Raw genomic sequence first — 144,179 nt, 5'->3', positions numbered from 1 at the left:
GTCCCCACCCATAAGATTGACGTATCCCACTGGTGAGCCTGCTAATCAGTGAAGGCCAGATCCCCTGGAGCTCTTCCCAGGAAATGCTGGGAAGAGCTCCAGAGGATCCAACAAATAATTTGCTCGCTCTTGCTGAAAGCAAGGCTGAATGCTAGATGCTCATTTGGGGTATATTCATGTTTTCCTGTTGGGAATCAGTGTGACCAGAAGAACAGGCCAGGTGTGAACATCCACAGTCCTTGGCACTTTCTATTCTGGGCATGTTTTTTAATTGCAGCTCCACACCTCAGAGAAAAACCTTTACCTGGAAGGTCTTCTGGCCACCAGACTCCCTTCTTCCCATGAGTGAGGCATGTTGGAAGTGTCAGGAAATCAGCATCTCCCTGGAGCATCCCTCAGCCCATGGCTGACAGTGTTGGTGTATAAATACTCAGCTCCCTCGCACCTCAGGTGAGCAAGCTCTGAAATGTGCATGCTTTGCACAGCCCTTCAGGGGTCCCCAAGAAGATTAGGCACAGTTGCCTCTCATTGAAACCTGCTTGGTAATAGCCCTCTACTCTTGACCTTTACTATCCTGTCTCACTTGACCTTCCTGATACCCATGCTTCTCAGGAGCACCTCCCAAATTATCAACTTATACTGGGGTCCTTTTCTGAGGAAATCCTGATGAAGCAGTGTATTTAGGACAGGGCTTCTCCACCTTAGCTGCTGTGATGGCTGGAAGCATCCTTCATAGGATGGGGTTGTTCTGTGCATGGAAGGATGCCTGAGCAGTGTACCAGGGCTCCACCCCTTGCAGCCAAGTAGCAAAGCTTTCATGTTCCTCCAAGTTGTGACAACAAGAAATGTCTCCAAATATTGCCATGAGTCCTCTTGGTGGACAGAGGGTTTGCAAAATTCCACCTGCTTGAGAGCCAGTGATTTAAAAATAAATCTATTACTTTATTCTGTTCTGCCACTGCAGGACACCCCATGACCCTTCCTGTTCAAGTCTCCTTTTCTAGTCTGGAGAACAGGGTAACAACACTCCCTACCCATGTTGAATTCTTAGGGGCCAGAGCAATGATTTGTGAAATACCTTTCACCAGGTGTAGGCCCTATCTTTGGCAGATGCTCAGGTCACAGTCACAGATTTCCTGTACCAAGCACCACCCCAGGCCCACCTCTGCACTCTCTGTCTTAATTCATTTAATCCCCACCACAGCCCTCCCAGGCAGGATGTCATCACCATCCCCTGTTGTGCAGAGGAGAAAACTGAGGCATGGAAATGTAAAGCAATTTATCCAAGATCACACAGTTGGTTTTTGTCATGGCTGGACTTTGAACACAGGTGGTCGGGCTCCCAAGCCTGTGCCTCTAACCACCAGTCCAATGCACAATGGTCTGATGGTGAGGGAGACGGCAAAGTGGTTTCACCCACTTCATCCACAAGTCAGAGGCAGCCTCCCAAAGTGGTGACCCCATCCCCATTCTTGTTTGAAATTTTCAGGGGCCTGAGCCACACAGGGTTTACAATAATAATAATAATAATTTAAAAATTATTAGATTATTATTATTAAAGATGTACCTTTGAAGTATTTTATTTTGGAAGAGAATTGAGTCAGGTCTGCCTGGAAAGAAAATGAAAAAAAAAAAAAAAAAAACCAGAAGTCAACAAACACATTCCCTTGGGCCACATTTTGCAAATAAAGATTTATTGGATCCCAGGCACATCTGTTCATTTACTTATTGACTGTGGCTACTTCCATGCCTTAATAGCAGAGTTCAATAATTGTGACAGAGATCATATGGCCCACAAAGCCAACAATATTTATTTTCTGGCCCTTTGTCAAGAAAGCATGCAGATGCTTGCCTTAAATGAGAAGACAATTATTTCACTGTGAACCATGGCCCTGTAAAGTTACTCTTCAAGGAAAAAAAGCCCCTTATTATTCTACCCATAATATCACTTTAAATATTATTGCAACCATTTTTTAAGTCAACAAACTCATGGATGGATTCCAGGTCTCCTACCTGTCCATAACATAATGTCTTATCTATACCCAATGATGAATTAATATTACTTAGTCACATTTTCTTGCTACTCTCATAGCCACTATTATTGCTATCACTATTGCAGTAGCAACTGTTTCTATAGCTGCTAGTGTGTTAGCCACTTCCTTGCAAACAGCTCATAAATTGAATACTTATATGAAACACACTACATCAATCACAATTATGAGAACAGATGAATATTGATCAAAAAATATTAAAAAGATTATTAGCCAGGGAAGTTAAAATAAAGAAAATAAGGAAGGAAGGTAGGAAGGAAGAAAGAAATAGTTTTGTTTTGGAAAATATGACAACAATATGAGGGAATAAAATCTTTAATATTTGTGGCAAATACTTGGTATCATTAATGTATAAAGAGTTCTTAAAGACCTTTAAAAAAGAAGACAAATACCACAATAAAAACACGGGCAAAGAAAATGAACAGGCAATTCAAAAGGGGGGAAAATTCAAGTGATTGATTATCAGCCTTTAAAGGTTCAAACTCACCAATGAAATAGAAACATGTGCTGGGCATGAGGGTGTACATCTGTAGACACAGTGACCATGGAGGTCAAGGCAGGAGGATAGCAAGTTCAAGCCCAGCCTGGGCAATTTAGCAAGACCTTGACTCTCGAGTGCTTTTATGTAATTCTGAAGTCAAGGCAACCCCGTGTGAGAGAACTGGTAAAAAAAAAAAAAACTGACTTTATCATTGTTTACACCTAGAGCACGGGCTCTGTTAACTTCGGGGATCTCTGAACTTTCAGGCAATTTAAACATGTGTTTGAGTTTATGGGTTTCCTTTTATTTTATTTTTGTTTTTTGGGAGATCAACTGTAGGTTTCCAAAGGGGTCTAAGATTCATGATTATAAGATTATTTAAGGGGTATGGAAAAGTTGAATACACCCATGTCAGTTAAAGCTTGAGGATCATGAAATTAAAGATGTACCTTTGAAGTATTTTACTTTGGAAGAGAATTGAGTCAGGTCTGCCTGGAAATTTATAGCAAAACTAAACAGGAAAATGGGAGAATAGCTGAGAATTGGATTTAGACAGGCCCACAATGTAAAATAGGGTAACATTCAGTTATATAGAATATTAAAAATATTAAAAGTGACTTAGCAAAATAAAAGTTATTTCTCATTCACATAAAGATCAGTGTGGAAATTCCTAGTCAGTAGGCAGTCTTGTCTGCCATCATTCAGAGAACCAGGCTCTTTGCATCTTGCCTCTGTCTTCTTGTATGGCCTTGGAGCCAGCCCTCTATTAGAACCCTGTATCTAGACAATCTGCAGGGAAAGAGAGAGAAGGTGTGGGGTCAAACGAAGGCAGGACATCATTTCTGCCCACATTCCTTCAGTTGGATTTCAGTGACATGACCAAATCTAACTGTAAGGGAAGTTAGAACATGTAGTCTAACTCTATACTCACAAGGCAGAAGAAATGAGTTTTGGTTAACACATAGCATCTCTACCACTTAAACGAAACAACAGTATCAGAAAGCAGCTGGAGGTGAAGATGACACACTGCTTTAAACACCAAGATAAAGTCCAATGTCATAGGCAGACAAGATAGTCCACAGATGAGGCAGAGTAGGCAGGCTTACAGGAATAGGAAAGTGTACAAAGGACAGGATGGTCACAGTGACATTACAACCTATGAGCAAAGTGCTCAGAGTTTCAGGAATGGAGGAAGGAGGAATTTGGGGAATCAGTCATGACTAGTGGAGACCTAGTGACCCAACAGGTATTTAGGAAGACTAGGGGTAGGAGTGGGGAATAGGAATAGGGTAAAGCAGGAGCTGGGATGGAATAACCAAGCTCTGGGAAGATCACAGACATGGGGAACAGAGCACAAGTGTGGCTAGTCAGGACAGGTTATCTGTGAGATGGCTTATTCATGAATAGCATGTCAGACAAGAGCTGGTCAAGTTCCTTTTGCCCAGGATCAGCATCAGTCCCTGAGTAATCAGAGCCTCTTGAGAGGAGTCAGCTGTAAGGAGAGGCATAAGGGAACAGGTAAGACCTGATATAATCCCTCAAGGGTTACAGTAAGTTTTCTCAGCTTCTTGGTCACCAACAACAGCCCTAACTAACCCTAACTTCCTCACAAATGTCCTGGGATGAAATAGCATTATCGAGTCAGTTCAAACCCTCTAGAGCACAAAGCAAATGCCCATTAAGAGGATGGAGGACCTGGGGTGGTTTATTTACTTAGAAGAAACAATAATAAAAATAATGTTCAATATGTGCAAGGCACAATTCTTGGGCTTTTGACATGTTTAAGCATTTAATTAAATGTTTAAGCATTTAATCTTGATTAAAAACCTACGATTAAAAACCTACAATTTACCCCAGTATTACAGATTAAACACTGAGCAATGGAGGTTTACTAAGTGATTTATAAAAGCAAGCATTAGAGCTGGGAAGAGAACTGACTCCAGAGTGGATGATCTCAGAAAGGCCACGTTTGACCAAAGTTTCATGGGAACCTTTACTCACTCAGTGGATGAAGATGCACCCTGAAACTCTTCCCCAAATATCTGATCTAACATTTTGTTGTCAGAAACCTACCCTATCCTTGTGCAATGAAGACTGAGTCTCCCACCTCCAAGAAGACATTAACAGTTCCCTGATGAGGCCATACTCTCAAATAATGTAAGCTATCTCCACTAAAAAGCTTTGAAGTAAAATATGTCAGGAATGATTGCAGAAAGTCAGGGTTAGAATAAATTTCAGACTGATCTACCTGCACTAGGAAACCACATTACTCAGCATAACTGAGTCAAGAGGGTTATGACTCAAAAACTTCTGACAGTGATACAACTGCTCTAGTTCTTAAATGGCTAAGGGACAATGATAAAAGGGCTCAATTTCATAGGATTTATTTTTTATGAATTGAGGAATCTAGTATCTTGTCTAGCTAATCAAGAATTATATAGTAATTCATCCATCCATCTATCCATTTATCTGTCCATGTATTTATTTATTTGCTAAAATATTCACTCATTCAAAAATATCTACTGAACCAAAACTTGTACTAAATCCTATGTGTTTCTAATTTTTTCAAACGGGATTCTTCCTTATGCCTTGTTTTTGAGATTTTGTTAAGCTCAGAGCATGGGATTCCATCATGTTAATAAAGTTTATATTAAATATGTTTCAGGAATCATATCAGGTCATTAATTATGGCACAGTTTGAAGGTTCCTGCCACTAATCCAAAGTGAAGAATTCACTTTTAACTTTGGAATTCTAAGAGGATATCTTAGAACCCAATTATGCTCCAAGATGTCTTTTCCATGCCACATGCTTAGTCTCAAGCCAAACATGAACAAGGTTCAGTCAACAGTATATTGTTTTCAAAACAAAACAATTACTCAGTTTTCTTTCTTTTTTTTTAAGTTTTCTTTTTTTTTTTGTCTTTATTATTTTGTTTCCTTATTTTTATGTGGTGCTGAGGATCAAACCCAGTACCTCATATGTGTGAGGCAAGTGTTCTGCCACTGAGCTACAACCCCAGCCCCAGTACTCAGTCTACAAATAAGGTCTACAAGAATGGTAAGGTTCTTGCTGTCCTCAGTGAAAAGTGCATCCCCCATGACAAAGACATGTATTCTGAGTTACCACCCTAGGCTTGCAGGAGAGCAGGAAAAAGGCCTAGAGAATGACTCATGGTCTGGAATACTGACTGGCTTGAAAGGCTTTTTTACTATCTGGTCATCAAAGTTATATGCAATAGCCATGAATAACTCACTTGGCTAGCAGCATGTCAATCATTCAAAGACTGGACAAACAGAATTCCAGGATGCTATTTCCATTTTGGTTTTCCAAGTCATATGGTTCTAACTGATGATCTTCTAATGTTACATGATTTACTTGTTTTTCCACTGGAGACCATGCACACCACGGTGTTGACACAGCCAATTTTTACTTGTGGTATAATTGATGGAAAAATAAAAGTTTCCTAGCAGAGTAGAAAAGAGTCAACTCATTGCTCTTGACTAGATTATTTAAACAATCAAAGCAAGGTGACGAATCTTCTTAGGTAATTGAGCCGCTGTCGGTTGAAATGTGTTTGTTTTTATTATATTATATACTTAATTAGAATCCTGAAATTGAACTCAGACTTTCTCCTCATGTGAAAGAACACTGTAAGACAAAACTGGCTGGAAAAAAAAACAAGAGAATGTCTCTAGGCCTTTTTCCTGCTCTCCTGCTAGCCTAGGGCGGTAAAGAGGCAAAGGAAACCAGTTAATTCTGCAGAGGGGTGCTGGGTCAGTGTTTTTGATGGGGACAACACTCACCTCTAGGGAGAGGTTGGAAACTTGCAGGAGCAGTTTATGGTTATCATAATATCTGAGGTTGCCAAAGGAACGTACTGCTGAATTGTTTTCTTTTTCTATTTCTTTTGGTACCAGAGGTTGAACCCAGGGTCCTTTAACTACTGAGCCACATTCCCAGTCCTTTTTATTTTTTATTTTGAGACACAGTCTTGCTAAGTTGCTATGGCCTCGTTAAGTTGCTAAGGCTGGTATGAACTTGCGATTCTCCTACCTTAACCTCCTGCACCACCATATCTGGTTGGTATTTACCTAGGTGAAAACATCACCTTTTTATCATTTTCTGAGTCTAGATAACAACTCTGACTTACACATTAAGAATCATTGTGTGGTGTAGATATACACAGAGTATACTAGCTTCAGTTCTATCATCCACTGGCACCCTTCCTTATTTTTTGTCTTTTGCACATGGAATAGCTTCTAACATTCTTACTTGTCTCACATCCAATATTTTTATTATCTGTATAAGCATCTGACAATTTTTATATCTTTTCTCATGAAGATGTGCATAATTGTTATATTGAAAGTCATATTATTAAAAATTACTTTCTTCTTATTTCTCCAGCCTCAAACTAGTTCCTGAAGCAAGATTTATCTGTCCTACAATAATCTTTCTGCTCAGTCCTCCTGCCCACACTTGTTGTCTTTTTTTAAAAAATATTGTTAAATTCTGAGAAATGTTCGCATTATTATTGTGAAACAGGTAGCTTACAAACATCTACCTGGGCTTAAAGAAATAAAACAATTCAGTAATATTACTGAGGTAAAATTAAATTTGAAACCATAATATATAAAAACTGTATAGTCATTTTAATATAAAGGATCCTAGGATAACTTCTTCCAGAAGGGCCTTAAATTTATATTTCCTCAGTTTGGAAATCATTGTTATTCTGATGTCACTCTGAACTTTAATCTATATGATATACCATATTTATTTTAATTAATGTGCATATTATTTGTCTACAAGTTTTGCTTAATTTCTGATTAAATTTAATTTAATGGGCATAGTCCCTAATAGAACTACATTTTTTAACAGCTTATGAAAGCAGTGTGATGAAAAAAAATCTAAAATATCTAAAATGAGCCATAGAATGATACAATCAAGCCTTGAAAGCATCTTAATATTGATTTCATTTATGCAGATAATTTGCACAATAAACATTTTTTGGCCTTAGTCTTGTCCTTTTGCCTAGTCATGTAATTCAAGTAGAAAAAAATTATTTTTATCTAAGATGTAGAAAACTTGCACATATTTCTGGAATATGAATTGGTGAGAAATTTTTGGCTATGATTTGAAAGACATTTACTAGCTACATATGCCCTTCCTTCTATTCAGCAAGTCTATTCATCTAGAGTCGCTGTCACACAGTAGCTTGAAAATACATGTTCAAGTCTTTTCATTGTAACTTTGTTTATAACAAAAGAAAATTGTTAAAAAAATGAACCTAGCCTCAATTATATATAATTAAGACATGCATGTTCTTTATTCCAATCTTAACTTTTTACCCTACTCAAGTAATTGTCCTCAAGGCCTTCTCTCCATGCAGTGCCTCAGAGGGAATGTGAGCCAGGTCAGCAAAGCCACACACACCAACAGTTTGACCCAGGGCTCAGGTGTCTGAATCTTCTAATCTTCAGAAAGTGGGCTTTTAGAAATCTTCCCTCCCACCTTATCTTAATGGGAAAGATTTTCTTGAGATCATTCCTGCTTTAAATCTCATCTGAAACTTTTTTCATGCCATGTATTCACAGAGAGTAGAGAATACACCAGGCCTTGATTCTTACCTGTATGTATTAATTCTATTTCAGAAACATCCAGTCTTAGTATTAGCTCACATAGAGAAAATACTGGTGTGCTGACCTAGTTTTAATTATACCAGGTGTTGAACAGGGGCTCTGAAATTCCATGCCAGCTTTGAGTCCTGGGAAAGCACAGTGGCCACCCATGGCAGCTTCCTTGAGTGGTGGTATCACACTTGTACAGCTTGGTCCTGTATTCCAGCAAGCTCAGATTCAGGGTTTGGTAAGTAGAAGAAAATGCAAGGCATGGTGGGAATATGGCCATCCTTTATTCAGAGGCAGCCATAGCTGCCGCAGTCCGGCTGCAGCAAAATAACCGGGGGGTGACGAACAACTTGTGTACGTTGATACAGCAGGAGTAGGAGCCTTTTATTGCAGGACAGGAGCAGTATTTATACATTCCACACAGCTTATCTAATTAACATAAACTAGATACAGCAGTCAACCAATCAGGAATCTCCACACTTAATGGCTCGCTTTTGTTACTTCTCAAACCACTCCCTCTGGCATTTTGCCAGGCACCATCCAGACTTGTTTACGAACTCTAACATTCCCCTGGCAAAATGCCAGGTGTTATTTTGACTTGTTTACAGACTCTAACAATAGCAATTAGCCAGCACCCCCCTTCAGCTTCAGCCCCCAGCCAGTTCCATTTTAGTCCCTCCTCACACCCATTTCCATAGACCCTTTTTATATGCAGTCCAAACAAAGAAGGCACACTGCCAACAGGTTACATGGGGGGGGGGGCGGGGGAATGCTCACAAGTTCATGTTTATGACCTTGAGTCTATATGCTGAATCACAGTGTTCCTGACTTTAACTAACCATAACAGCCAATTTCTAACTCTGGCTATATAACATAGCCCACCAGAATTCTCAGTGAGGAGCCTAACTATAGTCATTTCTGGCCTGCCCTCAAAGTCTACCCCTTTAGGATTCCTCATTGTATTATCTACACATTTGAAGTCTTCTGCAATGATTCCTTTGTAAGGAGAGCAGAGCTCTGTATTCATAACAACATAAGCTGCAACAATATACAACCAAAAGACAAGCCCCATCCCTTATGATTACTAAAAGTCATTGCCAGTTTCATCCCATACTGAGGTGGCAATTAAAGTCTTTCCAGCCACGTTCAATTGTTCAGGGACAGACTCGATTCACCTGGGTTGTCCAGCAAAACTTGCAAGCATTTCAGTGCATACCCAGAAAGAATCTCTGGTATAGGTGTGTGTCCAATTCACAGTGGTGTTGGTGAGGACACACCTACAGATGAAACAACAAAGCAATTACAAGCATTAGCACAGGTAAATCACATCCATCTGGGAAAATCCATGCTAGCTTTGAGTCCTGGGAAAGCACAGTGGCTGCCTGTGGTGGCTTCCCTGATAATGATATCACACTTGTACAGCTTGATCCTGTACCCCAGGAAGCTCAGTGTGCACCAGCACCAGGGAACTCATAATTGGTCAAAGGGAAATAACAAATGTGCACTTTAAAATCTGTGTCCCATCTGTGGTACCTGGGCCAACTCATTCAGGGGGAGGGGCTTCATTAGTTATCCATGGCATTACTGTGGGGCTAACAGTGCTACCCAGTGAAGGTGGGAGAACTTTTCTGTCCAGAGTCATGTCCAATCCACAGTCTGCCCCTCTAGTCATTCCAGTGGGAACAGGCAAAAAAAAAAAATTCTCGTTTCCCAAGCCCAGTCTTAAGTTCAGCATCCTTTGTTGTCACCTGGATGCATATTGGTGCTGCTGTGTGACAGCAAAGCTTCCACAGTAGCTGTTCCTCCTCACTGGGGACCCTCATTTAGAGCTTTCACAGCTAACCATAGGCACTGTGACCACCCACTTTGTGGAAGGTGTGTTGGCTGCAGACCTAAGTCCTTGCTTTAGCAGCCCATTGTATCTCTCTATCATGCCTGCAGCCTGTGGGTGACATGGAACATACAGCTCCCATTGAATCTGAGTTGCCCATCGCTATACATCCCGACCTATAAAATGTGTACCTTGGTCACTTTCTATTGTGATGTGCTGGTTATATGAGGCTGTCAACACAGGGTGCAAATCATAGTGCACTGACTTGCTTGACCAGTGGGTCAGGCTAACAACAAGCCTGTGGTCATATCCACTGCTGTCAAGGCAAACAATACAGGGTGATTGTCAACCTACCATTGTGTCAAAGTGATGTGTCTCCACATTACCTGGCAATCTAGGACTCCATGGCATGGTAGGTTTGTACACCCCTGAGCCCAAACCACACATGCCTGGCAAGCCTCTACCAGGGCATCCCATATTAAAGGCAGACCCCACTGTTTGACTACACTCCACATCATCTTCATACCTGCATATTGAAGGTGGCCGTGCAACTAAGCCACTAAGTTGGTGGGAGGCAACCACTCTAACCACTGCACCCTCGCCAAAACATCTGCTTCATCATTCCCTGGGCTAGTCGGGGGAGGGGGGGCATGGCCCATACATGCCTTATAGTCACCTGTTCTTGGTGGCTTAGCTCCCAAGGCTCTTGACACAGAACTTGTCCCCAATACACAGCACAACTGTCAGTACACATCACTATGGGGAATGCTTCATTTGCTATCACCATTTAGCTCAGCTCACTGGCTTCCTCGTCTTTACCTATATCAAACCAGACAGTGCCTGTTTCTGACTTCAGAGCCACAGCCATCCACACGGGCAGTTGTTCATGACTGGAATCATTAGTGTAACCAATACTGAAGAGTATGGGTGCCTTACTTCTGAGGTATGGGCTTGTTTCTGGTTCACCTACATAGGTAATAGGCCCTAGCACCTCTCTCTTTTTTGGTTCATGCCAGCTTCTAATACACTTGGGCTCTCTTGGCACCTGCTGGCTCCTGGCACATTTGGGCTCTCTGGTGCCTGCCAGCTTCTAGTATACAGGGCTCTCCTGGCTCCTGATGGCCTCCAGCACATCTAAGTCAGAAGTTTGTACAGGATCCATAACATGTAGCACATGGGGTGTCTTGCCCTTCTCAGCCAGCAGCACCTTTAAATCTCACAGGCATAACAACAAATTGGCCAGGGGCTCTCTTGGCCTCTGTCCAAATTATTTTCCCAAGTCCACCAACTCCAACTCTACTGGCAGAACCGGGTGAACTTGGTTACTGGGCCAGCCCTGCTGGCAGCTGCCCATTGGAGCCATCAGCCGCACTGTTTGATTTTCTCCATGACCATGGCTGGGCTTGCAGGCGTTAACCTTCCTCCTCCTACTGGGACTCCATCAGTGTGATGGGGGAGGCTGAGGGGTATTTTCAAGGTAGGCAGATCCTCTTCTGGCAGCCATACTCTGGCTCTCAAGGCCTCTTCCTTATCTTGTATCTCCTTCTTCTTGGCAGTCTCTGGTAAAGCTGCATCAGTTTTTGCTCTCAGAGCTGTAAGACACGTTTACCCCATGGCCCCAGCAGCTGTGCACACAGCTCCTCAGGCTGTTTCTCTGTCTCACTGGCACCACCACTGCCATCTTTGTTCTTGGCCATGGGCTGGCACCTGGGCTACACTGCTCAGTTCACAGTCTGCTCCAGCGGGTCCACATTCACTGCAGGGCAATCAGAAGTCTTCTCTATGCCCACAAGGGACCCATTCACCATATCCCAACTCTACACAGGAATTTGTACTAATAGGACCTTGGCAACTGAGTGCTACAAGTTGCTCATTGGCCACAGGTCCCTCCTGTCCACTAGGGTTAAAGAATCTCTCACCTGTGGAACATCCTGCCAACTATGTCAAGTGTCATGCGGGGGCTCAGACCCAGGAAGCAGATTCAGCAGGTAGAAGAAGATGTAAGACATGGTGGGAATATTGGTCATCCTTTATTCAGAGGCAGCCATAGCCATTAGCCAGCTCAGCTTCAGCCCCTAGCCAGTTCCATTTTAGCCCCTCCTCACAACCATTTCCATAGGCCCTTTTTATATGCACTTCAAACAAAGTAGTCACACTGCTGACAGGTTACATAGGGAGATGGGGATATATGCTCACAAGTTCATGTTTATGACCTTGAGTCTATACCCTAAATCCATTTCCTGGGTCAGAGTCCCTGCACAACAGCAGGACACAACTAACAACATGATTGTCTGCTTTGCAGCTTCATTACCTAGCTGGTGAAGTGTCTGTGGTGACAGGACAGGAAAAAGGTGTGGTCCCAACTGACTGAGATTAGACACTGGTGTTTTAATTTCTATTTTACTTTTGTCTTTTTAAAGTTAATCAGACATTCCTGTACCTAAAGTACAGGTATGGGAGTGACTTCATAGAAATATTTTAGGTAATCCCCTGCACACACACAAACATGCATACTTGACTAGTTTGGTAATAAGGATCAGTAATTTCCACCCATCCTCACTGACCTGAGCACAATAAAGACATGAAAAATCCTCACTTGTCCCTGACAAAGAAGATCTGGTTCTGTTTGGCAACTGTGCACTAAATCATTTCTTTACCATTGACCATTTTTGGATTTCATAATTTAACTCTGGGTCCTAATGTTATGAGCCAGGCTATCTAGGCAATGACCAAACAGACTCCATCTTGCCCTGAGACTCCATATCATGTAAGAAATGCTTCTCCCATGGAAAGCCCCACCTCTGTACCCATCAACAGTTGCTGAGCATAGCATGTTTGGCAACACAAAATGGCAATTTTTATACAATGTAAAAGTGTTCTCTCTTTGGTTCCCATTTTTTTCTTGAACAAGACCAGAGATTGATTGTGTAGATGTTAGTAACCATTCTTTAAATTGTACTCACCTAGGGATGTTTTGGCCCACTCCCTTTTCTGCTTATGATTTTAGATCTCATGACATTTGTTTATGGTTTTGGATCATAGTAACAGCCACTTTTGCTTTAATAGGGTTTGGGACTATAAAAACTGTACTAAAACCCTGGGAGGGGGTCAAAGGGTGTAGACTTGCAGCCTACCCTTTGGCTCACCAGTTGGTGGATCCGGAATGCTGGCTGGTGAATAAAGTTTCCATCTCCTGCTTTAAGATTGACTCAGTGATTTATTGCAATCTCTCCTTAATACTAATGACTTTTGAGAGGCTGTTTAGCTGCTAGAAGTTAAAAATATTCAACAGTTCAGTAATGTTCTGGGAAGATTACCACTTTGCACTTTGGTTTTAATTTTTTTGTTTGTTTTGTTTTTACTATGAGTAATACGCTTATATGTGGAAACCTAGTTTTTTATTATTATCAATTATTAATTGATTAATTGATCATACAAGCCATTGGGAAAACAAAGAACAGAGATTCATTTTAGCCCCCAAAAGAAAAAAGAAAGAAGGAACTGTGTGTGTGTGGCGGGGATACACATGAAGAGGTGTAGCTTAGTGTCAGAGTGCTTGCCTATCATACAAGAGGCTCTGTGTTCAATCCCAGCAGCAAGAGGGAAAACAGTGAGTGGGGGTGTGCTGGATGTGCTCAGTACACCCGTGTTCTCAAGCATGTTCTCAGCATGTTCTCAAGACCGTAAGTGTTCAGTATACGCTGCTGAATTGAATTGAAAAATCATTAAGTGCCAGAGAAAAGCAATTATTTATAGATAGACTGCTTGAGTGGTATTGGACTCACAGAGCTTGTAAGCTCAAAAAATAGTTGTGAGAAGCTGGATACACTGGTCCACCTACTTGTAGTCCCAGCTACTTGGGAAGTTGAGGCTGGAGAATCACTTGAGTTTAGGAGTTGGAGGCCAGCCTGAGCAACACACTTTCAAGGAGATACTTTTAAAAAACATTCATGTAAAACATTGGAAATGTGTGATTTTGCCTTGGTCCCCCTTCCTCTCAGCTGGGTGACCATGGGAGCTTATGTGATCAGCATGGATACAGCCACTCTGCACTTGACTCTTTCCTTCAGAGCACATGCTTAACTTCATAATCCTTAGCCCGCCTACCCCGGATTATTTCAACCAGTTGGTGAAAGTATCATGTATGATGAGCCCTTAAATCCCCTGGGTAAGAATCAGAGAGCTGGGGCACAGGAGGATTGCATCTTTAACCTGGTTCTATTGATATCTTTCTTCTTTATTGCTAAAATGTAGATAAAATTTTCAAGAAATCCTTTAAAGGAAAAATAAAGCAACATTATCTGTTGAACAAATATGAAGGAAACACCATGTACCAGACATGGTGCTAGGTTCGTTTCACTAAAATGGTGAGTTGAAAATAGGTTCAGTCTCCCATCATTTACAGTCTAGTGGAGGAGACATCTAGATCAACTGTCAAATGAGATTATCAGCATTAGAATCCCATCATTCATTGAATGCACATTATTCCACAGGAGTACTGTCTAAAAATGCAATGGAAAAAAGCATTTCACAAAATACAGCACAACTTCATGTTCAAAACACTAGAAAGCCTGGGGATAGTAGGAACAACACATCTCAACATTGTAAAAGCTATATATGCTAAACTGAGGACCAGCATCATTCTAAATGGATAAAAATTTAAAGTATTCCAACCACTATGGAAAGCAGTATGGAGATTCCTTACAAGACAAGGATGTTCTCTTTCACCACTTCTATTCAACATCATCTTTGAAACTCTAGCCACAGTAATTAAAAAAAGAAAGAAATTAAAGAGATACAAATAGGAAAAGAAGAACTCAAACTATCATTATTTGCTGATGACATGATTCTGAATCTAGAAGATCCAAAAAATTCCAAAAGACAACTTCTAGAACTAATAAATGAATTCATCCAAGTAGCAGGATATAAAATCAACGCCCATAAATCAAATGCATTTTTATACATCAGCAATGAGTTCACCGAAGGAGAAATTAGGAAAACTACTCCATTCACAATAGCCTCAAAAATAAAATAAAATAAAATACCTGGGAATCAATCTAACAAAAGATGTGAAAGACTTCTACAATGAAAACTACAAAACACTAAAGAAAGAAATTGAAGAAAATCTCAGAAGATGGAAAGATCTCCCATGTTCCTGCATAGGCAGAATTAATATTGTCAAAATGGCCATACCAGCAAAAAGAGTTATACAGACTTAATGCAATTCCTATTACAATCCCAATGACATTCTTCATATAAATAGAAAATAAATAAATAAAATTTATTTGGAAAAATAAGAGAAATAAAAATAAGAAGATGCAGAATAGATAAAGCAATCCTTAGCAAGAAAAGTGAAGCAGGACACATCAAAATACCAGACCTTAAACTATACTAGAAATTAAAATGGCATGATATTAGCACCAAAATAAACTTATAGATCAATGGTACAGAATACAGGACACAGAGACAAACCCCCATAAATACAGTTATCTCATACTAGACAAGAACTCAAAAAACTTAACACCAAAAAAACCAGATAACCCAATCAATAAATGGGCTAAGGAACTGAACAGACACTTCACAGAAGAAATGTAATTGATCATCAAATATATAAAAAAATGTTCAACATCTCTAGCAATTAGAGAAATGCAAATCAAAACTACTCTAAGATTTTATCTCATTCCTGTCAGAATGGCAATTATCAATAATAAAGTCATTAATAAATGTTGGTGAGGATGTGGGGGGGAAAGATACACTCATACATTGCTGGTAGGATGGCAAATTGGTGCAACCACTATGGAAAGCAGTGTGGAGACTCCTTAGAAAATTGGGAAGAAACCACCATTTGACCCAGCTATCCCACTCCTTGGTTTATACCCAAAGGACTTAAAACATACTATAGTGACACAGCTACATCAATGTTTATAGCAGCTCAATTCACAATAGCTAGACTATGGAACCAACATAGGTATCCCTCGATAGGGGAATGAATAAAGAAAATGTGGTATATATACTCAATGGAATATTACTCAGCTTTAAAGAAGAGTGAAATTATGGCATTTGACAGTAAATGGTTAGAGTTGGAGAATATTATGCTAAATAAAATAAGCCAATCCCACAAAACCAAAGGCTGATTTTTTTTCTCTAATATGTGGATGCTGATTCACAATAAGGTGAAGGGAACTAGGAAAGAATAGCATTACCTTAGATTAGGTAGAGGGAAATGATGGGAGGGAAGGAGAGGGAATGTGGAGATAGGAAAGATGATAGAATGAAACGGACATTATTACTGTATGTTTATATTTACGTGACCAATATGATTCTGCAACATACACACTCAGAAAAATGAGAAATTATATCCCATCTATGTATGATATATCAAAGTGCATAAATTCATTCTACTGTCATGTAAAACTAATTAAAGCAAATTTTAAAAATTTAAAAATGCAATGGGAGTTATATTTAAAGGGCAAGAGTGCTGATATTAATTAGAGAAAATAGAGTAAGGGAATTATAGCAATGGATTCTTTGATTTTACTAAGTGTTAAGTGTTTTTAAAAAGCCATAGTTCGAATTCTATTTTAGATAATTAATACAGGCAACTGTGATGGAATGCTGTCTCATTAGGGAAATAATCTTGCAGCACCTTTCCCACCACTATCCCATGTTCAGACAGTTATGTTCACAGTAGATTGTGTGGAATCATAAGAATGTTTATGCCAGTTTCATAGAACAATGATGTAACAATATATTAATGTAATATTTTATATTTAATTTTTATTAAATTTAGGTTTTAAAACTTAAACCATTAAAATACCATAATAATATTATACATTAAAATATAAATTTTATATTAATTATTACATATAAGTATACAACAATATTAATATGAGAAAATATAATATTTATAATTTAATAATATCAAAAGGTATAACATAAAATGCTATAAAATAATTTTATATTATATTATTATAAATATGATAAGAAGAATAATTAATACAGAATGATTTTCCCCTATCTCGGAAGGGTCTGATAGTCAATTTCTCCCTATTCTTAAAGACAGGAAAAGGAATGGGTTCTTAATTTAATGTACTTCAGTCTATTATGAAGGAACACAGACTAGGTTTGGGAAAGAGAAAGAAGAATTTTAGGGAAGTCTATGAAATTTTTTTTAAAAAAAGCAAGGATGTTCCTAAGACCAATAGGATATAAGAGGATGAAGGAAAGAGAAAGTGGAATTTGAGGGTGGGCTGGGGGCCTGGAAAAGTTTCTTAAGACTTTAGAGCTCCGTGGTGTGTGCCTGTAGTTTCAGCTACTCCAGAGACTAAGACAAAAGGATCACAAATTTAAGATCAGCCTGGGCAAATTAGCAAGATCCTATCTCAGAAATTAAATAATAATAATAATAATAATAAAAGGGTTGGGTATATATCTCTGGGTGGAATGTCCATGGGTTCAACTACCAGTACCACCAAGAAGATAAAGAAGGAGAGGATTAAGGAGAAGGAAAGGAGTAGTTGGAAGCTATGGTTCAAACCTGTAATTAATCCCAGTGACTCTGGAGGCTGAGTGCCGCAGTCTGGCTGGGCACAAATGCCGCAGTCTGGCTGGGCACACAATCACGAGCCACCACACAGCTTGTAGATTCAAACAGCAACTCTTTATTCCCGAACTCACACCAGCCGTCTACAATCATGTTCTGGGGAAATCCACGTTCTCTGCCCAAATCCACCTCCACTGGGCTTCTATCTCCAAAATATACTGTCTGAATCCCGTGAGAACTCCAGGGGAACTCAGGCAGCAGGATACGCCCTATTCCCAGCAGGAATAATCTTAAACCTTAAACCTGGAACCTAAACCGGGAACGCCCTAATCCGCCTTGGTCCTTGAGCAAGGTCACCTACATTCAATGTCACTGCAACATGGGGTACGCTGGCAAGGAAATTGTCATACCTACTTGGCTAATGGCTCCCAGCAGCTGAGGAAGGAGGATGGCAGGTTGGAGGGCAAGCTCAGCAATTTAGTGAGTGAAGGGAAAGTGAGGAACGAGAGATGAGTAAGCCAGAAATGAAACATGGAGACCAGGCAGAGATACACACTACAGTTTATTTGTCAGAGCTAAAAAATAAAGGCCATCTCTCTATAAGAGAGAGGCAAAACAGGCTTGGGTTCTGGGACTTTTGTAGGGCAGACTCAGGAATCAGAACTGAGTGGGTCCTAATGTGGGCAGTTAAGGATTGGGTTGGTATGAGGGAGTGGTGAGCCTTTCTGAGAAGTGCCCTTGGGCAGGAAAGAAACTTTTTCCTTAAAATGAAGGCTGTCACTTAAGATGGTCATCCGGATGCTAAGCAAGGACCTTATAGTAAGACCCTAAGCAACTTATTAAAACCCTGTCTCAAAATAAAAAATAAAAAGGACTGGCGATGTAGCTAAGTGGTAAAACATTCCTGGCTTCAATACCCAGCACACCCAATAAAAAGAGAGTGGGAAGAACATCGCCCAGGATGATCTGGGTAGATGGATGTCACCAGTGGCACTATTAATAATTCCTCGGGGGTGGATTGTCTTTAAATGCAAGCGTATATTCAATCACACCAAACATCAAATATAAACAATGCAAAAATGTTGAGTGTGCTGGAGCACCCCAACTAGCATTCAATGTACACTAATTAAACACTATAAGCTAGTGACACAATCCTAAGGGCAACCATGAGCCTCCAAAATACCTCCACTGCCGGATGACTACTCTTAGCCAAAGAGCAAAGTTGTCCCTGTCTGGTGGTTCTCTCCAGCCAACAAATGGATGTCAGGAAATGGTGGAGTTGATCTGGGGATGAACAGCAAGGCGGCCTGTCTCTCTGATATCCTCAGAATAGCCTTGTTGATGTAGCAGGACAAGTGATTTAAATATAGTTCCAAGTTGGTGGTGTATGTTGGTGATTGGTTTCACCCAGTGAAAGTCAATGTCCACTGGTTATGTCCAGTGAGATAATGTGTATTTGCAACAAGACATGTTTTTTGTGCATGTCCATGGAGCTGTGCTCCCTATCAATTGTAACCGGTCATTGTTAGGTGTGCCTATTGCTAGTGCTCCTTACAGCTCCTTATCAATTGCAACCAGACATGACAGAGCATGCCTATGGCTGCTGTTCCTTATGGTCAGCAACTTAATGAGTCCCAAGCATGTTCCAACAAGTCCATGGCTGATGCTCCTTACAATGGAGAAAGCACCTTTATGAGGATTATTGGTCTTGCACCCAGGAACTTCTTGGGAACTGAGCCACCACTTGCAGTTGTCTTGCTTTCATTCAAGAAAAAGTCTCCAATACCTGTACTAGGGGACAGTTATAACTGCCTTCCCTTGGGGTCCATGAGGATGTCATGCCTCTATCATTTACCCCTACTAGGGATAGGAGGACTTGCAGTCAACACCATCTCCTACCTGTTGTGATGGGCAAATGTGCAACTTATGCAGTCGAGAGGGAGAAATAAAGAATGTCCACATGCTTCTGTACAATGCTTTATTTACTCAAATCACTCAATATAATTTCACTCTATAGGTTCTTTTTAAAATTTTATTTATTTTATTCATTTTAGTTGTTGATGGACCTTTAGTTTTTACTTATATCTGGTGCTGAGAATTGAACCCAGTGCCTCAAACATTCAAGGCAAGCGCTCTACCACTGAACCACAAACCCACCCCCATCACTCTATAGGTTCTTAATCAAGAAAATGACAATCCTAATGCCAGGCACTGCAATAGACATAATCAATCCACAGCAAACAATTCTAGATTAATTCTAAACACTGAAAACACTCTTAATCATGAGAGGCTCATGACAGACATTCCCTCTACATGCTAAGCTCAAGTGTCAGATCTAAAGTCCCAAACCTTAGGCTCTAAGTTCACCAGATGCACACACACTCAGGCTGCGGTGAACAGGTCAGGGACTGATGTAGGCTTCTCCTGGGGTGGTGCTGATGGCAAGTTGAGGAGAGGGTCATGGGGAGAAGTTGCATTTCTCACCCGGGTCAAATTGTGACTATAGAGTTTGAGAGTGGTGAGGAAGATGTAGAGGATCAGGCAAACAATAATAAGAGTTGGGATGTCAGTCCAGGTCCTCAGCAGGCTCTCTGGCATGAGAGAATTAGTGTCGGCTGGCGAATGTCTGTTCATTTGATCCATCATTCATACTAAATTTGGGGGCTTCTGGGGGCTGGGGTTGTGGCTCAGCAGTAGAGCACTTGCCTAGCATGTGCAAGGTGCGGGTTTGATCTTCAGCACCACATAAAAATAAATAAATTTGGGGGCTTCTGACCACCCTTTCAATCCCTGTCAGCTACTACCAGATTTCTCAGTGATGTCATTTGCCCTGAGGTTAAATCATCTGATGGTTAAAGTATCAGGTGGTCCCCACCTGGATATTCTTGCCTTTCCCCCTTATGGGACAAGGGTAACATGACACAGACCTCACTCTGAGTTTGTCAGGTTGGGGAGAAGTTGCCTCTAATTCCAGGAGCTAGGGAGGATCACCAGTTCAAAGCCAGCCTCAGCAATGGTGAGTTGCTAAGCAACTCAGTGAGACCCTGTCTACAAATAAAATACAAAATAAGGCTGGGGATGTAGCTCAGTGGTTGAATGCCCCTGAATTCAATCCCTGATACCAAAAATAAATAAATAAACAAACAAATAAATAAATAAATATAAAAATAAATGCTGGGGAGTGGCTAGGGATATGGGTTAGTGGTTAAGCACCCTTGGGTTCAATTCTTGGTACCTCTGGCCTTGCTGTACCTCAGAAGTATTCAATCTGAGGTCAAATAAATAAAATATTTAGTCACCAAAGTAACAGATTAAATAATTCAAGTAATCTCCTTATTAGCAGAGACAGAATATTTGTGAGCCTATGAATATTCATTATCATTGCTTTGTTTAATAAATAGTTACTTTGTGCATTCTCTGTGCTAGACACTATTCTAATTCACCAAGAATTTGCATGGTAGACATTATTTTAAAACAGTGCAGATATTAATTCATTTGATCCTCATAACTGGCCTGCGGGATGATGACGATCATCATCACCTCTCATAGATAAGGAAATTAAAGTCCAGAGGTTAAGTAACTTCCTTGAGACAACACAGTCAATAAGAGTAAGAGCCAGGAATGAAAATTCAATCAATCCACTTCCACCAACTGTTCTTTCCCCACACCCTGCCTGGCACTGGGGATTGAATGCAGGAACACTGTACCCTTGAGCTACACCCCAAGGCTCTTTAAATTTTGAAACAGAGGTTCTCTAAATTGCCCAGTCTGGTCTCAAGCTCAGCCTCCATAGTAGTTGGGACCATAGGAAAGCCCCAACCTCTATGCCTGGCCACAGAGCATGCTCTCAACTAAATCAGGCTTCATCATCATCCTTGCCATCATCGTCGTCATCACCACCATCGTCTTGAACCATAAACTGAGGGTGACGCACAAGGCATTAATGTGTACATATTAATTGATTATTAAAGTTTTGTTTACACAATAAATATTTTCATAAAATGTGTACATCACTCAGGTAACCTAAATCATATTTTAAGTAAAAATTTTGACTTGCAAATGAAAAAGTACATATGGAATCATTCAAAAAGGTTAAAAAAATGTTAGGTCAAAAACTACAAGAAGGGATGGTGTTGTAGCTCAATGGTAGAGTGCTAGCCTAGCATGTGTGAGGAACTGTGTTCAATCCTCAGGACCAAATAAATAAATGAATAAATGAAATAAAGTTATTGTGTCCATCTACAACTCAAAACCATTTTTTAAAAACTGTAAGAAAACTTAGGGCTCATTCCTTATCTTTTCTCGTTTATTTGTTTTGTTTGTACTGAGGACTTAACCCAAGGGTCTTTACCACTGAACTACATCCCATGCCTTTTTGATTTTTTATTCTGAGACAGCAATATTAAGTTGCTTAAGTCTTTGCTAACTTGCTGAGGCTGGTCTTGATCCTGTAATCCTCCTGTTTCAGCTTCCCAAGTCACTGGGATTACAGGCATGTGCCACTGGGCCCACCTACTTTCTCTTCTTATAAATTTGCTACAAAATTGTTTCATTAATAATTCCTACTCATGCCATGCCCAGTGGCACATGCTTGGAATCCCAGTGGCACATGCCTGTATTCCCAGTGACTCGGGAATCTGAGAGGAGGATCACAAGTTTGAGACCACCTTGAGCAATTAGCCAGGACCTGACCAACTTATCAAGACACTGTTGCAAAATTTAAAAATAAAAAAAGCATTGGGCACTAACAAAAGAGATGAAAGATCTTTACAATGAAAATTATAGAACCCTAAAGAGAGAAATAGAAGAAGACCTTAGAAGATGGAAAGATCTACCTTGCTCATGGATAGGCAGAATTAATATTATTAAAATGACCATACTACCAAAATCACTATACAGGTTCAATGCAATTTTGATCAAAATCCCAATGGCATTCCTCATAGAAATAGAAAAAGCAATTGTGAAATTCATCTGGAAAATAAGAGACCCAGAATAGCTAAAGCAATTCTAAGCAGGAAGAGTAAAATAGGTGGCATCACTATAGCAGACCTTAAACTATACTACAGAGCAATAGTAAAAAAAACAGCATGGTACTGGCACCAAAACAAGCTAGTAGACCAATGGTACAGAATAGAGGACGCAGAGACTAACCCAAAAAATTACAACTACCTTATATTAGACAAAGGTGCCAAAAGCATGCACTGGAGAAAGGATAGCATCTTCAACAAATGTTGCTGGGAAACTGGAAATCCATATGCAACAAAATGAAATTAAATCCCTATCATTCACCATGCACAAAACTCAACTCAAAGTGGATCAAGGATCTAGGGATTAAACCAGAGACTCTGTGTCTAACAGAAGAAAAAGTAGGCCCTAATCTCCATCTCGTGGGGCTAGGCCCCAACTTCCTTAATAAAACACCTATAGCACAAGAATTAAACTAAGAATCAACAAATGGGATGGATTCAAACTAAAAAGTTTTTTTTTCTCAGCAAAAGATATAATATGTGAGGTGAATAGGGAGCCTACATCCTGGGAACAAATTTTTTACTCCTCACACATCAGATAGAGCTCTAATATCTAGGGTATATAAAGAGCTCAACAGGATAAGCACCCAAAAACAAATAATCCAAATATATGAAAAAATGCTCATCATCTTTAGCAATCAGAGAAATGCAAATTAAAACTACTCTAAGATGCCATCTCACTCCAGTAAGAGTGGCAGCATTATGAAGACAAACAACAACAAGTGCTGGCGAGGATGCGGAGAAAAAGGTACACTCATACACTGCTGGTGGGACTGCAAATTGCTGCAGCCAATTTGGAAAGCAGTGTGGAGATTCCTTGGAAAACTGGGAAAGGAACCAACATTTGACCCAGCTATTCCTCTTCTCGGACTATACCAAAAGGACCTAAAAACAGCATACTACAGGGACACAGCCATATCAATGTTTATAGCAGCACAATTCACAATAGCTAGACTCTGGAGCCAACCTAGATGTCCTTCAGTGGATGAGTGGATAAAAAAATGTGGCATTTATACACAATGGAATATTACTCAGCTATAAAAAAGAATAAGATCATGGCATTTGCAGGGAAATGGATGGCATTAGAGCAGATTATGCTAAGTGAAGTTAGCCAATCCCAAAAAAACAAATGCCGGAATGGCTAAGATGGTGGCGAAGGGAGTGCATCAGCCCTGTGTACCGCGTCACTGTGTGGGAGAATGACGAGTTAGAACGGATAAAAGCTATCTTGTTAGGAATTTCCAGCAAAATTGGGGTGCTCCAAAACCTAGAGGAAGGATTTCCATTGCACGAGGATCAGCTACGGGGGCTCAAACGCGAGAGATTTGTCCGCACAGAGGGTCACGCTGCTTATTCAGCAAATCGCCCCGCGGCTAGAGTCTGCGGCGCGCGCTGGGAAACGACGAGATAGCAACGCAAAGATACAGCTCTGCGGGCTTCTGCCAGCTGTGCAATCACCGTGCTCAGGGATGAATTATGGGTTTGAGACGGGGGAAGGAAGTGGTCCAATTCGGTTCTCCACACCGGTCAGACCACAGAGGAAGCCAGTGGCCACCATCTTGGAGAGCTGACGTCACCATCCCTGTTTTCGACTGATCGCAGCTCATTCAGCCATAGAACAGGTAATTTCAGGCTGCCATTTGCCTGCGTCTCGCAGACAAATTACTCAGGCTCAGTACTAAAGAACCTGCGGAAACTACTTCTTGGAGCCTGCTCCTATCAGAACATACACCGAGCCCGGAGCAGCCGAATTCTGGCTCCTGGAACTGCTCTGGCCCAGGGCTAAAGAACCCGCAGAAACTGCTTCTCGGTCCGGGTCCTACTGAATACTGTGGAGGTAAATACCAACCGAGCCTTCATAGGCAGTGGCAACAGGATTGAGACGGGGCTTGTGAGGGCCGGTCAGGACTCACCCGTTGCTTTGGTCACCCAGCAAATGGAATGAAATGCTGCCATTCACATGGGATATCAACATGGCAGAGATCTGATGTCATCAGAAACCGGCGTAGGAGAGAACTTCATCGATACCAGCGGCGACAGAAACAGTTGGTCTCCTGGTAAAGAAAGTGAGTCACAAACACCAGAGTCTTTCTCACTTTGTCATCAAGCCAGAGGGGCAGAGCAGAGCCACTGCCCATGCCTGGAACAGGCCCAGCAGCCCACCGGCGCGGTAGTCACGTCACCCCAATTGGAGTAGGGGCAGAGCAGAGCCGCCACCTGCGCCCGCAAGGTAGGCAGACCTGCGACCGACCTGCAGTACAGGCCCAGTGGTCCGCGGGCGTGGTAGGAGCGGCAGAGCAGAGCTGCTGCCCGTGCCTGCAAGGTAGGCAGACCTGCGACCGACCGGCGGATCAGGCCCAGCAGCCTGCCGGCGTGGTACACACGTCACCCCAATTGGAGTAGGGGCAGAGCAGAACCGCCGCCCGCGCCCGGAACAGGCCCCGCGACCTGCCGGCGTGGTAGTCACGACACCCCAGTTGGAGTAGGGGCAGAGCAGAGCCGCCACCCATGCCCACAAGGTAGGCAGACCTGCGACCGACCAGCGGAACAGGCCCAGCGGCCCGCCGGCGTGGTAGTCACGTCACCCCAATTGGAGGAGGGGCAGAGCAGAGCCTTCGCCTGCACCCGGAACAGGCCCAGAGGCCCACCGGCGTGGTAGTCATGTTAACCCAATTGGAGTAGGGGCAGAGCAGAGCCTTCGCCTGCGCCCGGAACAGGCCCAGCGACCCGCCGGCATGGTAGTCACGTCACCTCAATTGGAGTAAGGGCAGAGCAGAGCCGCCGCCCACACCTGCAAAGTAGGCAGACCTGCGACCAACCGGCAGAACAGGCCCAGTGGCCCGTCAGCGTGGTAGACAGATCACCCCAATTGGAGGAGGAGCAAAGCCGCCGCCCGCCCCTGCAAGGGAGACTTTTCAACTATACAAGAGCAATATAAATATATAGGGGGAAAATTTCAAAAACACAACAGTTTCACCAAGCAGAAAGAAACGCGAGCAGTATGAAAAGACAGGGAAAGAAAGGACCACAAGCAATGCAGGTCAATGCAACTTTAGAAGAGGTAATAGCTGCAGCAGATGGAATGTCAGATAAAGAATTCAGGATATACATGCTTCAGATGATCTGGAGTCTCAAGGAAGGCATTAGACAGCAAACTCAGACAATGAAAGATCACTTCGACAATGAATTACATAAACAAATCCAGGAAGCAAAAGATCAACTATACAGGGAGATAGAGGTTATAAAAAACAAACAAACAGAAATCCTAGAGATGCAGGAAGCAATAAACCAACTTAAAAACTCAATTGAGAATACTACCAGCAGAGTAGAACACTTAGAACATCAGACAATGAAGACAAAGTATTTCAACTTGAAAAGAACATAGACAGCTCAGTGAGACTGTTAAGAAACCATGAGCAGAACATCCAAGAAATATGGGATAACATAAAGAGACCAAACTTAAGAGTCATCGGGATACAGGAAGGTATAGAGGTCCAAACCAAAGGAATGAGCAATCTATTCAATGAAATAATACGAGAAAACTTCCCAGACTTGAAGAATGAGACAGAATCCCAAATCCTAGAAGCCTACAGGACGCCAAATGTGCAAAATCATAAGAGATCCACACCTAGACACATTATAAAGAAGATGCCTAACATACAGAATAAGGAGAGAATTTTAAAAGCTACAAGAGAAAGGAAGCAGATTACATTTAGGGGTAAACCAATCAGGATAACAGCTGATCTTTCAACACAGACTCTGAAAGCTAGAAGATCCTGGAATAACATATTTCAAATGCTGAAAGAAAATGGGTTCCAACCAAGAATTGTGTATCCAGCGAAATTAAGCTTCAGGATGGAAGATGAAATTAAAACCTTCTACGATAAACAAAAGTTTAAAGAATTCACAGCTAGAAAACCATCTCTTCAAAACATCCTCGGCAAAACATTACAGGAAGAGGAAATGGAAAATAACAATGAAAACCAACAGAGGGAGGTAGGACATTAAAGGGGGGAAAATAATCAAAGAGGAAAACAAACCATGTTTAGTAACATAAATAAACAAATATGGCTGGAAGAACAACCCATATCTCAATAATAACCCTAAATGTTAATGGCTTAAACTCACCAATTAAGAGACACAGGCTAGTAGAATGTATCACAAAACAAGACCCAACAATATGCTGCCTACAGGAGACGCATTTAATAGAAAAGACATACATAGACTGAAGGTGCAAGGTTGGGAAAAATCATATCACTCATATGGGCTTCGGAAACAAGCAGGAGTGTCCATACTCATATCAAATAAAATAGATTTCAAGCCAAAGTTAATCAAAAGGGATAAAGAGGGACACTACATACTGCTCAAGGGAACCATACACCAACAAGACATAACAATCATAAATATATATGCCCCAAACAATGGTGCAGCTATGTTCATCAAACAAACTCTTCTCAAGTTCAAGAGTCTAATAGACCACCATACAATAATCATGGGAGACTTCAACACACCTCTCTCGCCACTGGACAGATCTTCCAAACAAAAGTTGAATAAGGAAACTATAGAACTCAATAACACAATTAATAACCTAGACTTAATTGACATATATAGAATATACTACCCAACATCAAGCAGTTACACTTTTTTCTCAGCAGCACATGGATCCTTCTCAAAAATAGATCATATATTATGTCACAGGGCAACTCTTAGACAATATAAAGGAGTAGAGATAATACCATGCATCTTATCTGATCATAATGGAATGAAACTGAAAATCAACGATAAAAGAAGGAAGGAAAAATCATGCATCACTTGGAGAATGAACAATAGGTTACTGAATGATTAATGGGTTATAGAAGACATCAAGGAGGAAATTAAAAAATTCTTAGATATAAATGAAAACACAGACACAACATATCAGAATCTATGGGACACATTGAAAGCAGTTCTAAGAGGAAAATTCATTGCTTGGAGTTCATTCCTTAAAAAAAGAAAAAACCAACAAATAAATGATCTCATACTTCATCTCAAAATCCTAGAAAAAGAAGAGCAAAACAACAGCAAAAGAAGTAGAAGGCAAGAAATAGTTAAAATCAGAGCTGAAATTAATGAAATCAAAACAAAAGAAACAATTGAAAAAATTGACAAAACTAAAAGTTGGTTCTTTAAAAAATAAATAAAATTGACAGACCCTTAGTCATGCTAATGAAGAGAAGAAGAGAGAGAACTCAAATAACTATCATACACAATGAAAAAGGCAATATCACAACAGACACTTCAGAAATACAGAAGATAATCAGAAATTATTTTGAATCCTTATACTCCAATAAATTAGAAGATAGTGAAGGCATCGATAAATTTCTTAAGTCATATGATCTGCCCAGATTGTGTCAGGAGGATATAGACAACCTAAACAGACCAATATCAATTGAGGAAATTGAAGAAACCATCAAAAGACTACCAACTAAGAAAAGCCCAGGACCGGATGGGTATACAGCAGAGTTTTACAAAACCTTTAAAGAGGAACTAATACCAATACTTTTCAAGCTATTTCAGAAAATAGAAAAAGAGGGAGAACTTCCAAATTCATTCTATGAGGCCAACATCACCCTGATTCCTAAATCAGACAAAGACACTTCAAAGAAAGAAAACTACAGACCAATATCTCTAATGAACCTAGATGCAAAAATCCTCAATAAAATTCTGACAAATCGGATACAAAAACATATCAAAAAAATTGTGCACCATGATCAAGTAGGATTCATCCCTGGGATGCAAGGCTGGTTCAATATACGGAAATCAATAAATGTTATTCACCACATCAATAGACTTAAAAATAAGAACCATATGATCATCTCGATAGATGTGGAAAAAGCATTCGACAAAGTACAGCATCCCTTTATGTTCAAAACTCTAGAAAAACTAGGGATAACAGGAACATACCTCAACATTGTAAAAGCAATCTATGCTAAGCCTCAGGCTAGCATCATTCTGAATGGAGAAAAATTGAAGGCATTCTCTCTAAAATCTGGAACAAGACAGGGATGCCCTCTCTCACCACTTCTGTTCAACATAGTTCTCAAAACACTGGCCACAGCAATTAGACAGACGAAAGAAATTAAAGGCATAAAAATAGGAAAAGAAGAACTTAAATTGTCACTATTTGCAGGTGACATGATTCTATACCTAGCAGACCCAAAAGGGTCTACAAAGAAACTATTAGAGCTAATAAATGAATTCAGCAAAGGGGCAGGATATAAAATCAACACGCATAAATCAAAGGCATTCCTGTATATCAGCGACAAATCCTCTGAAATGGAAATGAGAACAACCACTCCATTCACAATATCTTCAAAAAAAAATAAAATACTTGGGAATCAACCTAACAAAAGAGGTGAAAGACTTATACAATGAAAACTACAGAACCCTAAAGAGAGAAATAGAAGAAGATCTTAGAAGATGGAAAAATATACCCTGTTCATGGATAGGCGGAACTAACATCATCAAAATGGCAATATTACCAAAAGTTCTCTATAGGTTTAATGCAATGCCAATCAAAATCCCAATGGCATTTCTTGTAGAAATAGAGAAAGCAATCATGAAATTCATATGGAAAAATAAAAGACCCAGAATAGCAAAAACAATGCTAAGCAGGAAGTGCGAATCAGGCGGTATAGCAATACCAGACTTCAAACTATACTACAGAGCAATAGTAACAAAAACAGCATGGTACTGGTACCAAAACAGGCGGGTGGACCAATGGTACAGAATAGAGGACACAGAAACCAATCCACAAAACTACAACTATCTTATATTTGATAAAGGGGCTAAAAGCATGCAATGGAGGAAGGATAGCATCTTCAACAAATGGTGCTGGGAAAACTGGAAATCCATATGCAACAAAATGAAACTGAATCCCTTTCTCTCGCCATTCATAAAATTTAACTCAAAATGGATCAAGGAGCTTGATATCAAATCAGAGACATTGCGTCTGATAGAAGAAAAAGTTGGCTACGATCTACATACTGTGGGGTCAGGCTCCAAATTCCTCAATAGGACACCCATAGCACAAGAGTTAATAACTAGAATCAACAAATGGGACTTACTCAAACTAAAAAGTTTTTTCTCAGCAAAAGAAACAATAAGACAGGTAAATAGGGAGCCTACACCCTGGGAACAAATCTTTACTCCTCACACTTCATATAGAGCCCTAATATCCAGAGTATACAAAGAACTCAAAAAATTAGACAATAAGATAACAAATAACCCAATCAACAAATGGGCCAAGGACCTGAACAGACACTTCTCAGAGGGGGACATACAATCAATCAACAAGTACATGAAAAAATGCTCACCATCTCTAGCACTCAGAGAAATGCAAATCAAAACCACCCTAAGATACCATCTTGGGGTTGGGGATGTGGCTCAAGCGGTAGCGCGCTCGCCTGGCATGCGTGCGGCCCGGGTTCAATCCTCAGCACCACATACAAAGATGTTATGTCCACCGAAAACTAAACATTAAAAATTCTCTGTCTTTAAAAAAAAAAAAAAAAAAAGATACCATCTCACTCCAGTAAGATTGGCAGCCATTATGAAGTCAAACAACAAGTGCTGGTGAGGATGTGGGGAAAAGGGTACACTTGTACATTGCTGGTGGGACTGCAAATTGGTGCAGCCAATTTGGAAAGCAGTATGGAGATTTCTTGGAAAGCTGGGAATGGAACCACCATTTGACCCAGCTATTCCCCTTCTTGGTCTATTCCCTAAAGACTTAAAAAAGAGCATGCTACAGGGACACTGCTACACTGATGTTCATAGCAGCACAATTCACAATAGCAAGATTGTGGAACCAACCTAGATGCCCTTCAATAGACGAATGGGTAAAAAAAATGTGGCATTTATACACAATGGAGTATTACTCTGCATTAAAAATGACAAAATCATAGAATTTGCAGGGAAATGGATGGCATTAGAGCAGATTATGCTAAGTGAAGCTAGCCAATCCCTAAAAAACAAATGCCAAATGTCTTCTTTGATATAAGGAGAGTAACTAAGAACAGAGTAGGGACGAAGAGCATGAGAAGAAGATTAACATTAAACAGGGATGAGAGATGAGAGGGAAAGGGAGAGAGAAGGGAAATTGCATGGAAATGGAAGGAGACCCTCAGCGTAATACAAAATTACATACAAGATGAAGTGAGGGGAAAGGGAAAAATAATACAAGGGGGAGAAATGAATGACAGTAGAGGGGGTAGAGAGAGAAGAGGGGAGGAGAGGGGAGGGGAGATAGTAGAAGATAGGAAAGGCAGCAGAATACAACAGACACTAGTATGGCAGTATGTAAATCAATGGATGTGTAACTAATGTGATTCTGCAATCTGTATACGGGGTAAAAATGGGAGTTCATAACCCACTTGAATCAAAGTGTGAAATATGATATATCAAGAACTATGTAATGTTTTGAATGACCAACAATAAAAATTAAAAAAAAAGAAAAAGAAAAAAAACAAAAACAAATGCCAAATGTCTTCTCTGATATAAGGGGGGTGACTCAAAATAGGGTTGGGAGGGAGAGCAAGCGAGGAAGATTACCTCTAGATAGGGAATAGGAGTTGGAGGTAAAGGGAGGGAGAAGGGGAATAGCATGGATGATGAAAGGAGACCTCATCGTTATACAAAATACATGTATAAAGATGTAAATTTGGTGTCAACATACCTTATATACAATCAGAGATATGATAAATTATGGTATAAAGGTGTATTAAGAATTGTAATGCAAAAATAAATAAAAAATAAAATTTTAAAAAATCACACACATAAAAAGGGTTGGGCAGGTTGAGGCTACAGCTCGGCAGTAGAGGGCTTGCCTCATAGATGCAAGGCACTGGGTTCAATCCTCAGCACCACATAAAAATAATTAAAGATATTGTGTCCATCTACAACTAAAAAATAAAAATTAAAAAAGGCAGTAGGGAGGCTGGGGATGTGGCTCCACGGATAAGTGCCCCTGAATTTAATCCCCAGTATGAAAAAAAAAAAAAAGAATTTCTACTTGCTCTCAAGTTAATAGAATGACCAAATACAAATATAAGCCATTCTAAAAATACAAATATAAGCCATTCTAAAAATAACAAAAAACTGTAGAAATATAAGCTACATTATCTGCCATTTATACCCCAACAGAAACAGAGCAGACTTTTTTTGTATCCATTATAAATGGACACATAGATGCATATACCTCCTTGGAAAAAAATCTTAAAGCCTGGGGCTGGGGTTGTGGCTCAGTGGTAGAGTGCTTGCCTCACATGTGTGTGGCACTGGGTTCAATTCTCAACACACATATAAATAAATGAATAAAATAAAGGTCCATCAACACTAAAAAATATTTTTAAAAATATTTTTAAAAAACCCTTAAAGCCTAAATAATAACATTCAGTTCGTGTTGATTGCCACTAGGGAAATGTGATTACCACTCTGACAGGGACTTAAATTTTCTTGAATCTCTCTCTCTTTTTTAAAAACTGAGATCAAATAATGATATAAAGAAATAGCACCAGACATAATTTGACCAGAGGGGCAATAAAGAATTCAATTTCTGGGGCGGGGCTTGTGGCTCAGTGGTAGGGTGCTCCCTAGTGTGTGTGAGGTGTTGGGTTCGATCCTAAGCACCACATGCAAATAAACAAATAAAATAAAGGTATTGTGTCCATCTATGATTAAAATTGAAAAAAAAAAAAGGGGAGGGGTGGCTGGGGATGTGGCTCAAGTGGTAGCACGCTCACCTGGCATGTGTGCGGCCCGGGTTTGATCCTCAGCACCACATACAAAACAAAGATGTTGTGGGGCTGGGGATGTGGCTCAAGCGGTAGCGTGCTCACCTGGCATGTGTGCGGCCCGGTTCTATCCTCAGCACCACATACAAAGATGTTGTGTCAGCCGAGAACTAAAAAATAAATAAATAAATATTAAAATTCTCTCTCTCTCTCTCTCTCTCTCTCTCTCAAAAGATGTTGTGTCCACCAAAAACTAAAAAATAAATATTAAAAAAATTCTCTCTCTCTCTCTCTCTCTCAAAAAATAAAATAAAATAAAATAAAATTTCTGTAAATTGTAGTGGTACCCACCTGTAATTCCAAAATAAAAAGAACTGGAATGTAGCTCAGTGGTAGAGTGCTTGGCTAGCAAGTGGGAGGCACTGATTTTGATCCCCAGAACAAAATAAATAAATAAATAATAGTTACAACTTCAAAAGTTCTAGGCACAAATTTAGTAACTTATTTACATCATTGCATATCTAACGAACCAAAATATTGTCCAGAGCTTCTTTTTTTTTTTTCCAAGCCAAACTGTATCCAGCTTTATTAAAGGTACTTTTCATAAACAATCATGGTATTTCAGGCAGGACATGGGCAGTCAATCGTTAACAGTATACAACAACTTTCAAACTCCCTTCTTGAATGGACTACCAAAATCAGAAAGCCACTATAAAACCCAATGAAGTCTTCATTTGATGCTCTGAATAGGGAAAGTTTAGAGTGAGGGTTGACATTTCACATTTAGCATGTTGTTTAACAACTTTTCACAAGCTGACCCTGACTTTCAGGAAATGAAAGGAAAATGGCAAAAATTTTTAATCTGAAGATCCACAATCTAGAAAAGGAACTGCTGCTCTTCTGAGGGACATTATTCTCAATGATGTCACTGGAAAGTCCAGATTCCCCACCCCCACTGGTAAAACCTGTTAGGGTCTGTAAACAAGTCAAGATGGCGCCTGGCATTTTGCCAGAGGGAGTGGTTTATGAAGTAACGCCAGCAAGCCATTAAGTGTGGAGATTCCTTATTGGTTGACTGCTGTATCTAGTTTATGTTAATTAGATAAGCTGTGTGGAATGTATATATACCCCTCCTGTCCTACAATAAATGGCTCCCACTCCTGTTGTATCAATGTACACAAGTTGTTCGTCACCCCCCAGTTATTTTGCTGCAGCCGGACTGTGGCAAAAACCAATCGTTGGGAATCAGGTCCCAATAGGTCTGAGTTTAGGGGAATTAAGTCTATGCCAATGGCAGAGAGGGACAGCAGGACATACAGATGAGTTTGAGTTTTTCCATACCACAGGGCATTTGTGCCAAGGTGGCTATGTGTGCCAACATCAGGGAATCCCTTCCTCTTGGGAACAAAGAGGAAGTTTCTCAAAACTAGAAGGGAAAGGTGTCTTCCCCCACAGCAATCCAGCTTTGGAGACATTCTACTAGTGACATATGCTCCTTACCCCCAAAACAACAATGAAGTGTTCTGTGTGCTAACAACATAGTCTAAAAGAAAAGTAAAACAAAATTCTGCATTTTTATAAAACTTGATAAAAAATAGTATTTCAAACTGTACAGTCACCATAAGTACACAGTTATCAAAAATGCACACACTTCACTTGGCATCTCCAGCACCTCAGCTGTCTGTGCCTGGTCTGTTTTGGCATCTCCATTTTCTGCAGGGTTATTCCCATCCTTGCCAGCGTCAGCTTTTCCCTTTTTCCCTTTGGGTACCTTCTCTCCCTTCTTTGCAGGGGCCTTTTTAGGCTTGGGCTCTGGCTTTGGAGGAGCAGGTTTGGCAGACAACCTTGCTGATCTTCTCTGTGGTTCCTCTTTCACTTTGGCTTTATCTCCTTTAGCATCCCCTTCAGCCTTTCTCTTGGGCATGGTGGCGACCATGACGGGAGGCAGGCGCTGGACTCAGGGATGCAGCGCGCTCGGCTTTGGTCGGTCTGGGGGTCGTTCTCGCTTCTTCTTCTTCACACTGCTCCTGTCCAGAGCTTCTTATGGTTCACATTTTGTACCTGATACTTTTTTCCCCTAATTTTTATTTTTAGATGGACAAAATATCTTTATTTTATTTATCTACTTTTATGTCGTGCTGAGGATTGAACCCAATGCCTCACATGTGCTAGGCAAGCACTCTACCACTGAGCTACAACACTAGTCCTGTACCTGATACTCTTCAAGTGATAATGGAATTAGAGGCCAGTGCTCAGCTGTGATGAGCAGCTTCCCATCCTGACTCCTAACTAGAGCTCCTGCCCTGGAGGAGCCCAGGCTGTGATAAGAGGTGGTTGGGATATAGTGTGACACAACTATGTGGCCAGGGTATTGTGTCCAACCCCCGCTCAAGGCTGTTCGTCTAAAGAGTATGACCCATGTTAAGACATTATGGAAGGATATTAATATGAAATTAATTAATAATCCACATTTAATTTTATTGTATAAATGGAATGATTACTAGGATATTGTTGTTATTTTAAACACTTTGGTGTTTTTCCATATCACAACTTTATTACATTTAAGGACGTAATTTCTTCTCTCTCTCTCTCTCTCTCTCTCTCTCTCTCTTTTGTCTAAGAAATGAAAAAAATACTGGGAGAAAGTGGTATCCTTTGATTTGGTCCTGTACCCCCTCCCACCTCAGGTTATCAAGTAATAAGATCCTGATAAGTGTCTCTTAGTTCTTGGAGATGCATGTCAGAGTTGCCTAGAATAGACAGGGCTTTTATTTTTTTTTTTAATAAAAATTTATCTGACTCTAGTTAACAGAGTAAGGAAGACTTTATTGGGGACTATTGTGATAGGTCAAAGTGTTAAGACTTTGGCAGTATGGAAGATTTTTTGTTTGTTTGTTTTTGTTTTTGACATTGAGCACAAGTATAGTTAAGGAACAGGCTGGTGGTAATGGTGGATGGAAAATTACTACAACACATCAAGGGTAGGGAAGATTCTTACTAGAATTACTAAGCAGGATTCTTGCTAAAGTTAGGTTAGGGTGATGAGACATCAAGGGCAGGGAGAGTGAAGAATTTGATTAAATACTGACAGTGATAAAAAGCCAGGGTAGGGAGATTCTGCCTAAACTGTTGTAGGGACAAACGAGGCAAAGCACCGAAGATAGTAGGAAACAGTTTTATTTGGCTCAAGCTAGGTTCAGAGGGTACAGCTTTTGCTGTAATCAATGAATCCTCTGAACCTTGAGTTCAGGGAGTTTCAGAATTTTATACCCAGCATGTAAGGGGAGGGCCTCAGAAGTTCACAGTCTGCAGAAGTTCACATAAACCCGCAGCTTTTTCTTTCACTGTTCTGGGCAAGTTAACCCTTCAAGGACAGCACCTGGGAAGGGGAGAGCTGCTTCTCCCCTCTCTTTTCTCCCCCTGCCAGCTGTTGCCATGGAGCCCATTTGTAACTTATCTTAAAAATGTAGAAATCTCTGTGAAGCCCAGATCAAGGTCAGAGGCCTTGTTTGCACATTTCTCAAAGTACTATACTGGATGTTTGTGAAAAACTAATAAGGAGGTGTCCAGCACCTGGAGTGCTGGTATCTTCTCGGCCAGTGGCCAAGTAAAGTAGGATGATATGAATATAAGAAGTTTATCACATTGAACTCTTTTTTTTTTTGAGAGAGAGAGAGAGAGAGAGAGAGAGAGAGAGAGAGAATTTTTTAATATTTATTTTTTTTAGTTTTCGGCGGACACAACATCTTTGTATGTGGTGCTGAGGATCGAACCCGGGCCGCACCCATGCCTTGTGAGCGCACTACTGCTTGAGCCACATCCCCAGCCCTACGTTGAACTCTTTTGCAGAGACTCTTTTGCTGACAGTCCTAAAATCAGTCATGGTGAAGAGGGCTTTTCTATGGAGAAAGGGGTGCCACTTCAAAACTAGGCTATGGAAAGTGAGGCTTAGTTGAGAAAAGTGCTCAAAGGGACATGGTTAAAGTTGACCAGAATGAGGATCTGTTCAATTCAAATGTATAGACAGCATTGAAACAGGTCCCCTTTGAAATTAAGAGCAAGTCCTGACCAAGCTCCTGCCAAGGAAGTGAAATTCACATTCTCTGGCTACATAGCAAAGCTACATCTGTACATATATATCTCCTGTCTTTTATTTCTATAAATTGTAACCAGTTTCTTTAGGGCCTGGAGAGAAATAATCTAGCTGCTTCTTCCCAGTTTGGTCAACAGGCATAGAATTTGTATTTCCTTGCTTCCATATTTCTTATGCATTGGGGCAGCTGAGTCTTGCCTGCAGGGTTGCTGGCCAGGTGGATTATCTGGCTGACTGTCAGTATCAGCATCAACACCTAAAATTAAAGCAGAATCTGGCTGGGCCCTGTTGTCTATAATCCTAGTTACTCTAGAGGCTGAGACAGTGGGATCAGGAACTTCAAGGCCATCCTGGGCAACTTGGCAAGACCCTGGCTTGATATAGGAAAAGATGGGCTGGGTAGGTATAGATCAGTGATAGAACATTTGCCTAGCATGCACAAGGCCCGGTGGAATCCCCAGTACCTCCCCCCCCCCACCGACACACACACATACTGAAACAACAAATCTAAAAAACAGAATCTGGCTCACTTAGGGCATCAGTTTGAATTGAATTCTTGCCTGTCTTGGAGAATGGAAGGCAATAATCAAAATTTGTAAGTGCAACATGAACTCCCTTTCCCAAAAGTTTTTAGCTGGTGTGTCACCAGCCACCCCCATGTTTGAGTAGAACTCAGGGCATCACCCATGCTAGGCAAGCACTCTACCACTGAGTTACACCCCCAGCCCTAGTTTTCACCAGCACCAAAGGTCCACTGAACTGTCCTTGAGTCCCGGGGTCTCAGAAGCTCCTCTACATTGTTGAACTCCTTGTGAGTCTCCCGTTTGTTCTGAATCATCAAGAAGCTCCAGGCCCCATGTCCACAATCTGCAACACCTATTTACCCCCCTGACCTAGGATTACTCACATGTATATTACTCTCCTAAACTTCTCAACTTCTTATTTAATGGGCTTGACATTTCCCCTGAGTACACGGATTTCTGAAGACATAGTAGCAGTTCTGAAAGGGTGAATAAACAAGAAACTAATCAGAAATCTAACTAAGGAAACCCTGGAAAGGAAGTTTCCAGAGCTATTTCTACCTCTACCCTGCTGACTTTGGCATCTCTGGCTGTGCTGTCCCCCATCCCCTCCAAAAAAAATGCCTTTATATTCTCCAAAGAAGTAGCCTAAGAGATGAGATGGCTCTGGATTACTAAGAATCTTTTCTCCCTGGTTTTGTGATACCATGAATGTACCCTTTTCCTCTTCCCCAACACACATGCAGCTTGAGTAGAGGGCAGGGATTATCACGCTTAAGCAATCTCTGCAGTTTTGCACTTCCAAAGAGCCTTGAGTTCCTGGTTTGTAGACATGGGTTAGCAGAGCTCTTCCAGACCTCCTGGAGGGTACCTTAATGTAAGGATTTCTTCAGGCAGTTTTACCTTTAACAGATGGAAAAGTGACTTCCTTTGGAGTTGTAATAACCAACTCATTTGAGGGAGTGGTGGAAAGGGATAAGTAACGGTTAGTGTGGAGATGATTATTTTGACGTGAAGGCAAATACCAGTCTGCCTTCATTCATCTGCAGTGTTTAGCATTATTGTAATTCCAGCCACTCCAGAGGCTGAGGCAGGAGGATTGCAAGTTCAAGGATGGAAACTATCCTTATGCCTCCGAGTCTGAGCTATCTGTCTTATTAGAAAACTTATGGGTGTTCTGGCTGTTCAGGAAACATCCCTTCTCCCCCTAGATTGTGACCTGTGCTTCAACTCCTGTATGACTGGGTGGCATCTTTGGAAATTTACGTTATTTGCATAGTATACTATACTTAGCATTTCCCTTAGGTCCTGGATATTTTGCTCAATTTAGATGCAGCCTGCTCTTTCTTGCAAAAGGGTCTTGCAAAGTTGCTTAGGGCCTCACTATGTTGCTGAGGCTAGTTTTGAATTTGCACTCCTCTAGCCTCAGCCTCCCTAGCCATTGGATTACACGCATGTGCCATTGCACCTGGCTCTTTCCCTGCTACTGTATGTAACAGTTTGTCTTAAGGTTTTTCATGTCAGTAAATGGAAACATAAATAACTTAAAAAAACATTTGTGGAACATTTTCTTTCTTTCTTTTCTTTTCTTTCTTTTTTTTTTTTTTTAGTTTTGATGGACATAGTACCTTTATTTTATTTATTCATTTCTATGTGGTGCTGAGAATGGAACCCAGTGCTCCATACATGCGACACGAACGCTCCTCCACTGAGCCACAATTCCAGCCCTGGAACATTTTTGATATTCCCAAAAGTTGAGACATTGTGCTTTTGCCACTTTTCCCCTCTTCAATAGTTATTCATGCATGGCCAGCAAAACCATTGCATTAAATGTTCTATTATGTATCTCTCAAAGCTAAATCTTCTTAAATATTCAAGACTATCAACAGTAATCATTATTATTGTCACACTGGTGGTGTTTGGATTTCCTTAGTTGTCTCAAAACATGAAAAGTTTGTTTGCCTCATGGTCTAAATAACTTCCCAAAGGCTGAGTGATATTTTGTTTGGATGCACTCTAATTTACTCCACCGTATGGAGGGAGTGGTAGTGCCAGAAGTGTACCATTAGTGTGCTGAAACTTATCTCTTAGGGGGAGGACCCTTCGACCTTGAGGGTGGAGTCCACACCCCAGGATATGGATGTGGCTATGTAAAGGAGGTCCAAAGTGATTCTCCCTTTTGTGAGGAGCCTGCAGGAAGGTGTCTTAAGCAATTTGGAAGCAGTCTTCAATCTCCAACTTTTACACCTGCAAAACGGTAAGAAATAAACGGTTGTTTGTAAGAAAGAGATGCAATGAGGTTCTGTTTTAGAAGCCTGAATAAGCCAATGCACAGATATTGCCTCATACTAGTCTGCTCTTGTTTGTTTAAACTATTTTTGCTAATGGGGATTGAGCCTAGGACAACTTTATCGCTGAGCTACATCTCCAGCACATTTTTTAAAAAATAGTTTTTAATTGCCAATGAACCTTATTTTATTTGTTTATATATGGTGCTGAGAATTGAACTCCTTGTCTCACACATGGTAGGCAAGCGCTCTACCACTGAGCCACAACCCCAGCCCCGCTTTTTACTTTTAAAGACAATGTCTCCCTCAGTTGCTGAAGCTGGCCTCCTTCCTCAGTTTGCAGAGTTGTTGGGATTAAAGGAGTGTACCTCTGTAACCGGATGGACATTCATTCAGTTGTGTGTGCGTGCATGCGGGTGTGTGTGTGTTTGATACTGTGGATTCAACCAAGAGGAGTTTCACCATTAACCCACATTCATGTGGTTTTTTTGTTTGTTTGTTTGGTTGTTGTTGTTGTTTTTTTACTAAGGATTGAATCCAGGGTGCTTAAGCACTGAGCCACATCCCCAGCCCTTTTAAAATATTTTATTTAGAGATAGGGTCTCACTGAGTTGCTTACTTAGTGACTTGCTAAGTTGTTGAGGTTGGCTTTGAACTCACAATCCTCCTGCCTCCCCTCCAGAGCCTCTGGGATTACAGGTGTGCACCACCTTGCCTGGTTCAGCCATGACAATTTTTATTGCTTATTTTGGCAAAAGGTCTGAATTCCCAGGCTGCTCTCTAACTTTCATTCCTCCTGCCTTTGTGCCTTAGTTCCCTCTCAGTGACTGAGAGGGGATTACAGATGGTCACCTCTGGGCCTTGCTCTCATGTTTTCTAATGAATACTTTTCCTTTTAAAGTATTTATGATAATCAGTGGTAATCTTATGTATAGTAAGTTGTATTGGTGATTGGTGCTGGTAGTAATGTTTCCAGAGGAGTGTCACTATTGTACATATATCTTTTGTTTGTTTGTTTGGGGACCTATCCTTTTGTTTGTGAACTGCCTTATTTTTTTTTTCTTATTATTATTTTTTTTCTGGAACTAGGAATTGGACCCAGGGGTGATCTACGACTGGGCTTTATCCCTGGCCCTTTTTATTTTTTATTTAGAAGCAGGCTAGCCTGCAATTTTTCATCCTACTGCCTCACCTCCGAAGTAGAGCTATTTCATATTTGTTGTTATTGTTTGTTTTCTTTTTCTGGAAGAGGGTCTTCTTATGTTTGTCCAGGCCTGCCTTAAAGTTTGGGGCTCAAGTTGTCCTCCTGTCTCAGCTTTCTGAGCAGCTGGGATTACAGGCTTGTACCGTCTGGGTCCAGGATTAGGTGATTGTCTTTTGTTTTCCTTTTGATTTTCATCCAAATAGAGATTTGACTCCAGCTGGGTGAAGTTTTTCATCATGTTTTGCAGTTTTATAACTGTAGAGTTTGCTTCAGAGTTTATTCCTAGATGTTATATATTTTTAACCATTGCTTATTTCTGCGCTGAGGGTCTAGGGTGAATGTTGAGTATGTGTGGAGGCCCTGGGTTTAATGTATAGCGTTTACGTGGCATGGTGGTCCGAGTCCCTAATAAGTTTTTCCCCATTATGTTCTAACTGGTTATTATTGTTTATAAAGATATTTGTTTTCTAGTATTCTTATAACTTAAAGAATGTCTTTTAATATTTTTTGACATTATAGATGAACACAATACCTTTATTTTGTTTGTGTATTGTTTTATTTGGTGCTGAGGATTGGACCCAGTGCCTCAAGCATGCTAGGCAAGCTACCACAGAGCTACAGCCCCAGCCCACTTAAACTATTTAATGAATGACATAATCTATGTACTCTGTTTTTGGCAGGACTGGGGATTGAATTTAGAGCTGCACTCATGGACCAACATCCTCTTTTTCTTTCTTTTTTTTTTTCCTGTTGGGAATTTAGGGGTTGAACCCATTTATTCTCTGTCACTGATCTATATTCAAATCCTTTTTGCTTTCTGTTTTAAGACAGTGTCTCCCTCAGTTGCTGAGACAGGCTTCAAACTTTGGTTCCTCCTTCCTCAGTTTGCAGAATTGCTAGAAAGGTGTGTACCTCATTAACAAGTTGGACATTCATTCTTGTGTGGTGTGTGTGTGTGTGTGTGTGTGTGTGTGTGTGTGTGTTTGATACTGGGGTTTGAATCCACTGAGCTACAGCCTTTGAGTTTTTTGTTTTGTTTTGTACAGGGGATTGAACCCTGGGGTGCTTAAGCACTGAACCACATCGCCAGCCCTTTTTAAGTATTTTTTTACAGACAGGGTCTCAGTGATTTGCTTACTGACTCATTAAATTGGTGAAACTGGCTTTGAACTGTCAATCCTCCTGCCTCAGCTTCTGGAGTCACTGAGACTATAGGTTTCCACTATCTCACTTGACTTGGCCATGGCAGATTTTATTGCTTATTTTGGCACAAGGCCTAAATTGCCCAGGCTGTTCACTAATTTTGTTTCTTCCTTCCTTATTCCCTCAGTGACTGAGAGGGAATTACATATGGTTACCACTTTCATGTTTTTTAATATTTTTTTTATTTGTCAATGGACCTTTATTTTATTTATTTATTTATATGTGGTGCTGAGAATCGAACCCAGTGCCCCTATCTGCCAGGCAAGCTCACTACCACTGAGCCACAACCTCAGCCTTCTCATGTTTTTTAATTAATACTTTTCAAGTGTTTATGATAATCAGTGGTAATCTTATGTATAATAAGATGTATTGGTGATATTTGCTGGTAGTAATGTTTTCACAGGAGTGTCACTATTGTGTCTATATCTTTGTTTGTTTGTTTTTGGTACTGGGGATTGAACCCAGAGGCAATTAACCACTGTATCACATCCTCAGCCAGTTTTTTATATTTTATTTAGAGATAGGGCCTTGGTGAGTTGCTTAGGGCCTTGCTAAGTTGCTGAGGCTGGGTTTGAACTTGCATTCCTCCTGCCTCAGCGTTCCATATTGCTGGGATTACAAGGCACTGCAGGCTTTCTATTTTTTTTAAATGATTTTATAGAACTGTTTTAAGGGTTAGTAAGCAATTGGAGCTTTTATTTAAGCAAGGTATTAAAGCATTCGATAGAGACAGAGGGAGTAGGATTATAAAGAATGTGGAAATTTCATCATTAGCCCATGAGTATGTAAATTTTTCCTGTGAGATGAGTGCCTTCACAACACTCAGTTGTTTGGGTTTTCATAAAAGGCAGTGTGTATTCTTGATGTCTTAAACCCAAAAAGAGACTTCTAAAGTGCATATATAAGCCTTGTTCTGAGATGTAGACAGGTTCTAGTTGAACCATTATGATCTGAAATTGTCCGTCTTTAATTTACTAGGTGTAGATAGTAGAGATCTCCATACCTTAATTTGCTGAACTGGGGTTATATGGGTGCCCTACCAAGGAACTATAGCCCCAGTTATTTTAAACTTAATTTTGAGACAGGATATCACTAAGTTTCCTATCTGGCCTCAAACTTGTGATCCTCCTGCCTCGGACTCCCAAGTCACTGGGATTCCATGCATATACCTCCATACCTGGCTTCCAACTTATTGTTTTATGTATACCATTCATTTAAAATTTGGTAGTTTTGCTGGGTGTAGTGGTGCATGCCAATAATCTCAGAAGCTCAGGAGGCTGAAGCAGGAAGATCACGACTTCAAAACCAGCCTCCGCAACTTAGTGAGGTCCTAAACAACTCGAAACCCCATCTCAAAATAAAACACAAAGTAGGGCTGGGAATGTGGGTCAGTAATTGAGTTACTCTGGGTTTAATTCCTGGTACCTAAATAAATAAGTAAATAAAAATTTCTAGTTTGTTATGATATAAAATAGTTTCCAAATTTCAAAATGAAAATAATAATAATAATAATTTATTCACTTACCTTTATATACTTACTGGTCAAAAAAAAAACCAATTATGCCATCATCCTAAGGTACTGAGTAGTGCATATATCATGATTTATAGTAAGAACAGGTTTATGCTACTCAACTAATTTGAACGAAGTGTTTGTGATAATGGCACAGAATTCGTATACTTTGTATCACTTTGCCACTTTCAGAAATTCTTCCCGGCTCATCAAAGGTGAAAATACAGTGGAATATTGAGAATGAAGAAGAATGCTATGCAATTTCCTTTCTCTATACTTTCATTAAAATTAAAGTTAAAATTTGAACTTTGTTTAACCATTCACCTCTCTGCATTGTGAAATCCTGCTGACTGCCATTTGTTGTGTATGACAGAAATGAGGAGATGATTTAATGAATCAGAGTTTATTGAAATACAATGAGAATTGTTGTGTAGGTTTACAATGCTCAGAAGGGAGAGAATAATGTAAAAAAAAAAACCTCATAGAATACACCATGTAGATGAAGTACTTTAACTACATAGTAGGGTTTCCAAAATTCTTAAAGTCCACTTGTTCAATTAATATGGAAACAGACCCTGTGAAAAGTCAAGTCTCATTGAAGCTGAGGTTTTCCTGTACACTAGCAGTACTTGGAGAAGCCAGCTTGACCATCTCGGTGGACAGTCACGATAACAGATAAGGTCTCTTATTGCTAGTTGGTAGCAGGTGGTATTGGTGGGTGATTAATTTGCAGCTGATGAGGCTTTGCCTTGTCACTTCTTGGCTCTAGAGAAGTGTCATGGGCTTTCACATGACAGTGTGGCTCTACCTTAACCTAAACTCTCAAGGTGTCTGTAAAACTCTTGAGTTAGGATCTTTTCTGAAGTTCAGTAGTTTAGATCAGTAGCTGACACGTGGGAAGTCTGATGGGACATATGAGGTCTGGCAACACATCATGCTGTAGCAAGGAGGAAACACACTTCAAAAACATCAAACTTTGGAAGTATTTAGAATCATTTCATAGTTACATAACACACAGTCCAACACCAAAACCAAGCCACCCTCTGCTCTGGTTCCAGGCTCAACCCATGGACAGGTGGACACATGGTATCATTATTCCAAGCCTTTGTACATTCTGGAGTCTGAAAAGGCTATCCCGGAACTATAAGGAAAAAGTGGGTAGAGAGAATGAGTTCCTAGATGAAGAACCCGACTGGTCTGGTGGCCCATGCCTGTAATTCTAGTGACTTGGAAGGCTTAAGCAGCAGGGTCACAAGTTGGAAGCAAGCCTCAGCAACTTACAAACGCTGTTTCAAAATAAAAATGGCTACAGGTGTTACTCCATGATAGAGTGACCCTGGGTTCTATCCCCAGCACTGCCTTCACCACCTCCCTCCACCTCCAAAAAGCCTGTTTGCTCTTGCAAACAGGTCTGTGGGGTTCAGAAATAGACAAAGCATTCACACCGGGTTCCCTTTGATCACAGCCACTCTTTTTTTTTTTACATTTATTTTTTAGTTGTAGTTGTCAATACGTTTATTTTATTTATTTATTTTTATGTGGTGCTGAGGATCAAACCCAGGGCCTTGCACGTGCTAGGCAAGTGCTCTACCACTGAGCCACAACCCCAGCAACCCCCACTCCACTCTTTACAAGGTTGGCCTCCTTCTCCACACCTCTTCAAAAATCTTTTCCAAGGACTTTATCTTACCCCCAAAGTTTGTAATACTGATTAAAATTACATTCATTGTGACATCTTGTTTTCAAAATTAATGGTTTTTTGACCCAAGCAGGGCATGTGTTCACTCCAGTCACCACATGTGCCCCTTATTGAAGTTTGACTCTTCGTATTTTTTATGTTGCTTGTTCCTGAGGACTTGAACTTTTTATGTATGTTGTGAAAGGGACTTTTTTTTTTGGTGGTGGTGGGGATTGAACCCAGTGTGGTGTGTATGCATGGCAAGCACTCTATCAACTGAGCTATATCCCCAGCCCTGAAAGGGACTTTTATACGAGGTTATTGCTGATTCAGTGATTTTTCTAATGATTTTCATGAGAATGAGGAATGAGGAATTTTCTCTCTCTCTCTCTTTCTTTCTTTTCTACTTTGTGTAATTGGTTCAGGTATCATCAGGTAGTAGAAACGTTTTTCAGCACTCCTGTCTGGTTCCTGAGTGCTTTTGATCTTTAGCTGATCTTTAGCTGATCTAACCATGAGGCTGGTTATAGAATTCAGTTGTACATGTGTTAAAGTCTTATTCAGGTCAAGTGGGTGTTGACCTTATAAAATATGTTCCTGAGGCTGTGAGGTTAGATTCAGGTTCCTAATGTTTACATTTGTGGTCTTGTCTCTAGCTGGAAATGTGGCCTCTTTTATTTATTTATTTATTTTAGGTACTGAAGATTTGAATCCAGTGATGCTTAACTGCTGACTCACCTACCCAACACTTTTTAATATTTTACATAGAGATGGGGGTCTCATTAAATTGTATAGGACCTCTATAAGTTGCTGAGGCTGGCATTGAACTCATAATCCTCCTGCCTTAGCTTCCTGAGCTGCTGGAATTTCAGATAGGAGCCACCATTCTCAGCCTGAGGCATTATTTTCAGGTTTTTTCGTCACTATTAGACGTTTTAAAACCTCTGCCATTGTTGTTGTTGCTGTTTGAGAGATCCACACAACCCAACCATGGCATTTTTCTCTGTACTTGAACTTTATTTCATTTAGTCAATGACTACCTGTGAGTCAAATTTGGCCTACCACATGTTTTTCTAAGTAAGGTTTTATTGGAACAGTCATGATTGCTTTCTTGGCACAGGAGCACAGTTAAGTAATGGTGCAGACTGGATGACCCACAAGGCAGAATTATTTACTGGTTGGCCCTCCAAGGATGCATTTTCTAGTCTGTGTATCCCTATATTCTTCACCTCCCCTGGACAAGGCTTGTGGCCTGTGTTAGTCATGTTTTTGTCACTAAGAACAAAATACATGACAAGAACAACTTAAAGGACTAAAATTTTATTTGGGCTCGTAGTTTTAGAGGTTTAGTCCATGGTGGACATACTCCATTGCTCAGGGCCCAAAATGAGGCAGAATGTCGTGGTGGAAGGTCATGATGGAGGAGTGCTGCCCCATTGTTGTTGGCCAGGAGACAGAAAGGGGAAGGGGAAGAGGCCACAGGGAATATGGGCCCATTCAGGAAAGGTACCCAGTGACCCACTTCCCCACCTGCTTATGATTCCTACCCACTTATTCTATTCAAAATAAGGTGAACTGATTTAGGTCACAGCTCTAAGTCTAATCACTTTACCTTTGAATAGTTCTGCATTAACAGTTTTTCAGGACACTTCATGTCCAAATCATAACATGATCCTTTTCAATCTAGACTGCAGGGCCCTTGCTTCAGTAGTTTCCTTACCAGGCAAAATGCTGCCCTTAAAAGGGTATACTCTCTAGTGGGGGAGAGATTGGCAATAGGAAATAAATTAGTAGATGGTGCAGTAAGTTGCAAAGTGATTGAGCAAAGGGTTGAGAGGAAGCAGTGGGATAGCACAGTGGACACTGAGGTTCTTCCCAGGCCTGGCATCCATGAGCTCTTCCATTTGTCCTTCAGCTTTGACCCTTCAAGTGAAACTGGACTTTTCACACCTCCCTCCTTCACCTCCCCAGCTGCAGCCAGTGCCCTTCTTGGTCTCTACAAACTGTGAGTATTCAGGGGAAGAACCTACTGGACAAAGTCCTAGGGTGAGTGCAGCTGAAAATGCACACAGGGGTGTGTGGTTGGGGGTGGGGAGCTTCTGGAAGAGGGAATTGGAAGGGAAGTGTTGTTAGGTGGCCTGGCCCATGCAGATGCAACAAGGTGGACCCTCTTTCTGTGTCAGACCCCTTGGTGGGTCTCTTGGTAGTCTGTCTTGCTTTGGAGTTTGTATTTGACCTGTGGGCATTGACCACATGATATTGACATGGGAGTTATAAGAATTTTGGTCACTTGTGTGTTTTATAAAATGATAGAAATAATGGACCCACGTTAGGACTGTAATGGAAATTCAGTAGAAGTTATTTGTAAAGTCTGGCACATGGTTAAGTACCAGCAGCATTGGCCAAATGAAGTAAAATAGTTGTATTCCATATAGTTATCAGTGCTCAGGAACTTTGTTTTTATGCTTAACTGTTAGTAATAGTTGAGTTTTATCTTCTATAAGATGGAAAGGAATGATCAACTTTAATTTCCATTTACTATTCACTCAAATGGTTAAATATAGGTTTTTTAAAGAAAAATGAATATAAGATGTACTTAAGGAATACATTTGTTATTGGTTTATGTTAATGTTTTTAGCCATGTTTCCTTACTGGGAGGCACATTTATATTTTCAGTATAAAGATTTTATAGAAAAATAAGCCAAGTGCCTTTATCTTAAAATTAATTATAATTTCAGTTATGTATTTAAAAAATTAAAATACTTTTGTATTGGTACTTTTCGTCAAGTTCCTTTAGATTAAAGCCTCCAAGATATTAATTGTGAGGAACAGAGACTTAGGCAAGTGGTATATTTCTGGTGGTGTAACTAATAATTTTATTAAGTCAATATTTGTGGTTATATGATTGAGGTTTTATATATTTGCTAAATATTTTTTAAGAATAAGTTTAGGGCTAGGGTTGTGGCTCAGCAGCAGAGCGCTTGCCTATTATATGTGAGGCACTGGGTTCGATTCTCAGTACCACATATCAATAAATAAAATAAAGGTTCATTAACAACTAAAAAATAAAAATAAATAACAAAAGAATAATCTCACATGAAAAAAATATAAAGATGCTATGTTAGCTTTTCATGGCTGTGATCAAAATAACTGAACAAGAGCAATTTGGAGAAAGAAGAGTTTATTTTGGCTCATGGTTTCAGAGGACTCAGTCCATGGTCAGTTATCACCATTGATCTGGGACCCAAATGAGGCAGAATATCATGGCAGAAGGGTATGGCCAGGAAAGCTGCTCAGCTCTTGGCAGCAGGGAAGCAAGGTAGAGGAGGAAGGGGCCAAAGAAAAATACAGTCCTCAAGGAGGAACCCATAATGACCTACTTCCTCCATTCATGACCCATATGCCTATACTCTTCACCACCTCCCTGTGGTCCATTCAAATTATTAAGCCATCTATTAGATTGACCCACTGGTAAAGTCAGAACCTTCATGAACATTCACCTCTGAACATGGTGGCATTGCCTTAATCATGGGCTTTCCAGATTAAAAAAAAAAGTAACAGATTATATTATTGGTTCTAATTAGGATAATTTAGTGGTTATAACTGAGTTTCATGATGTAATTTGTTTCATGACTTTGTATTATCCAAATGCGTAGAGTATCAGAAGACTCATAAAGGGCAGGACATGAGGGAGGTTATTAGGGGCAAGGTTATAGCAGGGGCATTGATCCTATGAAGTTACCAGAATTGACATGTTCACTGTAGAGCAGTACATATCTGAGATGAGAAACAGCAAGTTCACTTGAATTTGTTCTGGTTTGGTAGCCCCATGTTTTTGGTGGAATTAGCAGACTAAGGCTCTAGGTCTTGTTTCGTTCTTGCCATTCTGGTGATTAAAACCATTTTTTTTTAATTGCTTTTTCCTGAGGACTTGAACTTTTTTTGTATGTTGTGAAAGGGACTTTTTGCAAGCTAGGCAAGCAATCACATGAACAAACTGAGGTTTGAGAAGAAAGGAAGGGCCAGGTTGACCCATTCCTAACCAGTAAGCTCTCTGGGCACCTGATGTGTGAGAATCATGTGACTGAAATGAAGAGGAAGAAGCCCTTTCCATAATGAGGAGCTATACTGGTGGCCAACCCAGGATGTTCCTGCTTCAGATGGTAAGTCTCCTTCCCTCATATAGTGGTGGGGTGGGGTGGGGGTAGGGGGTTGACTAGGACTTTGGGTTTCCTGGGATTGGATTGTCATGGGACTGCTGGGTTCCTGTCACACCTGGGGCTGAACAATGGGTCACAGTGGCAGAGCTGGAAACATCACAGGCAATCTAGCCCTTTAGCTCTACCATGCAAGTGTGAGAAATAGGGTTATGAGGAAAGGCGACAGGTGCACAGTAGGTATGAGTGCAGGAAATAAGATCCAGCTGGACAGCGCAAGTATGGGCATTGAAAATGGAGATGTGGTTGGGCAGTGCAAGAGTTGTGGCCTTTTTTGGAGGAAGCTGCAAATACTCCCTAAGGCTCCCTATGCCCCAGCCTCTCTTCCTTTTGTGTTACTGGCTCCTTACACCTAGATTTCTTGCTTTGGACCCTTGCTACATTTCTTTGCCGCACTCCCTGCACCAATCCTGTGCCCTTATCCCATTCCCATGTTTACTTCCTGGTCTTAACAACTTGACCTCACAAAATTACCATGCCATTGTGTACAACTTTCATGGCCATGGATTTGCATCCTTGCTCTCGGTGAAAAGACCCTTTCCTTAGGCCCATTGCCCCAATACTTGCATGGGCCACTTATTCTATATACTTGTCCAAGGTACAGACAGTCCTGACCCTTGTAAGGGACTCTTATCTCTGTTGCCCAGTCAAGTGAATGTTACTGACAAAACAAGACACAGTGTACCCCTTGCCTGGTTGCCACGTACTCTGTTGACACTTAGCCCTGATTCCCATCCACTGAGACCTTAGAGTGGGTGATGTTTTCATAGACCTCCTCCTACAGGATTCCTTCCTTTACCTCCCCCTGTTCTTTGCATTGGACCTCTACCCCTCCACCATGTCCTTCTGTATATGTCCTCTGTACAGATCACCTTGTGCTTGGTCCCTGGAACTGATTCCTCCTTTGAGGACATTGCTACAATCTACCCAACACATCTGGAGGCGAGCCCTTGCGTGGGCCTTCGGGTGTAATGCTCTAGAATCACCTTGGTCATCTCATCTGTTGGCCTGTCTAGCCCCTTGCTTAGATTCCTGTTTTGATCCTTAGCTGCCTGTCCATTTGCATGGAACTAATACATGCTACGTTGCTGGGCTCCTTATTTGGGTCCATTCTCTGAACCCTTGCAATACCATTCCTGTTCTGACATTGTGCCCTTCCAATGCCCTTCTCCCTACCCTAAAGCATGTAGGCCCATTTACATGATCCATATTTAAGAATAGCTCCTTCGCACTGGAAGAAGGAGAGATGGAGTCGAAAGTGCCATGTCTATTCCAGGGGCTTGTCCCAGGACATTAGCCCTGCCACTAGATGGGCCCTTGGACTTTCAAAAATTAGCCCTGTTCCCCTTGAGCAGGTCATTCTCTGGGTGTCCTTGATTGAAGCCCTGGTCACACATCTCAAACCACAACTCCCATTACCTGGGGGCTTCTTGCTTTGGCAGCCTCCTGTAGTCCCCTGTTTCCTTATCCTCCATCTGCCCTGGCCCTCTCCTATCTGTTTCCTCTTAACAAGGCCCTTGGACTTGCTCCCCAAGCCTGGCCTCCAGCATGGACCTGGGCTTTAGCTTACCTCCCCCTACACCATCCCCTCCCCTCCCTTCCCTCCCTAGCCCTCTCCTTTCCCTTGAGCCCTGGCCCTGGCCCCCACACATGGCTCTCCATTGCAAGGCTCAGCTTCTTGCTTGAGCCTTGGTCGCCCTTCTGGAGGACCTTGTCCCTGTCCCATGATCTCAGGCCCCTTGCTTAAGCCCCCTCCTGTGTTTCCCCTCTGTTCCACTTGTGCTATGTATCCTTGCGCTGCCCGCACCCTCCCCTCCCCTGCTTGCCCCTAGTCTGGGCTCCTTGATTGGGTCCTGCTTCTCCCCACACCCCCGTTCGGGACCCTGTGTATCACCACACAGTGCCCTCCTTTGGCCTTTGTTTGTTCCAGGTCTCTTAGTGAGGATCTACTGCCCTGGTGCAGTGGAGTGGATGTGGCTGGCCTGTGAGCCCTGCAGGCTCCCTATGGGAAACACAGACCTTGCTCCTTGACTGGGCCCTCATTGGCTGCCTGAACACTGACATCAGGCAGTGGACGTGGGCCTTGCGCCTATTTCCCCTATGCGATGCCCTCCCTACCCGTCCCCCAAGCTCTGATCTTGCATGCTTCCCCCTATCCCAACCCAGCCTTCCCTAAGCCCGACCCTTCCCACTCCAGACCCCTAAAACCCTGACCCCGTTCCTCAGGTCGCGTGGCACGGAGTGGCATCCTGTCTGAGCTGGGGCCAACTTGCTTGGGACACCTACCACACTCCATTTGGTGCACACTGCACTGCCCGTCCGCTGTCTCCTTCTCCTAAGGCAGCCCCTTCCTCCCTGCCTGCTTTCCCCTTACGCGGTCTCCCTGCTCCTTGGGTCCCTCTAACTCCTAGGTCCGCTCAGTCCCTAGCCTGGGCTCCTTGCTTGGGTCCTGGCTCTCACCCTCTCCACACCCACCGTGACCCTGCGTTGAGCCCTCCATCCCCTCCTCCTGACCTCATCCCTTGCCAGGCCCCCGGCCCAGGATTCTCATCTGGGCCAGAGTGCCTATGGGAAACGTAGCCCTGCCCCTTGCCTGGGCCCTGTGGCCTCCCTCATCCCGGGCCTTGCTCCCCAACTCTGACACCCTGCACTGGAACTGGGCCTAGATAAGCCTTCCTCCCCCTGATCCAATCACTCCCCTTTCTCCCCTCCTTCCCCTTCCCAGCCCTATTTTCATGCACCTTGGCACAGGCCTCAGCACTTGGCCTCCGTTCCTGGGCCTGGCTCCTTGCTTGAGCCCCTGGCTGCCCTTCTCAAGGACCCTGTCCCTGTCCCTTGATTTCAGGCCCCTTTTCCCGCCCCCCTGGTGTGCCTCCCTTCTGTTCACCTTGTGCTGTGGTATCCTGGTACTGCCCGGATCCTCCCCTCCCCTTGTCTCTCCCTAGCCTGGCCTCCTTGAATGTGTTTGGGTTTCCCACCAACCTCCCCACCAGCATTCCTGGACACAAGGTATACCCTCACAGTGCCCTTCTTTGGCCCTCATTTGGTCCAAGTCCTTCTCTGAGGATCTACTCCCCTGGGGCAGAGGAGTGGAGTTGGCTGGCTTCTGCACCCTGAATGCTCCCTATGGGAAACAGCCCTGCCCCTCACCAGGGTCCCCTTCACCACCAGAACCCTGACTCCTGGTAGTGGACGTGGGCCTTTCGCCTAACTTGCCCTGCGAGATTCCCTCCCTTCCCTCTTGCCTTGCATGCTACCCCTAACCCAACCCAGCCCTCTCTAACCCTTACCCTTTGTGCTCTAGTCCCTGGGCCTGTCTGCCTGCCTCAGCCCCTGACCGCGATCCTCAAGTCGGGTTTGACCTGGGGGCCCCTTGCTTGGGCACCCTAGCACGCTCCCCTTGGTGCCTGTTTAGCCGCACACTGTCTCCTGATCCTTGTTCTGTCCCTTCCTCCCCTTCCCTTTGCACTTTCCCCTAGCATGCGCGGGCCTCCTGCTCCTTGGGTCCCTCGTCCTCAGTTGGTGGGTCGGTTTCTTGCCTGGGTCTGGGCTCTCACCTTCTCCGCATCATGACCCTATGTCCTGCCTTCCCATAGCCCTCCCTCCTTGCCAGGCCACCTTTATCTGGCCCTCCATTCTCATCTGGGCCAGAACTCTATGTGGGGAACAGAGCCCTGCCCCTGGATTGGTTTCCTTGCTCTCCCTGGGCCCTTGGTCTAGCTCCCGGAACCCAGACACCTGGCAGTGGCCCTCAGCCTGCCTCCCCCTGCCTTCCCTGCTCAGCCTTGTCCACTGTTCTAATCCCCTTGTCTTGGCCCTGGCCCTTGGCTCTGCATTCCCTAGCCTGGCTCCTCGCTTGAGCCTCTGGTGGCCCTTCTTGCTCCATTTCTGGGCTTTGTCTGAGGGCCCCTTGCTGGGGATGCTTCCCTGCTCACCTTGGCTTCCCTGTACCCAGTACCCTAGTGTCACCCGCCTTCCCAGCTCCGCCTTTCCCTGCTCTGGGCATGGGCCCTCCTCTAGGTCCCTAACCTGAGCTCCTTGCTGGGGTCCTGGCCCCCACCACCCATACCCATCCTCAGGCCCTTCAGGCTGTGCCCTCTTCCAGCCCTCCTGTCATTCCTGTCCCTGCCAGGCCCCTTTTCCTGATCCCTTTCCCAGGATACTTAACCGGGCCAGGGGACTGGACCTGGCCTCTTGGCCCTGCGGGCTCCCTTTGGGAAAACGTTGCCCTGCCCCTTGCCTGGGTCCTTTGGCCTCCCTCAGCCCTGGCCCTGTTCTGGATCCCTGACACCTGACAGTGGACCTGGCCCTTGAACCTTCCTCCCCCTGTGCCATCCACTCCCCTTTCCCCCCTCCCTTCCCTCCCCAGCTCTGTCTTTTTAAATGCACCCTGGCTCTGATTCTTGCACTTGGCTCTCCATTCCTGGGGCTTGGCTCCTTGCTTGAGTCCTGGGCCGCCCTCTTGAGGACCCTGTCCATGTCCCTTGATTTTAGGTCCCTTTTTCCAGCCCCTGCCTGTGCCTCCCCTGTTCCCCTTGTGCTGTGGTATCCTGGCACTACCTGGACCCTTGCCACCCCCTGCTTCTCCCTAGCCTGGGCTCCTCGAATGGGTCCTCCTCTCCACCGACCCCCCCCATCTTTGGACGCAAGGTATCCCCACACAGTACACTCCTTTGGTCCCATTCCCTCTCTGAGGATCTACTCAACTGGGGCAGAAGAGTGGAACTGGCTGGCCTCTGTGCCCTGAAGGCTCCCTATGGGAAACAGAGCCCTGCCCCTCGCCTGGGCCCCCTTGGCTGCCTAAACCCTGACACCTGGCAGTGGACATAATCCCTGCGCTAACCTTGGCCTGTGTGATCCGGTCCCTTCCCTCCCTTGCCCTTTTCGCCTTGCATCCTGCCCCTACCCCCAGCCCTTCCTAACCCTGACCCTTTGTGCTCCAGTCTGAGGTCCTCACTGCTTGCCTGAAACCCTGACAGAGTTCCTCCTGTCTCCTGGAGTCGCTTCATGTGGGGTATGACCTGGGGGCTTTGTGTCGGGTATGACCTGGAGCCCCTTGCTTGGGCCCCCTAGCGGACTCCCCTCGGTGCCCCTTGCGCTGACTGCTGTCTCCTTGTCCTTGCGGGGCCCCTTCCTCCCCTTCCCCTGGCGCTTTCCCCTGTGCTCCTCAAGTCAAAGCAGAGGAGCCAGCCAACCCTGGACTGAATCCTATGAAACTATGAGCCAAAATAAATTTTCTTCCTCCTAGTAGATTTTCTCAGGTATTTTGTCACAGCAACAAAAAGCAGACACAGTAGTTATATTTTTAAATTTCATGAGGAATCTTGATACTGTTTTCTATAATGGTTGGATTAATTTACATTTCGAATGAGTGCCAAGGTGGAAAATATGATTTTGAGATTCTTAATTATTCAATCAAAATGTTGTGGTGCTGAAGAGAGAAGTAGGAAAATCCTAACAGTAAAAATCTTCAGATTATTTTCAATGTTTTTCCCATTGCAGGAGAAAGCTTATAAACTATTTACCATGACACCTTCAAATAACATTGTTAATTATAACACTGTGTATTAAACAGTGTTGTGTTACATAGATCTCCTGCAGTTGGCCAAAATGTAAGGAAGCTTGAATTTTTTTCAAAAGAGATTCTTGAGAAAATTTAGGACTAGTTCAAGATCAAGAGTTTTCTCTGTAGAGAACGATTCCATGGCAGATGGCTCCTTAACAAAGGGAAGAAAAGAAAAACTACAACATCATATGAAAATGGACTCCTGTTAAACAAAAATAGAGAAAGGAATTTCAATTTATTTCAAAGACTGTGATAACCTAATATCTTTCCACAACAGGTTAAACCAACACAGACCAAAGTTCAGCATAAATATAAACCTTGGGGTAAAAAACATAGAAACAGACAAAACACCAGTGGTTCTCTGTTTAAATTACATAGCTTCCTTACCCTAGCTTTTGCTAAAGTAGATATAACACTACTACAATGGCTACAATTATAAACTATGATTATATATAATAATGTTATGCCCAAATCTAAACATACGTCCTACAGAAACTCTGCCTTCCTGCTAGGTGCGGTGTTGTATGCCTTTAATCCCAGTAACTCCAGAGGTTGAGGCAGGAGGATCACAAGTTCAAAGCCAGACTCAACTAAAGTGAGGCACTAAGCAACTTAGTGAGACCCTGTCTCTAAATAAAATACAAAATAGGACTGGGGATGTGGCTCAGTTGTTGAGTGCCCCTGAGTTCAATCAACAATACCAAAAATAAACAAACAAATAAATAAATAAATAAAAAGAAATATATAAAAAAAAAAAGAAAAAGAAACTCTGCCTTCCTAATCCTGTTAATCCTAATTCCGTTAAGTTAAATATTATATATTACATGCTTTCAGAAGGCCTGCTTACTTAAAATGCATTCTTTATAACAAAAGTATTATACTTTAGAATTTAATTTGATAGTTATATTAAATATAATGTAAATATTCTTAAATTAGGTATCAAAAGATTGAGTTGATATTTCAAGTAGTTTGAGGGGAGGAGTTATCTGCTGAACAGTGTTTTCTGCTGGGTTTTGATGTTAACTCTTACAATTTCAGGTCAAGAAAGACTTTTAGTTTGCATGTATTTATGCGTATCTGCTGCATGTATTTTAAGAGTATCCAAGGAACACCAGTAGAAGGGGATTTTACTACACAAAACACTGCCCAGAAATATGAAAGCGGGGGTAATGTCCAAGAAGAAGAAACAAAAACTTTTAGAAACAGAACCTAAAATGTCCCTTTCATATCCACTGGGTAATGTTTTAAAATGCTTCTTAAGTTAAAAATATATCTAGAGATAGACTGTGTTGTTATTTTAATATGTCAATGCATTAAATATATTTTTGATATCCCAAGCCTCTGAAATAGAATTGTTCTCCTATCAAATCCTACAAAACACACACATACACACACACACACACACACCCCAAAGTTTTCTTGTCCTGTTATTAATTCTTTGTTGTGAAAAAACAAATAATATCTAACACCTTATGAGCATGTCTTATTTACCAGATACTACTCAAAGTGGCTGACTTAAGCAAAAGCAATGGATATTGGCTATCTTTCCTAATTTTGCAAGTTAGCTTAATCTAATATTATCAAGTGATTTGATTTATATTGTCTTCATCCTTCAAGTTGGTGATTATGAACAAACATATGGGCATTTGCCAGTAATTTTGTAAGTTGATATGTTAACCCAAAAAAGATTTTGTACAAAATGCATTGAATATGCTACTATAATGTAAGGTCTTCCCCTAGAATATATATTCCTTGAGGGCAGGGATCTTGCTTCTCTTGACCTCTACCATATTCTCTGTTCCTAGAAAGGTGCTAGCACAAAGTAGGTACTCAGGAAGATCTGCTGAATGAAATGAATAAATAAATGTATCACAAAGTGCAAATTCCTGAAAGTTATGAGGGTTATGAAGTCCCTTGTTCCTTTTGCTGTCACTGCATATTCTGTGCCAAGAAAATTAGATGTACATTACTAGAAGAGAAGATGATTAATCTACTACTACTCTTTAAATGCTACAAGGTTTATTCATACTTGGACTTCAAAGCATAATCCTTTGGTTTCATTATTGTTGAGGCTTATCCTTGATTTGCTATATAGTATCAGTAGCAATTCAATTCTCTAAATTTCCATCTACTAGTAAAGCTACTATTCTGGAAGGATAAAAAAGTATTTTTTATAATAATAATAAAAAACTTGCTGAACAATAGGGACATCTGCTGGTTAAAAGAACAGGCTATATTCTTAAAATATTTCATCTAGATTTGTCTAAGATTTGAGCAGTAAGATTTCGAGTAATGCAAACATGCCAGACATGATGGTGCACACTCAGGAAGCTAAAGCAGGAGGATAACAAGTTTAAGGCCAGCCTCAGCAACTAAGTGAGGCCCTGTCTCAAACTAAAAAGGGTTGAGAATGTGGCTCAGTGGTGAAGTGCCTTTGGGTTCAATCCCCAGCAACAGCAACAACGACGACAAAAAAAAAAAAGAGTAACAGCACACATGTGACACTGTTAAAATAAACTTCTTCCACTTGAATAATAATACAAGCTAATATTTATTTATTTAGGAATTGACCATGTAGTGATATTCTCTGAAAAAAGACTAGTCATTCTCCTGTAGACAGTAGCTCTTGCAAAAGAATATAAATGACTATCCTCTGGATCATCTGATTTAAGACAATTCTTTGATATCAACAAACATTTAAATATCTACTAAGTTAAGGTATACTGTGTTATATGTTGGAAAACTACAACTATGACATGGCAGAGGTGGCAGATGGTTCATCTTTGGTCTGTCTGGGCATGTGCTGAGCCCTAGTCTTAGAGCAGTAGGAACACTATTCAGCCTTTAACAAGAAGGAAATTCCACAATATGTGACAATATGGATGAACCTTGAGGACATGGAATAAAATGAAATGTCAGCTACAGAAAGATACCACATGATTCTACTTAAATGAGGTATTAAAAATAGTCAAATTCATAGAATTAAAAAAGAATGGTGGTCACTATGGGTTGAGAGGAAGAGGAAATGAAGATCTACTTATCAACAGGCATAACATTTCAAACAAGATGAATAAACTCTAGAGATCTACTGTACAACATTGTACCTGTGGACAACACTAGTGTACTGTACTCTTAAGAATTTAGAAAAAGTGTTGATCTTATGTTCAATGTCCCTATCATAATAAAATAAACATTAAAAAATTCAGTTAATATCTACAAGGGACTACCACTTGCCAGTGCTGTGTTGTCATCATTTTATAAATACTATATGGGCCAGTTGCTTTCTACAAATATACTCTTTATCAGACTACTAGACAAATCCCTTCCCGCATCTCACACTCTACTATGGTGATTTTTTTTCTCATCTTTCTAGTCTGTTTAAACAAGCCTTGTTCTGAATTGTCTATGTAAAGTTTACTTTCAGAGCACCCAAACTTTTATATACTTGGATGAGAGTATCTGAAATCTTAGATCTCCATTCCCTAACAGAAAAGAGGAATCTGTTTTTGCTAAGGGCTCATTAATAGGTCTCAGTAAAGATCTACTGTTAAAAAGTGAAGATGGCAACCAGGCTCACAAATTAAAAGGGCAGTGAAAATGAGACTCAAGCACAAAATGAAGTGTGGGGGAAAAAAGTTATGAAACGAAGTGTCATAAGGTCTGGAGGAAAGCCCACAGAAGAATCCGAGACAGGACTCTACCTACAAGATCGTGGTGTATGGAACTAACTAGGACAGTTTGTTCATTCTTCTGTTAGCATACAAATCCCCATCAACTCTCTAGAAGTTCTTGAGGACCTTCTGATCCTCAAGAGAATTGCTCAGTGATTGTATTTTGCTTTTACTTTGAAAATATATATATTTTTCTGAACCACACCATCCAGCACATGACATAATCATGAAACAGCAGAACATGCTTCTCAGTATTTGAAAACACTTTCATAAAAGAAAAAAAGATTCATCAATATTTAATCACTGATTGGCTTCATGAAAGTATTATAAAAATTCTGGAGTCTAATAGAGGTTATCACATCTGACAAATGCAGCAAATACCACTACTGTGCTGTAAATACTTTTAAAATACAATAGCTTCTGTTTGCAATAGAAATATTCCTCATGGCTTTTCCACAAAACATTTCTAATTAGGTTAATCCTAGGATAATATTTAAAATCTCATGTATTCTCTAGGTACACATTGATTAAACAAATGAGGTAGATATAACTGCAGAAAGATGTTCTAGGATTCAAATTTGTATTACAGAATAGTCCATACATTGATTATTCAAGTTAAAAGTATAGAGGTGTTATTAGGATAATAGATAGATTAGGATAATAGATTTTGAAATTATCGACATTATGTTATATATATATATATTTGGTTTTCATCTATGGTTCCTAGCTCATGTTTCCCTCCCCAAGGCATACCATAGAAGCTAGTATTCCTCTTTCCTAAGGTGGGTCATAGAAACTTAACTCTAATTCTTCCTGTCTTGGAACTGGCCATAAAGAAATTCTCTGACCTATCTTATCTAATAGTAGATAGTAAGACCCCTATTTTAGAGGGAATCCTGCCCCTACCTGGGAGGAAGGAATGCTGCACAAAGGTCAAGAAGAACCTAAACAGCAAAGCCTTGTTGGGTTTCCCCACTCTATTAATATTAGATCACATCTCCTTTGTCCTATCACATTTCAAAATGGTTGTCCACGCTTAAATCACAACTACGCAATGATGTCTCTGCAATGAAAACCCAGGACAGAGTTCAGAGAGTCCCTGGATAGCCAAACACATGCAAGTTTCTGAACAGCAGCACATCTGGAGAGTTCATGGAAGCTCCACAGCCCCTTCCTCCATAACTCCATGCATTTCTTTAGCTGTGTCCTTTGTAATATCCCTCATAATAAATCAATAAACATAAGTAAATATTTCCCTGAGTTTTTTTGTGCTATACAACCAAATTAATTGAACCCAAGAAGGTTGTAGGAATCCTGATTTGTTGCCAACTGGTCAGAAGCAGAAGTAAATGAAACTGGGGCTTGCAACTGGCATCTCAAGTGTGGGAGGGGTAATCATTTAACCAGTGGGATCTGAAGCTACCTCTAGGTAGACAGTGAAAGAATTGAACAGGAAGACACCCATTGATATCTGCTACACAACTGATCTCCACACCTCTTATTTTTCCCATACAATTTTGCATTAAGCAAATATTAAAATATACCTGTCTTTTACCTTTTCCCATCAGACCTTGCGAAAAGGTAATTTAGAAAGAAACTCAACCAGAAAGAGAGAATTTAATTATAAGAACACATAAGACCTTTTAAGGGCATTTTAACAGCAGGATATAGGCTTGCCTAAGCTTTTGCAGAATGAGTAGCCAGACTATAATTTAGATTTCACAACTTTATGCCTCAGTGAAAAGAATCCTATATAGCTGTTTCAAGAAAACATTGCTAATTAGGAATCACCTTCTCATAAATGTGTCAACCATTCTGCATAATCATTATTTCATAAAAACTGGTGTTTGGGTAGTTGAACTGTTTTTCTGGCTTAGGAATTTTGGTCTCATTTTTTTATGTTTACTATGTCAGGCTTTGAAGGTAGATCTTAAGTAACATACTCACTGTTAAGCAATGGAGACAAATTCACACTCAGATCTAACTCCATTACCTATACTACAATTCTATCCTGCCTCACAGTTTTACTTAAACATTACTATGTACTCATTAAAAAAGTGAAATGATGTGTCACAGCTCCAACAGGATGCAGAAGGTACCAGAAATTGGGTACTAGTTGCCAACACAATAAAATGCTGCTTCTGACATTTATTTTTTTAAGATTGGTTAAACATGTCCATCCTTCAGTTGACTAAACAATCTGGAGGCTGGTTGTAATCTTGAGAAGACTCTTGCCAAAGCATATTTTGTGAGCTAAAGCAGGGTAGTTCAGAGAATAGACTATGGCGCTGAGATGAGACAATTCTTTATCGCTTGCTGTGTGCCTTTGGACACATGCCCTCACTTATCTTTGGTTCCTGTGTAAATTAGGACTCATTTGTAATAACTGTAGTGACACATTTGGCACCTGTGACCATTAAGTGAGTTGAATACATTTAAGCATTCAACTGACACATAAGCGAAGAATGTTGTACAATATTCAAATCCAAAGGCTTATTTAGCCCTTGCCTATCTTTTTAAAAGTATACTTCATTTTTTTAAAGAGTAGTTTTAGGTTCATAGCAAAATGGAACACAAGGAGTCATTCTTGGTAATACCTATTTTTATGGATTTTGATAAATGGATACTGTCATACATCTATTATCATAGTTCCCTATAGAATAGTTTTTGCTGTCCTAAAAATCTTGTGCTCTGATAGTCCCTGCTCTAACCCCTGGTAACCACTAATCTTACTGTCTCCATAGCTTTGCCCTTTCCAAATGCCATAAAGTTATAATCATATAGTACATAGTTTTTTCAGCTTGCCTTCTTTCACTTGGTAATATGCAGTTGAATTTTCTACATGTCTTTCATGGCTGGACAGCTCATTTCTTTTAACTGCTGAAAAATGTTCCATTATCTGGGATATACCACAGTTTATCTATTCACTTATTGAAGGACATCTTGTCTGCTTACAAGTTTTGGCAATCATGAATAAAGCTGCTGTAAGCACAGCACACAAGTTTTTGTGTGGACTCAAGTTTTCAACTTATTTGTGTCAATAACAAGGAGCCACTGCAGTTCCATACCATAATAATGTTTAAATTTGTAAAAAAAAAAAAAAAAAATTGCTAAATGCCTTCTAAAGTAGCTGTACCAATTTGCATTCACATCAGTAGTGAATCAGTTTGTTTTCTCACAACCTTTCCAGTATTTGTTGTTGTCAATATTTTGGCTTTTAACCATCCTTACAGGCATGTGCTGTTATCTCAATAGTTTACATCCTTATTAGTTTTTGTAAAATACATTTGCTAGAAAGTTACCCCCAAAGAATGTCACAGTAATACTAACTACTGATGCTGAAAACCTAAGCAAATGTTTATTTTTCTAAATTCATTTCATTGTGGTTTGCTTATTTTTTTTCCCAAAGTTTCTTTGATGAATTAGTGTCACAGTCTTCCAACTACCCTTCCTATACAAAGGAAATCCGGATTGCACAAACAATTGAAACTGCTAAAATGATACAGAAAAAGAAGTCACTAATTATTTACTTATAACTGATATTGACTACAATCTCACACAAAGTAGTGTGAATCTCCATAGTCGTTAGATATAAGAATATTAGTCGTCTTTTAAAAATTTCTTTCATTCCAGTAAAGAAATCAGAGTGTAACTAGTTTCATAAACAAGTAAAATGTGATTAAAATTTTAAAAAGGGCCTGTAATACGCATCAGACTGAGGGCATTATAACCCTTTAAAAACTAAAGATTCTGAAAAATTGGTCTGGGGGCGGGATCTGAGTATAGGTCGTTTCTAAAAGCTCCTTAGATAATCGAAGAGTGACCAATTTTCAAAACCTGTACTAAACTTTAAAAGGGCGGTGCACAACACAGTAGCTTCTTCCTAGTATAAAACAGCGAGATCACAGTCTCCAAGAACTGCATCAACCGCCCAAGCAGATAACACATTTTAAGCACTTTAGCAAGGCTGACCAAGCACGACGGACTAGATACACACTCGGTTTTCTTCCGTACTTCAATCCGCTCCACGTAGAGGCTCCCAAGGCTCCGATGCTCGCGGAACTAAGAAACTCGTACCGCAGAGCCTAAGTATCTCCAGAGCCAGAAACCACGGTTGCGCCAAGCTTTCCTAGCCTGAAGAGAGAAGACGAAGGGCCGACAACAGAGACCCCACTGACCCGCACAGAAACAATCCCGAATAACCTGGAGTCTTTTTTCGCGCTCTGATTTAGCCGGAAGTGACGCTAGCTCCTGGAGCGCGGGGCCGCCCCGCGGGAGAGAAGGGCGGGAGGGGGAGGGTTTGGGAGACTGGGGGCGGGGCGCGGCCGCAGCTCCGTTTCCGGTGGCTCGTTGCGTTCGCTCACTCCAGCTGCAGCCACTCTCGCCCGTGGCTGCTTCCTCCATCCTGGTATTTTTTGGAGCCTCCATCCTGGTTCTTCCAAAGTGCCCGGACCCAAAACAGGAAGTAAGTGCGATGGAACCTTCAGGTCCCAACCGCCGCCAGGGCCGCTCCGCCCAGTGGAGCCTGTCCGGCCCCCTGGCTACCCGCTAGCTCTCTCTGACCAGCGCAAGCTGCCGGCGCCTGGGCACAGCGGGCGGGGTCAGAGCCGGGCCTTCGAGAAGCTGAAGCTGCAGTCCCCGCACGCTCAGGCCAGGGCCTCCTTCTCAGGGCTGGGCCGGCTGTGGTGGCTCGAGCTGCAGAATAGAGGAGCGAGCGGCCGCCGCGGCACCACAGCGATCCGGCGGGGGCGGAAAATGGCGGCGGCTTCGGAGAAGCTAAATGGCGCCGGGACCCCTGGGGGTGGGGTGGGCCGGGAGCTTTGGTAGAGAATTGGGCCAGGGAGTGGGGCCAGTAAGGAAACACTACTTGTTTTCTCGTGGTGTTCCTTTTTTGGTATTGTTACTGTTTCTAGTTTGGTGGTGTAGTCCCACGAAGAAGAGGTGGGCTTGGGTGGGGTTGAGTGGGGGCGGGTCTTGCCCCAACCCCCCAACCCCTTTTTTTCCTTAACCTTATTTGCGTCGTAGACTCTTTCCTCATCTTTTTTGTGTTCAGTCTTTCTCAGCGGTTCACGGCGCCAAGCAGAAAGCATCGGGGTGTCCGGCCAAACCATTTCTGTCAGTTCGAGAGTGTCTTTAGAGGAGGAGGGACCTGGGCTGGGTGTGGGGAGTGTCCTAACCGAGCCTAGAAAATGCGTCTGCAAGGGAGTAACTGTAGAGTGCGGAGTTCCGAGGAAGCTTAAAATTTGGTTTAAAATTTTTTTTTGTCCCCCGAAATGGACTTTGTTTTGGGAATCTCTTCGGGGACATATGTAGAGTATTTTAGCCTAGTCTCGGGTAGATTTGAGAGAAGTGTCTAAGTGCCGTCCTATGCAGTTGAATGATTCAACATGTTTTTATAATAAAAATATTCGGTGAGGATAAAGATAACAGTGATAATTCTATGAAATGTGTCCATCAGAACTACTCTCTTTTTCTGATTGAATTTGTTTGTTTGCCTTTCTCGTGTCTTGATTCATCTTTGTGTACCTCCTTTCTGACTGTCGGCGACGCTGCTCATTGGGACATCTGAAAAAAATTCATGTCCTGGACTAGAACTTTCTAATGTCTTAATCTTAAAATGTCACTATGGACTTTTTAAATTAACTACACCTATATTTTAATTTGTGTACAGCAAGCATTTGTAGCTTTTTTAAAAAGTAATTTTTAGTTGTTGATGACGTTTATTAATTAATTTTTATGTGGTGCTGAGAATCGAACCCAGTGCCTCACAAATACTAAGCAAGTGCTGTCCCGCTGAGCTACAACCCCAGCCCCCCATTTGTACCTTTTAAGCGCTAGTTCAAGAAAGAAAATAAACTATGTCGAAGTTTTCACAAACAGAAAATCCATTTTTCTTTCTCAGTTGCGGATTTTCATATTTTTCTATTCACATTTTTTAAGCTGGTTTAAATTTACTTCAAATAACTTTTTGAAGATTTTTGCATCTTGCTTTTTTAAGATAATTTGAGTAATTTACCACTCTCTATGTTAACGTTTAAAGATTCCAGCTGTGGGACTGGGGATGTAGCTTAGAAGTGAAGTGCAGTCTCCAGCACTGCAAAAAAGAAAAAAAGGACTCCAAAAACTAAAAGGTTAAAATTACATTCCTTTATATAAAGATTATCATGCTGAGAAATACCAGTCTGGTGAGAGAATAAAGAATAAACATCTTTCCATTCACAAAATACAAAAAATAGTTTGATCCTATCTGGGGAAAAATACTTACAAGTTATGAAGAACAGTACGTTATATGATTTGTGATGGTTTTATCTCTAATTTTAACTTATTAGTATCAGGTTTCTGTGTGCTACCAAACAACATAATTTTTATTTCACTACATCAGTTGATAGGCTCACCCCAAAAATGTTTTTGGGATTAATATAGAATCTATCTATTCTGCATGAATCTCTTTAATAGATTACAGTTGATTTAGATGGTGGAGCCAAAATACTGTGGCCCTTTCTTTGTCAACATTTAAGAGTAAGTACTGGGCATTCATACTTCTAGCAGTTACAGGAATAAGTATACTATTGTGTATACATATTCATGCTATATTAACATTTTTCTTTGGGTGTTAAGGCTTTAGAAGTTTTGAAGGAAAGAAATTGTAGTTTTGGATTTAGGAATTGAGCTTTGAAAATAGAGCATGGCTGGGAAACGGTTGCTGAGAGAAACATTTAAAGTAGGTGCAGGACCATAATCCTAGTGGTTCAGGATGCTGAGGCATGAGGATTGGGAGGTCAAAGCCAGCCTCAACAATTTAGCTAGACTCTTTTTTAAAATATAAAAAGGGATGGGGATGCAGCTCAGTAATTAAGTGTCCCTGAATTCAATCCCTGGAACCAAAAAAAAAAGTAGGTATGTATGCTCTTTAGTGTTGTAACACCCCCACTTTTTCTTAGGTACTGTTGTGTTTTTGTTTTTCCAGCTAGATAAAGTTTATCTCATTCCACCTCAAAGGTGCTTTTAAAGGGGAGGGAGATTCGTGTATTTATAAAGTTAGGTAGTCATTAAATTAACAACAAACTTCCCTTATCTTCCCCCCACATAATGCTTATCTTTCTATTAGACTCACTTATCTCCCCCATTGACTATAGACCCTACTGTTTATTGACTGTATAATAAATTTATATGTCCTGAAAATAACATCTCTTTATTTTGAACAGTTGCTTTTGTCATACTCCATTAAGTACATTAGTTTAAAATTAACATCTGTGAGGATGAATCGAAGAAACAAGTGTCTCTAAGAACTTACAGCTTGGCACATAAATGTTAAAATATTGAGGGAGATTAGCAGTGTTTTTTGAAGTGTGGAGGACCTAGATCACTAGTATTCAACACACATCTCTCTGTTGCAAAAACGTAGAAACTTTAGAACAGCAACAAAATTTAGGAAGGATTCATTCCACTTATTTATATCATATAGAGGCTGCCTATTAATACAGAGTTGTACTATACACTGTATTCTCAAAATGAAGTGTTCCTTTTTAATGCTCCATTTTTTTTCTTATCACTGTAATTTTCAGCACTGTGTTCTGTATAAAAAAGATTCCCTGGTAATTGGTACATTTAAGTGTTTTGTAATTTAAACTCCAAAAACTTTTTCTACCTCTTGAATGATATAATAGGAAAAAGTGTTAAACCTACTGCCAAGGGTTACTTGGAAAATACAGATAGTTATATAAGATGTATGTACATTTGTTTGCTTTCATGTCATTTCTTTGTTTTTGAAGGTGTTTTTGTGAAGAGATTATGACTCCCTAGAAGTAAATGACGATAAAGTTTAAATAAAAGGACAAATCTATTTTTCATGTTTTTTCAAGTTTGTGGAAAGATAGCCCATTCTGTGTGTGAAAAACAGAAAGGAGTTGTCAGGAAAAAGCACACTGGAGAACTCTTGACGACCAGTTTTCTTTTTCTTAATGTCATATTTTAAAATGTCATTTGATTATGTACACTGTTGTCAGGTCATTCTTCCAAGCACCAGTAGTGAAAACTAATTATTCACTTACTATCCATTGTTATGTAACAAAAGAAATGGATTTTTGTTTTGTTATAATTGCCTATGTGTATTTTTGTAAGGAAGTATGCTTTTTAAATCAGGGGTATGTGGTGATAATTTGTGGTTCCCATTAAAGAGCTTCTGATGGTAACCTGTATAAAAAGTGCTCAGTTTTGAAAGGATGAAATCTTACAAACACACACTGTAATCTCTTCAATTATGAGCTGGATGAAAAAGAAACTCCTTAATTAAAACTGCCAAGCCTGATATGAGTCTTATACCAAGATATGACCCATATTACCAAATAATTCCATTTTTTTGAATAACAATGACATTTTTTCAATAGTTGATAATTGAATCAACATTTTAAGCGATTTAAATTTTATTAACAAGTCTATTGACGCATTACTGTGTATTGTCATATTTTTATCTTCTTAAAACCCAAGTCTTGCTGGGCATGGAGGCTCACACTTGTAATCCCAGCAGCTTGGGAGACTGAGGCAGAAAGATTAAAAATTTGAGGCCAGCCTGGGTGACTTGGCAAGATCCTGTCTCAAAATAAATTAAAAGGTCTGGGGATGTAGCTCCATGAAAAAACACCCCTGGATTCAATACTCAGTGCCATAAAAATAAAACCAAACCATGCTGAACATTAGGTACCTTAATTTGTTATGCTTTCATTGATTTAAAAATCTTCTCAAACTTTCCCACAAGGTATACAAAGGAACCAGTTTTAGGGGTCAGCAATTATAGTCCAAGCATTCTGCCTTAGTGACGGTTCTGTTCCTATTGGGGAATAAAACTGATGCTTAGGAAGATGTTATTTTTTGGCTTTGTCTGTTTTCTGACATCCCTCTATGTATTTTCAGGATGTAGGAATTCTTATGTTTTATCTGCCATGAAGATTTTTGTATTTAGTAAAGTTGTATTCTTTCAGAGTAAAAAAAATTGTAAATGTATTTTCTTTGAATTGTTATATGTTACTATGCAAATCCTCAAATATTTCCTAAGGCATTACTTACATACAATAACAGATATGGTGTAAGCATTATGGAATTTTTATAATAGCATAATCTCAGAAAACTAAAATGTTCATTAATATGTAATGGTTAGACAAATTTAGATGCTATGTATCTATTAAAAGTGGGAGAATAAATATTAGAATTGAAAATGATTTTAAAAAATTATAAAAGATCTCGATATTTTAAGAACTAAAGTTGGTATATAGATAAAAGACTTGGAAGGCATTCAAAAAGAGAAATGTGGATAATTTTTTCTTATGCTACATTGGGTCAGGAAATGTGAAAACTAAATGTGTCTTTGAATTATGCCTTTTAGCCAATCTTTAAATTCATTCAATAAAGTTGTTATATATTCTATACCTTGCTAAATTCCCCGTTATGGGAGTATTTTGCTGTACTGAAGGTTTTTCATGCCATATAGTTTTCATCCCACCTCCCATTTTAGAATCAGCTCTAGGCATTCGGGGTGTATAGTGGTGCCTCCTCTGCTTCTCATGATTTGCCACTGATAGTACCTTACTTACCTTACCTAGCCCCCAAAACTAGGAAGAAACATGACTTTTCCCTGTTTGGTTTTGAATTCTGTGTTAAATTAATAAATCCAGGAATGGTAACTTCTTTATGCATAGCCCTTTCTTTTTGTTCTACCAGGTTGTTTATATATTAAATAGGGTCATCTTAATCCCTCTCCCCCACATTTTTTATTGGCATGTGATAGTTGTGCATAATGGTGGATTTGTTGTTACATATTCATACATGCACACAATATAACAATATAATTTGGCTATTATCATTCCCCAGTATTTTCTCTTTGCCTCCCCCTGGTCTCTTTCCTCTCTTTTATGGTTCACCCCTGGATTCTTATGAAATCAGGGTCATCTTATCTATCAGGAGCTCTAAATACAAGCAACTGTATTTTCCTGTTGTGAAGATACATAAAAATGCCATTATAAATGTTTATTACACTTAACGTGTTTATTTCTTGAATTTATTAGGGTATTGTTGTTGTTTAAAGATATTTACTAAATGATGGGAATATATTAAAATGTGAATTCACCAGTTAGAATAAAATGGCTGTTTAAATTTTTTTCATTATGTCTTCTCATTGCTAGTTAGCGTAAAAGTGGTACTTAAGGTATAGCCCTTTAAAACATAAGAAGGGAACGCTAAAATATGTTGATGATGTTATATTTGTGTGTTCCAAAAAGTTTATGATAGAGTTGGAATTCTTCCTGGTATATACCCCTGATAAAACAAAGACTGGAAGGTTCCAGAAGGTAAGCATAGTTTCATGTATATTAAAAAAAAAAATTGAATAAAGGCACTAAATTATTCAACTTCTTACCTTACCATTATAAATTGATGTATCACCAACATTTCTCCATTTTAACATCATAACATTAATGGAAGAACTCTTCTAAATAACATTCTTGACCCCACTTGCTCCTTTCATCCTTTTCACCCTCAAAGGTAATGCATATGAAAGAGGTCTTTCCAACTTTCCAATTTCTCAGTTTTCTAGTAGGCCTCTGCCCCTTCTATTCTACTGAAATTACTTTATTCATATTGCCAGATCATATAGTTATTTCTCTGTCATCTAATTCAATATAGTTGACTAATGTTCATTAAGAAAACATTCTCGTGCTTTTTAGTTCATCATTAGTTTTTTCTTTGTGACTAGCTGGTGCTTCCCAGTCTACTTGTCTTCCTCTTGACTGAAATGTATATAATAGAGTGTTCTAGAGATGAGATCTAGGCCACCTCTAAATTCTTGGTAATCTGAAAGAGTAGTTTGTGGGCTGTGGATTTAGCTCAGTGGTAAAAGAGTGCTTGCCTAGCATGCATGGAGCCCTGGGTTCAGTCCCTAGCACCACATACACATATTAGTTAGCATGCCACTAACTCCAATTTATAGGTAAAATCCTGTTCTGTTGAGCTTAGTTTATATATACCAACTATCAATTTAGGATTTTCTTTTGGATGCTTTGAATCTTTTTAAACAATAACACTGATATTTAAAAAATTTAATGTATAATAAAACATCTCTAGATTTTAAGTGTCTCAAAAGTTATCTATTCAAGTCAAAAGCCTGGGAATTATCTTGAGATAGCCCCTCTTTTCCTAGTCTCTGTCTTTTATTTAGAAAATTCTTTTGGCCCTTTCCCTGTATCCTCTGTTCAGCCCCTTCCCTTTGCGGCCACTTTTCTAAACCACACAGTCATCTCTTGGACAGTATATCTTTATAACATTGCCTTGTCCATTCTCCATACTGTATCTCAGTGAAATTAAAAATGTAAATTTTTGTTATAATCATGAAATACCAAGGCGGACTTACTTTAAAAAGACATATAATTCAGTTTTGGAGGCCTGGTGCTGGCTCTGGTGAGGGTCCCATGGCAAGTGACAAAATCCTGTGCAGGAAGAACAAAAAAAAGCCAGAGACTGAGGGGGTTGAGGTTGTAGAGTGTACTTTTTTAGCATGTGCAAGGTGCTGAATCCGATTCCCAGTACCACAAACAAAACAGGAGACTGAGTTCCCACTATCCCTGAGGGTTTGCTTCCAATTTAACGGAAGACTTAACACTAGGCTTCACCTCTTTAAGGTTCCACACCATCTATGGCCCAGCTCCCAACACATGGATCTTGGTTGAGGAACCACATCTAAACCATAACAGGCAGTAATGACTTTGCACCTGTCAAATAAGTAGTTGTGTTTTGCTTTGAAGTTTTTACTATAATTTTTGGTGCTGGGAATCAAACCCAATGTCATGGGTCTGCTAGATGGGCACTCTACCACTGAGCTACCTTCCTAGCCCTGAAGTTTCTTTTTAAATAAAAATGGCACGGTTACCAAGGGTAGAGTTTAAACCGAACGTTAAGTTTGTACAACCTTTTTGGAAAATAGTTTGCTGTATCACTAAAAAGTCTAAAATTTCATCATATCTATAGATTAGTTTTCAGTTACTAATGCTATTTAAGTAAATTGTATTGAATGTTTTGGTATGATTTAAGGAAATTAAATACAGGGAACAACATACATGTCCAGTGATAGAGGATTTGTTAAATAATGTCATATTTTTTATGCCCATAAGTTTTAAATGTTACACAAAAATTCCTGTGAAATGATTTCCTTAGCATTTTTCATTGTGAGTGAACGCTAAAGGAAGATATAAAATTGTAGTCTTTGCATATAAACAGGAGATAAGAAGGAACCACAACAAAAATGTGTAATTTTTGATTTTTTTTTCATATGTTTATGTATGATTTTAAACTGCCCCTTTTTTAACATTTTGTTCCTCTATCTTCTGTAATTGGAATTATTGACCAGCTTTTTAAAATAATTTAATGGATTCAGATATGAGAAGAATGTGGAATCTAATATCTGGAGTTCTAAAGAGCTCTAGCAGAATCTATATCTTTTCACTGCAAATTTATGTACAACAATTTTCTAATACAGCCATTCTGAAGAGAAGTTCTAATTAGAATGCTGAGAGAAATGGAAATTTTAATTCTTAATTTTTGTTGAAACAACCCCCATAAACCTCAGATCCTGTCTTTTTAATTAGTTGGCCTTTTCGGATGAAGATGAGAAACCTATTGAAAGAAACCGTTAAAAACTGATTATTTCAGATTGTATAATATTTTATATTAAGAATAGTCGTAATTTACCTTTTCTGGTCTGATGGGGTTTTTCTCCACAAATTCCTAGATGTAGTTCACCTGTCTTCTTAAAATGGTTTATGAATGAAGATAGTTGTGTAGTTTTTAGTGCTTTAAAATAAAATCGTGGTATTATAAAGAATTCACCATAAAGAAAAAATATTGTTACTGGTAATATTTATGGTAATTAGTTGGTTGATATACACACCAGATGATGCCACAGTAACCACTAGCATTGCTAAACCTGTTTTTTCAGAGAATGTTTAATTGCTTGATGAGAGACAGCTTGGGTTAAGAAACTCATCATTTCTGTTATTTCTTTATTGGAGAATACATTTTGAGGCTCAGTGCCAAAAGTTCTACTTAAAAAAGTATTTTGTTTTTGTCTTAACTTTTTTGGTTGAGACATCACAGAGGCTTGAGGTTAGAGTATTTTAGAATACTGTTAGTGTTCAGTTATTAAGTCTCATTTTGTAATACTGTTAATTTTTCAGTGTTGCAGAACATGGGGGAGAAACAATCTGGATAACATGAAAGTGATGCGGCTGGATAAGGGAAGGCAACTTGATTCTGTGGGAAGGGCTATAGCTGATCCAACCGTTGTTTAGGTAAGAATACCTTTGTTGCAAGGTCCTTCCCTCATGGTTTGCAAATTTTAGTCATATCTAGATCATGATTTTCATTCATCTTTGTCTTGAGAATGTCATCAATACAATCGTAAGATGAATAATGACTTTTTATAGTAAAATTTCAGTGAACCATTGGATTTTCACAGTGTAAATGTTATTTCCAGTGAAAGGAAAACACATTAACTTAAAATGGTAAATACCATATATGAATGGATTAATATCTTGTGTGTAAAAGTCAAAAAAGCAAATATTGAGTGACTGAGTACACATCAAGGCTAAGTCTTTCTCAGTTGGCAGAAAGTATGTGGACAAGACCAAAGCTAAATATTGAGACAGGAGCTCCATTGAACAGTATAAAATGATTCTGAAGACTTCAACCAGACCATAGATTGTAATCCAATATATTGACCCCTACCAACCATGAGATTGTATTTCTAAGACTGATCTGTGAACAAGAATAAAATTAGAAAAGACAATGATGGATATATTTGTTTCATATTATGAAAAAGACAGCAAGAATTATTATTTAATGTTCCTATTTTTTAGATAAGAGAGCCTAAATACCTATAAGAAGTGTCTTGTAAACTAATTTGTAGATCAGAATAAAAGTTTTGATGAATTTTCTACTAAACAGTCAGAAGTTAATATGACAAGGTGCCAATAAAAACAACCTGCTGGGCACAGTGGCGCACACCTATAATCCCAGCAATTTAGCAAGACTACTTAAAAAGTGGGGGGCAGGGATGGTTGGAGATGTGGTCAGTGATAAAGCACCCCTGGGCTCAGTCCACTAGGACCCAAAGAAATGAAACAGATTATTTCAAACAGATTCTCATTCATTGGGTATAGTAAAAACAACTCTTTTTTAAAAATACGTGCTTTGTTTTCGAATTAAACCAGATTCTTGCAGATGATCTGATTCTAATTCATGAATATGAACTATTAATAGCAGTTTTTGAAATCTGAATTTATAATTTCACATAAAGAACACTATAGGCAATACCAAAATAAACGTGGGATATTTGGTTGAGGGAGGGGTTACCACTTCATGTTTCTATCTGGAAATAATTTTTAAAATTCTAATGTGGAGTCTATTCTTGTACAGATTTGAGTATGAGCACAGTTGAAGAGGATTCTGACACAGTAACAGTAGAAACTGTGAACTCTGTGACATTGACTCAGGACACAGAAGGGAACCTCATTCTTCATTGCCCTCAGAATGGTAGGAGAACTTGCTGAACATATACTTGTGACTCTTGGGATTTCTGAATTCCTTATCAGAAATACCCAGACAGACAGTATAGCCTAGCAGGGTAGAAAAGGAGTTAATCTCTTTGGATCATGGCTTAATCTTAGTTCATATATTTTTAAAATTTACTTTTATGTTTTTAAATTTATCGTAAATTTTAGACTTTATCAATCTCATAGTTATTTTATAAATGGGATCTATCAAATATCCAAAGATGATGATGGAATAACTATAAGACACATATTATATATATACATATATATACATATATGTATATATATGTATGTATGTATATATATGTGTATATATATGTATGTATGTATATATATGTATATATATGTATGTATGTATATATATGTATGTATATGTATATATATATGTGTGTATATATATATGTATATATATATATATGTGTGTGTGTGTATATATATATATATATATATATATGTATATATATAATATCAATCACTTGGTGCCAGCAGTATTTTGCGTTTAAGTTCATCTTTATTAATATGGATTCTGTTTTCTTTCTACTCTTTAAAATTCTTGGGTTACTTTATTCAAACTTGTGGTTTTTAACTAGCACAAACCCATTCAAATGATCTGTGCTTCCTATAGCCACCTTAAATTTCACACATCCCAAATAGTTCTTTCAGACACTTCCTAAACCTGCTTCTTTTTTTCTTTTTTATTTAGTGTCCCAGGTCATAAATTACTTAGGAATACATTCCTTCTCTCATTTCCCACATTCATTCCGTTATGAAGACTTGTTCATGCTATAATATTTTAAAAATCCATTTCTCTATTTCAAGTCCCTCTTTCTTAGATCAGATACTCTTTTCTCATCTAAGTAACTCCTAATAGCCTTTAACCAGTCTCCCACCTCAAATTCATCTTTCAGACTGCTCAAGAAATTGGTCATGATACTCAGTAGCTTAAGATTTTTTTAAACCTTCCAGTGTTTAGAATATAGTAAAATCCTTTAATTTAGCACTCAGGCCTTTCATCATGTTATCTTTCTTACTGGCCTCACATCCTGCCACATGTCATACACTTATGTTTTAGTAGTTATAACTATTTTTTGTTTCCATAGCATACCTCAGTACCATTGCACATATTGCTCCTACTGCCAGGAAGAATAATCATTTACCCTGCCTTGCTTTCAGATTTAAGATACTCTGTTAGGAATCATTCCTTCACCTCTAGTCTAATCTCTTCTGTATTCTCAAAAAGGCTCTTCATTCCAACTTTATAGCTTTATTGTTACATTACTTTCTACATTATTTTGAAATTATTGGTTTAGTCATCTCCACTGCACTGCAAGTTCCCTGACAGGCAGGATATCCTTCATTGTTCTATTTGCATTTAGAACACAGTAGGCTTTTAGTAAATATTTGTGAATTAATCATATAACTTGCTTTTGTCTTTGTACATGAAATGTTTTGAAAGTCAGGTTGGTTTAAAAGGTGGCGTCTTTGTAGTTCCTAGACATAATACTTGTAACAGTACTACAGTAGGCATAGAGAAGATTATGTTATTTGAGGCCTGTTTGCATAGCTGGGTTTAAATAAGCTAATGGGTAAGAAAATCATTGTAGAATCACTACTAGCTGGAGATTTTGTTTTTTCTTTATTGGTTTGAAGTTTTTGAGATTTTTTTTTTTTTTTTTTTTTGGTTTATTGTTCTTTTCCTTCCATTAGAAGCTGATGAAATAGACTCAGAAGATAGTACTGAACCTCCACATAAGAGACTTTGTTTGTCCTCTGAGGATGATCAGAGTATTGATGATTCTACTCCTTGCATATCAGTTGTTGCGCTCCCACGTAAGTCACTATATATTAAGAATGTAGAATTCCCTTTTGAAACCAAATTTTAGCTTTCAGGGGATTCAGTTGGCCTTTTTAAGTAGATGTAGACTCTTTACTTTATGAGTGCTTACTATATGCCAGGCATAGTTATTAATGCTTTTAAATATTGCATAATATAGTCTTCTCAACTCTTTTAAATTCTCAACCTGTTGATAGACTCCATAAAGAGCCTTTTAGACATTTTTTTGTTGAGTACTCTCCCACCATGTACTGTATGTATTTTTTAAATGTACTATATGAATATCTTTACTTTGTTCATAAATATTTTTTCAACTTACCTGGTAAGAACCATATTTACATAATTGAGAGAAAGCATGTTCTATAATAGGTGCTATTTTTATTAACATCCCCATTTTATAAATGAAGAAAATTAGACACAGAGAAGTCTAAAATAATATTCAGACATTGTGGTTCCTATAGTACATATTGTTAATCCCAATGCTATAGTGCCTTTTCCTTATGTGGAAATTCAATAGATACCTAACTAGTTTATTCTCACTAAAAAAAGTTCTTGTTCTTAACATGTTTATATCTAAGATCATTTAAGGTAGACTAGGTTCTAGAGGACATATAGTATTTCAGGATTTGGTTATACATCTGATTTTTTTAAGCAAAGAGTCTAGAATCCTATTGAAGAGTGGTTATCCTACAAAGCCAGATGTCTTAGTCCATGGTGATCAGAATGGGGCAAGTGGTTGTTGGTGGCCCTCTTAGCACAAAGGAGAGTTTTGCCATACCCAGGAACTCTTGACTTTGCACACAACACCAAGCAAGATGACATCTTCATCTAGTGAAATAAAACCAAGAGTAGATTTTTAGCATGAAAAATCATGTCTTAACAAATAGGTATGAACTTTGTATTCAGAGTTAATTTATTTTAGGCAGATTATTTACCACTGAGCTATATATAATCCTAGCTCATTTGCTTGTTAAATTGAACAGAAAAGAAGCCATTTTGTTTCAATTGACTATCACATTTATTGAAAAATTAGTGTTAGTATTGCTTCCAAGTATGACATATACAAGCATCACATATTTCTAATTGTTCCTTCTAAAAATGATTCTTATGTTTTTTTCAGTTCTTTCAATTGGACTGTCATTATGTTGTTGATTAAATTCTATAAATTGCTTGGCCTATTTCCTAATCTATGTGGATATTTTCTACTAGAATTTTTTAGTTACTTTGGTATAAATTATGATTAATACATTTGGTTGAAATAAAATGCCTTGTTCATGATCATAGGTTCTGACTGGGCATTTTGTTCTCTTTTATGGTATTGAACTGAATTCTTCATACCTTTTTTCACTTAACCCCAGGTAATATGGATATACTAATACTAAAGACATGAGTTGTGTTTTGTGTGTGTGTGTGTGTACTAGGATATTGAATCATAGCAATAGTACTTTTGAAATACAGTCTGGAGTAAAAGCATGAACTTCAGCCAGGCGCTGTGCTACATGTCTAATCCCAGTGGCATAGGAGGCCGAGGCAGGAAGATTGTGAGTTCAAAACCAGATTCAGCAAAAGTGGGGCACTAAACAACTCAGTGGAGATCCTGTCTCCAAATAAAATACAAAATAGAGCTGGGGATGTGGCTCGGTGGTCAAGTGCCTCTAAGTTCAATCCCCGGTACCCTCCACCCCACCCCACCCCCCAAAAAAATAAAAGGCATGAACTTTGTTCACTCACCTACCCTCATCAGTTTGACCTGCTAAGTCCCACAGGAACCATCAAGGTAACCCTGCTCACCTACCCATAGCTCTGGAAGCAGCTGGGCAACCCACTTACCCTGTGCCACTCTACCTACCAAGGCCTCCAGAAAGCAGCTAGGCATTTGGTCCTGAGAAGTTAAACCCATTAAGACCTTGGGAAACCTCCAGGTACTCCTATATACCCACAATTCAGGAAGTAGGCAGCTAGTAGCCACCCTGAGCAAGCTAGCTCTCGAGACCCTGAGAAGTACCTGAGCTTCCCCCAATACACTGATGGGTACACTCTCTGTAATGTATACCAGTCATCACCACTGTTAGTTATAGCTACTATACTACTACACCTACCTGGAACCAAAGGCAAAGTAGCCTTCTCAACCAGTACCTTAAGACACATCTCCAGGAGAAATTTTTCTACTACAGAAACCACCTATGAAATGTGTAGAGGCAAATGATCTGACAGATGTGCAAACATAGGGACACAAGAAACATGAAAAAGAAAGATAACATCATGCCTCCCAAGGGAACACAAAGCTCTCTAGCAACAGACCCCAAAGAAAAGGAAATTGACAAATTGCCTAAAAAAGAATTCAAATTAGTAATTTAAGGAAACTCGACAAAATAGAAGAGAACATAGGCCAATAATTCAACAAAATTAGGAAAATAATATGATCTAAATATGGATCATGAAAAAAGAATCGAAAAAGTCTTAGAGCTAAAGAACTCAGTAAATTGAGTAAAAATACACTTGAGAGCTAAATACAAAACCAAACAGAAGAAGGAATGTCTGAGCTTGAAGATAAATCTTTAGAAATAACCCAAACACAAAGAAAGCCTGGAAGACTCACAGGATATCATTAAGCAAATGTTCATGTTGTAGGTGTTCTAGAATAAAAAGAACAGCATAGAAAACCTATCAAAAATAGCCAGAAATTTTCTAAATCTTAGGAAAAACTACATAAATTCAGGTCTAGGAAACTTAAAGAATGAAACCTAAGAGATTCAACCAAAAAAGATATTCTTTGAGGAATATTATAGTCAAACTGTCAAAAGCCCAAGACAAAGTGAGAATTCTGTAGGTAAGTGTCAAGTTATATATAGTTACATAAGTGTCAAGTTAATCCTCATTAACCTAAGAGTTTTCTCATCAGAGTCCTTATAGGCCAGGAGAAATTGAGATATATATTCAGATATCTGAAAGGAAAAAAATGCACACAAAGAATACTATGCCTAGCAAAGCTATCATTCAGAAATGAAGGAGAAATAAAATCTTTCCAAGACAAGTAAAAACATAATTCATGGGCAGAGGCTGTAACTCGGTGGTAGAGTGCTTGCCTTACATGTGTAAGGCAGTGGGTTCAATCCTTAGCACCACATAAAAACAAATGAAGGCATTCTGTCCATCTATAATTCAAATTTTTTTTTTAAAAAGCGGTAGTACTTATGAAATACAGTCTGGAGTTAAAAACTGCTTTAAAGCATGAACTGCAGCCAAGCACAGTGCTGCATGTCTAATCCCAGTGGCATAGAAGGTCGAGGCAGGAAGATCGTGAGTTTATCGTTATCAGATCAACTTTACAAGAAATGCTTAAGGGAGTTGTTCACTAGGAAAAAGAATAGTAACTACCATGAAAACATGAAAGTACAAAACTCACTAGTAGAACAGATGCACAAAAGCAAAAAAGAACATAGTTAAATCTTATGTATGGGGAATACCACAGAAATGAACATGAGAGGAAAAAGGTATGTACAAAAGAACCAGAAAAACAAATTAACAAAATGACAGGACTATGTCTTATCAGTAATAACCATGAACATAAAAATGGATTAGAATTCCTAGTTAAAACATTTAGTTAAGCAAAATGAATTTTTAAAATATCCTGCTTATAAGAAATTCACTTTACCAATCGACACACATAGGCTGAATATGTAGGTGGAAAAATATTCCACACAAATGAAAACCAAAAGCAAGTGAGAATAGCTGGGAACAGCCATAAAGATAGACTTTAAGTCAGAAACTATAAAAAGAGACAAGATCACTCTAATAATTAGAGATTATTTCAACAAGAGAAAACAACAATTGTACATTTATATGCACCTAACACCAGAGCACTCAAGTATATAAAGCAAATATTGTTAGATCTAAAGGGAGAGAGAGAGAGAGAGACTGTAGTTTAATAATACTTGGGAATTTCAGTATTCCACTTTCAGCTGTGAACAACTCAGACAAAAAATCAAATTTTGTAGTTTACTATAAATCAAGTGGACCTAAAAGAGAACATTTTATCTAATAGCTACAGAATATACATTCTTCTCATCAATGCATGGAACATTCTCCAGAATAGACAAAGCAAGTCCCAACAATTTTTTTCTTTAAAGTTGAAATTATATTGTGTGTCTGACTACAGGATAAAATTAGAAATTAGTAAGGGGAACTTGAGAAATTATATAATCACATGGAAATTAAACAACATGCTCTTAAATGAATAATGAAGAAATCAAAAAGAAAGCAATTTTTTTGAAAGAAATGAAAATGGAAATAAAACATAACAAAACCTATGGAATACAGATAAAGCAGTACTAATAGGGAATTTGATAGCAATGAGGGTCTACATTTAAAATAAGATTTCAGATAAGCAAACGTTGTACTCAAGGACCGATAAGAGCAAGAACAAACTGAACCCCAAATTAGAAGGAGAAAAAGAACGGATCAGAGCAGAAATAAATGAAATAGAGACTAAAAAGATAATATCAAGAAAACAAGGAGTCGGTTTTGTTTGTTTTTTTGTTAGGGGTTGAACCCAAGACCTCATACACGCTAGGCAAACCCTTGTTGAGCTAAATACCCAGCCCAAAGAGTTGGTTTTTTGAAAAGATAATAAAATGAACAACGCTAGACTAACCAGAGAAAAAAAAGAAAAAAACCAAATAAATAAAGCCAGAGATGGAAAAGGAGACATTGTATCTGACACCAAAGAAATACAAAGGATCATTTATAGGCATATACAAAATATACTATATTGTAAACAACTTATGTCAGTAATTTGGAAAACCTAAAAGAAATCGATAATTTTCTGACACAGATACCCTAATAAAATTGAATTACAAAGACAGAAACCGGAACAGACCAATAATGGGTAACAAGATTGAGATATCATTTCACCTCAGTTAGTATGGCTATAGTTAGAAGATAAAAATAACAAATGCTGGTGGTGATGCATTAACAGAGGAACTCAACAGAGGAACTGTTGGTGGGAATGTACATTAGTACAGTCATCATGGAGAACATTGTGGATATTGCATACCAAGTAGAACTCTGCCATGTGGTCAAGCTGTCCCGTTACTTGGTGTCTTTCCAAGGAAAATGAGATCAGCATGTTGCAGAGATGCCTAGATTTCCATGTTAGTTGCAGCACTGTTTATATTATCTATGATATGGAGTCAATCTAGTTGTCCATCCATAGATGAATGGATAAAACGTATACAGTGGAATATTAATTCAGCAATAAAAATGTGGAATCCTATCTTTTGCAAAAACATGAATGGAACTGGGATATTGTCTTTGATGAAGTGAGCTAGGTACAGAAAGTTGCGTATTGCACATTCCAATTCATTTGTGGAAGCTAAATGATTTCATGGAAATAATGGGGTAAAATGAGGGTTGCCAGAGGTTGGAAAGACTGGCGAGAGAATAAATACTAGGATACAGTTGCATGGAAGGGTGGGTTCTAGTCTTCTGCAACACAGTAGGTTGACTGGTTCCTAACAGTTACATATTTTGTGAAGCAGAAAGGGGCTTAAGGGTTCCCAGTGCAAGGAAATGGATGTTAGGAGGAGACAAATGCTGGTTGCCTTTGTTTGATGTTTGCATGTTTTGTGCATGTATCAAGTTGTCACACTGCCCTGTTTGCATATGCACAAGTACATGTTGATTTAAAAAAGAAGAAGAAGAAAGAATACTTGAAGTTCTATATCCATCACAATGATCTGGTACTGAGTAAAGCATTATTTGCTAGACTTCATGGAGTTGAATTTGTTTTCTAAAAATTATAATTAAATTTAATTTTAATATTCAAGTTTTCTGTTCATGCATTATAAGACTGATAAAATATATATTAGGGCCTGAAAAGTCTTCTCAGCATCCATAGTTACCTCTCATGTTAATCATTCTAGCTCATTTACCACTTGTGTAGTCATCCACTACTGTTGTTTATGCCATTTACTATTCATAGTGTTATATGGTGATTATTGCATTCATTTAGAGGATTCTTTCAGTACCTTAATTTCTTACTCTTTGTTCTCCATTTTCATTCCCTTTACCACTCTTGCCATTACCTAATGAATCTATTTGTTATCTTTTTCAGTTTTGCTTTTTTTTTTCCCTAATGCTACTTCCTTTCCATCTCACTTTTCTGGTACTCTGTAACTCCTATAGTCCTTTGCCCCATTGGAACCCATTGATCTCACCACTTTTTCATTTCATTGTTCCTTCTGTATTTATATCCTTTTTTCCCCCTTTACCCAGTTGTGGTTTCATGATTAATCATTATAATCGCTGTCTTGCATTTACCTTCAAATCCTTTTTTCTTCTGTACTTTTATTGTTCTTTGGTGTTAACATAATCCTATCAAAATCTGTCTTTGTTTATGTCTTTGAAGGTGCAGCTAATTGAAAGCGATTAGAGAAAAACAGGACACACAAACTGATAGATCTTATTCCTTATCAATAACCAAAGTGGGCTCATAATACTGCCCACCAGTCATGCCATGCCTCTCTAGTAATTCTTTTTCCTCACTGTAAGATGACCATTTCATGTTCTGAAACTTCTGATAGTTTTTCTACCTTTCTTAATTCTCAACTGACAACCTTGATTTTTACTTTACTGAAAATATTGGAGTAACCAGAAAATAATTTCCATACATTCCCATTACCATACCCATGTGTACCTATGTCTGTATATTCTGTTATTCTAGCTGAGGCCTATTCTCTCTTCACCAGATTCCATCCATTTTGCCTACTGAAGTATATTTTGTGGGGAGGGATACTGGGGATTGAACTCAGAAGAACTTGACTACTGAGCCACATCACATCCCCAGCTCTATTTTGTATTTTATTTAGAGACAGGGCCTCACTGAGTTGCTTTAGCACCTTGCCTTTGCTGAGGCTAGCTTTGAATTCACAATCTTGCAGCCTCAGACTCCCAAGCTGCTGGGATCATAGGCATGCACCACCTTGTCTGTGAGGATGTCCAACATCCTTTCTTAAGGGTGTTGTTCCAGTGATTCTTTCCTCTCTTTTGCAATCATTAATTTTTTATTCTCCACCTGAGCCACTCCTATCAGTATTACAAAAAATATTTTAAAATGCCCTTTAACCTACTTTTGGCTCCTATCCAATTTCCTTTCTTTCCTTTAACACAGAGCATTTGAAATAATTGCCTGTACTTGCCTCCATTTTTTTCTCCAGTTTTCCTTTTCTTCATGCTCTCCTCCTTACCAAACCTTTCTTCCAGGTCTCCACAGACCCCCCCCCTCCCCCACTTTTTTTAATGTGGTACTTTGGAGAACCCAGTGCCTCACACATGCTAGGCAAATGCTCTACCATTGAGCTACAACCCCAGCCCTCCACAGACCTTCTTGTTGCTAAATCCAGTGGTCATTTTTGGTCTTTGTCTTACTTGATCTATCTGTAACTCTTCATAGTACTTATTTCCTCCTTCCTGAAATATTTTGTCACTTGGCTTCTTAGTGAGTACTTTTTCTTTTTACACTTCTGTTCATTCCATAGTTTGTTTCTTTTTCTTTTTTGAGGATGAGGGTGGTGGACAGTACTGGGACTTAAACCAAGGGGTGCTCTACCACTGAGCTACATCCCCATTCTTTTTTTTTTTTTTTTTTAATTTTGAGACTGGGTTTCACTAAGTTGCTTAGAACAGCAATCCTCCTGCCTCAATCTCCTGAGTCACTGAGATTACAGGCATTCATTCACCACCAAGCCCAGCCATTCCGTAGTTTCTCATGTTAACTTTTCCATATCACCCAAACTTCTAAGTGTGGATCACCCCATAACTCAGTTCTTAGATGCTTTTTTCTTCTGTTTTTACTTATTTCCTAGGTGATTGCAATTCATTGTTGTAAATACTTTGTCTGGTGATGACTTCCAGATTTATTTAAGTCAGATTTGTCTTTGAAATCAAGTGTATTATCCATTATATAATAATATAATAATAATGCCAGCCCCAGCATTCTCTTTAAATTCTCAGGGTTTAGTAGGTATCTCAAAGCAGTATGTTTAAAACTAAGCTCTTGAGATTCCCTAAATGTTTAAATGTACTGCTTCTGCACTTTTTTCCTCGTCTCATTAATGGCATGTCCATTTTTCTATTTGTTCAAATCAAAAAAAAAAGTATCATCCTTGTCTCTTCAGTTTTTCCCACATCTGGTTGTTTCTGCAAATCACATTGTCTCTACCATTAAAATACATATAAAATTTGAACTACTTAAACCTTCAACCTGGTCCAAACCACTGACCTTTCTTATCTGAATTACAGTACTACCCTCTTAACTGATCTCTGTTTAGCCTTCTGCCCTTCATTATTTTTATCCCTTCATTATTTTTTTCCCCATAGCAGCCAGAGTGAACCTGTTAAAATAAAAATCAAATCATATCACTCCTCTATTCAAAAATTTGCAATCATATACTACCTCATGGGTAAATTCAAAGTCTTTACAATTGTCTGTAGGGCCCCATACAGTTGCCTACTGTTATTGTTCATTCTGCTCAGTCACCAATGGTCTTATTGCATATACACATGAACACTCTCCAAGCATGCCATATCTCAGAGCCTTTGTACTTGGCTCTCCTTGAAATACTCTTCCTTGCATGACTAGCTTTCTTCCTTACTTTGTTCCAAGTCTTGGCCACTTTCCCTAGCCTCCTGTCTACAATTTCAAACACTCCATCACTCCAGCATATCTCCTTCCTGCTTTACTTTTTCTTCTTGTAATCATTATCCAACATAGAATTTTGTTCATTTTGTGTCTATCCTCACTAGACTGTAAGCTCCATGAAGGCAGGATTTTTGTTTTGTTTTTCTCACTGCCATATTTCCAGCACACAGCAATACCTAGTATGAATTAGATGTACAATAAACATGCAACAAATTAAAATGTACATGTGGGGATGTATTGACAAGGAATGTGTTAAGAAATTATATGGCCTTATTTTTTCAGTAGATATTTTTAACTAGATCCTGCCGTTGTTATTCTGAAGATGATGAAATTTTTCATTGAAGTTTCAGAAAATGATCAGAGCTTTGAGGTGACTATGACCGCAACCACAGAGGTGGCAGATGATGAGATTACTGAGGGAACGGTGACACAGATCCAGGTATAGTACATGTTCTAACTGGCCTCAGGAAGGTGATCACAGTTTAGGTAATAAAATGATACTTTTGCAAAATAGCAACCACAAAATTGAGGTAAGACACCATTTAATTCAAATTCAGTCTCCACATGAGTCTTAGATTATAAAAATTCATGCCCTGTAGAGTGGTTCACATCTCTTGAAACAAAAAATGATGCATATACATTCACTACTTGTAGTGATCTCTTAACAATAGTAATGATGGCAATACTATTCCTTTTGGTACATGCAGAACTAGATAAATTTACCATGTGTAGAGAAGTTGAGTAGTAGTCAGATCATACTATTTCTTAAGTGAACTTTTTAATTGTCTTTTACAAGCCCTAGCTGAGATACTTGTGCCAAAAGTAGACAGACATGGTGGCTCGGGAGGCTAAGCCAGGAGCATTGCGAGTTTAAAGTCAGTGTCAGCAATTTAGTGAGGCGCTAAGCAATTCAGGGAGACCCTGTCTCTAAATAAAATACAAAATAGGGCTGGGGATGTGGCTCAATGGTAGGGTGCCCCTGACTTCAGTCCCCACCCCAGTACCCCCCCCCCCAAAAAAAAAAGTAATAAGTATTCTTTGCTATCTTAGATATTCTGAAGCTTAACTCTATATTATAAATTTACCTTTGGCTGATTGCCCCTTTCTTTTTTAGTAGCTAATTCTTTTGCTCATCCCTTCATTTAATAAAATATTTATTTAATAAGATATTTAAGGTGGAGGCATGACAGTATTTTTCTTTTAGAAAGCATCACATTGACCATTTAAGAAGTATAATAGTTGGAAATTGATATGTAACATCAAGGACTGAGGAGATCTCAGATGTGTGTAGTCAACCTTCTGTAATAATAAGCTACTTTCAAAAATCACACAATTTCCAGAGGAGTGAATCTCATATAGATCAGACAGCTTTGAGTGAGGATGGAAATCTTCATAATTAGTCCTTTGATATCAATGGATGATTTGGACAGGAATTTTTTTCAAGTCCTCTGAACCAGTAGATAAATCCTTTCTTCGAAATGAATGTTGTCAAAGTTATTCCAAATTTAAAGATTATGTAGTCTCACTTCATTCAGTTTTCACACAGTAAAAATAACATCCTGTATGTGATTTGATTTACAACATAGTTATTATAGGATTGAACAGTAGTACAATATTAGTCCTTAGTGTAAGAGAAATTATGGAGTTTTGTTTAATTTGTGCCCATTGCCAAAAAGTAAATGAGTTATAACTTAGTATTTAGTTTCTTGATTTGTTATTGTTTTAGTGAGTGAAAAACTTGATACTAACTTCTAATATTTATTTAATAAGATTAGCATTGGGTTGTGAATTGAAAGCAAATTAAATTGTTCAGAAATAGCCTGCTTCTTACTACTTTTCTGTAAACTAGGAACATATAGCTATTTGACATAGTTCAGTTGCTAATACATTGCATCTCATTCCAGTGATGAGATTAGCTTGACAAAATAATAAACTCTAGAACATTCCATTATACTCAGTACTTTGTGGTTTTAAGAGACTTTGAATGGGTTCAATGTTTATTTTTAGATTTCTAAGTCCTTTATACATTACAGACATGAAATCCTGCAACTAACAAAGATTTAAGTTTAAAACAGAGGCCTACTAATAAAGCCTGTGTAATGGCTTTATACATAAAGTAGGGAAAATGGAGAGAAGATACTATGAAACTACATGTAATACAGATACTTACCCAAGTCCCCCACTATACTCAGCAAACTCATTTGTTATAGACAGTGTTAAATATTACTGCTTCTGCTTGATTATTTGCTCTTTTGATAGCTATTTACAAAGATTTTAAATAATAATTATAACTCTTCATCAGGAAAATTTGAGTCATAAGGCATTAAATGCCCAGAGATAGCAGTTAATCATCAAAACAGACTTATTCTTAAGGTTCATGAAATTGGCTCTATTACATATTTAGACACACTTTGGAAGGTAGTGATTTGATTGTCTTATCCAGCTGATAAAGAGAGCATCTAAGAGTATCATCTGCAGTTCTTAAAAGTGTATAGTGTGGCGCATGCCTGTAATCTCAGCAGCTTGGGAGGCTGCGCAGGAGGATCTCAAGTTCTAAACTAGCCTCAGCAAAAGCAAGTCCCTGAGCAATTTAATGAGACCCTGTCTCTGACTAAAATACAAAATAGGGCTGGGGATGTGGCTCAGTGCTCGAGTGCCCCTGAGTTCAACCTCTGGAAAATCTATCCTCCCCGCCCCCTCCCCCCCAAAAAAAAAATAATTGTGTAGTGTATGTCAAGGTCTTTTGATAGCTCTCTATTTCACCCTTTACAAATGCATAATTCCTGTATCACATTTCAAAGAATTATTGATGAATACAATACATTGTCTGATCTGTCTCAGTTTTCTGCTCAATCTTGTAAAAAAAATCTAAATATCACACATAAAATAATAGGGCTTTAGAATTGTTCCCATAATTTTTAGATGGATTTAAAAACATTCATAAATACAGCTATAAAAATAAAGCAGCAACAATAGAGACATAGCTTTCCTTGTTGTGTGCTGGTTGTTCCCTGACAACTCTTTCCAAGTAAGATGGGTTTCAGTTCCTTTTCAGATTAGAAATTCAGTTTCTTCTTATTCAAGAACTATTCTAATCTTTGTTAGAATTTTCCTCTAGCGAGTTATATAATTTAGTAGTTTATCTAAATCAAGAGACTGATTGAGTTGAATGACCACCAAGCATTTGGTGGTCCACTTATCCTGGTCTGCCTATGAATATGGGCTCATACCTGAGATGGTAGCAATATTCTTAATTTACACTGTAGCTTCCTTTTGGCCAAGGTCAAATCTGTTCAAAGATTCTTTGTTCCTGTATAATTTGCTAAAGTATGTCTGTAATTGAAATGTACTTAGTGGTGTATCTTAACTGCAAGAATAATATTATTACTAATTATTTCTTTTAGAGGAAGATACATTAATAAGGCTGTGAATCAGCTCTAGAGATAGGCTAAAACAAAGTTTCCAATAAATAGTAGCAGACAGTGATTTTGCAATAATGTATTTTGATTATCCCTTTAATCCTTTAGGTTCAGCAAGAGATTACATTATGAACAACTGTGTATAGTTTAGGCAGCAAACTACCTCCAAGGACAATAACCAGCCATAATACTCAACCCTAGTATTTCCATTTTCTTATCTGGAACTGATTATAACTATATTTATAAACTCATTTATACATGTACACAAGTGTTTTTGGAATAGCCTGTATTAATTAAAATATGTAATGCATTCTTGACCCACATTATTAAAACTTGAAGCCACTAGTACTTTCTAGGTACTTTCTTAAATGGTCATATATATTAATGTTAATGTTTTTATACTGCCATAATAAAAGAAGCAAGAAATATATGTCTTTTAAATTGAATGTATTTTACTATACCTAAAAGAGTGAATTCCATATTATTACATTAGGTTTTTAGAATGCCTAGCATCACAAAAGGTAATCAAGTTTGGTATTAAATCAAGCTACTACTTAGCTACTACTTTTTTTTTTTAAGATTTTACAGAATGAACAACTAGATGAAATATCTCCCTTGGGTAATGAGGAAGTTTCAGCAGTTAGCCAGGCTTGGTTTACAACTAAAGAAGATAAGGATTCTCTAACTAACAAAGGTAAGATGTACTATAAATTTTAGTGCCCAGTGGAATCAGCTGAGGGACTTGCAGACATTAAGTTTCTGAGTTGGACCTTTACCATTGTGATTTGAGTAGTTACAGTATTTGAGTTTTTGTAATTGAATTAAATTTTGCCCTGAATGTCTTTGAATGGGACCACGAAACCAACATTTGCTTTTCAATAATTAATCATTATTTTTCTTTTTTTGATACAAAGTAGATTGTCCTGTTAATTTTTGAACAAATGCATGATTGTAGTATTTAAAAGACAGTACAGTCATTGCTTATGAGAATAGGTAATCAAGCCTTTTCAAAGGTCTACTTACTGGTTTAAAAGCATCTTAAAAGATTATAGTGTTTGTAGAACTGCTGTGCTTTTGAATGTAGCTAGGGAAATTGATACTAAAAAATGAGGGTATGTACCACTTTGGAGTAAGGAGAGGAAGCAGAAACAAGTACATTTATTATTTTCTACCCACTGTGCAACAAATATTCTAAGAAGACATTCACTTGTCATCATGTTTACCTTCCCTTAGAATCTTTTTGTACATATCCCTTGCCTATAAAACTTTTTTTTTTTTAATGGGGGGTACCAGATATTGATTTCAGGGGCACTCAATCACTGAGCCACATCCCCAGTCCTATTTTTTATTTTAGTTAGAGACAGGGTCTCACAGGGTTGCTTAGCAGCTCACTGTTGCTGAGGCTGGCTTTGAACTTGCCATCCTGTCTCAGCCTTTCAAGCTGTTGGGATTGTGGGCAGGCTTATTTTTCGTGGAAAAAATTTTCAAAAAGTTTTAAGAATAATTTGATTTTTCTTAATTTTATAAGTCTCTTTTTAGCAGTTACATACTTTTGAAAGGATGTGAGAAGTAAGTAATAGTTGTAAAAATCTTTTAGTTGTCATTGTCTTTATTCAATAGGTCAGATGTTTTCTTACTTAAAAACCAGAAGGTATGAAAGCATCTTTACTTTAGGATCTTTCAGGTTTAAAATGAGTGAGAAATTAAATTTGCTGTTTTATGCCCACTGATAATTTAATCACAAACCACATCTTTAATATTTTCTTCTCACAAAGTAGTATTTTCTGAATGTTTCTTGCTTTCTTTTAAAGGACATAAATGGAAGCAGGGGATGTGGTCAAAGGAAGAAATTGATATTTTGATGAACAATATTGAACGCTATCTGAAGGTACCCTATGACATATTTTTGTGTTTCACTAATTTGTTTATTGCCAATTGCAAAAGTAGTGAAGCAGTATTCCATATAATTATTATGAGATTTTCACTAATTTTTGTAACAGATTATCAACTAATATGTTATAGCTTAATAATACTAAGGTGAATGATTACAATATAAAATTTTTAGCCAATTTTGAATTCTGAATTTAAAATAGTTTTGTTGCTTTTAGTTACCATCTGAAGTTTAGACAGTCTTAATAATCTCCCAGCATATTGAAGTCTTGTCTTTTCAAGTAGCCTGTAAGTTAGAGTTTAATTTATATTGTTTAAATCCTAAGATATACATCTGCTTTGAACTTAAGATTTCATAATAGTTCTTTGCTTTTAAAAATCTTTAAAAATAGTTAATTTTCATATTCAGACATTACTTGCTCGTTAGTTCTCTTCGTTAAATGCCCTTTTAATGTAGTATTGTTGAAATAGGACAGACAGGACTCTCCTTAACATAGAATGTTTGCTTTTGAAAAGCTGTGGGTTCCTTTGGGAAAACTGAAACAGGTGAAGAGTGACATAAGGCGTTTTACCATGTGATTGATATATGTTAGTCACACTGCAAGAGTTTAGAGAGGGAATAGTTTATTCTTGGGATTGGAACAGTTAGAAATTTTTGTAAGAATTTGAGCTGAGTCTTCAAGGGGTAGAACTTGAACTAGAATAGGACTAACTAACTGGATGGACTAGCATGCATAAATGGTAAACAGCAAGGAATCAGAGATCAAAAGACCCTGCAGATTAATTCCTTTAAATTGAATCTTCATAAATGCCTCCAGAAAACTAGCCTTTAAAAACCAGACCAGAGAATTAGAACTTTATCCTATAGGAAACAAGAGGCATTGAAGTATTTAAGAAAAAGGCTGATTGCTTAGTTAAGTGAGACATTAATAGGGCAGATCCAGACTTTTCTCCTGGAAGTCTCTTCCTGATACTTTCTACCTTTCCCCATAATGGCATTAAATTCAAATAGTCCAAGTTTGAAATGTGGAAATTAGTATTGTTTGAGAATGGGAATGTATAGCATCTATTTAACCATTAATTTTCTTATTGTTTGATATATGTATGTATACAATATAAATGCATCATTGCTTAGAATATGAACAGTCTTCCCAAGCTAAGTTTTATAAACTATAAAGTTGATAATCTTTTATTATTTACTAATGAGTGAAGATTCCTCTACCAAGTTTATGGTTTGAAGATAAAACAGTGAACATTGAAAAGTATATCCAGAAGTATATTAAAGGTGGTTCACAGTACTAGGGTTTTGGCTCAGCGGTAGAGCACTCGCCTTGCACATGCAAGGTCCTGGGTTCGATCCTCAGCACCACATAAAAATAAATAAATAAAATAAAGATATTTTGTTCAACTACAACTAAAAAATAAAGATTAAAAAAAAACAGCTGTTCACTAGTCACATATACTAGTTAAAACTGAAAAAGTGCTGTATATTTAATTGAGGCAGTAAAGCATGATTTAAAAAACAACAACAAAAATACCACTGGGCTTGGGGAAATAAGATGGTTTCTTGTATAGGAAATAGAATAAATGATCCCAAAGACTCTTCCAACATAGTGATTAATTGGTGAGTGGCAAGGACTTAAGTAGAATTATAATATACAGGGAAAAGACAGATAAGCAAGTAGAGTCTATAAGGAATCCTGATGCTTAGGTGTTGGGAAAGAAGTAGGAGAAGAGTTGGAGTAACTTAAAAGAAATTTTAATTGGGCAATTGGGAGAATGATGATAGAATTGACAAAAATAGGAAATGTCTACAGGAGACCCTGCCCTGATCTTGAGAAAAGATAATTTGTTTGGTTTTAATTTTCTGACCGTGCTTTTTATTATATAATGCTTTTCTAAAAGTGCTGTGGAGCCATTTTTAAACCTTAGAGAATTCTGAGTAAATATCATATATTCTATTTATATAGAAAAGATAAATGAAATTAACTACCACAAGCAAAAAAGTGGTGGTAGGAAGAAAACTCTTTAATCTTTGTGGTTGTCCTGCAACACGGTACCTTGCATGTAGGTGTTTAAATGTTTAGGTTTAATTATTTACAAAAGTGAAACTGCATAAAAGAGAATTTTAGAAAAAATTCCAAAATTGAGAAAGTTTTCACCATGAAGATTCATACCTTCAAAAGTATCTAAAATGCATGCCTGTATAATTTTACCTGGTTTTGAAGGCTACCCATATTCATTTAACTACCCATATTCATTCTCAGGGTATTTTGTAAGTTGCCCTTTTACTCTGCATTATCATTTTGATATCCATCCCCTGTTGATTTAACTGTTTTATTGTGCAGATATACTACATGTTACTCATTCCACAGTTAATGGTCATTTGGGTTCTTTCTGGGTATTTTTGCTATTAATTTTCACATCTAATGTTTTGTGAATGGTTTCAGCTTATATTCCTCCAATAACATTTTTATATACTTATTGGCCATTTGCCTTTCTTCTTTGAAACTCCTCTTTGTGTGCTAAATACCAATAATGCTTTATTGGTCATTTGTGTTATAGCTATCTTGTGTTAATTTAGTGGCCTATATTTTCCTTTTTAGGTATATTTGATGAGCAGAAATTTTTAATTCCAGTATTAAATTTATCATTTTACTTTTATGTTTTGCATGTTTAAGAAATCTTCCCCTAGCTTCAAAGGCATTAAGATTTTTCTCAATTTTTCCTTTCAGATTGTCACCTCCATAAATGTGAAGTAGAGTTTTAGTTTTATCTTATTATCCTAGCATGGTTTTGGGGGTGTCAGTCTTTTTCCCAGACTACAGTGTCTGTTCTATCTTAAACCAAGCTTCCATAAGTTTCTTTTTAGGTTTTCTAGGTTCTATTTGTTATACTTGCTTCAGTACAACACTGTCTTCAGAAATCCCAATATGTGGTCGGACATGTCTCCTCATGAATGTCTTAGCTCTTCTTGGCTCTTTACTTTTCTATATAAATTCAGAATTAGTTTGCAGTAAATTAAAAGCTTTGATAGAATTTTCATTGGTATTACATTGAACGTGTACATCAGTTTGGGGGAATTAACATCTTTTCAGCATTTTATCTTCCTCTTGAATGTGGTATAACTCACTAGTTTTGCTAGTTCCTTGTTAAATTTTTTCAATAAATTTTATGTTCTTTGTAAAGGACTTTTCATAACTTGGCCTAAAATTTAGTCTTGGTGCCTTTAATTTTGTTGCTATCACAAATAATGACTTTTAAAATATAAGCCTTGTATAGAACTGCAAATAACTATATATTGATTTTATATCCAGCAACCTCGCTAAAATTTAGCCTTTTTGAAATCAACGATTTTTTGTTGAAATTGGGCTTATACATGTAGTGCATATTAAAATGATTACTTTCCAATCTTTTTCCTTTTTATTATTCTTGCATTAGACGACCAGAGCAAATTGTAATTTGCTCAGCTTTATTCCATATCAACATTGAATTTTTATGAATATTTTCCACATTTCTTGAGATTTTATATTCTGTAAATTATTGATGAGATTAATTATATTAGTAGTTTTTCCTGGAGTTGACTCAAGTTTGTATTCCTGTGATAAACTCACTTTTTGCAATGATGTATTAACTTTATACATTGCTGGATTCATTGCTAAAATATTAGGATTTGGGGGTCTATGTTATTAAATGAGGTTGGCCTCAAAATTCTTTTCTGAAACTGTCCTTATCTGATTTTGCTACTAAGGTTATGCCAAAATGACTAAAAAGTGTCTTCACTATTTTCTTTATTGTAGAATAGTTTTAGATCAAAGTTATATGACTTTTTGGTATAATTTACCTGTAATGACAGTGGTACCTGGAGTTTTCATTGAGGGAAGAACATTCTTGTTGGTTTGTGCCTATTTGATTTTCTGTCTTTTCCAGAGTCTGTTTTGGTAAGTTGACTTTTTCTAGGAATTTACTTGTTTTACCTAAATTCAAATTTATTGCCAGAAAGTTGTATATAATGTTCTTTTATTGTCTGATCTCTCCAGCATCTCTATATAGGCTCCATTTTTTCACTCCTAATATTATTTGTCTTTTTAAAAATTTCACCAGAAATTTTATCATTTCAAATTTTAATTGTAATATATCTTTTCAGAGAACCAATTTCTTGATTCATTTATCCTTTCTATGCTTTCTTATACTTTCTGTGCTATGATTTCCAATTAATTTAGCTTTTATAATTTTCTTCCTTCTACTTTATATTTGTTTTAAAATTTTTAATATAGTTTTAAAAGGAGTTAGCAGAAATTGAATTTATTGAACCTAATACAACTTGCTTTTGGAGCATTTAAGCATCACTTTATTATCTCAACATTTTAAAAGTTTATATTTGACTTACTAATGAATTAGCCTTATACTCTTTTTATAAATGCAATTAATGAACTTTAACGTTAAAACAAGTTTTAAAAGCATAGTATGTCCAGATGCATTTTATCAGAAATCCCTAAATCAAAGAAATGTAACCCATTTAGGCACGCGGAATAAAAGATGCCACAGAAATCATCTTTGAGATGTCAAAAGACGAAAGAAAAGATTTCTACAGGACTATAGCATGGGGTCTGAACCGGCCTTTGTTTGCAGTTTATAGAAGAGTGCTTCGCATGTATGATGACAGAAACCATGTGGGAAAGTATGAAAACTTGTAATGCTGCATGTTTTCATGTAATTAGGGGAAATATTTAAGGAATTGTCTTTTTTTTTTTTTTTTTAGCTGAATTATGACTGGGGGCCTCAAGTGAAGACAGCTATGAATTATAGTTAATATTTTTATCTTTCAGGTCTACCTTCATTACATGATTAAAAAACCTCATCATAAGGCCTCTTAGAAATTAGAATCTGAGTCTCTCTATATATATATGTCTTAGAATATTTAATATGGCAGTCTCATTTGTAGTAAATAACAAAGTATGGTAATGTTAAAAGAACTCTAAATTCACTGATGTGAATTTTTCTTTTTTGGGGGGTAACATTACTAAGTTTCTGGCCTTTCTAAAATAAAACCAGAGAGGAAAATAACTAATTCTGGAAACAGTGCTTGAATTTCTGTTATAGGCAGCATTTATGGGAAAGCATCATTAATTTTCTTGAGTGATTATGTGGTGTTACTGACATTTTAAATTTCTGTTTGGGAATTTTAAGTGGCAGTAGTCTGGCTTCCTAGATATTACCAAGCTTCAAGTGCTGCTTTTCCTCTAGCTCTTCAGCTCCTTGCTAATGAAAATATATTTGAAAGCTGAAGGGAACTAAATAATAAGTGGAAAAAGAAATTTTTAAAAAGTGAAGCAAGAGTGACTAAACTTTCCATAAGTCTTCCAAGTGGTTAAAAAGTGATTGGCCTTTTATAATTTTTAAATAAATGGACATTTTATAAAAGAAGAGTGCACTGGCTGTATTGAAATAAAGAGCAAGTTTATGCCAGAAGTTCATGCTTGACTAAATGAAAGGAAGATAATTTTAATTTTTTCAGTGCCTTGAGAGAATTTTCCTTTAGCTAAGTTATCCATGAGTCTTTCTGAAATAGTTACAATTTCAGTGTGTCTAAACTAAACTTTGTCATAAAGGAAGAGTTAGGAGCATAGGAGCAAAATCATTTTAAATATTGAATTTTCATAGACAAAATTGCTAAAATCATTGTTTTTTTAAGACAATAGAAGCATTTAACTTTTGAGTCATTTTAAAATGGGTTACTTTAAAATATGATACATAAGCTGACTTAATATTGAGTTCCCTAAGTGAAATTCTGATTTTTATTAAGGTTTTTAGCGTTCCTTCTGTTAATTTATCTCCTTTTTAAAATTTCTTTGTATTTCTAGATATACACCTGAAGAAATTGAGAAACTCAAGGAGTAAGTTTTAAATTGTTTTCATTATCTCTAATTGTTGGGGTTTTGTCTTGGGTTTTTTTAAGTTTTAATTTGAAATTTTGAGATTTTTGGTAGACTGGTATAGTTTAATCCTGCTGTTAAGCATGATTAACCATAAAAAGAGCTTATCTGATCCAGACTTGCACAAAGTAGCTATGTCCATAGCATACCAATTTAGTCTCCTATTGACAATCACAGAATACTCCTCAGACCACTAATAGGTTTCAGAAGAGGGCCATTTTTGGTTTGGGGAGTTTATATAATAGAATCAAAACCAAGGTTGTGCTTCACAACTTAGTCTAAAATGGTGAGTTGGCAAATGTTTCACTGAATATCCTTGCTAACTACCTTGTAAAGGTTGTTGAAGTCTCAGAAATATACTTTTGCTTCATTGAGTTAGGGTCATAAAAAGCATGGTTTAATGGACTATTATAATAGATCATGGAAAAAAACACTGAAGGTTCTTATTTTCAGATGTCTGAAGAAGAGTTTGTGAAGTGTTTGCTCAAAAGGGAAAAATCTGGGGCTTACCTGGGAGATTGTGTCAATAACCTGAGGGGAATTTGGTCTTTTTTGAACACATATCCAAGTTACTTATTTCTTCTCTGACCCAGGAAAAGGGCAATTGCTGCCTGTTTTTTTTCACCCACAGACAACTGTGGACCCCAATAAAAGGCCACACTTTCAAACTTTGGCTCTCAAAGTATTGCTGCCCACAACTTCCAAACCAATCAAATGGGAAGAAGAAGAATGAAGAATAAATGATGAAATTAAAAGGGAGAAAACAGTTGAACCAAATGCTGATTGGCAGACTCTTGTTTTAGGCTCCGGATAAAGCATGGCAATGACTGGGCAACAATAGGGGCGGCCCTAGGAAGAAGTGCATCTTCCGTCAAAGATCGGTGCCGACTGATGAAGGATACTTGCAACACAGGTACTTTGAATGCTGCTGGTGGGGGATTTGGTTTTTTTTTTGGCGGTGGGGTCACTATTTGAGCTTCTTGCCCTGCAGATACTGCTTTTTCTTCTGAGAGGGAAAAAAAATTATCATTTGCTTAATTCAACTTTTCTAGTCTCCTTCTTTTTCTTTCTCCTCTCCCTGCCCTTCAATTTAACAGATCCAACTAATCTTAATTTGTGTGCTTTATTTATTTTTTTAAGGTGACATTGTTCACAAGGACACAGAATTTCTTAAGTTTCAAAAGGACTTTTCAGGGCTGGGACTATAGCTCAGTTGGTAGAGTGTTTGCCTGTCATGCACAAGGCCCTGGGTTCAATCCCCAGCAAAACAACAACAAAAAAGGATTTAGGTCTAACATGTTTTCACTTTTGTAACAATTCTTATTGTCCCAGTTGAGAAAGTATTTTAAGGCATGTATATAGAAAATGGATTTTAATTCAGGTCCGTTTAACTTAATATTAATAGTACCGAATCATCTCATGTTTATAAAAAACATTGGTTGTTGGCAAGTCCCAAGTTAGGAAGGAGGTGTATTCAAAAGATTTATATGTGTTTTGCTTATCTCAAAGTATATTTTTCCATTTTTAAAAAAAACAGCTTATGACTATTGGTATTTTAATCTCCAGGCCAAACTACAAATATACACAAATTTATTGGTGATAATGTTAAACCTAACCTTCAACAACAGTTTTTAGGTTCTGTTGTTAACATTTAAAATATCATTTTGAGCCTCTTTCTTTAAAACAGAGATTAGAATAGAGGGGAATTAATGTTCTCTGAAGGTTCTCTAAGTCTATCTTTTAAGTAAAAACAAACAAAAACAGTTTTCCAGTTTAACTTCAGCTTCTAGGGTATATGTAGCCTCACTACACTAAAGTGAAATCAAGAATATATCCTCCTTATCTACTCTACCTTGGGTATTAAAGCACCCCTGGATTTTATCTCCAGTACCACACATACACACAAAAAGGAATATTTGATATTATTTATTCATAAATTCATGAGTTTAAAAAAAACAGGAGTAAAAATGGGTATGAATACTAGTGTCAAACTTTATTGATCACAGTAGTGTGGAGTTGGGATAGTGGGGAAAGAAGATAGTATAAGTTTAGTCTTTAATTGGTAGAGCTGGTAGATGTCCCTCATCATTCATTCTTGTGACTGTTGGCCTCTTAACTTCACACTTCTGCAGAGTAGGAGTTTAGTGAAAGCATTAGTTTCTGGCCTGTTGGGCCATCATTGAGGCTCTTTCCATCTTACTGTTTTTATATAAGTTCTTGGTATAACTTGAGAGTACATAATTCTTCATAGTTATATTTGGGGTAGTTTTTCTCGACTTAAAAAGTCAGTTGGTCCTTTCCATTATGATTCTTTGTTTTTGTGTGTGTGTTGAGACCTTTACTGGGGGTAGTAAAACAAAATTATCAGTAGGTATATGTGGTTTCCTACCAGAGGGCCATTCACCAAATAAACTCTTAGTACTACTGCCTATTTCCCAGTACTTGGAAATATAAGGCTGAATCAAATTTGTAAAAGAAGGTAGCAGTGGTAGTTTGGATTATTTCCTTCTTTCAGGGAAATGGACAGAAGAAGAAGAAAAGAGACTTGCAGAAGTGGTTCATGAGTTGACGAGCACTGAGCCAGGTGACATAGTCACACAGGGTGTGTCTTGGGCAGCTGTGGCTGAACGTGTGGGTACCCGCTCAGAAAAGCAGTGTCGTTCTAAGTGGCTCAACTACTTGAACTGGAAACAGAGTGGGGGTACTGAGTGGACCAAGGAAGATGAAATCAATCTCATCCTCAGGTTTGTGTCCTAATAGAAACTGAATAGTTACTATGGATGTCTTGATTGACTTTCCTGTTTTGGTTTTCCTAGATGCCTAATGTCTGAAAAACATCCTTTCCATAGAGAGCCATTGTTTAAGATCTAAGTACTTCATATTGAGCTCTTTTGTTTTGTTTTGTGTTTGTTCCTTTTTAGTGGATTTAGTGCCCGGGCAAAGTACCAGATTGAAGGCGTGGAGACTGAAGTCCTCTATATCCACAGAACAGGTATGGCACAGGCAGTGGCAGTGCAGCTTTTCCACTGTCTCACCAATGTGCCTCAGTCCTAGCCTAGGGGTACATGTTTAGGGTAATAGAGCTATTCAGTCTCCATGCCCTTCAATCCTTGGCTACTGTGCTAAGATTGTCAAGAAGGGGGACCCAATCCATAATTACACACACCATCAGCTTCGCACAAATTAAACACCTTTAAGATAATAAACCCAATTTTATTTTTTTTTTAATTTGTTGGTTTAACCATTATGACTCAGTGACTGAAGTGAACAAAAACAGCAGCAAGAAAATATTTAAGACACTGAAGAAAGAAACTTTTGTGGCTACTGTGCTTAAAATCAAGATCATCATAATAGTTAATACTGGAAATGGTTAATAGACCTTTAAAACACACAATTTAGCCAGGCATGGTGGCACTTGCCTATAAACCCAGCAGCTCAAAAGGTTGAAGCAGAAGGATCACAAGTTCAAAGAGAGACTCTGATTCAAAATAAAATATAAAAAAATGGGCTGGGGATGTGTTTTAGTAGTTAAGTGCCCTTGAGTTCTCCGTACCAAAAGAAAAAAAAAAATTTTTTTTTTAGTTGTATTATTGGTAGTACAACTAACAATTTTGGTTTTGTCTTTGTGTCTTAAAGGGTATTTTATTACATTAGTCATCTTTATAAATAGCTCATTTCTAAATCCATTTGTTTTACAAATGAAAAAGATGCAGGAAGTAATGTAGTAAAGGCCATACTATGAAACACTGAAGAACACTATACAACTAAACCTGTTCTTATTCTAATCTTTAGCCTACTCCCTTTCCTTCACAGTGCTTCATCTGGTTATACCTATTTGCAAGGGTTAGTGCCCTGGTTAATACGGCTGATGGTATTTCTTAGCTTTTAATTCTGGAAGCAAGTCGGCATTCCTGGAATCCTTTCCCCATGCAGCATAAGACTGGCATAATCTGCCATTCCTTTTATTACCAGAGTCGTCATCACCTAGTCAAAGGAGGGTTCTTAGGGAGAAATTAATTTAACAGCTAACACATGGTTTTTTGTAACCTGTAGGATAGCAGAGCTTGATGTAGCTGATGAAAATGACATAAACTGGGATCTGTTAGCTGAGGGATGGAGCAGTGTCCGTTCACCACAGTGGCTTCGAAGTAAATGGTGGACCATCAAAAGGCAAATTGCAAATCATAAGGATGTTTCATTCCCTGGTAATGTATTACTTGCCTTTTTAATTCCTTCCCTTCTCTTACCATATTTACTCTTTAGGAGTTAGAGGTTAGAAGTTCTGTGCCATGTAAAGATGTATCATGGCAGATTTTTACTTATGCCCTATTTCTTTGAGTAACTGTCTTCCCTAGAGAAAAGTTAATGTGATTGTAATACCTGAACCCAAAAGAGGAAAATATATACATTTACACATTCTTGTTTGTCAACATAAACTATAAAAACTGTAAATAGGAAATAGATTGTACATGTTTTACTTTTGTACAGATTTCTTTCTCAGTACTTAAATGTAAATAAACTTTTATGAGTTTTATAATTTTAAATATCTTCACAGGATTATTTAGAGAAAATCTTTGACAATGTATTCTGTAAAAGAAAAATTCTGTAAATTTCTAATTTCATTTGTTATGTAAATCCAGAGATCCTATATTGGGTTTGCTTAAAGACAACATACTTTTCATTGCATGTTTTGCGCTTATGCATTAAATTGAGTCGTACAGCCTATTTAATTTAGGTTGTTAAATTCATTCCCCTTAATGTAAAATTCCAACTTAAATTTTTCCCAAAAGAGAATTAAATGCTAAGGAATTTTCACTTGATTAAAAAAAAAATCTATATTAGGCCTCCCTGTGCAAGACCTTAAGAGAGGCTACATATTACATATACTTTCCTCTGCAGGTATAAGCATACAATCAAGTGCCCTTGAGTCACTGAGAGAAAAATGAATACTGTTTAAAAATAAGTTGCTTAGCATTGACAGTATTCTTCGTAAATTATAGGAATTCTGTCAGTAAGCCCTGGGAAATTAAAAAAAAGAAAATGTTTTATTTTTACTTTTTTTAAAACAATGCACACTCTTGGTTTTTGCATTATTATTCTTGGATCGCAAAAACATGATATTAAGAATTTTCTAAATCTGCTTGGGCATGGTGGCATGTATCTGTAGTCCCAGCTGCTTAGGAGTGGAGGATTACCTGAGCCCAGGAGGTCAAGACCAGCCTGGGCAATGTAACAAGACCCCCTTTTCAAAAGGGGGGGAAAAAAATCTGTTAGATGGATAATGTTTCCAAATTTTCAGAAGAGATTATGGTTTTAGTATTTTTATTGTTATTTTGATTAGTTTTCACATTCATTATGCAATTATTTATTCCAAATACTTTCCCTCCTTACCCCTCCTACCCCACCTCCCTTGTTGCTTAGATGGTGGTCTGTCGGAGAGTCATGTTCTTTTTGTCTACCCATCTCCCTTCAGTCTTAATAAAAGGTCTTAAACAGTTACATGAGAACCAAAAAAACAACCCAACACTTTTGGAGAATAAATCAGGATCTGGAGTTCCAAACAGTAATTCCAATTCCAGTGTACAGCATGTTCAGATCAGAGTTGCCCGGTTGGAAGATAATACAGCCATCTCTCCAAGTCCTATGACAGCGTTGCAGATTCCAGTTCAGATCACCCATGTCTGTAAGTGTTGGAACCTCAAGGCTCCTTGCCACTGGGATTTGTATGATTTGGTTTTACCTAAGTTGGTGAATTAAGGAAAACTAACATTTTATGTTTAGCTCAGTTAATATTTGTACAAAGAAAGAATGTGTAACAGGAAGGACTTAAAACCTGGCTATTGTAAATCATTCAAAACCATCTTTCAAGATTTTATAATTAACGATTCAATATGGGACTTAACTTTCCTATGTTCCTGTATGAATACACAACCAGTGTAGTAACTTCACATTATGTACAATCACAAGAATGAGAAGTTATACTCTGTATGAATAATACGTCTAAGTACATTCTATAATCATGTATAACTCAAAAGAACAAAAAAAAGGATTCAATAGAAATCAATTAGAAATTAAAATTAATGATTAATAGAAAACTGTCTAAAATAATGAATTAATGGAGCAGAAGATATGGAGTTCACAAGGTTAAGCACATCATTTATAGCAACTTTATCAGAAGACACAAATAGGGGATGGATTTATGGTCACATGTAGGATGGGTTTTGTTAAGGTCGAGAAAGATTTTCGTATGGGAGATAAGTCAGTTTCCTACAGGAAAAATTTTTTTTATCCCTCAGTTGTTCTTAGCACCTGATTATTTTGTGCTTAATGAGATTAGGGAACCCAGCAATTATTGTGGGGAGGGGAAATACTTTCTCTTCAGCTCTAAGCAAAGTTGACACTTCTCCCTTTTTTTCCATCGTTCTTGGATTGTAATGACAGAAAAGGAATGAGAACAATCTTTACTTATCTTTATCTCACTTTTTTAATAAGAGGTCTACATAATGCCTATGAAAAGGTTATTACCCACAAGCATACCAGTCACTTGAGCATTTTGCGTGAGACATGTCTTCACATTGCAGGATGCTCAGTATCCCTTGACCTTACCCACAAAATGCCAATAGTGCTTTCCAATCATGACAAGCAGAAACATTTCCAAATGTATCCTGTGGTTGAGACTTACTTGGCTACCTGTTGGCTTTATTATTAACACCATATCTGTATATGATTATAATGACTGAATGGGGTAGGGGGTATAGCTGAGTAATAGTGTGCTTGTCTAGCATGCGTGATGCCTAGCATGTTCCATCCCCAGCACCCAAAAGCAAAGTTACCTTAGAGACATTTAAACTAATCCTATCTCAAAGTTCTTGAGTTTATTTGCTTCACCTTCCTTCCATTATAATAAAGCATTAAGAATTTTATTTTCTTTTGCCTTTCTTGTTTCTGTTTTATAGCCTAAGAATTAACAGAGTAACTGCAATTACTAGTTAAAATAAAATGTGCGCTACTATATTGGTTGTAAATTGATTGTGCATGGAGAATTTTAGTTTTCCGTGGGCTGACAATACCTATTAGGAAGATAGCAAACATTTTATAAATAGTAAAATAAGTTATTTGCCTAGGTTTATATTGCTAGTAAGCAGTGTTGCTAACACTTGCAGTGGGCCAGACTTGGCTGTGGCATGTGTGCCATCCCAGATAAGTTCATTAGATTTCTTTTCTCTTCTAAATTTAAATGACTCAGGTTTACAGGCAAATTTTTCAAAATGAATTTGCCTTCATGACAATTGAGTACACTGTAGAACTTTTATAAAGCATTTTATTATTGTCCTTGTTCTTACTACAGCTTCAACAGACTCCCCTGCTGCTACTGTTGACTCAGAAACAATAACACTAAACAGTGGAACACTACAGACATTTGAGATCCTTCCAGTGAGTAATACTTAATATAATGGATATTGGCCATTTTTATGCATAAGAAAGATGAGTTGGTAACATTTTTAAAAAAATGTTATATATGTCATATAAAAGATGAAACTAAATATTTGAGGCCAGATGAATAGCCGACATTAGATATAAATCAGACTTCCACTTTTTTAATTCATTTAAATTTGCTTTTTTCTCATCTGTACATAATCCCATGTATTTTTACATATGAAAATGACAGTGCTAAAGAGTAGAGCACATAACATGGACTGTACTATACTGAATTATAAGTTCATTCTGGTTATTTGAGAAAAGGGTTATAGACAACAAATCACGAGCTTGAATAAGATTGATTCAGTAAACACTTCAGTAGCCACTGGGGGTACAAATTTTAAAGTTCCAGTCTTAACTGGTTTGACCACTTTGGGAAAACAATCTTGTAATTTCTAAAAAGATCAAATGTAGTGTTGCCAAACATTCCACCAGTTCTAATCCCAAAGAATACCTAAGAAATTGAAATATATTTGCACATAAAAACTTGTACATGAATTTTGATCATGGGTCAACACCCAATATTTTTGGTACTGTGTGTATCAAGTAAGTATCAAGCAACTGCTATGTTGTTAGTGGGTTAGGGATATAAAATGCATTTTTTACTAAGTGGCATTTTCAGTTTATGATGGGTTTAGGTAAAAGTATATCTCTGTAGGGCTGCCATTTTCTTGAAGAGTAATGGCTGACTCTGGCCTGATGAAATGGGTCATGATTGTTAATATGTAGTCCTAGTCATTGTTCTTTCTAAAACAAAGAAACCCAGATTAGTTCATATTTCATTAAGTAGAAAATAATAAATTGTATATAAATTCTCTCCAGATTCATTTACTTTAAAAAACATAAGGGGTATTAGTAGAAGAGTTTATTCGTCCACTCCACAATCAAATCCCAGGAGGAAGATGAACAAAGCAAAAGGTTCTCTTTCTATCCTTAGAACTCAAAGCTTGCTTAATTGGTTTCCAAAATAGGAATATATACAAGAAACCATATGAAACAGGTAGAAAACAACTTAATTTTAAGTTTTTTTTTATACCTTCCTAAGTAAAAATACACTTATACATACAATTGAGATTTGTGTTCAGGTTATTATAACTTAAAAGGTCACATTCAACTATTCAGAGATTTCTCTCCCAATTTATTTGTAGGGGATGATACCAGTAACCAAGCTTCAAAAAATGGAGATTTAAATGTGTTTTATTAAAACACATGTGACTTACAGACAGAGTATTTACAGTTATAACTGTCTATATGTGATTAATACATGTAACTCTTAAGGAAAATTATTAGCTTTCACTTTTTCACTTTTTTTTTTTTTTTTTTTAATGATTGTCTCCCTCTTGGGTGTTAGGCACTTTCATAGTCATTTCTAATCTAAACTCTTCCCATGAGATATAGGTATTATTCCCATGTAAGGAATAAAGAAACCTGTATTCAGGGATTTATTACACAGGAGTTGACAAGATGATATTAGATCAAACAACAGGCCACAAAATTTCAACCCACAGCCCTATTTCAAATACATACACTTCTTCTAACTTAAAATTACATAGAAGCTTATGGTTTGAAAGGTTTATTGGTGAGTAATTTTGTTACACTTTAAAATCTCAAATGATAAAAATGTTTGATCAATTAACCAGCTTTCAGATAAGCATCTTTTTTCTTTAGAGCATTGCTATTGACATTTTGGTAAATTTTCCCTTAATATGAAACATTTCTTAAAATTATACTATGAAAATTTGAGTTCAAGTAAGTAACACTGCTGTTGTGCCTTTTAAAAAATGGTAACTTTCTTTTTTAAACTGGGATACTGCCTGTTTTTATGTGCTACAGAGAAAGATTAAAGAGGGATGATTGTGTATATGCTGGGTTATTTATTGCATGTGCATCTGTGTCTTAGTGCCCTGAAACAAATAGCTAAGACCAGACCATGGGAATACATAGGAACAAAGAGTAGGATAAATGCCTTACCTGTTAAATCTCCAGACTGAGTATTACATCCTTCATTTTATTATTTGTTTGCACCCTCATAATTGGTAAGTACATTTGTAGCTATAAATTAGTCAGTTCATTTTAAGATGTAGAGGTAGACTTAATCAGTAGCCTATTAATACATATATTGAGCTGTCTCCTTTGTTTCTCCTTTAGTCTTTCCATTTACAGCCCACTGGCACTCCAGGCACCTACCTACTTCAGACAAGTTCAAGTCAAGGCCTTCCCCTAACTCTGACTGCTAGTCCCACTGTAACCCTGACAGCTGCTGCTCCTGCTTCTCCAGAACAGATCATTGTTCATGCTTTATCTGTATGTTACATAATTTTACTTGATTTTTTTTTTAACTTATTATAAACCAGGACTAGTTTGCTAACTAATGTCTTGCATTATTGTCCCAGGCTCAGTATTTTGCACCCTCATTCTTCCTTCACTGGGATACTGCCCTTTATTCCTCCTTTTATGAGACAGATGTACATTATAGTAGGGAATTTAGGAGAGCCCTACTTGGTAAAGAATTGAGGTTCTAGAAAAATAGTATTCAAACATTTCAGTTACAGAGGTGAGAAATAATGGGAGGGACCATGGGGTACTACCTATAAATGTTATTTGTTCAATAATTTAAATCTAGTGTTACTTTCTCATTTTGCCATTGATAGTTGTCTTTAATGTTTTATAGCCAGAACATCTGTTGAACACAAGTGACAGTGTCACAGTGCAATGTCACACACCAAGAGTCATCATTCAGACTGTTGCTACAGAGGACATCACTTCTTCCATATCCCAAGCGGAACTGACAGTAGATAGTGATATTCAGTCATCTGATTTCCCTGAGCCTCCAGATGCACTAGAAGCAGACACTTTCCCAGATGAAATTCATCAGCCTAAGATGACTATAGAGCCATCATTTAATGATGCTCATGTATCCAAATTCAGTGACCAAAATAGCACAGAACTGATGAACAGTGTTATGGTCAGAACAGAAGAAGAAATCTCTGACACCGACCTTAAAGAAGAAGAATCCCCCTCTGATTTAGCCAGTGCTTACGTTACTGAGGTAAGCAACACTTAATAGAAAAAACAGCTTAATGGGTTCTTGCCTTCAACCTCAAATCGGCCATTTGGAAATATCACTAAAGTGATATTTTAAGATCTTCCTTCCTTTTTTTTAGATCCACAAAACAAGTACAAAGCCCTACCTCTGACCACAAAAGTATGAGTGAACAAACACTGATGTTTCTCACAGAAGTGGGCAGTCACAGATTTCTTGTGGCACTCGAAGGGAATAAGAAAGCTATGCTCTGTCTTAACAGTTCTTCACTACAACTTTTCCCCTCTCCACCTCGGTAGATTGAGAAATGTTTGTTAGAACAACTTCTGAGTGTGGTTAATAGTAGACTTTTATGGTTAGGCTTAGGAACCTTATCCCATGGTGTTAAAAGTCTACTTTCCTCTGTATTCAGGTGACCTGTAACTGAATTAATTCTTTTTTGCTCCTTTTTTGTTAACATTTAGTAAATTAAATTATGAGATTATGAAGGTTAACGGGGCCATCTTTTTAAGCTCTTAATCTTTATGTTTGAGAATTAAGTACTGTCAAACCTAGACATACTTGGGATCTGGAAAACCGACAAGGAATATGAGTCAAATCTTTTTCTTTCTTTCTTTTTTTAAAAATATTATTTAGGACTTAGAGTCACCCACCATCGTAGAACAAGTTGATCAAACAACTATTGACGACGAAACAATACTTATCGTTCCTTCACCACACAGCTTTATCCAGGCATCTGATGTTATTGATACTGAATCTGTCTTGCCTTTAACAACACTAACAGGTAACTGTAATATACTTCTTATATCCTGTGCTTGATAAATCTTAAGGGGAAAATTTGGGCCTTAAGCCTTTTCTTAATCCAACACGAAAACTCTAATCCCCTACACCATGGTAGAATACTTACAAAAATTCCTGACAGTCTTTTCCTATATATATGCAATTTTTAACCTAAGTTGAAACTTAACTCATTACAGATCCCATACTCCAACATCATCAGGAAGAATCAAACATCATTGGATCATCTTTGGGCAGTCCTGTTTCTGAAGATTCAAAGGATGTTGAGGATTTGGTAAATTGTCATTAGTTCATTCTTAGAAACAGGTAGTTAAAGCAAAGAAGCCACACTGTTAATTACAATATCTCCAAAGAAATAGGAGCAACCTCCCTTTTACCATTCCTCTGGCTTTTAAATAGCTACAATGCTTAAGCCATGCACATTGTTGCTGCTATGATTTTTTACCTCCTTTTAAGTATATCATCTGAGGTCCAGTTTAATGACAGTGTGTAGGTGAGTAGAATCTGGAAGATTTAACTGCACAGATCCTTGTGTTTACTGTTAATTGTCAGGACAGAATTTCATTTACTTAGCTACTGAGAAGTTTTTTTAAATCACCAAAGCAGTAATATTCATCTCTGCAGATAAACAATGGCACTCTTAACATTCTCAAGTAGGCCTGGTTGTATTTCAGAGAAAGCTCTCAACATGGTCTAGAGCTATCAGTGACCTTCTTCAAAAAGATTAAATAGTTTTGAGCCTTGACCAGCATAAAATACAGAGACCTAAGATAATTGTGTTGCGGTTACTTTTGGTTAACCCATTGCTGGCAGTGGGAGCTGGTTCAGGCAGGGTAAAGAGGACAGCATTAGAGTCAAGAAAATTCACTACAGGTTTTTTATTACTTTTAAAGGGAATATGGGTAAGAGTAGTAAACAACCCACTGGTAACTAAGCAGTTTTTACCCCCTCAACAGAAACCACTGTTATTAGTTTACAGAGTTAGCACTTTGAAGTAAAATTAAACCAAATATGGAAAGAGATAATATCCCCAATACCATGACTGTTTATTACATGTTTTATGACATAGACTATCCAGAAAATATTTGAGGGGGTATCAGAGTTTGCCATTCACTTAGTGCACTAGCTGGTGGAGGTACAATATAACTGCTCCCTCTCCAGCAATTTTTAAAAACAAAATAAAATTTGCTTCTGTAACAAAAGGAAATAAATCGAGTCATTCCTACTAGAGAAGGGTTAAGCCAAAACTAGCCTCTAGGGCTTTAATGAATATGACCCCTATAGAAAAGTCACAAAAAAAACTTGTATAAATTATTTTATTTATTATTGTAATTAGATCTTCACAATCAAAGTTGTCTTTTCACTGTCTGTGTTTTGTTAACGTGAAATTGTAGTTATAAGCAAAAGTTGGTTGCCTAGGGAACAATAATTGTATATTCAGTTTAACAGAAATAAAAGAATATTTGTCTTAAAATGCAAGATTTTGAGCGTTTGCCATGCAATTGTAAAAAATAATAATAATTTCAAAGTGAAAAGTACTTGTGCTGTATGAACTTCTAAGTTTTGGAATGTTTTAAGTGCATCATCAGCTCCTTAAAGAAAAAGCAATGAGATCTATGATATGTCTCCCTTTCAAGAGGGAATTTAAATTTACAATTAACATGAAAATCATGTATCAGACTTCTGTAGAAGATTCTTCAGCATATATCCAACATTTATTCACTGTCCTAATGTATAGTTTTGAAGAGTCTTGGTAAGTATTTCTCCTTGGCAGCCTCACCTTCCCACATCATGGAAGTACAGGTTCGCACATATACATAACATGATGATAGAAAATATGATATAGTAAATTAGATTTCTAAATTTCGGTTCTAAGTCTCCTTGTCGATACCAGTAGATCTAAAAGAAGAATTAAATAAAAATTAAAGTAATAGCCACTGGGCCAACTGTTAAAATTTAAATTACAAAATTGTTTTTCCACCAATTTAACCAGTGAGACAGTCTTATTAGCCTACATCAATTTGTATGTATTTAGATAAAACTACTCAATGTTAGTCACTCAAGGCTTCAAGCCAGGGGAGACAAGAAGGTTCCCCAAGTGGGATGGGTCAGTTCTTCAGGTCATAGGACTGTAGTAAAACCAGTCCTATTTAAACTCAAAACAACCCAGAGGCACTTAGCAACTGAGTCACATCCCCAGTCCTTTTTATTTATTTATTTGGAGATGGTCTCACTAATTTGCTGAGAGTCTTGCTGGCTTTAACTTGTGATCCTCCTGTCCCGGACAGGCATGCCTAACTGTTTTTAAAGGTTTACTGTTTTGTTTCAGTTTTTCAAGGGTCATGAAACCACTACCAACTACTGAATAAATACTGAGGAGCCGTTGTGGAGGGAAGCACAGAGATTAAAATAAATTATGTTATTAGAAATAAATCTAGAATGCTATCCCTTCCATTAAAAGTATTTCTCAAAGCCTGCTGGGCCCTGAATGTAGCCCTTGAGTGAAGATAAGTATATCAAAGTTTTTTAGCTACTAATTTCACTAATTTCTTCCTTCACTTTTTAGCTAAGAGTTCCAATTGTGGGACTTCTGAGTAAAAACTAATGTGCAATTAATAATTGGGACTTCTGGCATCTTGATGCAGAAACTAATGAGGACGAGTGGGGAGGTGGTATTAGACAGAACCTTTATATAGACACAGGGCTGGGAATCTATTCTAAGGACTGCAACATTAGGCCCTCAAGAATACTTCATTTAAATTCTAAATAGTACTCACAAGTATGCAGGCAGTAATACTACTCAAAGAGATGCAGACAGCAAAAAATATATTCAATGGTTTGGGAGGTAGTTGAGGGAAAACAAAAGCACTGATCAGCGTTACCTGTGTGGAGAGAAATTATATAAAGCCTTAGAATTAATTCTAAGATTTGGTTAGGGGTATAAGTCAGAAGGAGAACCACCTGTTTAGCATAATTGAGGCCCTAGATTCAAATATCAGCAACACCAAAAAGGGAAAAAAAAAAAAAAGATGACTTATTAAGATCAAATCTAGACAAGGTAACGATACTAGAAGAAGCTTCACATTATAAAATTATTTCTACCCATCATGTTTGATTTCTGGAATGTCAATACAATATTTTATAAAGTATTTGTATATATGTTCAAATTCTTATAATAATTCCTCCTTTTCTATCCTTTCCTTGCTTATGAAAGGAGATGAAAGATCAGTAAAGCTAGCTAATCTCTATTAGAAATCATTTAAACCCTATTCCCAGAACTAATGACTGTACTGGTAAAAATGCTGACATTCTTAATCTGAATACTCCTACCAAAAATGAAGAATATAATCAAAGCTGGTTTTACTTTCACTATGAAAAATACTAAAAGGTGGGTTCCTAAAACCCATTTCTGCCTCTATCATAGGTACATAGAACATTATACCCATTCTTTTTATTAAGAAGTCATGAAAAAAACACTTAAGGTTAATAAGTGAAAATATACCTAAAAATATCACTATCAAACTATAAAAATATACCTTTATTTTATTATATAGTACCCTAGTTTTATTATACAAAGTGGAAAATCACTATATTATATGCTAACCAAATCTTTTAAACTTAACCAGTGATAATTAAGATATTAACAAAAGTAGGGAGTTACCATGGCTTACATCTGAAGGAAGTTGATGGTAGCCACTGACATTTTTACAAACTTACTAGGCAAGGAACCACTGGCAAATTCATTTGATTTGTACTATTTCTTGTATTCAACTGGGGAATTGAGGATGAAAATCAAATTAGTTGCATCAGTTGCCAATTGCAGTTTTGTAGTAAAGTTGAAAGCATGAACACTTAACATACTCATGTATTAGCTCTGAAAGTTGTTTTGTTGTTGTCTTTTTTTTTTTTTAATTGAACCATAATACTAAATTTTTCAGAACTTTGAGAGCCTGAATGAGGCACAAAATAAAGATACTTACTAGAATCAATAAGGATGTTAAGCTGCCAACAACTAAATTGATGATTCGGTCCTGAAAGAGAAAAGAGATTATGAGCCATATGACTTGGATTCCCAGCACTCTCACAATGATACATATCAGGCCTTGGGGGTGGTTTAAAATGAAAATACTTCTATATATTTATGCTTGCCTTAAGGCAAGGTGTTCTGAGCCATAGGAATGGAAAAGGTACTTTGGAAAAATCAGGCCAATGAAGGAGGTTTCTTGAAAGTTGAGAAATTTACACTAGAATCTTGAAGAATGCAAAGAACTGAATGGGAAAGGAGGTTTACAAATAATCTTGTGCTGTTGGAAATAGTATAGGGAGGACAGAGTGCTAGAATTGTCAGGCCAGAGCTAGATTTTGTAGATGAGATATCTGAGTATGGGGTTTTTTGTTTTGTTTTGTACTGGGGATTGAACCTAGGATCACTTGAGACAGGTCTGGTTAAATGCCGAGGCTGCCTTGAACTTGTGATCCTCCTGCCACTGAGCTTATAGGCGTGTGCCACTGTGCCTAGCTTCCATTGAGTTTTCTTGTCTTTTTCAAACCCAACTTGTGATCCAATTCTAATCCTAATCCAATCCTAATGAATTTACAGGTTAGCCAACCCAATTTGTCCTCCTGTCAGATGTGGAATACCTATAAAAAACATAATATTGTATAATATCATTCTAGATTATGATTTGCAGTCTGTTTTAATGCACCTGTGTCAATTTCATTGACACAGTCACAGAATTGAAAACTTCATCTGAGCAGGGAACATAATATGCAATGTGAGCAGCCAATAAACACCTCAGATGGGAAGGATCACACAGCAGCAAACTGAACCCTCATTTCCAAGTTGTCTGCTTTTAAAGATAAGAATCCAAAGAAGTTAGAGAGTCCAGCAGGCAAAGCTGAAAGGGGAAGTATATGTAAGAAACATGTACTGGTTGTGCCTGATCTAACCAAGGACCAACCACAACATGGCTACTGCAATTTGAAGGTTACCAGACAAAACTAATTCCATCCATAGCCTCATTATTCAGACAGATCCCACCTGGAGTCTGAAATTATGACCCTCTGTTAAGGATAGATCTAGGGCAATTCACTTATTACTACATAAGGTATATGTATATGAATGAATGTGTTTAATAAAAAATGTGTATTAAGATTAAATACATGAACCCCACTGCTTCTGCCTTGTGAAAAAGGTTCAACTACATTTTCTTCATGTTTATTCCAAGAATCTGCTCTCATCTCTACAAAAGCTAAGGAGTTGCAAAAGTTTACAAAGTCTGCTGTTTCACCAGTAGAAGCCAGGGAACAGGTTCAGGTAAGAGGTAGCTAAGAAGAGGAATCACTGATTTTCAAATGTTACAGCAACTTGTCTATCAGGATCAAAACAAGGGGAAAAATAATGGTGAAGGGACGGTAACTATCTTAACTTTCACATGTCTTCTCAAAAATTTTGGAATGAAATGGTAATGTCTATTTTATAGGTGACAAAACAGGTTCATCAAAATTTATATCTTGCCCAGGGTCTCATATTACAAATAGTAATGGAAATAAAATTCAATGTCAGGCCTGCTTTCCCCCAACAGAGAAGATCCCATTTATACTCTGCTGGATGAGCAACTACTGGTCTAGACAAAAGAAGTCAAATGGCAGATGACATCTCAAAGCCTATTAGTAAAGCATCCTGGTAGCCTATTAAGAATGAATATTTCTGCATATGTGGGTCTTTTTTTCAAGATTATTGATTAACCATATAAGCATAATGTTTTAAACATTCTTATGAAAATGTATTTAAGTTAATATTTTCCTGCCTGCCTTTTACACAGCCACTGAAGAGAACTGCAAGTAATTTTCATGAATATCAGTTATTATACTGATGTAATGGTAGTGGTTCCTTGGGGCTCCCAAGATGAAGGGAACTACTTAGACATGGTAGAAGGGTTTCTCACAAAATGTTCTTATTCCAAGCAAAAGCCTATTAACATATCCATGAACACAGGTCAAACTTTGGGAGATATCCCATTTCTAATGCTATCTTCTAAACTCTCCCTACTGCAAGTGTGGTATATGGACCAGCAGCACTGACCTCACTGAGAGCCTGTTAGAAGTACAAAATCTTGGACCTTGCCCCAGACCTAATGAATCAGAATCTACAGTTTAATGAGATCTAGTAATATGTGTATGCACACTTAAGAAGCATTGTTCAGAGTCTTCAAATGAACTACTTTGAGTGAACTATTATTAAATTCAAATCACAGGGTGGAGACCCTTCCTTGGACCAGAGATTATTTTTAATTAGCAAGCTCTTCCAGTTCCTAATTTCCAACGACATTAGAGAATAATTCAAAAGCTAGGTAATTAACATTTCACAGGAGAGTTCTGGGATCAATATATTTCAAATTAGAACTAGAGTTTGTTTATGGACATTTCTATTTCTCCAACTCTATTAATTCTGTTTCTACTACCTGTTATATGGTTTTTAATTTTATTTTTACCCTAGCTCCATCTACCAAAACTGTTCTCCCCTCCTAGAGTTTTAAATCTTGTACTATTACTTAATGCCCTATGTAGGCCAGACAGGAGCAAGATCAGCCTGGATTCTTACCTGCTGAGAGGAAAAAGATAAGGATTTAGAATATCCCTCTCAAAAAACAAAACATTCAACAGAGTTTTCATTAATACTTCATGTACACTGTAATACATGAACATAAAATACATACTCATGTACATATATGTATTATTTTGAGAAGGATTCTATATATTACTTTGTAAGTTATTCATTTAAACATTAGTGTATGCTAGATAAAACCATCTCCACTCTCCAGAAATTTATACTATCCAGAGTTCAGGAGGCCACTAAGGAAAAAGGGAGAAAGGAATCTTGGTAAATCAGGGAGAGACTACCAGAGAAAAGTCAACCAAGGACTAGCAAATCAGAAGGAAAGGTGGTTCACTAAGAGGAATTCCACAAAGATCCAGGGAAGAACAAAAGCACTGCTGTTACCAAAAAAAAAAAGGGGGCGGGGGGGGGGGAACAAATGGAAATAGATGAGCAAACTTCATGAGCTGAATAAGAAATGGGAGAGGGCTGGGGATGTGGCTCAAGTGGTAGCACACTCGCCTAACATGCGTGCGGCCTGGGTTCGATCCTCAGCACCACATGAAAACAAAGATGTTGTGTCCGCCGAAAACTAAAAAAAAATAAATATTAAAATTCTCTCTCTCTAAAAAAAAAAAAAAAGAAAGAAATGGGAGACAATGTACTCTGAAGAGATCTTCCTGAACCCAAAGGAATCACATCATTGTTTTCCTCCAAAGAAAGGAGAAAAAGATGATAGGCATATGTAAATAGTTTATATTTGTATTTGAGATGATAGAAAATTACCCTGCAGCAGCTTGGGAGGCTGACACAGAAGAATTGTGAGTTCAAAGCCCACTTCAGCAATGGCAAGACACAGTGAGACCTGTCTCTCAATAAAATACAAAATAGGGCTAGGGATGTGGCTCAGTGCCAAGTGCCCCTAAATTCAATCCCCAGTACTACCCCTACCCCACCCCACCCCACAATGAAAAGAAAGAAAATTACCCTGTAAAGCAAGTAAGCAACACATTATCTCCATTTATCATTGTGTGACTGCAAAATGCAAGTCTAGTGAGCAGATCACAAGAATTCCTAGACAGAGGATGTGGGCACTGAAATTAAGAATCAAGAGACCAATATTCTCATCCCATTATGCCACTGGCTAGCTGTATGATCTCAAGTGGATCCCCTAACCATCTATCAGATTAGAAAATTAGGCTAAATTATGTCTTGTCCTTTTCAGTTCTAATAATTTACAGTTCCAAAGAGTAGGCCTAGCCTACTTCCTTGGTTATCAAAAAATAAGGAAGCCCCCAATCTTGCCTGGTCAGTCACTGGCCAGCAATTTGATATAAGACAGAATCCCAAACTCATTCCAGAAGCTCAGGTAGTAATGATCACTCAGAGGAAATTGTTGTCAATAACCAAAAGCCAGCATCTGTCTTTAATTTTAAGGATACAACTCTAGTATTCTAGAGTTTAGAATGCTATAAATACCTTGTTCAACCTTCCATTTCCATGGCAATTCATGTTTTGCCTAGTCCCAAAACGGATTTGAAGGGCATGTGCTAAATATAAGAAAACCCTAACCCATTTAAGCAACAATAAAAAGATGAGGCCAAAATTTCTAAAGAGGTTTGGAGAATGTAAAAAAGGAATAAAAATTATCTGTGGTCAACAGTGGTCCAAAAATATTAAATGGGAAATTTCAGATCTAAATAATTTGTTAAGTTTTAAATTGTACATCATTCTGAGTAGCATGATGAAATCTCAACACTGTCCAGCCCTGTCCTGGGAAGACCTGTATCATCCCTTTGTCCACCGTATCCACAGTTAGTCACCTTAGTCACTTAGTCGCCATCTCAGTTATCAGATTGTTGCAGCAATGCAGTATTTGTATTAAAGCAACCCTTATTTTACCTAATAATGATCCCAAAGTACAAGAGTAGTGATGCTAGCAATTCAGATGTGCCAAAGAGAAGCCATAAAGTTTTCCTTTAAGTGAAAATGTGAAAGTTCCTTACTTGATGGAAAAACTGTATGCTGAAGTTGCTCAGATCTACAGTAAGAAAGAATCTGTTACCTGAAATTATGAAGAAGGAAATTAAGGCTAGTTTTGCTGTTATATCTCAGACAGTAAAAGTCACAGTGCAAGATAAATGTTTAAAATGGAAAAGATGCTAAATTAATAGGTTCACGATTTCCAGCATCTCCTATGGATAAAGGAGGATACTGTACTAAGATTCCTGGCAGCAAGGTGGGAAATTCAATGGGGTTTTAAATTCTAGCTAATAAAAGTAACTATGTTAGATCACTAGAGGAGGCAAACTTCTGGCTCTGAAAAGAATTTGTTGTATAAGTCTGTATAAAAATACAGGGATACAGGAAACAGGTACTTTGTATAGTTGTTTCTTACACTGGTCCGCAAGAAAGGCTGTGTCAGTTCTGTCACAAGAGAATGTGTCCACTATGCTATAAGATGGGCATGCAACAGCACAGCAGAAGCTGTGGCCAGGTCTTGCAACCCAAGGTCATGCTTTTGCCAGCCACAGAGGCCCAACACCCTCACAGGTGCTTCTAAGAATAGGCTCTTTTGATTCCAAGGAAATATCAATAGAAAACCATGAGAATCTCTGGGGTCCAGGTTCTCTTAGCCTAAGTACAAGGCCAGTCAATTACTTTCTGATAGAATAGGACCAAGGCATCACAGCTCTGAACCCAGCAAGGCATACATCCAGCTGGAGGCCACATCCTTCGACAATGCTCAATCCTTGTAGGAAGGAACAAAGCAAAACTGAAGGCTGCTGCAGAAAAGAAAAATCCTAGATGAACAATGCCACTAACACATTTCCTTCCATTCTCTTGAGGGAGAAGGTGTGGTCAGATAGAGAACTCTGTTTTTGGCGTTCAAATTTTCTGTGTAGCTCCATAAAAGTCCTCCTTGGTATCACAGCCCTATCTAGAGCCACATCCCTCCCCAGGTGCTCTCACTCCTACCTAGGTCATCTCCCAAATGTCTTCCATCCACATCACCTCTAACACCTGTTCCAAGTAAGCAAACTGCATCATGGACTACTCAGAGTTCTCCCATGCCCTGACTTTCCCCTCCTGCCCATCTCTAAATGTTCTCCCCCAGAAACCCATGCTCCTAAGGACTTTTCCTAGGGCTCATTGAGCCAGGAAGTACTGGAAAGACAGGGCATTTCCAGTTCTCAAAGCCAGCCTCAGCAATTTCAGTAATATCCTCCACTTCTAAAATGTATGGCTCTGGGCATTCTCATACCAACTTTTTCCTTTCCTCTTCTCAGTTACCTCAATTTCAGCATTTGTTATCCCTCTTCCTCCAATCTTCTATTCTTCCCTCACTCCTCTACTGCCCCCCATTCTGGCCTTCGCCCACATTCACTGACTAGAATATTCCTAATCTGCTACATCAAAGCTCTGATTTGAGGGCCTCCTAAACAATCTCTGACCATGATGCAGCAATTTCAGCAAGGCACAGAAGACTCCTCGGTGGATATATTCATCTGCTGTAATGACTTTCTTTGAAGATCCAGCCCCAAGTCACCTACAAGCCCCCAATCATTTCTGGGCAATGTTTGTAAGCCTTGTTCTGATTATTTTTAAACTGTCCTAACCATAAATGCTACTTTACTTGTCTGTCTTCTCTACAAACAAGGTCTGGAAGAGTCAAGACCATGTCTTCCTTTTTCACTCTCATTCTGGGGGTCACTGCATATGGCAGAAGTTCAGCCCTGATGCTGCTCTTTCTAAGCTTGCACCCTGACAACAAGCTCATATCCACCTAGAAGAAGAGCCTTATTCTAATTCAAAGCCAAGCCACATGCCTACAGAGGCTGCAACTACCTCGAGTGGAAATACCTTCTGATTGGACAAAGATGCCACTGTACCCATCTGCTAGCCACAATGTCCAACACATTTCATATGATCAAATACTAGTTAAAGGAACAAACTAACTGGGAGAGTTCATATGGATAGATCCATGCTTTCTATCCTTAGTTGGGCCTTCATATGTCTCCACGGCCTTTTGAGTTGTCAGCCTCTGACTCTTCAGAAAGTGGTTTGAAGCTCCACCTCTCCTCCATCTCCCCATTCCACTCCTGATGTCTCAAGACAGTAGACATTCCTTCAAAACAAGACACCAAGAAAGAAAGGAGGCCACCAGGCATGGTAGTGCATTCCTGTAATCCCAGCAACTGGGAAGACTGGAGGCAAGAGGATTGTGAATTCAAGGCCAGACTCAGAAACTTAGTGAGGCTCTAAGCAACTCAGCAAAACCTGTCTTAAAATAAAAGATAAAAAAGGGCTAGGGATGTAGTTCATTGGTTAAGCACCCCTGAGTTCAATCCCTAGTACAAAAAAAAAAAAAGAAAAGAAAAGCAATTAGGGCTGGGGATGTGGCTCAAGCAGTAGCGTGCTCGCCTGGCATGCATGCAGCCCGGGTTGGATCCTCAGCACCACATACAAACAAAGATGTTGTGTCCACCGAGAACTAAAAAATAAATATTTTTAAAAAAATTCTCTCTCTCTCTCACTCTCTTTTATAAAAGAAAAGCAATGAGAGGAAGCCCTTCCTCATCACTGTCCATCCTTCCAGCCTAAAAAGAATCCAAAAGTGACCTGCTTCTTCCCATACCCTTGCTCAGTTCACCAATTCCATTCTTACCTCCATTGAATCTCTCCTACATGGAGGCCATCTCTGACCCAAAAATCTCAAGTCCCTCCAACGTCAGAAGGGCCTTCCATCTATCATGTTTCCCTCTTAGATGTTAAGCATTCATTTTCTTTCTACTTGCTAAGCAGTAAGAAGAAAATAAAACAGGGTAGATGAAGGTAGAGATGGGGAGCTATATAAAAAAGGGAGATGGAGCTGGATGCAGTGATATACACTCATAATCCCATTCATGAAGTATTCTGAGGCAGGAGGATCCCAGGTTTGAGGCTAGCCTTGGCAACTTAGCAAGATCGTATCTCAAAATTTAAAAAATAAGCCAGGTACTAATGGAAGAAAAAGTAGGCCCAAATCTCCATCACGTCAAATTAGGCCCCAACTTTCTTAATAAGATTCCTGTAGAACAAGAATGAAAACCAAGAATCAATAAATGGGATGGATTCAAACTGAAAAACTTCTTCTCAGCAAAAGAAACAAACAGTGAGGTGAATACAGAGCCTACAGAATGGGAGCAAATCTTTACCACAAGCACATCAGACAGAGCACTAATCTCTAGGATATATAAAGCACTCAAAAAGCTAAACACCAAAAAAACAAATAACCCAATCAATAAATGGGCCAAGGACCTGAAGAGACACTTCTCAGAAGATGATGTATAATCAATCAACAAATACATGAAAAAATGTTCATCATTTCTAGCAATTAGAGAAATGCAAATCAAAACTCTAAGATTTCATCTCACTCCAGTCAGAATGGCAGCTATCAAGAATACAAACAATAATAAGTGTTGACGAGGATGTGGGGAAAAAGGCAAACTCACACATTGCTGGTGGGACTGCAAATTGGTGCAGCCAATCTGGAAAGCAGTATGGAGATTCCTTGGAAAACTGGGAATGGAATCACCATTTGACCCAGCTATCCCACTTCTTGGTTTATACCCAAAGGACTTAAAAAACAGCATATTACAGGGACACAGCCATATCAATGTTTATAGTAGCACAATTCACAATAGCTAAATTATGGAAAGAACCTAGATGCCCTTCAGTAGATGAATGGATAAGGAAACTTTGGTGTGTATATATATATATATATATATACACACACACATACATACACAATGGAATATTACTCAGCATTAAAAGAGAATAAAATTCATGGCATTTTCAGGTAAATGGATGAAGTTGGAGAATATAATGCTAAGTGAAGCAAGCCAATCCCAAAAAAACCAAAGGCCAAATGTTTTCTTTGATATGAGGATGCTGACTCCTAATAGTGATGGCAGGGAACACGGGAGAACAGAGGAACTTTAGATAGGGCAAAGGGGGAGGGAGGGGAAAGGAGGGGGCAAGGGGATAGGAATGATGGTGGAATGAGTTAGATAGACACATCCTTACCCTAAGTACATGTTTGAAGACACGAATGGTGTGAAAATACTTTGTGTACAATCAGTGACTTGAAAAATTGTGCTCTATATGTGTAATATGAATTGAATTGCATTCTACCATCATGTATAACAAATTAGAATAAATAAATAATTTAATGTTTAAAAAGATACATTCAATTTTAAAAAATAATAAGTAAATAAGCTGGGTGTGGTGGTGTATGCCTGTCATCCCAGTAACTGCGGAGGTTGAGGCAGGATGATTGATTGCAAGTTTGAGGCCAGCCTCAGCAAAGTATTGAGGCCCTAAGAAACTCAGTGAGACCCTGTCTTAAAATAAAAAAATAAAAAGGCTTGAGGACATGGCTCAGTGGTTAAGTACCCTATGAGAATGCAATTCCCTGGTACCAAAAATAAAAATAAAAAATAAAAACACTGGTGTTGTAGCTCAGTGGTAAAGTACCCCTAGGTTCAACCCCCAATACCCCCCCCCCAAAAAAATGGGGTCAAGTCCTGGGGATGTAGATCAGTGTCAGACCATATGCAAGGCCCTGGGTTCAATTCCTAGTAATTGCAAAAAAATAAAAGGAATTCTCCCTGGGGATATAAAAATTGAACAGGAAATTTGTAGGAAAAAGCCATGAGACATACAAGGATCTAAGAGAAGTGTATCGCAGACAAGCTAGGACAGGAAGTTCAAAGTCCCTGACTGAAGCAGGAATGAGGTTGTCAAATTGTCCTATGCTGTAAATAATGCTGTCCCCTCCAGAATTCTTACTGAATTTAATCCCCAATGTATTTAAGAGCTATGGCCTTTGGGAGGTGATTAAGTCAGAAGAGTTCTGCTTTCATGGGTGGGATTAGCACCCTTATAAAAAAAAAAAAAAAAAAACTTCAGGTTGAAGGGAGTGCTCTCTTTCATCCATCCCTTCTACCATGTGCAGATAGCATTCCTCCCATCGGAACAAGGGAACAAGGCACCACTTTGCAAGCAGTCCTCACCAGATACCAATCCTGCTGACACCTTGATCTGGGACATACCAGCCTCTACAACGGAGAAAATAAATTTCTGTTTTCTATAAATTACCCAGTGTGTAGTATTTTGTTACAGCAGCACAAATGTACTAAGACAAAAGAACAAAAAGAAAGCCAGGATGACTAAAGTTTATTATGCAACAGAGAAAAACAAAGATTTATTGAATACCTTTCTATCTCCCCCATAGTAGATATGCTCCATGAGAAAAGATATACTACCCAGCACCTAGCCTGTTTCCTAGGATGAACTTAATAACTGAATAAAAGCATATATATAGCCAGGAGCAGTGGTGCACTCCTGTGATCCAGCAACTTGAGAGGCTGAGGCAGGAAATGTCACAAATTCAAGGACCCTGAGCTAACTTATTGAGACCCTGTCAAAATAAAAATAAGGGCTGGGGTGTAGCTCTGTGGCAGAGGCAGATCACCCCTGGGTTTAATCTCCATTATCACAAAGAAAAAAAGAATAATATATACATTCAAACTCAACAACCTTCCATGTCCAGAGCAGTCGAGGGTCTAACTGCAGCCCGGTCAAGGGTCTAATCATAGACCAGCAAAATTCAAATCTCCAGGAAAACTCAATAGACCATCAATTTCAGAGCCAAGTCTCAGTTTAATTTTTTTTTATACAATATTGTCTTACACACTCATTCACAATCCTCTGACCATTCCACCCTAACTCTAGGCTCTAATCACAAGGGAAAACTCACATTCCTTCACATCCTACACTTTCCTGCTCCCAGCCCCTTAGACTCAAAGCTGCACCCCATGCTTGGTATTCCCTGTCACCTCCTCCTATCAAAAATCAGTCCTCTGATTTACACCCTTGTAGAACTATTACTTCCATGTTCTCTGGCACATTGTTCATTCTCTGTGAATGGGCTCCATCCCATTTTATATTCTATACTCACTTATCTTCCATATTCCACACATTCTTCAGGTCTCTGTATTAAATCCCAAAGGGTACGAATTCCAAGATGTACCTAGACTGAAGCATCCAGATCCTTGAGCCACTGATAATTTTGCCTCTGAACTTTTGAATTTCTCAAACTTAAGGATTCTGATATCACAAATAAAAAGTTGATTCTTCAAAAAATGACTTTCCGTGCCAAATCAGAGGAAAAGTTCATGTCAAAAATGTTCTAGAGATGGCCCAGTGAGAATAATATATACATTGGGATGTGAAGTGTGGAAGGGGTTTTCTCTTTTTTTTTTTTTTTAAATCCAGCTGCAGCAAGAAACAGGAGGCCCTGTCTAAGGTTTAAATTTGGTTCCTCCAGAGCTGTATGGCTTTTCCCAAACAGGAACTTCCCTTAGAGAGTCACCAAAGACAACCAGAGGGACTGTATCTGCATGTGTGAAGATCAAAGACATCTTCCCTTACAGGCTAATTCCAGGGCACAGTGAATTCTGCTCATTGGTACAACTATTCTGAGACTTGCCAAAGAATACTGAACTTTGAACATTGCCCAAAGCAAAGATGCATGAGAAAGGGTTTACAAGAATGCAGGCACACCCACCTTTTACAACTCCCTCCCTCTGAACTTTCTCAAACACAGGACCTTCACTGCTATATCTGGACCTGAATACCAATTTTCCCCTCATTTATATCTACTATATCCCCTTATTTCACAGATTCATATTTAAAAAAATTTTTTTTAGTCGTAGTTGGACGCAATACCTTTATTATATTCATTTATTTTTATGTGGTGCTGAGGATGGAACCCAGCGCCTCGCAAGTGCTAGGCAAGTGCTCTGCCACTGAGCCCCAGCCCCAGCCCCAGATTCACATTTTGAAACCTCTTTCAGTTGTAGATATTTTTGTATATTTATTCTTCCAGATTCTCCTCACAGAAATACACGTTTACTTTAAGTATCATATTTATGGAAATCAGATCAGAGTAAAAACAGAACAAACCTACCCAACATGTTTACAGGGAAACTGATCCCTAGAGTTGGTACCCTCAGGAAGCACCCTAATTTGATGTTCTCTGAGCTTCAGAATGGGAGGCAGAGCACAAAGACTGAGGTGGGAGCCTGACAGACCGGACTTACTCTCGTGACTACCTGCCAGTGGCCTTGGGTAAGTCACTTAACTTTTAAGTCTTTTAGTTTCTATTTTTATACAATGGTCTAACATCCAGGGTTGCTTTAAAGATTAGGAAATAAAACATTTGAAGCCCCTGCAACAGAGCACTATCATCTACTGAATAGTAAAGCTAATTTGGTATTAGTATTATTTTTACCATGTCTAATGGGGAGTATTACATTGGGCCCCTAGTGGGAGCTGAGCTGACCCCATACCCTGGCCCCAATTTCTAGAGCAGCCCCAATTTTAATATATTCCATCACTCCCAGAGGGACATTCAGGTTTGTCATTTGGCAGCCCAGAAAATGTAATAGTTTTATCTATACAATTCGTAACTGACCATAAGGAAAAAATGACACAATTCAGTAGACCCAGCCAATTATCACAGACCAGCAAAATTCAAATCTTCAAAAAGGAAAACTTAGTAGACCACCAACTTCAGAGCCAAGTTTCAGTTTAATTTTTTTTTTATACAATATTGTCTTACACACTCATTCACTATTACCCTCTTTGCTATACATATATAGCTCAGCAGGAAAAGGAGAGACAGTGATGATTTTAATTGTATGAGTACTTGAAATGCCCCTTCCTGTTTTGATAGCCAGTATACTTAGGTTTCTGAACATCAGCCTTTGTCTTCTGTTGCTTTAGAACATCCAAAGAATGCAGGTTACTTTTTGATGATGCTAACCAATTTCTCCTGAACCAATTATTTAGCACAAGAAATTAAAAGTGATTTGGCAGGCTGGATGAAAGAAGGCAACTGTTTCCAGTCTCTTAGGTGACTAGCTCTCCTCGGAAGAAGAGAAGAGCTAGAAGCTCTGTCAAGAGAGAAGCTAGAAGTCTGCACTGCTTGAAGGATAGCCTTGGGGGCCCTGGGCAGGGAGGGGACTGGCAAGCACATATACAGCAATTGTTTGACTAGTTCTACAGTTCATGAGAAGACTTTTGTTTTTTTCCATTTTTATTCACTTGCTTACTTATTGGAGAAAGGGGGAATGCAGGAAAAGGTTTTTGCTCTGAGCCTCAAGGTCTACTAGATTGCACCTTTGTAAAGTTCTTCCCTTCCTGGTGTTATCTTCTGGGAAGTTCTGCTGATATACCTCCTCACAAAGTCACTTACTTCACACATCACATCTAAGAAGGGATAATGGGACTAGAACTGTTACCACCCTTGTTGGATGATCAATCACTTATTTTGTGATCAGTGAACATCAAAAGAACAGGCTGGTCTAGAAACTGGTTTAACTACATCCAACAGGGGGTATTCTTTCTTTTCCCATTTACACTAGCTAGGAAAATTTTGCATTCTCTCCCAAACAGAACCACTCTCACCTTCCCTCCTAGGTTCACTAATCTGGATTGGCTGAAACTGATTTCGTATGTGTTGGCAGCCAATTCCAGAAATGAAGACTGAGTCTCACAAACCCTGAGAATAACTTAATGCCCTTCTCTTACATGGACAGAAGGGGGCCACTGCCCCAAGTGTGTTGTCTTAAAGCAAACTTAAAGACAGCTATGGACACAAGAGGGAGGAATAGCTCCAGTTCACAATGGGGAGAAGAGAGGATGAAAGAGGAAGGAGATTCTAGAGCAAAAAGTGTTCTACAGAAACTTCTTGTAAATGTTCCTGCAGGGAGAAGCTGTGCTGAAGCCAAAAAGATCATACCATCAAAATATCTGAGAACTACTAACAATTCATCCTGGCCAACTAGAGTTACAGTGGAAATTAGCATATTAAAGCTTCTCAAAATCCCACAGAGAAGAAAAACATTTCACAAACATAACTACAGGACCAGCATAACTAGTAATTCACTTGCTTTTTGAATAGAACTATTCAAAATAGTAGTACTAGCCCTATGTGGCTACTTATGAGCATCTGAATTGTGGCTAATTTAAATTTAAATGAGCTATGAATATAAAATACATACTGGATTTCAAAGGGTTAGTACAAAAAAAAGTAAAAATATCTCAATTTTTGTATTGATTATATGTTGAAATAATGAATATATATGGGTTAAATATAGTTATTAAAATCAATTTCATCTGTGTACTTTTTTAAAAGGTTAAATCTAAATTACATATATGGCTACCATTATATTTCTATTGGCTAGTGCTCATTTAGAAAATGCTAAGCTACAACACAGGTTTAGAAAACTTTGGATATTTCTTTTCTTTTTTTCCCACCCCAAGAGATTTATTGTCAGTAGTATGAAGCAAAACGACAAGGCTTTCCCTCTGAGGAGAGCAGCCTGGATATTTCTTATTATCTTGATTTCTTTGCCATATTTGTTTTTCATCTGAAAGAGATGTACTATAGCACAGAACTTAGGAAGTGTTTAAGACATGAAGAAAGCATCTGGACACATGACCAGGATTTATTGCAATACATAATTCCAAAGATATCAAGGAATGAGGGATGTGTTTCTTACAAAAGATGAACACTTTTCCCTTTTGTCAGTAACTCCTAAGATATTTATTTAACAGAAAACTATTTTACTTTGCCTTTCACTCTACAGCTGTTAAGGTCTGTAAACAAGTCTGGATGGCGCCTGGCATTTTGCCAGAAGAAGTGGTTTGTGAGGTGGCGCCAGCGAGCCATTAAGTGTGGAGATTTCTTATTGGTTGACTGCTGTATCTAGTTTATGTTAATTAAGATAAGCTGTGTGGAATGTATAAATACCTCTGTTGTCCTACAATAAACGGCTCCCACTCCTGCTGTATCAATCTACACAAGTTGAATGTCACCCCCCGGCTATTTTGCCCAGCCAGCCGGACTGCAGCACACAGCTCAATCTGTAAAGCTATTCCTAAACATCATATTGAAGAATGAATAAATTTAGTGTTTCGGTTACTGAAATCACTATGTGCGCTCAGTATAGGTGAAGAAATAAGTCCTTTCAAGGCTTGATGACAAAGGTACTTACTGTTCAAGGCCCACTCTGTTATGTATTTATTGTTCAGTAGTAGATTCCAGTATTTTTCACTATGTAACTTAGAGCAAACCACTTCACCCCTATTACCTAAGGACTGGCAATAGGAACATGAATGCCTACAGTGTTTTGAGAAACATGTGGCTCAGGCTGCATAATTAAGACACTATTTACTCGACTTTCAACTCATAAGATAGTAGGCAAAATACTACCAGAGAACTAGCTGTGCGACTGAACAAATAACCCTCTACAGTTCTACTTCCTTAGTTGTACAATAGAAATAACATCTATCTTATGAGAAGGAATCTGATGAAAACAAAAGGAAAACTGAATGCCCAGTGTGTTACTTAGCACTGAGAAAACACAAACTCCTCTCCAGACTCCGCTCTTTGGTCTCAGTCTCTACTACCCTAAAGTTAATAGCTGCACCAAAACTGACAGGCTATATATTGTAAGTTGTTATAGCAAGAAAGATTTTTTTTAATATATATTTTTAATTTTAGGTGAACATAAAACCTTTATTTTAGTTTTTGTGTGGTGCCGAGGATCAAACCTAGTGCCTCATGCGTGCTAGGCGAGCGCTCTACCACTGAGTCACAACCCCAGCCCATAAGCAAGAAAGATTTCTAAAAGCTCAGAAAAATCTGTCAGACAATTACAGGAAGTGGGCTTTGCAAAACCCTCCTGGATATTCCTCAGAGTAGAGGTTCACTCTTAACAGGTTTCCATTGTAAAGTGGCTATTGTGTCCCATTTCCTGGCACCTAAAAGACAGCAAGCTGGGGATGCCCACATACAAGGGCCAGTGATGGGTTTTTCAGGGTACCCAAGAATCCCCCATTTCCAGCAGTTACTATCCTCCATAGGAATGGCTCCACTGCACTGTGGTTTACCCTTCGAATATTTTTTTTTTAATATGTTGCTGAGAATTGAACTCAGGGCCTCGCACGTACTAGGCAAGCACTCTATAGGTGAGCCACAACCCCAGCCCTTAACCTTTGAATATTGAGGCTCCATTCCTGTGCCTTGCCCACCCAAGGCCCTCAAATAAAATTTTCATTTGACATAAAAAAAGATAGATGCTTCTCCTCCTTTAGATTGGCATCCCAATTTATTAGAAATATATTTTCTTCCACCTCAGACCTGGGATTCTCTGCTTTCTCCATTCTGTGGAATTTCTCTATATCCAATGACTGTCAGCCTCACAGAGTAAGCTAAGAGGATCAATTTTGAAAGTTCTGGAATTATATATTATTTATTCTTAACTTTTTCTTTCAGAGTAGATGATTCTATTTTAATACCCTAAAGTTGCATAAGTAATGCAGGAGATATATATGCTTGGACTAAATAAGTATACAATAAACAAGAGAGATATCTGGAAGAATAAATGTTTTAGATGGATTTCAAATGTATCATAGGCAACAAGAAATTTAGGCATTGGATATTTCAGCCTTGGCTTTTCAGAAAATGTCAATATTTCTCAGTATCTATATTGTTGTTCTGGATTGTTTTGTTATAGGGGTCTCATTACATTCCCCAAGCTGGTCTAGAACTCCTGAGCTTCAGTGATCGTCAGGCCTCAGCCCCTCAAGTGGTAGAATTATAGCTGCACACCACCTGCCAGGCTTCTAAGTGTCTATATAAATCCACATCCATTACCAAGTCATCTACCTCTGTACTACAGGGCCTAATGGGGTTAAAAAAGGTCAGAGATCTGAATCATCCAGACTCCCAATCTATGTGCAAAAGTATATGCAGGAGATAATGAACCCACTTTGGAGGACAGCTGGACAGACTTCCCATATAAAAGCACCAGTTTCTTCTCTGTATCCCTAATGTGTCCCCTCTGTGCCCCTCATGGCCCAGATTCAATCACATTACATTTGTTCACATATTTCCCCCATCTAACTGGGTTCTTTGAAACCCAAGGACCAAGCACATTAACTAATACTCAGTAACATTTGTAGAAGTAGGAACATCTACTGGCCTGGAGCTAACTGTCTGAAATTATGAAAAGCCACAAGGTCCATCTTCCTGGAGATCAAGCTTAAAACGTTTTCTCACTAAAACTGTAAGATGAAGCAAATCCACATGGAGTTTAAAATATAGTCTTTTAATAGTGGCAGGCTGGCAGCTTCCAAATTCAGGACTGTGTCCCTGAATGCCAAGTATAAAAGTGCCTTATTCTTTGTGGTAGAGGGACCCTGCCAAAGCTAAGATATCCAGGAATCTGGATTCTCCAAGTGCCTTAACTTTTAAGAAGCTGACAGCACTTTATCCAGGGGTCAAAGACCACTAATGCCACTTGTAGATGGGGGTGGGGCCCGCGGGTGAACTGGCTAATATTGCCCAAACTGCTCAGAAAATTAATGCTGAGTATAGGAAGAGAGCTCTCATCAAAAGCTAGCCCAGAACATTACATAACCATAACTAAACTTTTTTGAAAGGTGTTAAACTTAAAAGCCTACCTATGCTTCCTTGGGCCCTGGGACCCTTTGATCACTTCCTGGAACGGAGGCCATCACTAAAAACACCTCTTTTAAGGCCTCTCTCCACAGCAGTACGCCCTTAGGGGCACTACATAAACGGGAATCAGAAGCACCTCTCCTGGGCGCTATCCATGGGCACTTCCAGCGCACACCTGCAGCCTCCAGGAGGTCAGAACTCCGGATGGAGGTGCGGTTGTGCAACCACCACCTCAAACTCCCTCCAGAGAGGGCTCCCGCACTACAGCGAAAGGCTTCCAACAGCCCAGAACTTTCTGAACTTTTCTCCACCCCCAACTTCAAGGCTCTTGGCCAACTCCGTCCAAGAGCAGGGCGAGTGGCAGGGCAAACATCCCGAGAGGGGAGCTGGACTGCAGGACCGGCTCTCCAACTACAAGTGCCTCCGGGGCCACTGAAGGACCGGGACTCTGGAGGGCCGAAGGACAGGGCACACAGAGACACGTACTCCCCGCCCGGGGACAAGGTCCACGACACTCACCTTGGCCGACGTCTCCCCGAACAGAGGTCTGTTGTCCAGGCCACTGGTGCCGTAGGTCCTAGTAGGAAAGTCCTCCATTTTGGGGCTTCTTCACTCGTCCCGAGCCTCTCAAAAGCCAGCCCGCATGACTCGGTCCACGACTCCAAACGCCTTCTCCTCAGGGCGCACGCATGGCGGCAAGCCCTGGCGTCCGGGAAGTCCCCGAGGAGGCGGCGGGTAGCGCTCACTCCCGGGGGACGCGGCCGCGCCGCCCGAGCGCCGCTGTCCTCCTCATCCTGAGCAGCTGCCGCAGGAAGTGGGAGGAAACAAACACCGCTTGGCCAACTCTCCGCGGGACGCCCCGCCCGGGCAGCTCCCACTTCCCCAAATCTCGGCTCTCTGCCCCGGCGCCGCTCGCCGCCGGTTGCGGGCGGCAGGCGAGCCCGGCTCCCCGTCCCACCCAACCCCGCGTCTCTACAGTTCCCGGGTTTTCCAGATGGTCTAGTGAGCGCGTATACCTTCGTGCTCACGGGGGTAGTTCTCATGGGAGAGAGCGCTAGGAGCCCCACTGCGAGCCCGCTGCGCCCCTCAGTCCCCGAGAGGCGAGAGGGGAAGTTGCCGAGCACAGCCGAGCGCTCCGCACACCCCTCCCGCAGCGCGAGGACTCGGGACGCGGCCGCGCCAAGCGACTGGGATCCCCTCGCCTGTGCGGCCGCTACCCCGGGCCGGCCGCGCGCGCCGCAGGAGCACCCGCCTGACCCCGCACACCGTAGCTGCCCTCCCGCGCCCGCAGGCCAAACCTCGGCGTCCCGGGCCGCCCCCGGGACCGCAAGTCCCCGGTCCACGCCCCCGTCGGGATCCCGCGCCGCAGCTAGCAAGGAGGCGGACTGGCCGCGTGGGGGAGGAAGAGCCTTTCAGCGCGGCGCCGAGCGGACGCCGGCCCAGCGCAGCGCTGCGGGTCCGCTCTCAGCTTTCCCGGCTCGGACCCGCGGCCACTGTCGCAAACAGGCCCGGCCCGCCCCGTCCACGTCACCACCGAGGCGGCCAATCCCGCAGGCAGTGGCGCCGCATTGGCTGCGGAGCTTTATTTCTAGAGGTGCCAGTTTATCCTCCGCGGGGCGGCCAGTCTCCACGGCTACACATTTCTCAGCCTCTTAGTAATTAGCGTCAGCGCGATCCACGTGGGTGAAGCACGTTTCCGAAGATAGCCTGCATTTGGCCGCAAGCATCTTAAAAACAATCGGCCTGTTTTAACCACTCCAGACCGCGCAACTAATGCAGTCATTGGCAGTTTGTGTTGCTTTTATTTTTGTCTTGCGTTATTCTGTGGAAAGGATTCTAGATTATTTACAGAAACAGTCGGGAGGTATTAGTGCTTTGACTGTCTGCTCATTCTGCCAGGGATGGTGGCTGACTGAGCATGTTTACTGCCACAGAGCCAGAGCTCCACGTTGTCAATATCTCCTTCGGTTCTTAGGCCATAGAGAATTGATCAGGCCCTTAAAAGTAACATAGCTTCACTATACATTTGGAGTCATTTACAAATATTCAGAAACACAGCCATGCTAAATTCTGTGGACACTATACAATGCCTAGATTGAAAAGAGCTCTACAAATGTTTGTGCTTAGGGATTGTCTGAGTTGGAACATTGTAGCCACACACCACTTAGAATCAAAAGCCATGATTCCAATTTAGGACCAGGATGGACCAAGAACCACATAAAATTTGCAACCCTGAGTAGAATTAGGGATGAAGAATATCTGATCTATCAGTTACATATTTTACAAATGATTTGTTTGTTCAGTGCTTTTTGTCAAAAGAGCAATGCTACACAATCCTGCACTCCGTTCTATTAAAAGGTCGATTGGTTTTACCACTAATAACTTACATTTAGCCACAGTTAATAAAATACTTTTGAGAATCTGTTATATACCAGAAAAGTATCAGTTAGAATAATAAAGTGATCAAGATGGGTTTGAGCAATAATCCTGAAAAACACAATCTTGAATGCGGTAATCCCAAATGTTGAAATACAGAAAGCTCAAAATCCCTAAAGTCTAAAATCCTGAAAGATCAAAAACCTGAAAATATAATTCTGGAAAAAATAATTTTAAAAGTGATTTAAAATTTACATTTAGAAAAATTATTGGAGTAACAAAAAGAATAGAACACTTCATAGGCAAATTTACACAATAAAATAGGCAATGATAGTACACAGAATTTTTCAATTATATGCACTCTGGCTATCCTAACAATAAGCATATACTAATGACAGCTCAATGGGTAGAGTTATAAGCAGACATATTCATAAAGAAATAGGTCAAAAAGCAAAATGTATAAGTATATATCGCTATTGTTAACAATTGTGTGCACCCAGCTTTATAACTGGTCATCTGAAATACCTCGTAAGATAACCTACATCTTTTATTTATTTTTAATTAATTTTTATTTATATATGACAGTGGAATGCATCACAGTTCATATTACACATATACAGCACATTTTTTTCATATTTCTGAACAACCTATTTTAATGGGATCAATCAATCATGTATGCAATTATTCAAAGACCCGAGATTTCAAGAATTTTATCTTTCACAAAAATGCAGATGTTCAAAAAGAAATATCTTCATTTATTCAGGAAGTTTCAATATTGTAACAGTGCATTTGTTACTAAAAAATGCATAATATCTATAAAATTCTTTATACTCTTTATACCTCCAACATTGACAATGATGTGAAAATGAAATACAGAACATATCGAATTACAAAAGCAAATAATGCTGACCATTTTTTAAGTGGGTAAAGTTTTAAGCCAAAAAGAAAATTCAAATTATGAGAAAGCATATTACAGGGGAAAACTATGGGCAATTGCATGGACATGGTCTCTAAGAACTGGCCAACTTTCACAATCATTAACTATGTTTTGAAGTCTCGCCCCTCAGTGAATAGCTGGTTGTTGGTTTTTGCTTTGTCTTGTTTTGTTTCCTTATGGCATGGCTGTTCTCAAAGAATGCATTCACATTCATTTCCTATGTGATGCTGCTCTTTTTGAAATTCTTCTGTGATTTGACATACACCAACTTGAGCATTTCCTATAAAAATTCTCTCTTTTGTGTCATCCCTGTCTGTTGTTTGAGATATGGGGAAATCTGTCCACATGCAGTCACATACAGGCCTCAACCTTGGTGGAAATAATTTTGGTGATTGAATAGCAATAAATACTACTGTATAAGTGTCTTCTTCTACTGTGTACTTAATAATTTTCAAACCACTCAGTAATTTCTCCTGCCACTTCAATTCATTAAAAGCTCCTAGAATTTCATCACCTGAAAGGAATTATTTACAGAAACAGTCGGGAGGTGTTAGTGCTAGGTATTTCTTTGACTGCTCATTCTGTCAGGGATGGTGGCTAATTTTTTTTAAACTGAAATTTTCATCATTGCCATACACATGCCCTATCTATTCCCCAGAATTCAGTTTTCTAGAACTCTTACATAGCCCTTTGGGGGAGAATTGCAATTTTCAGGATTTCAGGTCTCAGAATTTCAACATTTGGGATTTTAATTCTTTGAGATTGTGGTTTGGGGGATTTTAAACTTTTGGGATTTTGATCATTTGGGATGATCATGTTTGGGATGGTCATGTCTTTTGGGATTATGATTAACCTTGGGTCAAAACTCAGGCATAGTCTTAGTCTTGAAACTGGAGTGGAAAATAGAGACATAATTACAATTCAGAGAAAGAAGGTGTGGCACCTAAGAACACAAGCTTTGAACTTGATCATATCGGTCCTCTAACCCTGATGCCACCATCTACAAGCTATGGGATCCTAGGCAAGTTATCTAACCTCTTCTGGGATCCTTTATATGTAAAAAGTAAAAATTACAATAATAAATAGCACTATAAATATCTAATATCAACTCTTTTTTAAAGAAAATATTTATTAGTGGATATACAAAATACCAACAAGTAGCAAATATCCAAGTGGTGGTTATCAAAAATGATGACAAGTGCTATAAACTGGACACTAGTTAACTAGCTTCAGGAGGCAGGGAAAGCTTATTTGGGGAAAACTAAATTAAGATCCACAAAAAAGAGGATGAGTTAGCCAAGACGAGGAAGAGAGGTAAGAAACCAGGCCACAGAGGCCAGAGCCTCATGCAAGGTGTATTTGAGTGGGAAGGCTGAGTCAGAGGTAATGGTCCTACTCTTGAGCTGCTTATGCTGTATGTCATCAGTTTTCTATGTCTCTGCTTCATTTTTCCCTTTAAAATGCAGCTTCTTCATGATTACTACTCCTCCCAAACTTCTATTTACATATGGTTTTAGCTTGTTTTGGTACTAAGCTTGGATAAAATGGACCTTACAGCTCCAGTGCCTGCTACTGCTTGGCAGCCTGTGTTTCTGTTTTTCTATTCAGATTACCATTCCCTTGAGGACTTTTATTTATTTATTTATCATCTGTACTGGGGATTGAACCCAGGGCCTTAAGCATGGTAAGCAAGTGCTCTACACTGTACATCCCCAGCCCTTCCCTGTGGGCAGCAGTGACCTGAACCATCAGCTCTGATTGCCTCGTGGCTGCTGGGAACTTCCTGTGCAAAGTTGTAGGTCAAAATGGCCCAGTTGCTATGGTAACACAGGCCCACGTGCAAAGGCACGTATCAGTCCAGACCTTGAGCTCAGGCACCAGCTCCTAGGGATAGAGAATTCTGAACATAGCAAGATAACCCTAATGTTTCGCCAGTCCTGAGTCCTTCAGACTACCTTCTTTGCTGAAACTGTCCCACAAATAATCTTTTGATGAAACCTTATACATATGCAGAGCCAGCTCTGGGTCACTGCTTCTCCATCAGAGGTCAGTGCCCACCTGGCCCCAGCTCTTTTTCTATGTGTGTCTGTCTTTTCTTCATCCCCCATAGCCCCTCGTTGTCTTTTCCTGAATTAACGGCCAGCCATGGCTGAGAGATGAGGCCACAGCATGAGGAATTTTGATTGGCTCTGTCCAGACTGTGGATTGATTTCCAGTTGCATTAGACCCTCCATTCAGCCAGTCAATAGGAAGGGCCAGGTGGAACTAGTATGTTCCGAGTCCACCCTGGGTGTCATGGAGGATTGTTCAAAAGAGGAGAGTATGCATGGAAGTCAATGACAGGATTATCAAGTGCCTTGACACTCAAAGAGTAGCTCTCCTGACCAGCAGCATTGCCCCATCTGGTAACTTGTTAGAAATGCAAAATTTCAAGACTCAACTCAGCTCTACTAAATCACAATCTACACTTGTTAAGTCCACACAAAGGATTCAGATATTGAAGTTTGAAAAGTGCTCATTTCATATACATCTACTTTTAAAAATGGAGTAGTGCCATATAGTTAGTTGACCCTCTTGATGCCATGGCTTCTCAATTCTTGATCTTCATTCTTATTCAACCACTTATTCCTAGTGTACATTCTGAACTTTGTCAATACCCAGAATTTCACATTGTCTGAAATAAGTACAGACTGACGATTTGGTAAGCCTCACCCACTAGTCCTTTCCATTCTCTCACTCATGGGCAATATATCAATCCTTTGGTCACTGTAGTATCTCTGATCTTTTGGTCTCTTGACTTTAACCTGGTGGATATTCTTCCTATTTTCACTTTCTTCTAATTTAGATTCTGTATTCTACTACTGAAGTTACTCTTTTAGTAATATCTTCAGTTCCCTTGCACTATTTATTTTATTATACTCATGCAGAAATTTCCCTGAGATATTTATTAGTCTGCCTGTTTCCTCAGCTTTTGTGACCCAATTCTAATGCAGCTAGATGGCAGGGGAGGGGAATTATAAATGCCCCTGATTGGAATGATCTTAAACTGAGGACAGCCATCATCAACTGTGTTCTTGAAACTATATGGAAATCCTGTGTTGCCTGGGAAACTCTCTCATATGGTGTCTACTTTCTTCAGACTCTGGCTTCTTTCCACTCTTCCTTTAATCTCAGCAGATGGGTCAGCCATTTCTCAGGGAAGAAACAAAAGCCATGAGATGGGAATTCCCACAATCCACAACAAACCTACACATTCCCCTATATCCACCCTCTTCCATCACTCCTTTCCTCCAATTAAAATAGAAGAGATACCTACCCACCTCTCGAAAATGACATTCCCTTACATTCCACAATCACAGAGGTCTCACTCTACCAATTAGATATTTTTCTATGAAAAACATTTAAACATACTCAGTTTCAATCATGTGAAAACAAACAAAAAAAATCTTGCACTGAGCTCATGTCTCCCGCTGGCTACCACATGCTCTCCCCACATCCTCTGTGGCACTCCTGATTGCCCACACAGCCATCTTTCTTCTCTCACTTCTTCCTTGGAAACAGAGTCTACCTTCCAATAGGAAGGAAAAGAAATGCTGAATGTTCATTTTCAAAGACTCCCTGCAGCTGGGAGGAGATGTGAGTGCTTAGGCCACTGAGTCATTAGGGCAAGTGTGCTGGGGCATGTCAGGAAGGTTTCCTCTGATAAAGGAGGGGGGCACATGAGGATAACCACCCCTCTAGATGTCTTCATCTAAGGAGGTGATGTGTAGCAATGTTTCCAACATCTTATGACCATGAAGGATGGCCAAGAGTATCCCAGAGAAGTCAACCAGAATCTAAACCTGAGACCTGCCTTCTCTGGCTTCTTGTTACCTTGTGTGTGTGTGTGTGTGTATGGGGGGGGGTGTCTATTGTAAATCACTTTTATCTCAGTATTCTCATCATTACAGCTAAAAACATACTAATAACATTTTCAAAGTCAAACTTTCTGTAAAAATGTACCAATATATAGTTTATACCCACTTGCTTACCTCCCATATTTGCCTCAACTCTCTGGAATCTAAGTTATGCTCACTGTAACACCAATATTCTTCCATGGAGGCTCCAGGGAGGGCTTACTGCTGAATCTTGTGGGCATTTTTCAGGACTTCTGCTATATGACCTCTCAGAAGCACTGAGCATTAAAAAAATTGCACAGATTTTTACTTTAACTGGGATTTTTACCTTTATTAGAGCTCTCTGCTCTTCCTCTGTGCATCTCTTTACATCCCCTAGGGCCCTGTTCTTGTCCTTTTTCTCTTCTCACTATGCACTTTGCCAGGGCTAATCATCCATATCTGTAGCTTCAATTAATATTACTATACTACTTTCCCAAACCTATGTTCATGGACTCCTCCACTTGGCAGGAGATGTGTAATTTACAAAGCCATTTTTAGAGTTGACTTAAAATAATTCTATTCATTTCAGGTGAAATTTAACTGTGTCTCTGCTTTCATCGTCTATACAGTAGAGCTGTCTTGGTAGAGAGCAGTAATTCTCAATTCTGTCTGGACATTAAAATGCTTGGAGGGTTATTTAGTAGCCTGGGCCCACACTCCAGACCAATGAAAGCATATTTATTGGAGATAAGATTCAGGCAGCAGTATTTTTTAAAGTTCCCTGGATGATTCTGGTGTGCAGCCAAAGTAGAGAAGCACTGGTGTGTCAGCTTTTCATCACTGTGATCAAAACATCTGACATAAACAACTAAAAGGAGGGAGGCTCTATTTTGGCTCATGATTTTGGAGGTTTCAGTCCATGGTCGGCTGGCTCCAAGACAGAAGCATCATGGCAGAAGGGCGTGGTGAAGGAAAGCTGCTCAGCTTATGGCAGCTGAGAAGCAGAGAGAAGGGGCCAAGACAAAATATACCCTGCTGGGTCATGGCCCCAGTGACTTGCTTCCTCCAACTGGGCTCTACCTCTTTCAGTTTCTACCATCTCCCAATAATTCATTCCAATTATTAATCTTTCTGAGATTAATCCACTGATGAGGTTAGAGCCCTCACGATCCAATCATTTTCCAAAAGCCCCCCGCCCTCTGAACTTTGCTGCTTTGGGGACCATGCTTTCAACACATGAGACTTTGGGGAACATTTCAAATCCAAACCACAGCAACTGCTTAAATTGTACTATGGATTCCCTCTCTATTTTCTGGAAAGTCAATAGCATAGAATGGAGTCTACAGACTTTGAAGAAAGTCATTGAATTTCTTTTTTTTTCTTTTTTTTTTTTTTTTTTTTTTGTGGTGCTGGGGATTGAACCCAGGGCCTTGTGCATGGGAGGCAAGCACTCTACCAACTGAGCTATATCCCCAGCCCCAGACTTTGAATTCTAGCTTAAACTATCACTAAATGTGTGAAGTTGAACAAGTTACTTAACTCCTACAAGCCTCTACTTTTACTTCATTTTTGTCTTTGGGGACTATTGGGGATCAAACCCAGGGTCTCAAGCCATGCTAAGCAAATGCTCTACTAATGAGTTACATACCTTGCCCTCTATTTTCACTTTTGAGCAATAAGCAAAATAATACTTGCCCTGCAGAATTTTCTCAGAATCTTTAAAAATAATATATTAAGCACCTAACACATAGTTAACACTGTAAAGTATCTGTATTATGTATACATCTACTAAAATGAGGATATGACAATTGTAGCAATGTAGAAAAAATGCTTTAATGATTTAATTATAAAAATTGATTTAATGATAAAAGGAAAAAGTAAATACAAAGTAGAACCTATATAATTGGGTAAGATACCTGAGAATATTGTAACATAACAAGAGGGACATATTTGGTCTCTAACCTCAGTTCATGACACAGAGTTTCTAAATCTCTCAGAAAATCCTGGGTGATAGGGGCATCTTTTGTTCTATTGAGATGACTCCTGATGAACTACTAGACAGCCTCAGAATGGGAGCTTGTCACCAGAAAAGCCAAACCATGATTAGAAGTTTAGAACTTTGAAGTCAAGTGTGGGAGTGCACACCAGTAATCCCAATAACTTGGGAGGCTAAGACAGGAGAATCACAAGTTTGAGGTCAGCCTCAGCAACTAGGGAGGCCTTCAACAATTTAAAAGACCCTGTTTCAAAAAAATAAGTGAATAAAACTGAAAGACTGGGGATATAGCTCAGTGTAAAGCACTCCTGGTTTTAATCCCCAGTACAAAAAAAAAAATGTTTGGAACATTTGGAACATTCAGCCTCATCTCCCCATCCCCTCCAGTGAGGGAGAGAGGCTGGAAATTAAATTAATAATTGATCATGTTATGTGATGAAGCCTTCATTAAAAAATTCCCTAAAAGAAGGGTTCAGGGGGCTGGGGTTGTGCCTCAGCAGTAGAGCACTCGCCTAGCACATGTGAGGCACCGGATTCAATCCTCAGCACCACACAAAAAGAAATAAATAAAATAAAGGTATTGCATCCAACTACAACTAAAAATAATATTAAAAAAAAAGAAAGAAGGGTTCAGAGTATTTCTGCATTGAACACATCCTTGCACCTGCAGGGTGGCATGCTGTAACTCTATGAAGACAGAAGCTCCTGCACTCAGGACCCTTCCTGCTCTCACCCTATGTACCTCTTTACCTGGCTATTCTCTGTATCCCTTATCATATATTTTATAATAAACCAGCGAATGTTTTTAATGAGCTTGTGAGCCATCATAATATATTATCAAAATTGACAAAGGCTTTGTAGCAACTTCCAGCTTGTAGCCAAGACACATAGAAGTATGAGTGCCCAAGGGACCCACAACTTGCACCTGGCATCTGAAGTGGAGGCAGTCATGTGAGACTGAGCCCTTCACTCAGAAGTGAACTATTGGGTGGAGAAAGACAGTTTGCTCTTCCTCTTTTCTTAGTGTCAGAAGCTGAGAATAGAGTAGAAGAAAAACAGTGTTTCTTTCTTGTATGAACCGAAACTGGAAGGAAACATAAAAATGTGGTTTTTTTTTTTTTTTTAATATTATTAGTCTTTACCTCCCTCTTTTCCTGGGTTGATTTCAAGTTTTTTACCTTTGTGATAAGAAGGGGTGACTGGCAATGAGGCATTTGTGCTCTCCCCACTGTCTGGGACTACAGTGGCATCATATTCCATAGCTAAGAACCAGAGATTTCAGAAACTGGTACTAAAGTGAAGACAAGACTAGGGGAGAATGGGCTTTCAAAATCAGTCTAGGAAGTGAGAATAGAGAAGACATCAGGATCCCAAATACCTGTCTGTGATGGGGGTTATGACAAGGATGAAGTAATGATTCAACATACTCTTTACTGGTGTCAAAAGACAGCAAGCAGCTGGATATAGATGGGGCGTCACAGTCAGAGCAGAACAGTAAGGAAGGGAGCTCTCTCCCTGATCACAGTGCTCCCAGACAGGAGAGCATTTCCCGTAAGCTGACTTGTCTCCTAAAGGGCAAGAGGAAGGGCTCAGCACAGCTCCCAACTTCTGCTCTGCGTGACCTTTTGGGCCTCAGTCATCAACCCCAAGAAAAAATGCAAGAGGGAAAAAACAAGTCAGGAAAGAAGGATGAAGGCTGTGGTACCAAGGAAAAGCCATGGATTTACAATAAGAGAGAAAGTGTCTTAGAGCAGCAGAGGAGTGAGGTGGAGCACTGCTGGGCATGCACATGATCTGGCTAGTCATGTGATGGGAAGACCAATTCTCAGATGCAATGGGTTTAAGCATTGCAACAAATGATCTGTATGTACTCCCCACTGTGCAGTAGGATCTCAGGGTCTCCTGATAAAACATGAACCGAAGGATGAGATTTCTATATGATCTTTGCAAATCAGGCAGGTATTATGGAAAAACAGCTTAGTAAATGAACTTGTGTTGTTGCTGTTGGTGGTGGTTTGATCATTGTTCATATGTTTGTTTGTTTTGCAGTGCTCTGGCTGAAACCCAAGGCCTTGCACTCTGCCACTGCCAGCTCAGTAACTGAGAGACTCCATTCTGGTCTGAGCTGGGAGAGTAGGTTTGGTTACCAATTTCCTCAACTGCTGTTTACCCTACCATATCTAAGTGGCCAATGGGTTTAAGAACAAGTGTGGACCTAGTTTAAAAAAACAAACAAACAAAAAGAAAATTTAAAATACAGTACGAAGTACAGCATATCCTTCCTCCAAAGTTCCTTGACTTAAAATCTTAGAAAACCATGGGACAACAAAATTAAATAATAGGCATTGGTAGCATACTATCAATTAAACTCCAGACTCCATTCAGAGTTCCCTATTTTTCTACAAGGCAGATGAACTGTGACCTTGAGCTATCTCAGAGGCTTTCTTTTACATCCAATAAATAAAGAAAATGCCTGATCTCACATGGTTGTTGTGGAAATTAAATGAAACACAGTAGGCTGGATAGGTTTTTATACTCTGAATTGCTATTCACTGGAATGAGCCACAATGGATGAAAGGAAAATTTTAGTTAGTTTTATACTTGACTTAGTCAGCATTGCTACTGAAACTGCAGATAAAATCTGCAGCACTGGTCTATCAAATGTTGCTGAAGGACTGTTCTCAATTTGAAAGTGCAAGGTTTGCACAGAGAAATTGGATTTAATAAATGTGTTCATTTAAGCCACTCCTCTCAAATATGTCTAAATAGATTATTGAGCTGATAAACAGTTTACAGAAATTCCTATAATAATTTCTCTGTTTTGTTTTTAATAATTTCATGAGTTAGAAATTTAAAAATATAGATTCAAGGACAAGGTAAACAATTTTCCAAAGTTTTAACTGTATTTCTTAAGAAAGCTTAGGGGGGAAAAAAGGAGAATAATACCAGTTACTATTTTGTTATTATTTTGTTATAATGATTTGTAATAAATTAGTTAAAATTCAGGGATAGCTTTAGAAGATGCGTGCAGTAGGCTTTGGCCTTTAATTTTTTTTCTCTATTATTCAATTAGCCTTAAGAGTTTCTATTTCTTCTTTATAAAACGAGCATAGTGAAATAGAGGTTTTTTTGTTTGTTTGTTTGCAGTACTAACCTAACCTAACCCTAACCCTAACCCTAACCCAGGGCCTCCTGTATGCTAGGCAAGCGCTCTGCTTTAAGCTGTCACTGAAAATATGTGACTCTTTGCTCATAAGAAAGGGAGACCTAAAGTTAAAGAGAAAGAAAGACAACACAAGTGTAAATGCAGATCACCTGTGCAGTGCGCTTAAGTAAAGTGGTATAAGTGGTATTCTTGGCGTGTGTGTGTGTGTGTGTTTGTGTGTGTGTGTGTTGAGGGCTGTTTAAAGTCTTTCACAAAAGTATTTAAGTATTTTCCCTGAAACCATTTGATATTTTTAGCACTATAAGCATAGAAAAGCACAAACAGCACCAAACCTGCCAGACAACTGCAGACAACTTTCTCATGCTATTTAAATTCTTCTCTCAATAGGCGTAACAATTGGGGTAATCATGTGACTTTTCTTTAAAAAAGGTCACTTGAATTTATTTTTAAAAAGACTAAACAGGTACATAATTTTATTGTCTAAAAACCAAGGTTCCTAGTGAAAAATATCTGAAGAAGTAAGTGGTATCTTTAACATCTCTGTATTTCCTCCTAATAATGGGCCATATATCAAAACGACTTTTCAAGTGTAAAATTACAGGGGAAAAAAAAAACAACCCAAGAATGAAAAAGCTAACATTATGTCATCATTCTGACTTTTTAGACATAATAAGTAGAATATTACAGAATGGGTTTAAATGCAATTTGTTTCTCTCTTCAGTAAAGAACTTTTGACAAGTTTGAAAATGTCTTTATTTTTAAAAAGATATCAAGATCAGGAAGAAAAAAAAAGTACCTAACAACTAGAATGAAGAAATTCTCTTGAAGTCTCTCCTTCCAGCAACACGTTTTTTTTTCTTCTTCTTCTTCTTCTTAGAGAGTCATTTATGTTCTCAGTGAAAATATCAGCACCACTCCACCTTGGCTGAGCTCCTGATAATCCCTGCAGTGAGAGCAGACATCTGTTCCTGAGCCTCTGTTTAGGGAAAAGGTATTAACGCTCAGGAGACAGGGAGGAAGAGATCTCGTCCATACCTCCCAGCAGAGTGTTTTCCCATTGCACCTCTGAATATCAAATGTAATTAAAGACTCCACAGTTTCTCGTGCCTTCTTTTCAGATTATACTGTGACCTCCCCAAAGATATGCATCCCCAAACCTCTGACTGTGTGAAAGAAGAAATTATTAAAATCCATTTGTGAAAGCACAGTGAGGAGCACTGCATTCAGGACCAAACAGATATCAAGGGCAATGAGATATCCAAAGTAGAGATCTCCTGCTAAATGGATTAGCAGAGTCCTTTGACAAAACTGGATCTCACTAGGAAGTACATAGATAGACTTAGGAGAAGATTCAGAAACCTGACGAAAGTGGACAAGCAGAGAATCTTGTCATCTGCTGTGAATTGTTAACATGTATATGTTGAAGCCCTAATCCCAATGGATGGTATTTGAAGGTGGAGCCTTTAGAAGGTAATTAGACTGGGAGGATGGAACCTTCATAAGTGGGATTAGTGCTCCCATAAAAAGAGACAGAGAGATAATCTTTCTTTCTACCACGTGAGGATTCAGCAAGAAGGCAGCAGTCTGCAAGCCAGGAAGAGATCCCTCACCAACCCAGTCATGCTGGCAACCTGATCTTGAACTTCCAGCCTCCAGGACTATAAAAAATAATCTTTCCTTGTTTAAACTACACAGTCCATGTTATTTGTTATAATAATCAGAGCTAAGACGGTGAACTTGTTCGAAAAGAAGGGTCTGTGCAGGTGCACTTAACGATCTCAGATGAGATCTGGATTGGAGTGGGCCCTAAATTTGAAGATTAGTGCCCTTATAAGAGAAGAAGTCCTTGTGAATCTGAGGCAGAGATTGGAGCAGTGTAGCTACTAACCAGGGACCACCAAGGATGGCTGCAGCCACCAGAAGCTGAGAGGGAGGCCTGGAGTAGATTCTCTCTCAGAACATCCCCAAGGAACTAACCCTGTACTTTGATTTTAGTCTTTGGCCTCAAGAACTATAAAGGAACAAATTTCTGTTGCTTGAAATTTCTAGTTTGTGGTGACCTGTTACAGCAGTTCTATGAAATTCCACCACTTTTCTTCTGGGAACATTTTCTTTCACTAGAGAAGTTGCAAGAATTTATTATTGCTGACAAAGTATCCTCCTGTGAAAAGCCCCTCAGCAAATCACTTCTTCCACAGTGAAAAGGGATTTAAGAGACCATTGCACAAGAGTGTATAGTAGGACAACTTTTACCTCTGTAGTGTGAGGTCTACCCCAAGATACACATAACTTCAGTGTCACCCTTAGATGGCACACCTAAGTCAAGTGGGTGCAGTCACTTAGGCTTTTAAAATCTTTTTTTTTTTTTTTTTTTGGTGTGGGGGATTGAACACATTGCTTTACCACTGAGCCCCATCCCCAGTCTTTTTTTTTTTTCATTTTGAGAGAGGGTTTCACTAAATTGCCCAGGCTGGTCTGGAACTTGCAATCCTCTTGCTTCAGTCTTCTGAGCAACTGGGATTATAGGCCTGGGCTACCATGCCTGGCAAAAATCTTAACTTTTGTATTTATCTCTGTCCTTATTGGCAAGTTATGCAAGCAAAAACAGTTCCATTCACAACTTCAAGTATTATTATCCAATATTCATCCAGAGACCACTTAAATTATGACAATAGAAACAAACATTGAACTCCAACCCCTGTGATGTGTGCGCGTGTAGGTATGTGTGTGCATGCGCACGTATGCTGGGGATTGAATTCAGGGCCTCACCTATGCTAGGCAAGCACTCTGCCACTAAGTTACAACCACAGACCTTCGTGTGACATTTAAATTACAATAAATAAGTAGTAAATATCCTCCAAAGATAAGAAAATTTCACTGTTAGTGTGCTTTGGCAAAGATATAAAATAGGAAATCTAATACTGTTCTGATAGGGATGTAAGTGAAAGAACTACTATACTCATTACATAGTAAACATTAAAATGAAAACAACTGTTACATCAACAGTTCTAAACCCAGGTATATAGACGAAACTCTTACATAAACACACCAAGGACTGTACAAGAAAGCTCAAGCACCATTGTTTGTGATGACAAAAAGGTGTAAATAGCTCAAATGTCAATCAACAGAACAGATAAATGGAGCACATTCATACAACAGAATAGAGCAAATCAAAGGAACAAACCTGTTGTCTGTATCAATATGCCAAATAGATAAATTCTAGATAGAGAGGAGAGGTGGGAGGAAAGGAGAGGGGTCAAGGGACTAGCAATGATGGTGGAATGTGACGGACATCATTATCCAAAGTACATGTATGAAGACATGAATTGGTGTCAACATACTTTATATACAACCAGAGATATGAAAAATTGTGCTGTATATGTGTAATAAGAATTGTAATGCATTCCGCTGTCATTTATTTTAAAAAAAAATCAATTTAAAAAAAGATGAATCTCACAACCATAATGGTGAGCAAAAGTTACCAAAACCAACCAACCAACCAGAAGGTGCATGTCTCATGGAGTTTGTAGCACACTACGGTGCCCAGTTTATATTTCCCTGGGCCTTATAATTTCCACAAGCCCATCCAACCTCCGATTGCCAGAAACTGCAACATGGGTGTTTTAGTCACCTTTTTCGTTGCTGTGACTAAAAGACCTGACGAGAACAATTTTAGAGGAGGAAATTTTATTTGGGGCTCAAGGTTTCAGAGGTCTCAGTCTGTAGACAGCCGGCTCTATTCCTCAGGGCTCAAGGTGAGGCAGAGCATCATGGTACAAGAGTGTGGTGGAGACAAACAGCTCACATGATGATCAGGCAGGGGGGGGGGGAGAGAGAGAGAGAGAGAGAGAGAGAGAGAGAGAGAGAGAGAGACAGAGGGAGGGAGGGAGGGAGAGAGAGGAGACTCCACTCAAGAGATACAAAATATACACGGAAAGGCATTCCCCCAATGATCCATCTACCCACCTTCAGTTACCATTCAGTGAATCCCATCAGGGGATTGATTCCTCACTGAGTGGATTAAGGTCCTCATAACCCAATCATTTCTCCTCTAAACATTCTTGTATTGTTTCACACATGAGCTTTTAGGGGACACCTCACATCCAACCCATAACAATGGGTTTCTTTGTTTGCTGAAACCCACTGCCCCTGTACACCCAGGCAGGAAGCATCCCCGAAGCCCAGGCGATGAGCGAATGCCGCAGCGAGGTGGGGTAACTCAGGTGAATACTCTGCTGTGGCTCCCAGGGCTCCTTGAAGCCTTCTCTCTCCTGTTTCAATTCCCCACTCCCCTTCCAGCTTTTTGTGGCTCACCTCCCAAAGAGACTTCCTGCATTAGAATCCATATCTGAGGGTATGCTTCTGGGGTAAACAAATCTAAGACAGTCTGATTCTAAGTAGAATGGCATTTTTTTTTGTTTCTTTTTGATTATATGTGAGAGTGGAATCCTTTCTGATATAATTATACAAGCATGGAATATATCTTATTCAAATTAGGACCCCAGTCTTGGGGATGTACATGATATTGAGATTTACTGTGGTATATTCATATATGAATATACGATAGTTATGTCGGATTCATTCCACTATTTTTCCTTTTCATGTCTCCACTCCCTTCCCTTCATTCCCCTTTGTTTAATCCATTGAACTTCTATCTACCTGCCTTGTTGT

At 38.9% G+C, this 144,179-nt stretch overlaps 3 protein-coding genes, 1 long non-coding RNA gene and 1 other non-coding gene across 9 annotated transcripts; 2 read left to right on the top strand and 3 right to left on the bottom strand.

The window, feature by feature from the left end:
* Window positions 1–32,903: 32,903 nt before the first annotated feature.
* LOC131424867 (non-histone chromosomal protein HMG-17-like) lies at window positions 32,904–34,319 on the bottom strand. Its single transcript, XM_058585020.1, has one exon. It carries the CDS (start codon window positions 34,265–34,267, stop codon window positions 33,947–33,949), a length of 321 nt encoding a protein of 106 aa, XP_058441003.1. The 5' UTR covers window positions 34,268–34,319; the 3' UTR covers window positions 32,904–33,946.
* Window positions 34,320–36,843: 2,524 nt separating this feature from the next.
* On the bottom strand, window positions 36,844–71,531 carry LOC131424870 (uncharacterized). Its single transcript, XR_009228463.1, has 3 exons — window positions 71,015–71,531; window positions 69,681–69,756; window positions 36,844–39,192 (listed from the first exon to the last, which is right to left on the bottom strand). It is a non-coding gene; the product is annotated as an uncharacterized LOC131424870 (long non-coding RNA).
* Dmtf1 (cyclin D binding myb like transcription factor 1) lies at window positions 62,723–107,455 on the top strand. Of its 4 annotated transcripts, none has more exons than XM_058585045.1 (17): window positions 62,723–62,747; window positions 71,500–71,613; window positions 72,740–72,856; window positions 83,756–83,850; window positions 87,410–87,524; window positions 88,642–88,718; window positions 93,244–93,401; window positions 94,585–94,617; window positions 95,460–95,569; window positions 97,172–97,400; window positions 98,710–98,861; window positions 100,130–100,339; window positions 102,005–102,090; window positions 104,284–104,439; window positions 104,807–105,184; window positions 105,815–105,962; window positions 106,156–107,455. In XM_058585045.1, the coding sequence occupies exons 3-17, from the start codon at window positions 72,748–72,750 to the stop codon at window positions 106,263–106,265; spliced, it is 2,166 nt and encodes a 721-aa protein (XP_058441028.1). In that variant the 5' UTR covers window positions 62,723–62,747; window positions 71,500–71,613; window positions 72,740–72,747; the 3' UTR covers window positions 106,266–107,455. The 4 variants fall into 4 exon arrangements, with proteins under 4 accessions (XP_058441028.1, XP_046318421.1, XP_058441029.1 ...); XM_046462465.2 differs by lacking the exon at window positions 62,723–62,747 and adding an exon at window positions 74,584–74,706; XM_058585046.1 differs by lacking the exons at window positions 62,723–62,747; window positions 104,284–104,439 and adding an exon at window positions 74,584–74,706.
* Window positions 75,069–128,662, bottom strand: Tmem243 (transmembrane protein 243). Of its 2 annotated transcripts, none has more exons than XM_046462468.2 (5): window positions 128,454–128,662; window positions 127,675–127,957; window positions 109,957–110,007; window positions 108,754–108,858; window positions 75,069–75,538 (listed from the first exon to the last, which is right to left on the bottom strand). In XM_046462468.2, exons 2-5 carry the CDS (start codon window positions 127,750–127,752, stop codon window positions 75,398–75,400), a joined length of 375 nt encoding a protein of 124 aa, XP_046318424.1. In that variant the 5' UTR covers window positions 127,753–127,957; window positions 128,454–128,662; the 3' UTR covers window positions 75,069–75,397. The 2 variants fall into 2 exon arrangements, with proteins under 2 accessions (XP_046318424.1, XP_046318425.1); XM_046462469.2 differs by lacking the exon at window positions 75,069–75,538 and adding an exon at window positions 107,279–107,875 and having other exon boundaries at window positions 128,454–128,654.
* On the top strand, window positions 95,860–95,927 carry Trnad-guc (transfer RNA aspartic acid (anticodon GUC)). The gene has a single exon. It is a non-coding gene; the product is annotated as a tRNA-Asp (tRNA).
* Window positions 128,663–144,179: the final 15,517 nt, after the last annotated feature.

Source organism: Marmota monax, unplaced genomic scaffold (genome assembly GCF_021218885.2).
Source record: "Marmota monax isolate L192 unplaced genomic scaffold, Marmota_monax_Labrador192_F-V1.1 WCK01_AAM20220418_F8-fsc00165, whole genome shotgun sequence".
NCBI lineage: Eukaryota > Metazoa > Chordata > Mammalia > Rodentia > Sciuridae > Marmota > Marmota monax.
The sequence above is the reverse complement of the archived record's forward strand: the minus strand, read 5'-3'. Positions and strand labels throughout refer to the sequence as shown.

What these genes read in the sequence shown, in the direction of transcription:
- LOC131424867 (XM_058585020.1), bottom strand. Translation starts at nt 34,267, where the DNA reads ATGGTCGCCACCATGCCCAAGAGAAAGGCTGAAGGGGATGCTAAAGGA.
- Tmem243 (XM_046462468.2), bottom strand. Translation starts at nt 127,752, where the DNA reads ATGGAGGACTTTCCTACTAGGACCTACGGCACCAGTGGCCTGGACAAC. An exon ending in TCGGGGAGACGTCGGCCAAG is followed by an intron (nt 110,008 to 127,674) that starts GTGAGTGTCGTG and finishes TTTCTCTTTCAG; the next exon opens with GACCGAATCATCAATTTAGT. An exon ending in GTATTACTGCCTGCATACTT is followed by an intron (nt 75,539 to 108,753) that starts GTGAGTACTATT and finishes TTATTTCACTAG; the next exon opens with ATGAAGATGTCATCTTGCTT.
- Dmtf1 (XM_046462465.2), top strand. Translation starts at nt 72,748, where the DNA reads ATGAGCACAGTTGAAGAGGATTCTGACACAGTAACAGTAGAAACTGTG. An exon ending in GAAATCAATCTCATCCTCAG is followed by an intron (nt 97,401 to 98,709) that starts GTTTGTGTCCTA and finishes TGTAACCTGTAG; the next exon opens with GATAGCAGAGCTTGATGTAG. An exon ending in TCATTGTTCATGCTTTATCT is followed by an intron (nt 104,440 to 104,806) that starts GTATGTTACATA and finishes AATGTTTTATAG; the next exon opens with CCAGAACATCTGTTGAACAC.